We start from the raw sequence: 131,307 nt of genomic DNA on the forward strand, positions 1-131,307 counted from the left end.
GCCTTGCCTCTCAGTTAGGATTATCCTGGAATCTGTTGATCTAAAATCTGATCTCAATACTGTTCTCCCAGGGTCCCAGATAGCATTGGGCTCTGGTTTCCCAAGTATTAACTGGTTTGATCACATGTCCTTTACTAACTTTGATTGCTTTCCTGATCCACTTCCTTACTATTCTATTGATCTATTTATTTCCTGAAATAAATAAATTATTGGCACTCAAATTCAAGGCACCTCACTTAGTCCTAATAATAAAGGAGGACATCTATCTAACTGGGATACTTTTGGGAGTCAGAGCGCATACTAGTTGCTAGGGTAATCTGAGTAAGCCAGGGCTGTTTTAGGCAAACAGGGTATAAGGTCATCCCACTAATTAGGCTTTTTGTCCCAAAGTCCATTTGTCTTCTGTTAATAGCTATTCCAGTTTCCTCTTGCTTGCTATTTGCCTGGTATATCTTTTTCCACTACTTTTTTTTTTCTTTTTCCATTTTCAGTTTTTGCAAATCTTTGTTTTGAGTGTATTTCATTTAAACAGCATATAGCTAGATTATTAAAAACATTATCTAGGGGTGCCCGGGTGGCTCAGTTGGTTAAGCAACTGCTTTTAGCTCAGATCATGACTCCAGGGTCTGTCAAATAAACAAATAAAATCCTATATATTCCAACAGATTGTATTTTAACTGATGAATTTAGGCCATTTACAATTTATTTATAATTTAGCCTTGTTTCTACCATCTTATTTTTGGCTTTCTATTGTCTCACTTTTTCTGTTTTTTCTTTTTTCTTGGTTTAGATCGTGTTTGTTTGGTTCTTTATTCTATTTTCCCTTTTATTGGTTTGGAACTTTACCAATTCTCTCAATCGTTTTAGTGGTGACCCTGATAAGGTTCCCTTGAATATGTAATAAAATCTGAAGTTACTACCTTACCTATCTTCCCCTCCCCAGAGAATTCAAGGGCCTTACAAAAGTTTCATTCTGATAATGCCACCTCCCAATTTTTTAAAAAGATTTTTAAATTTACTTATTTATTCATGAGAGACACAGAGAGACAGAGAGAGAGAGGCAGAGACACAGGCAGAGGGAGAAGCAGGCTCCATGCAGGGAGCCCGACGTGGGACTCGATCCCAGGTCCCCAGGATCAGGCCCTGGGCTGAAGGCAGAGCTAAATCACTGAGCCACCAGGGCTGCCCTCCAACCTTCCAATTTACATGCTATCATTTTCCTGTATTTTATATGTCAAGTCTTGAAAAGTATAAATTAGATACTATTACTCATTTAATAAGACACTATTTAGATTTGCTAACCTATTTACCCACTATTCTCTCTTGTATCTCAAATCTTGCTTTTCCCCCTTCCCAAAATGTGTCTTTTAGGAGTTCTTATCATGTTGATGGAAAACTGTAGTTTTGTTCATCTGATAATATCTTTATTTTACCCTCATATTTGAGAGATTTCTTTAAGGTACAATATTCTGGGTTAATAGTTATTTGTGCTCATAATTTTGAACCACTTTCTAATGATTTCTATTATTGTTGTCTAAACATATAAGATCTATCTTTCCCTCTCTGGATGCTTTTCATAATATTTTTTCTTTGTCTCTGGCATGCTCTGGTTTTACTACATTTTGTGTTAAGTATGGAAATTTTAAAATTTATCTTCTGTTAATAACCTTCCTATATCCATATATTTATGTTTATAATGAGGTCTACAAAAACTTCAGTCATTACTCTTAAAATATTGTCTCTCCTTTATCTTTCTATTCTTCCTTTTGAGTTCTTGACAAAATATGTGTTAGTTCTTTTCTTGGTGCGTGCCATATCCCTTACTCTCTTTCTCATATTTTTCATCTCCTTGTTGGTCTGTGCTTTACCCTGAAACATTTCTTCAGATACATCTTGCAGTTGAATTAACTCTTTTCAGCTCTACTTAATGTGCTGTTTAATTTTCTCATTTACAATTTTTATTTCAATAAGTCCTATTTTTTATTTACAAAAGTTCTATTTTGTTCCTATTCAACTTTGGTCACAAAGTTTGACAGTCTCTTGTTGCTTGTTCATTTCTATAATTTTGTTTTTCATTTCTTCAAACATTTCATAGTTATTTTATATTCTATATCTGATCGTTTTAATATTTGAAGGATTTACTGGTCTAAATCTACCATTTCTGTCTTCTGACTCTCACTTATGGTATTTGTTTCCTTTTGTGCTTAATGGCCTTTTATGGTCAAGTTGTTGATCTTAATCTTTGAAAATTTTAGGAGATGCTTTTCTCCAGAGAGGATGTGCATTTTTATTTTGGGAACTTGGGACTCCTTTCTAGGATGCCAACTCACCAGAGTCTCAGGCTCTGCTTCCCCTTCCTGCCGACTGGCCAAGTCTAGTCTTCCATTACGAGGCTAAAATAAACATTTGCACCCAGGAGAGCGGGGATGCCCTCGGGCTCCCGGGGACACTAACAGACACCTGCGAGCGCAGGAGAGTGCTCCGAGCTCCCTAAGGGCTGCAGCGCGCACGGCGGGGCCGGAGCAGCTCGGAGGGGCTCGGGAGCGGCTCCAGGGAGGGAGCTGCAGGGCGGGAGCGCGAATCCCACAGCGCAGGCCCCGGAGCACAGGGCGCCGGGACACAGCCCAGGATCCGGCCTCCCCCCGGGACAGGCAGAAGCCGGGAGGGCCCAGGACAGCAAGGACGCTCCTGCCCGGAGCTGAGCAGATCAGCGGCCCCGCCCCGGAGCCTCCAGGCCCTGCAGACGGAGAACCGGGAGCCCCGAGCCCCGTAGTTCCTGCGGAGGCTGAATCCAGGCTTCCAGAGTTGCCATAGCAACTGCGGCGGATCCTCCTGGGGCCCCACGGGGTAAATAACCCCCGCTGAGCCCGGCAGCAGGCAGGGGCAGAGCAGCTCCCCCAAGTGCTAACACCTGAAAATCAGCACAGCAGGCCCCTCCCCCAGAAGACCAGCTGGACGGACCAGTGATACTCCCCCGTGTTCCAATACAACTTGTTTTTGGCCACTCTGCACTGAGCAAAATGACTAGAAGGAAAACCTCACCTCAAAAGAAAGAATCAGAAACAGCCCTCTCTCCCACAGAGTTACAAAATCTGGATTACACTTCAATGTCAGAAAGCCAATTCAGAAGCACTATTCTACAGCTACTGGTGGCTCTAGAAAAAAGCATTAAGGACTCACGAGACTTCATGACTGCAGAATTTAGATCCAATCAGGCAGAAATTAAAAATCAATTGAATGAGATGCAATCCAAACTAGAAGTCCTAACGACGAGGGTTAACGAAGTGGAAGAACGAGTGAGTGACATAGAAGACAAGTTAATGGCAAAGAGGGAAACTGAGGAAAAAAGAGACAATCAATTAAGGGACCATGAAGACAGATTAAGGGAAATAAATGACAATCTAAGGAAGAAAAACCTACGCTTAATTGGGGTTCCCGAGGGCGCCGAAAGGGACAGAGGGCCAGAATATGTATTTGAACAAATCCTAGCTGAAAACTTTCCCAATCTGGGAAGGGAAACAGGCATTCAGATCCAGGAAATAGAGAGATCCCCCCCTAAAATCAATAAAAACCGTTCAACACCTCGACATCTAATAGTGAAGCTTGCAAATTCCAAAGATAAAGAGAAGATCCTTAAAGCAGCAAGAGACAAGAAGTCCCTGACTTTCATGGGGAGGAATATTAGGGTAACAGCAGACCTCTCCACAGAGACGTGGCAGGCCAGAAAGGGCTGGCAGGATATATTCAGGGTCCTAAATGAGAAGAACATGCAACCAAGAATACTTTATCCAGCAAGGCTCTCATTCAAAATGGAAGGAGAGGGATCCCTGGGTGGCGCAGCGGTTTAGCGCCTGCCTTTGGCCCGGGGCACGATCCTGGAGATCCGGGATCGAATCCCACGTCGGGCTCCCGGTGCATGGAGCCTGCTTCTCCCTCTGCCTGTGTCTCTGCCTCTCTCTCTCACTGTGTGCCTATCATAAATAAATTAAAAAAAAATTAAAAAAAAAAAAAATGGAAGGAGAGATAAAGAGCTTCCCAGACAGGCAGGAACTGAAAGAATATGTGACCTCCAAACCAGCTCTGCAAGAAATTTTAAGGGGGACTCTTAAAACTCCCCTTTAAGAAGAAGTTCAGTGGAGCAATCCACAAAAACAAGGACTAAATAGATATCATGATGACACTAGACTCATATCTGTCAATAGTAACTCTGAACGTGAATGGGCTTAATGACCCCATCAAAAGGCGCAGGGTTTCAGACTGGATAAAGGAGCAGGACCCGTCTATTTGCTGTCTACAAGAGACTCATTTTAGACAGAAGGACACCTACAACCTGAAAATAAAAGGTTGGAGAACCATTTACCATTCAAATGGTTCTCAAAATATACCCTAAAAACTATAGAACACTTCTGAAAGAAATTGAGGAAGACACAAAGAGATGGAAAAATATTCCATGTTCATGGATTGGCAGAATTAATATTGTGAAAATGTCAATGTTACCCAGGGCAATTTACACGTATAATGCAATCCCTCTCAAAATACCATGGACTTTCTTCAGAGACTTAGAACAAATTATTTTAAGATTTGTGTGGAATCAGAAAAGACCCCAAACAGCCAGGGGAATTTTAAAAAAGAAAACCATATCTGGGGGCATCACAATGCCAGATTTCAGGTTGTACTACAAAGCTGTGGTCATCAAGACAGTGTGGTACTGGCACAAAAACAGACACATAGATCAATGGAACAGAATAGAGAACCCAGAAGTGGACCCTGAACTTTATGGTCAACTAATATTCGACAAAGGAGGAAAGACGATCCACTGGAAGAAAGACAGTCTCTTCAATAAATGGTGCTGGGAAAATTGGACATCCACATGCAGAAGAATGAAACTGGACCACTCTCTTGCACCATACACAAAGATAAACTCAAAATGGATGAAAGATCTAAATGTGAGACAAGATTCCATCAAAATCCCAGAGGAGAACTCAGACAACACCCTTTTTGAACTTGGCCACAGTAACCGGAGAAGGACAAACAGTGTATGTTCTCATTCATTTGGGGAATATGAATAATAGTGAAAGGGAATATAAGGGAAGGGAGAAGAAATGTGTGAGAAATATCAGAAAGGGAGACAGAACATAAAGACTTCTAACTCTGGGAAATGAACTAGGGGTGGTGGAGGGGGAGGAGGGCGGGGGGTGGGGGTGAATGGGTGACGGGCACTGAGGGGTACACTTGACGGGATGAGCACTGGGTGTTATTCTGTATGTTGGTAAATTGAACACCAATAAAATTAATTTATAAAATTAAAAAAAAAATAATAAAATAAAATAAAATAAACATTTGCTCCCGGATAATCCAGATTTTCGCAGGGTAAATGGTCTGGACTCACCTTATACTTCCAAGTTTCTGTACGTGCTGCTCCTGCTCCCTGGAATAGGTGTCCTTTCATCCTCTTTTTTTTTTCACCTGATTAACTAATCTGTCTAAGACTAAATTCAGATCTGTTCTTCTCCAAGATACTTTTGCTGATAACCCCTAATCTAGGTTAGATGATGCTCTTACATGCTCTCTCAGAACATGCTGTAGCTACTTCTGTCATGGCATTTTTCACACTGTGTTGTGATAACCTGCTTACTCATCTGTCCTCCTTCATAGGGCTGTCATCTGGGTAGGGGTCATGGCATAGTCACACTGTTTCCTCGGTGTCTTGCACAGGACCAAGTCCATGGTATATTGACATGTGTTTGTTGAATAAATGAAAGCATTGCAATGAATGCATGAATGAATGAATGGGTGAGTGAGTGATGATTTTGGAGTGGACAATATGGGATTTGCAAAGAGGGTGAAGGATGATGAAGGAAGATGAGAAGAAAAGGGAAAAGGGAGATGCCTGGCATTTTTAAGCTGCTTGTTGTGTTTTCCTTGCTGAAGTAGAATAAAATTGTCATTTCATTTCATCAAAAGTTTATTGAGCATCCAGTATGTGCTAGGCACTCTGCTAGATGCTGGTAATACAAAGATGAAGATCAAAACAAACCAAAAACCAAAAGCAAAACCACTTCCTTACTTTTACCCCCCCCGGATTTAAGGCAGATTTGGCTTGAGCCTGGGAAGCTGGCCCCTCAGAGATTCAGCACCAAGGCATGAAGTGTGGCATGCTCTCACTTCCTCCTCACTTCAATGCTGTCTCCCAAGGCTGAGCAGCTTGTACCCCTCCCCCAAGTCCCACACCTCACACCTGCCTGAGCAACTGTCCCCTGCAGGCATGATCTCATTCTGGATGAGGCACCTGGGAAAGTTAAGGGAACAGTTCTGGCTAGCTAAGGGAAGCTGCGAAGGTACACCTACTCAAAGGAGCCTGGAGAAGTGCATAGGGACAGGGAGCCAGGAGGGGCATGCTGTCGAGGTAATTGGCCCCTGACAGGGGGGGCCAATTAGAAATGTTGTCGTCCTTGGGGCTGGAACAAAACCTGCCCCGTGTGGAGCAGTGGGGAACACAGGGATTTCTCTGTGGGATGGTGGAGAGTCAGGGCTGGAGCATAGGAGCGTGGGGAGGAGCCAGGGATGCAAGGGACTTGGATAGGCATCAGGGAAGAGAAGTTAGAACACAGAAGCCCTCCTTCTCTTTCAGCTTTTTAATTGCCATCACTCCTCACACAGTAGCTTATTGTCTCTCGGGCAATCTGTTCAAGAGGCGGTGACATAGGCACGGTCTGGCGATGCCATGGCCCAACCTCTCCATATTCTACATTTGTGTGATGAGAGTCTGCCCTTGTCCTGTTTCCTGGGATCTGAGCAGCTGGGAGCAGGACAGGTGGGAGTCTGGAGGCCAAGGGTTGCATCTTGTCTCCCTGCCATCCTGGGGAGCAATTAGCTGCCCCCTCCCCTTGCCCACGATTACTCTGCAGACTTGAACCTTACTCTCAGCTGAAGGAAGCCCAACCACCTTTCCCAGGGATAATGATTGTTTGAAAGGCTTGTTTTGTAAGGAAGCCAAGGAGAAGGCATAGGTGTGAGGGTTTAAAAAAAAAAAAAAGGTTCTTCACTTGATCTAGCTTTCTGGGTCAGAGGAGTGAGAACTTCCTTCTCTATTGGACTAGAGATGGAAAGAATGCTTGGTACTCCAGTGAGGGAGGTTTTGGGAGGAGGCCAAGCTTGAATCCTTTGCCCTTGCTAGGGTGCAGGTCAGGGGGTCAAAAGAATGAACTTGACTTCTGCCTCACCAACCGGTAGGTACCCAGAGAAGGGTGCTCCAAGGCACTGCCTTCTCAGTGATTCCCGGGGTGCTCAGAATAGTCCTCTTCAAACCTAGGTTTGAAGCCGGCCTCTGACTTCCCTAGTTTAGGATAGTTGTCCCTTTTGGGCAAGTGGCCTCTCTAAGCCGAGCTAGCAAAAAAAAAGTGTCCCGGGAACCGGGAGGGAAGGAGGGTGGGTGGAAGCGCAGAGCTCCTAGGAAGGGCACGGGATAGTCCCGGGGGTTAGGTTACTGTTGTTAGTTTCCATAAGACCCTGGGGGAGGGGGGCTGGGCCGGAAATTTAATAATCTATGTGGTCCTAAGAGGGCACAACCCCCACCCACCGAGAACACAGCGGGTGGCCCGGGAGCCAGCGGGACGGTCTCACCTCCTGGGCCCCCCCCCCCCGCCCCCGCGGTGCCCACGCTCGCCCGCCAGCCGGACCCGCGCGCCCGGGCGGGGCCCTCCGCTGGTCCGCTGCGGGCGGGGGCCGCGCTCCCCCGGGCACCGGGCTCGGCCGGGCGCCCCCGGGGGTGCCGAGGCGGCTCAGGCGCTGATCTCCACCGGGCTGGCCTCGTCTTGCTCGCGGAGCAGGTGCACGCCCGCAGTCCGCAGTGAGCGCGAGGCGCTGCGCGAGCGGCCGGGCGAGCCCGGGGCGCGGGGCGGCGACGTGTGCGTCCGGCCGGTGGCGGGGGAGCGCGCCGGGGAGCGCGGGTAGCGGCGGGCGGAGCGGATGGGCAGCCCGGGCGAGCGGCCGGGGACGCCCGGAGACACGGAGTAGCCGGGCGGGCCGGGCTCGGCGGCGCCCCGGGGCTCGGCGGCGGGGCTGTCCTCGGGCTCCGGGGAGTCCTGCGGGGACACGCGGCGCCGCGGTTGGCTGTGCGCCCCGGCTCGGCGAGGCCTCAGCAGGGCGCCCGGCGGGGACGGGGCCCGGGAAAGCCGCAGCGCGCGGACGCGAGGCCCCGCGCCCTGCCGCCCCGCTTCCCGCCTGCCCTGGACGGCCCGGCCGACCTAGCTGTAGGACGGCGAGCGAGGAAATGGCCCGATCCCGATCGGTGCCCAGAGACGGAGGCTTGCATCCCCTTGTTTGACCCTGGGCGAGCCATTGCACCTCTGCCAGCCTCAGTTTTCCTATCCCTAAAGTGGGGGTGGCGGGGGCGGGGCAAACACTTCCCAGGGCTAATCTGAGTGAAGAGGCACCGGGGTGGTGCGGCTGTCCGGCGCCAGAACGTGGCAGGGCCCGCAGCAACCCGCTCACCTTGTCCTTGAGGATGTACAGCGCCATGGGGTTCTTCCGCTCCTGCTCGCCGCCTCGCGGGAGGGTGTCTGCTGCACAGGGCGGAGAGTGGGGTGGCTGGCCCCGTGGGGAACCCTTTCTGCCAGCCAGCGCCTACACTCTTTGCTCCCCAAGTGGCCAGTCAAGGCCCCGCCACAACCTCCACCAAAGGATCCAGAATCCCTGGGGTCCTACCTTGGCTGCACCTTTCCCTGCTCTGCAGTCTTCGTACAGTTGGTGGAGGAAGGGGCCCTGCAGAGCTGGCTTCCTGGTGGCCCAGTTCTGCCTTTTCCCAGCAGCCCACTGATCTGAGTGACGATGGGATGGGTGAGTGGGTGGCTGGGAGCTCACCTTCTGGTTTCAGACGGTCATCATTCTGATCCATATATTCCAGGGAGTTTTGCTTCTCCAGCTTCCTCTTCTTCCTGCAAATCAACCCAGCATCCTCTGAACAGAACTGTTGAGTGTGAGCCGGAGAAGGCCTGGGGGGCAGGGGCACAAGAGGAATCTGGTGTCGGTAAAAGAGGCCTTGTCATGGGAGGATGGCGCCGAGGGACTGGCAATGTCCCGTAAGCTTTGGATTGAGTCACATTTAGGTTTGCATCCTGAGTCTGTTGGCTGGCACCGGGGGCAAGTCACTTAACCCATCTGAGTCTCAGTGCTATTATTATCTGTAAACTGCAGATAATCGTACTTAGAAGGTGGTTCATTAGCCACAACCAGAGTGCCCAGCCCACAGAAGGGTGCCCTGCAAGCGAAACCCCTGTTAGGGCGCTGGGGCTGTTGGGAGTTGGGAGCACAGGAGGTGATTCCGCACGCAACACATGCAGTGGTTAGATGGATCTCCTGGGAAGAGGTGCAGGGCCCTCTGCGGGGATAGGCATTTAGGAGACTAAGAAAAGAATAGGGCTTGGGGTGGGCTGGATCAAAGGATTAGGGTGCTCAGGGTGTGGAACTTGGGGAGTTACCCAGACTTTTTAGAGGGTTTCCAGCAGGCACAGACTGTCACCAAGGTCACAAGAAGGAAGATGCCTCCTGTGGACAAGATGATGTAGAGGGAGCTTCTTCCTAGGGAAAGAGAGAGAGGCAGAGAGGTGGGAGAGACTTTAGAGGGGCAGCAAGTATAGTGGGGAGAGCTCTTGCAGGGAGAAGGAGGCCCAAGCGGCGGGGCTGGCCAGTGGCGGAGCTTGCTGAGCCTGCTTCCCACCCTTTGCTGGCCTCCACGGAGAGGTGGCCCATCCCTGCCTGTCTCTCCCCATCTAGGGGCACTCCTTCTGGGATGTCCTGTCCCTTGAGGTGCCTGCCTCTTGGGATTTTGAGGCCTGAGGGTGAGCAGACGGGGAGACTCACGGTATACGGTGATCTTGATGGGCAGGCTGCGGCCCTGGCTGATGGGGTTCTCCACCACACAGCTGTACAGGTCATCGTCCTCCATGAGCACGCGGGTGATGGTGAGCACCTTGTGGTCGGGGGACAGGAGCATTCTCGAGTCATTGAGGAGAGGCTTGCCGTCCTTCAGCCAGGTGTAGCTAGGCTTGGTGCCATTCTCATGGGAGCAGTTGAGGGTGAAGGCCTCGCTGAGCTCCAGCACGGTGGTCGAAGCCACTAACACCTGTGGCCTCGAAATGGGCACTGAGTCCCAGGGGTGGGGGGAAGGGAGTCTGTGAGCTGTGGGCCAAGCAGCTTCTCCCCTCCCCTTCTTGACTCCCTGCCTTCCAACACAGCGCAACTCAACCTGTGGTCTGAGAAGCCCTTCAGGGATCATCCGTCCAGTCTTTCCCCATCATCCACCCATCTGCATTCGTTGAGCACCTACTCAGTACAGAGGATACGGTGCTGAACAAGACAGCAAGGTCCCTGCCCTTACAGACCTTCCCTTCACTCTCCTCAAATGCCCCTTCGAGATGTCTTAAACTGGCCCAGGCCGGAGCGTATTTCAGTTGGGCTCAACCTAGGTCCAAATGTCTGGGTTGAAGTATCTGCTCTGTCATGTACTAGCTGCGTGACTTTGGGCAAGTCACTCAACCTCTTTGTGCCTCAGTTTCTGCATCTACAAAATGGGGATAATCATATTAGCTAGGCCTACATTATTAGGAACATTAAATGGGTCAGTGTAGGTGAAACACTTAGAATAGTCTCGGGCACATGGCAAGCACTCTACAGGCGTTCGCTGTGTCCTATCTGCCGAGTTCTAATCCTGATTGTCTCACTCTCAGCTGCCAAGAGGCTTCTGTGGGGGTGTTCCCGGGGTCTGGCTGCCCCAGTCCCAGGCCCCAGGCCCGCCTCCTTTCCTGCCAGAGCACTGTACCATCTACAGTGAGGTTGATGGTCTTCTCTCCAGTGAACGTGTCGTCCGTGATGGAGATCTCAACCTCGTAGGTGCCCTCGTCGGCCAGCTGCAGGTCACTGAGGAGCAGGGAGCCATTTTCGAAGAGGCGGATGCGGTCTCGGTAGTCAGGCCGTAGGGTGCCAATGACCTCTGTGCCGATGGACTGTACCACGGTCACTGGCTTGTCCCGCTTCAGCTGCCACTTCACCACGGGCTTGTCGCTGCTGGTGCTGCTGTACTGCACGGAGAGCAGGGCTGACTTCCCCACCGTGCCATGGATCAGGCGCACTGGGCTGGTGATGTTCACCCCCTCTAGGGGCTCTGTGGACAGAGACCCATGGGGAGAGGGCAGTGTCAGGCCCTTGGCTTCCCACCCCTCTCCCCCATTTGTGTCCTCAGATGTCTTCCTGCCTTACCCTCTGGGCTCTTCACTCCATGTCAGTCCTTCCTTCTTACCTTTCGATGCCATCTCTTCTCCTGCTATAGCTCTGGAACCTTCTGATCCACCATCACCCCTCTTACTCAACCCATTGCCCTCGGTCCTTCTTCTACATGGTCCTCTGCCTCTGGTGGTTTTCTCTGTCGCCTTCCTCTTGAGGAAGACCTCCAGTTAACCTAACACTATGTGCTCCATTCACAGAAACATTTATTGAGTATTTCGCCTGTAACAAGTACTGTTCTACGTCCTTGGGATGCATCAATGAGCAAAACAGACAGACACGGACCTCAGGGTGAATTTGTCAGATTTGCTTCTTGATTGGGGATTGGGAAAGTAGGGAATGGAGCAGCATGGGAACAGAGGTTCATAAAGAAGGGAGTGTGGCACAAGGCAGTGCCAATAAAGGGGGAGTTTAGGGGCCAGGAGACAACTAGACCATTCTTCATTCACACCAAGAGTCTTCTCTTTCCTTACCCCAGCTGGATGTAGCACTTTACTAGGCCCGCCCAGGCCTGAATAGTACTGCAGATGAGTAGTTGGTTTTGGAAATACACCCAAGATCCAGCCCAACCTGCAACCCCTAAAGAAGAGGGATTTGGGATGAACAGAACAAAGTGGTTCGAATCAAGAGGCCTTGGAAGATTGGGCTCCACCATTTACAGGCCATGCAGACCTGGGAAAGCCATCGTTCCAGGCCTCATTCTTCTCATTTAGAAAATCAGGACATGACAATTACAAGAACAACTGCCTTACCAAGCTCATGGTGGAAAAGGACAGTACTTCAGTTATCATTGTGTAGTGGAAAGAACACAAGAGAAAGCATCAGAGACTTAGGCTCTTTTTGTTGACTTAGGACCTAGAAGAAGTCATGTATCTGTTTGGGACTCAGGTGAAATAAGTGGCAAACTGGATGTTACATCCATTTGTTCCCACTCTGCAATTCTGGAATTTTACCATCTTGTTGAATGGTTGGCCCATCTAGAGATGCATCTTGTATTTCACAAATCTTTTGGGGGCTTTAGGGGCCTGAACAGATGCCACTCACTCATGTTACAGGGCCTTGTAAAGCAATGTGACCAAATGAAGGTCTTCTGGAGAGGATATAAGTTGGGAGCAGGGCTAAGTTTAACTAAACAGACACTTACAGGTCAGGCTTTCAGTAACTCTGCACCCCCAGCTGCTCTCTCTCATCACTGCCTCTCAAGTTCCCTCTCTCTTCTTCCCACTCTCCTACTCTGCCACTACTGCTGTTTAAATCTGGGGGAAGTGGGACAGCCCCAGTGGCTTAGTGGTTTAGCGCCACCTTCCACCCAGGGTGTGATCCTGGAGACCTGGGATCGAGACCCATGTCAGGCTCCCTGCATGGAGCCTGTTTCTCCCTCTGCCTGTTTCTCTCTCTCTGTCTCTAATAAATAAATAAAAAATCATAAAAAAATAAAATAAATTTGGGGGAAGTTATGTTGTGCCCTTCCCTCCCTTATTCTTCTCCATGTGCTTATATGACCACATTGAACCAGGAGGAAATTAAACTAAAAGGTGAGTTGTGGAGATTAAATGTAATAAAACTATTCAGTCCATTTTTGGAATAAGTTCTTTGTTAAGGAGTGTGGTCGTCACTTTTGGAAGGGATCAAGGAAAGGCCCCAATTGCTATTCTTTCACCTTTCACCTTGTACCTTTCCTCCTCTGTATCATGAGGTCATGGGACCAGATAATCACAAGGGGTCTTCTCAACTCTGACATCCTATGATCCATTATGCCAGGTATGTTAGAATCATATCTAATTGTGGAAGAAACTTCAAATGATGAAAGCTGCCAGATGTATGAATATGATATGCTTGTTTGTTTGTTTTTTTAAGATTTCTCTATTTTAGAGAGAGAGAGAGCACATGAGTGAGCAGGGGAGGGACAGAGGTAGAGAATCTCAAGCAGACTAACCCCTGAGCATGAAGTCCAACTTGGGGCTCAATCTCACAACCCTGAGATCACAACCTGAGCTAAAACCAAGAGTTGGTTGCTTAACAGGCTGAGTCACCCAGGCACCTCTATGCTTGTTGTTGAGAGGAGTCTTGATTTGGGGGATGTAGAATGAACAAAATAAAATATTTTTAAATGTTTTTAAAATTAAAGATATATTTGTTCCCACAAAACCATGTATAAAAATGATAACACATAAAATCTAGTTCTGGGGATCCCTGGGTGGCGCAGTGGTTTGGCGCCTGCCTTTGGCCCAGGGCACGATCCTGGAGACCCGGGATCGAATCCCACGTCGGGCTCCCGGTGCATGGAGCCTGCTTCTCCCTCTGCCTGTGTCTCTGCCTCTCTCTCTCTCACTGTGTGCCTATCATAAATAAATAAAAATTAAAAAAAATATTTAAAAAAAAAATCTAGTTCTGGCTCCCAAATTTGGTAGAAGAGGTGGTAGGAACTAGACTCCTGTCCTCCCCAATAATTGGGATGCTACTAGGAATCCCTCTGGCTCTGTGTATCAGACTGAAATCCATTTGATCACATAATACATAAAATTTCTTCCAGCTTTCAGTTTCTGTGATTATTTAGTTGGGATTTCCTGCTTAGCAACTGCTAGGTCCCAGGCTTGGCTTGATTTAGAAAAGCAAGCTTTCAGATTTCCCCAAATAGGCAAATAGACTTCGGTATGTGTGACTTGAGGTGGCCCTGAAAAAAGTCACTGAGTTTCATTAAAGGCCATGGTGGTGATGAGCAAATGGCTGGGGAACCTCTATTCAGGACCCAGTCTGAAGCAGCGGGGTCTGTGCATGAGGGTTGTATATGCAGAACCGTCCTGGGGTTCAGCAACCCCAAGCATCAAACTTTGACAGTTCTCATTTCCTCTTTCCAGGAGGCTGGGAAGTGACAGTCCTAACCTTAAGGGGAAATGGAAGGGATTCCTCCTCCCTGGCCCTCCCTCGAGCTTCCCCTGTGTCCTATCTCTCCTATCGCATACAAGGTCCTACTGCTCATTTTGTGATGTCTTCCTAGTTCTGGTCAGTTCTTTCTGTCAGTTTAAACTTGCTTCTTCTCCATAAAAACATTGGGAAAGTGACAGCATATGGATTGCCCTAGGTTTCACCCCCCTCTAGGTGGGCACCTTCCTCACGCACAGGAATGCGGGTACGCCCACGAATCTCAAGGATGTATGTACACATGTTCAGAAGTGAATGGAGCAGTCTTTCTCAAAAGCTGACAAAGAGTATTTTGCTGAGCAAACACCATTTCCAAAAACTCTAGCCAAAATTGGAGTTGGTATTAAGTTCAGGGTTCTACAACTTTCAAGGGACACAGAGAACTGGGACAAGTGCCAAAGCAGGACACAGAAATGAGGAAATGGCTAACAACTACGTTCCATAGTGGAAATAAAAGGGACTAGGGCTATCTGACCTTGAGAAGTGATTAACTTAATCATGGTCCTTGAGTCTCTGAGGCATCATTGTGTAGGAAGTCTCTGTTCCCACAGGAGGAGGAACAAAAGGAAATTGACATCACAGCAAGATTTACCTGTCAACTTAAACTGGGCCATGCTGGTGGGTGGCCCCTCTCAAGTAGGATTTTGAACAGGAGTGACACTAAGTTTTAAAATACGAGAATGTACATACCAGTAGCCTTGGGTTTCCTTAATAGCCTTTCCCTTTAAGGAAACCATCACTTACTCATTTTTATGTGCTTCTTTATGCTTAGCAAAGTTTTCCTTTTGCCAGTGTTTGCCTTAAATTTCCCTTCTAAGAGTGTCAGTGAGACGGTGCCAAGCACACATTCTAGGTTTTGATCTTTATACACCTAGTCTCGCTAACACCACGGGCTGCTGTTATATCCTTTCTTATGTTTTTTTTTTTTTTTTTTGGTCTTATTTGGGTCTGTCACCCCAAGGAGGTCCCTTCGGCCATCACAGATACCCTTCTCTGGCTTTTCTTAAATTCTATTATTTCTTTTTTGAGATGTGGTGACCAGAATTTAATCTGTGCCACAGCATGTTTTTCTAAAAGGAAAATATTTTGCTTTCTGCTTTTGGCTTTTAGTATTTTTCCTAGTGAATGATGCTCTGAGAACAAACCCCTCCTCTGCCGTTGTCCTATAGGTGCACCACTGATTGCATACATAATGAGGTTACTGTGTTGGGTTCTTTTTTTCTTTTTTTTTAAGATTTTATTTATTTATTCATGAGAGACACAGAGAGAGAGAAAGAGGCAGAGACAGAGGCAGAGGGAGAAGCAGGCTCCATGCAGGGAGCCTGACGTGGGACTCGGTCCCGGGTCTCCAGGATCAGGCCCTGGGCTGAAGGCGGCGCTAAACTGCTGAGCCACCTGGGCTGTCCCTGTGTTGGGTTCTTATGTTGGTGTACTCTTGAGGCCTTCAAGGGCCTTCAAGAGTGTGAAATAATTTTAAATGTCAATCACTCAGGAACATAGGAGAAAGTCAGGAAGCAGAAATTGTGAAGAAGGCCCTTGGCATCCAGGAAGAGAGGTGTCTGTACTTTTTTATACCTACTTTTGTATCAACCTTAAAGAGTGTAGATGTTCAGTAAATGTGTATCTAGCTAATAGGTATCAAGATAGCACACAGATTTACCCTATTTTAGATCAGAACAAGCACTATTGTTTTTGTTTTGAAATTTTTATTCATTTATTTGAGAGACAGCAAGAGAAAGAGCATGAACAGGACAGAGGGAGAGGGAGAAGCAGACTCCCCACTGAGCAGGAAGCCCAATGCAGGACTCAATCCCAAGACCTTGGGATCATGACCTGAGCTGAAGGCAGACACATAACTGACTGAGCCACTCAGGCGCCCCACAGACATTATCATTAAGCTGTCAATTCACCAAAACTGACTTATAAATTTAATATAATATCAATCAAAATCCCAGGAGATTTGCTGTGTGATAGTGCACAAGAATAGACAAACGGATCAGTGCAATAAAATAGAGAGCCAAACAATAAATTTATATATGATCACTCAACTTATGACAAAGATGATCCTGCAGTGTTCTGGGGAAAGGATTCTTTTGGCAATAAATAGTGCCAGGCTATGTAGGAAAGATGGCCTTACCTCATATCTTACACAAATATTAATTCTGGATGGATTGTGGATCTAACTGTGAAAGGTAAAATGCTGTTTTTTAAAAAAGAAAACATAGAGATTATCTCCACAACTTGAAAGCAGAGACAGATTTCTTAAACAAGAAACAAGAGTGGTACACATAAAAGAAGAAAATGATACATTGGACACAATAAAATTAAGAGCTTCTGTTCATCAAAAGGCACCATTAAGAGAGTGAAGAGGCAAGATGCAGAGTGAGAGATATTTGCAAGGCATATATCCTACAAAGGACTGGTATCCAAAATATAGTTCTTAAACTCCTACAAATTAATATTTTTAAAAAAATTTTTCAGAAAGCTTAATAGAAAATGGGGGGGAGAAAAAAAAAAAAGACTTAGAACAGGGACTTCAGGGCAGCCCAGGTGGCTCAGCGGTTTAGCGCCACCTTTGGCCCAAGGCATGATCCTGGAGATCCGGGATTGATTCCCACATCAGGCTCCCTGCATGTAGCCTGCTTCTCTTTCTGCCTGTGTCTCTGCACCTCTCTCTCTCTTTCTCTCTCAAGGTGACAGGGTCTCTCATGAATTAAAAAAAAAAAAAGAACAGGGACTTCGCAAATAAGGATATCCAAATGGCTAATCATGATATGAAAAAGATACTTCATTGATAATAATGGAAATGCAATTTTAAACCATAATTTGATACCCTTCATACTCACTAGTATGACTAAAATGAAAAAGAGAAGACACAATTGGTGAAGATGCAGAGTAACTGGAGCTGCTGGTGGGAATGCAGATTGATATAATCACTTTTGAAAGTTGTTTGACCATATCTATTAAAGCTAAACACACAGATATAACTCAGCAATTCTACTCCTAGGGCTATCCCCAAACAAATATGTACATCTGTTCCCCAAAAGACAAGTACTAGGATATATTAACAACTGTATTGATAAAGCCTCAAACTAGAAACTACCAAAGTGTCTATTAAAGTTGAATAGAAAAAAAAATAAAGTTGAATAGACAAATAAATTGTAGTATATTCAGACAATGGAATACTATACAGCACTGAGACCAAACAATTTACAATTTCAATAACAACATGAATGAGTCTTACAGATTTGGTGTTCAGCAAAAGAAGCCAGATGCAAAAGAATGCATGCATATAATTCCATTTACAAAGTTCAAAGACATGCAAAATTAATCTGTTTTAGAGGTTAGGATACCACTGTAACCCTGGGGGAGGGCAACAGGAAATGAAATAGTAAGGGCATGCTTCTGAAGTGCTGAAATGTTCTATTTCTTGATCTTGGAGGCTGATTACATGGGCTAATTTGTTTTTTAAAGGTTCATCAAACTGTATCCTAATGCTAAATGCATCTCTGTGCACAACTCTCTGTTAGAAGAAAAAAATAGCGCCTACGATGTGGAGGTGATCTTAGAGCTAAAAGGGCAGAACCCAGGTAAGGGACTTCTTCCTATTGGGTTCCTAGAAGATGGAATAGTTCTAGGATCCCAGAGAATGAAATTTTGCAGATTAGATGATCTAGATTTATGGTGTGCCACATTTATATCTGTATGTCAGTATCCTAGCCTCTAGAACAACCTTGTTTGAATGTTTCATGAAAGGGGCTGTGCTCAACTTAGGAAAGCCTCATTTGTCCATGCTAGGGACAGAACATTGAAGACTGAGTATTTATTCCTTGCCCCCTTTAAGTGCCTGTCTTAAAAAACTACATTTCCTAGTCTCTTTGGCACTTAGGTATGGCCATGTGACTGAGTTCTAGCCAATGGAACCAGTGGAAGTGATAGGTACTGTTTATAGGCTAGTTTAGAGAAACTTTTTTTTTTCTCTCTCTCTTTTTAAATTCTCTACCTGAAAGAAATGGAGAAAAGCTCCAAGGTGACAGGGTGTGACTACTGGAAACACATGTCAAAGTTGATGAGAGGGACGCCTGGGTGGCTCAGTGGTTGAGCATCTGCCTTCACCTCAAGTCCTGATCCCGAGGTCCTGGGATCGAGTCCCAAATCCAGCTCCCTGCAGGGAGCCTGCTTCTCCCTCTGCCCATGTCTCTCCCTGTCTCTTGTGTCTCTCATGAATAAATAAATAATTTTTTTAAGTTGATAAAGAGCTTTATCAACTTGGTCCTTGAAAAGCTTCATGGAGTAGATTCCTTCCTCATCCCAGGCCTAGTCTGGAACTGCATTGCACTACTACATGGTTATCGCCAGGAACTTAAATTTTGGAATTTATTTGTCACAGAAGCTGGTATTTTCCTAACTAATATTGTGAGCAGGGCAGAAATTCCTTATAGAATTTCAGCTCTTTATTGTTCTTGAGTCCACAGCAGTACAATGGCCCAAGCCTGCACTTACCTCTTATCCATCGTAGGTCTTAACTAATATCCTATCAGCATAATTTATATTTTTTTGCTGTATTTGTTGAGTTACATTTTCCCACACAGAAAATCCTTTGTCATCTTTTGTTTTTGCCTGGTCACACTGACTGACAAGATCTTTCTATATTTTTTCTTTACAATTCGATGACCTGAAAGAATTTAGGGACCATGCTGACTTGTATATTGCATCATGTATTTTGTATTCCTGATTCTTGGCCTCCATACCTTTAGCTCTCTTGATTCCTTCCACTTGTTATAATTTCCACTGAGACCACTGTCACTAAGGCTAAAAGTTACCTCTGAATTGCCATTTCCAACAAACTCTTTTAGCTGTGATGTAATAATAATAATAATAATAATAATAATAATTGAGATATAATTGGCCCTTGTGTACTGGACCTTTTTGACATATTTGATGCTGATTCTCTGGAAAACTCCCAACTCTCTTGACATTCTGGACACCACAGTCTTCTTATTCCCTCTCCATCTCTTTCACTTCCTTCTTGGCCTCCTCAGTGGAACTTTTTTCCCCTCTACCTTCCTGTACAAAACTTAGGGTTACTCAATGTTCCATGTCCAGCCCATTTTCTCCTCCTAGGTGATATTATCCATTCCCATTGTTTTGTGTTTCATCTATAGGCTGAGAGTTTCTACATACCTCTCTTCAACCCTGACCTCCTTGCCCTCCACTCCTAACCCCACCCCCACTTTAGGCTATTTAACATTTTCCCACAGATGCCTCATAGGCATTTCAACCTCAATAGGGACAGTACACATTATCACATCCCCAACCCTATCCCAGTTGTCATTTCAGATTTCACATATAAATCCTATCCCCCTCTCTGGATCCTCCCACTTCCTATCAATGACTAGGTCCTGAAATTCCCTCCAAAATATTATCTCCCCATGTCTTGTTCCCCTTATTTTTATTCTAATTCCAGTTTATGTTATTCCTCTCTTGAACTACTGCAGTAGCCTTGTTATGTGCTCCCCACCCCCAAATTCATACGTTGAAGTCCTATCCCCCAGGACCTCAAATATGACCTTATTTGGCATTGGGGTTATTGGCAGATGTAGTAAGCTAAGACGAGGTCTGGTGTAGGGGCCCTAATCTAATGTGACTCATGTCCTGATAAAAAGTGGAAATTTGGACACAGACATGAGCATAGGGAGAATGTCCTGTGAAGATAGAAGCTCTGCTGCCATAAGCCAAGGAACTGCATGAAGCTATCAGAGAGACCTGGAACAGATCCTTCCTTAGAGCCTCCAAAGAAAATATGACCTTGATCTCAATCTTTTAGCCGGCAGAACTGTGAGACCATACATTTCTGTTGTTTAAACCACCCATTCTGTGGTTCTTTGTTACAACACCCCTAGCAAATGGATACAAGCTTCCTTTCCTATCTTATCCGCTTCCAGTTTCTTCTCCAACACCTTGCTGGAGACCGAGCTATCTGAAGCACAGTTCTGGCCCTGCCAGTCCCCAGATGAAAAGCCATCCAATACCCCTTACCCCCTTTCACTGTTTACAGATTATATCCCAGTTTCCCTAGTATGGTTTACAAGGCTCTCGCCGAATTCCCATTGGTGAGTGGCTGGGCTGCTCCCAAACACATGATGCCATTTCAAAATGTTGAAATGCATTTCCCCAACTAAAATGCCCCTTCCCACACCTACCTATTTTTCTCATCCTTTAAAAGTTAGTGCAGACATTCCCAGGACACCTCCCCTGATATTCCTCCACCCCACCATGTACTGCCAGAACCAGCTTTCTGGATGGGGATAGGTGACTTCTCTCTGATTCTGGGCATCCATTTCTACATTTTATTAAAATGATCTCGGTGTCTGTTTGCCTGGTCAAATTGTGAATTGCTAGGCTCTCCAGAGCAGTGTGTGTCTACGCCCATCTATTTAAAGATCCATCCTCTAAGGAGTTGGTAGAGTTGTCAACGGCATGGGGTGAGTTATGGGCAGGTTGGCGTTAGTTCCCAAAACCAAAAGGCTCATTATCTCCAAAGCGTATTTCATCTCCCTTGCTGTGGTACACTCAGAGAAGCCAGGGTGGGGGGTGGGGAGGCACAGAACCAGATCTCCCCCACCCATCCAAGCCCCATCATGATCCCTTGGAAAGAATGCCGGACTGGCCCACGCCAACAAGACATCCCATAAGAAATGGCTCACTGCCCTCTATCTAATGTACTGAATGCCGTGGGAGCTCCGAAGTCATGCAGCCTTTTGGGGGAGGGGCGCAGGGGCTGGGCGGGAGGCACACAGAATGAAGAAATACATTCAACACTAATGCCTGAACTCACTGAGATGCTTCCCACGGCAGCTGAGCTCTCTCCCCTCCTCCCTCCAACTCCCCCTCCCTCTCTTTTGCAAGTAACGGGTCCCCTCTCCAGACCCTTTCTTACCCTTCTGGTCGCCTACCTGTCTGGATCAGAAGAAGGTAGACAAAAGGAGCGAGGCTCAGGGCACTGAAGGCTCTGGACGGGGCTCCCCTTTCTCTCTTCATTTTGGGTGGCGTTCTCCGGCTCTGGTGCAGACAATTAGCATGATTTCTCCACTCTGGGCACGTCCCTTTGTACCACTCGGAGTTTCTCTGCCCGAGCACAACCCTGCCAACTTCCCTCTGAATACACAGAGCCCTGTGTATTGCTGGACTTGTTCTTTCCTCTCTTTCAGACCTGGCATTTCTAGTTTCAAAGCCCTACATCCCCAGCTTGGAAGAGGGTATCTGCTTAGGATTTAATCTTCAATGCGGGTTCTAGCCCGATGGATCCCATCAGTTCTCCGCCTGCCTATGCTGAGCCCCACTACCAGGGGGAGATGAGGATTTGGGCTCAATGATGGGACTGGGCTCAATGATGGGACTGAACTGGATCTTGTGTCCAAACCTATCCTGTCTCCACCTCATTCTCCTTGTTGCTGCAAAGGAGGGCGCATGCCAGGGACAGACCTCTGATGAGCTCTGGAAAGGAGGGAGGGGAGCTTTGAAATAGCCGGGGAAAGAGAGACTCCAGAAAACTGCTGAAGAAATGCAAAATCCCCCTTTCAATCCCAAGGATGACGATTGGAAAATGGCTCAAATTCTATTATTTTCATGCCTCTCCCGGTCCTGCTTGGGATTCTCTCTCCTAGCACAGAATCACATAGATGCTGGGGACCTCTTTCCTGGAGCCACTCTGCTCATTCCCCTGCCTCTAGGCAAGTTTCTAGAACATGCCGGAGCACACATGAAGGTAATGGTCTAACCGCCAGCATCCTGGCGGTTCTGTCAGCAGCTTGACAGCCTACTTAATCTCCTCTTGTCTCCAGGCTGTGATGAGGAGAAACACCTAGCTTCACCTGACCCCTCACTACTGTGTCCACACCTTTCCAAAAGCACAATCAGTGCAATGTGTGCTTACCAATTGTGAGATCATGGGACTGATTTACAGTCTCTTGCAGCCTCTAATTTCATATCTAAAAATTGGAGAAACAGTAGCTTCCTTAGAGGAATTGTTGAGAGGATCATGACAATTTCGTACACTGGAGTGCCTTGGAAACTCTTGTTAGATAACATTTTAAACTTTAAAAACACTGCCTCTTCTTCTTTTTCATTCCTGTAGTAATCTTTTTTTTTTTAAGATTTTTATTTATTTATTCATGAGAGACACACAGAGAGAGGCAGAGACACAGGCAGAGGGAGAAGCAGGCTCCCTGTGGGGAACCTGATGGGGGACTCCATCCCAGGACCCTGGGATCACACCCTGAGCCAAAGGCAGACACTCAACCACTGAGCCACCCAGGCTCCCCTGTAGCAATCTTTATATCTTGATGAGACCAAAGTTTACAGCTCCCCTCTTGGTTGTCTCCAAGCCTGGTCTTACTTTTGTAAGTGTGGTAGCTACCTCTCAAAATATTCTCGTTACAGACTGCAGAAAGCCTAAGTAGGCCAAGTTTCTAGAACTGAAGACTCATTGCCTAGCTCATCTGAACCAATGATGGGGAGTAGAGGAGATCAGCATTGGTTTTGAACTTTATGGAGAAACTCCAATAAAATATTCTGAAATACGTAAAGATTCTTTTTTTTTTTTTTTTGTTTTTTGCATTTTGCATTTCTGTGCCAATGACGTTTCCCTAGACAACTCAAGGCATCTGTCTGCCTGGTAAAGTCAGTGTGGTTTCAGCAGACATACAATGGAAAAGAAAAAGTCAGAGATTCAGCTTCTGACATCTACAATAGTATTTTAGAGTCAGTAGCAAGGCAAAAGGCTTGTGAGCTTTTGTAGAGGACAAAAAGATATTTTAATTTCCTTTAACTATCACTTCCACAGATCACAGAGCCACCTATGGATGGGATCACAGCTTCTTCTGCTGTATAGTGCAGATAAACAGCCTCTTTTGTCTGTGATGGCCAGGCCTTGAGGCTTATTGTCTGAGGCTAAAAGGAGGATATGATGTTCAGGAAATAGAAGGTCTGGAGTCTGCCTTTTTTAGCCTGAAGCACAATGGAAAGAAAAATGTGATAGCAGGTGACCTAAGTGGGATCTAACTTCTCAACATCCTCCCTCCCCCTGCCCTAGGGGTGGATCTTAGGCTCCTCACACCTGTGCAGAAGACGCAAGTGCCCCAAGGTGCCCACAAGCTCCATTGAGGGGACTCAGATGTGCCCAGGGGCCAAAGAACTGGCAACAGCTGGGGGCCCCCACCAACTGCTATGGGGGGTCAGCATGTAGCTCAACAGGGAGAGCGCCACACATGTCCACAGACACCAGCTGCCACCTAAGCCGTGCCAGGTATACTCCTCCCCCTACTGTCCTTAGAGAGAGCTGGGTTGGGGGAGGAAACTAAACAAATTGAGCAAACAGTTGTGAGTCGTTCCAGCAGTGACTGAGCCACCTCAAGAGAATGTTGAAATAGTTGGGTCAGAAGGATGGATTAATATCTAGCCTTTCTCTGCTGCCCGGAGGGCGGCGGGGGTGGGCGCACAGGTGGCAGGTGTGAAGGCACTGCAGCTGCTCTGTGCGTGCGAGTGTCCACCCAGCAGTCTTGCCATCTTGCTTCAGCTCTTTCTAAGCCAAGCTGACCTAAAGAGGTTCATGTCATCTGTCTATGTGCCTGTTTTCTCTTAAAGCAGTGAACACTCTGGCTGAAGGACGATGTCTTACTGGTCTCTGGGTCCTACTGCCTACCCGGGCAGGGTGCACAGTAGGTTCTCAGTAAACAGTTGCTAAATATTGCAGGGATGAGACCTGGAGGGGGGTGCTCTTTAGGCAACCAGATACAATAAAGGATGATGGTGGAGGGCAGCTGGGCCAGAGCTATGAGTGCAGGGAGGGCACCAAATAATGGCTGCAGATGGCAGATGGGGACATATATGAGGCACCTCTTTGTGGATTCCCAGAAATAACTGGGATTCACTTTGCGGTGGTAGAGGGGAGTTGGGGGGGTGCTGGTCTGATAAGCAACTGGGTTACAGACACGTAAGGTGAACAGTCAAACCAACTTGATTGTCCATATGTAACATCACGTTTATCTCACCTGTCCTAGCTTATCATCCTTCCATATGTCCTCTGTGGGTCTATCTGCCTCATCTAATTGTTGAGGGTAGGCTGTTCTTTGATTTTATGGAGATAGCCTGATTATAAATGTTACATTTCTTCAACTTCAAAAGTACATCTATACATGTCAGTCTGCATGTCCCACTTTGGTATCAGAAGATGTTACTGTGGCCATTTCCTCATTAGCCCGGGAGACTCTCCAGTGCAGGGACTGTGACTCTTCATCCTTAGAAGTCTACTCACAGGGCCCCATTCTGAACTCTGCTTCATGTGGCTGCTGAAGCAGATGATGGAGGAGGACTGCTTGGCTGACGGCAGTGATGCCCTTTCTTGGCCAAGACCTGTGCCCCTTTCTCCTCTGAGCACTTCACAGATGCATTTCCAAGGGCACTGTCCTCTTCTGAGCACCATGGCCCAGTCCTCTTGGCTCTGCTGCACACAGTTGCTTCCGGCCACTCTTCACTTGGCAACTTCTCTGGGGCTTCTGACTCCTCACCTCAGCACTCATGGCAGGCCTGGCCTGCTGTACTCAGACCTCTGTGCTGAGCACCCAGATAGTGCCCTGGAGGCTCAGAATGGAGCCCCCAAGAGACACATGCACGCATGCACACACATACACACACACATACACACAACCTGCCAGCTTAAGCTCGCAAGTGTTCCATCCCCAGGACAGGAGGCAGTTATACTTAGTGATCTTGAATAAGTCACCACACTCTGCAGACCATTATGGGAAATGGAGGCAGGGGGAGAGCTGGCTGGGGAATCATAAAAATGAGCTCAGTCTTCAAAGAACCAAAGATCTAGCAGGAACGGCAAAACAGTAGATTCATTCCACAGCAAGAGACATTTGAGATGACCTTGTCTCACTTCTTCATTTCTTAGGTGAGGGGATTGATAGAGAAGTTAAGTAACTTGCCCAGAGTTAAACTGTTATATAATGATCAACCCGGGACTCCTGAAATTTCTTTATAGTAGAGGCAAGAAGAGGTAACACACACACACACAAAATGGTAGCTAAGTACCAATTTTAATAACTCAGTCATTAGATTTAAGAACATCTCCACCCACCTGGCCTGTTTCTTTGTCTCCAGGCTCTAGCAAGAATGTGCTGCCTCTGATGGTACTACGGGAGGGGTTCTGGCCTTATGGATACCATGACATCAGTGGTGATTTTTATAGTTAGCACTTTCCTCTTTCTCTCCATTCACTTCCTGGTATTGAGTCATAGCTGTTCTTCCACTAGCTTGTAAATCATCTTTGGTAGCAGAACGAAAAAAAGTCTTCCAACAAATGGCACCAAAATCCCTCTTCGAGAGGGAATTGTCTTTAGCCAGAAAAGAATTGAAATACATTACAGGGAGCTGGAGGTAAGGTCTTAAGCATAAAAAGTCAAGGAACAAAAAGGTAAGCTGCAGGCTTTAGAGATAGGAATTTGGGGAGGGTGACATGCATAGAGGAAAGAAATCAATAGGAAGAGAGACTAAGAAAGGCACGTGGTGGGGGAGCTGAAGAAAATCCAACGACACAGCTGTGCTGTGAAACCCTTCCTCCTCTGACTTCTTTGAAACTTCCAGAAAAGTTTACTACATGAAATGCAGAATGTGTGTGCTAGCTGATGGAATATGGTGAAGGTGATAAGACAGCCATTCCCCTGACTAGGTTATATCATAGAAGACTGGGCTCAGCAGGCCAGAAAGAGCTTCTCGTCCTACTGGCTTTGAAGGTGTAAACTGTATGACGGCAAGTGCCAAGTGGAAAGGAATTGACATTGGCATCTCAGCACCAAGGGCAACACTCGGCCAACAGCTGGCAAGGAACTAGGGACCTCAGCCCTGCAATCACAAGGACATGAATTCTCCCAATGACCAGGTAGCCTTCAAGGGCACCCCGAGCTTTGGAGAGGAATGCTGACCAGTCAACACCTTAGTTGAAGTCTGGTGAGACCCTATGCAGCCTGGAAAACTAATATAGGCCAGCGTGTGTGTGTGTGTGTGTGTGTGTGTGTGTGTGTGTGTGTGTGTACAAACACACAAAGCTACTCCTCACTTTGTCAGGCACTTTATATCCATTTGTTCATTTAATTCTCCTAATATCCCTTTCAGGTAGGCATTATAACCCCAGCCGACAAGCAAGAAAATTTCAAATTCCAGGAAGTTAGCAACTTGCTAAGATCCTGTGGCAGGATCCGGTGGCAGAACTTGGATTAGAAATGCAGGCTGGGGGCACCTGGGTGGCTCAGTTGGTTAAGTATCTGCCTTAGGCCTAGGTCATGATCCCAGGGTCCTGGGGTAGAGCATCAGGCTCCCTGCTCAGTGGGGAGTCTGCTTCTCCCTCTCCCTCTGCCACTCTCCTTGCTTGTGCACTCTTGCTCTATCTCTCTGTCAAATAAATAAATGAAAAAAAATTTATAAATAAATAAAAATAAATAAATAAATAAATAAATAAATAAATAAATGCAGGCTGATCATCAACAAAGCTTGGGCTTCTGACCACCTCCCTAACTCAGCAATAGGAATCCACCTCCTGTGTGCAAGTCTTGGTCGTGGTCTAGTCTTTTATTCCCAGAACCAACTCTCTGACTAGGCTCCAGAATGTTAAGGGATCCTCTCTGCCCACCCATAAAGCCCCCCTGTTATTGCTGAAGCTGTTTTCAATTCTTGGTTCCATAAAGCTGTACGTGAATGGTACTTTCATAAGTTCAATTTGCCAGAACGGAGAGAGAGGGCGGAATCAGGATGCCAACATCAGCCAGAGAATTTGTAGAGCTGCAGCTCATTGCCCGGGAAACGAGGAATTTGTGTGAGGCTTTGTGTTGAAAGGAGGCAGGGCCTAGCTGCTCCAGCAGCCACTGAACAAGAGATAGATTAGCTAGCTCTCTTTGGAACAAAACAAGCTTTTTTTGGTGAGGGGGGTGGGGGTTCTGGACAGAGAGGAATGGCCCTCCCAAAGGACATTTTGTCTTTCCTTTTCCTTTTTAAATTACTCCTAGGTAGCTTTACTCCAGAGTACTTCTGAGAAACATCAAACAAAGAGTGGAGATGGGTAGAAAGGCCCCTCCTGCCCTTCCCAGGGAGCTTCATCCTGAACTGTCGGGTTTGCTGCCTGCCAATTGATTTCTGTAAATAAGAAGAGTCACTCAGCGGAAGAGCCTTCTGCAGACATATGGTATCTCAAGAAAGTGTGGGGTGTGTTTGGGAGAAGCATGGGATCTTGGGACATGGCAAGGGGTACTGGGTGAATTTCAGTAAGGCGGAGAGGAGGTGCTCCCATTTACTGAAAACCACCAAAGCCCATTATGCTGAGAGTAAATATTTGACTTCTGAATAGAATTCCCGCCCCCTCAGAAATGAGGAGGAACCTAGGCTTGTGTCCCCTGGTGGCTGAATTCCTATTCAGCAATTCTCCAGAAGAACAGAGGGGAAATGAATTGGTGTTAAAGTGTTGGAAAGATCGCGATTTTGCTGGCTTAGTTAGGATGTACTGAGTAGAGGACATCTCTGGAGTTCTGTTCTCGTAAAATGCCAGTACTCAAATGAAAACAGGTTGAAAAATCTTGGGGAAGCCATTACCCCCAACTCATGAAAGACTTCATTGTTTCCCTTCTTCTGGATCCTCAAATGATGTCCTCCCACCAACTGCGTCCCAGGGAGAGGATTTGCTGTCCCCCTCCCTCTGCCTTCCCTCCCCCTCTTCCCTCCCCCCAGTGAGGGAGGCAAAGAAATGGAAATTAGCCAGCCAGCATCTAATAATTCCCCACTGTATGAAGAGCACTCCGTGTTCCAGAGGTTGATAAGAGGAGGGGGGATGTGGGAAAGGGGACAGGTGGCACGTTCAAAAGGAAGAGAAGGTGCAAATCCTGTCCAGGTGCTTAAATATAGTTGGGAGAGGTATATTCTATTCTGTAAGCAAGTGTAATTGCTAATACATTTGCATTGCCTTTTTTTATTTTTTATTTTTTTTGAGGTTATGAATGCATTTATTGACCACCAGTTCCCAGAGATGATTTTTTTGACTCTCAAAAGCTGAATTTATTATGGACTTCTGAAATGTCTATTTCCAATTGCATGCTTTGATTTTGCCCTGTGATTTTTTTTATAAATTTATTTTTTATTGGTGTTCAATTTGCCAACATATAGAATAATACCCAGTGCTCATCCCGTCAAGTGCCCCCCTCAGTGCCCGTCACCCAGTCCCCCCCACCCCCCTTCCACCTCCCCTAGTTCATTTCCCAGAGTTAGGAGTCTTTCAAGTTCTGTCTCCCTTTCTGATATTTCCCACTCATTTTTTCTCCTTTCCCCTTTATTCCCTTTCACTGTTTTTTATATTCCCCAAATGAATGAGACCATATAATGTTTGTCCTTCTCTGATTGACTTATTTCACTCAGCATAATACCCTCCAGTTCCATCCACGTCGAAGCAAATGGTGGGTATTTGTCATTTCTGATGGCTGAGGAATATTCCATTGTATATATGACAACATCCTCTCTATCCATTCATCTTTCGATGGACACCAAGGCTCCTTCCACAGTTTGGCTATTGTGGACATTGCTGCTAGAAACATTGGGGTGCAGTGTTTCATTGCATCTGTATCTTTGGGGCACATTGCCCTTTAAATTATTATTTTATTTAATCTTCTATCAACTCTATGTGGTAGAATTTTTTGTTTGTTTTCCAAAAACAATCGTGAAGCCCGGAGAGGTTAAGTAGCCTGTTCAAAGCCCAGCATTAGCACAGTCCAGACTCAGCTTGTGCTTCGTGGTCTGTAGTTTATATACTACACTCCAGAAAGACATTGCCTTCAGTCAGGCCCAGATGTAAAACTTCTGTAGAATACAGCAAAGCTCTGAAACAAGATGTGAAACAAAGAATGGTAAGCTGGACAAGAGGACCTAAAACAAAGCCTAATCAGCAAGAGAATGATCGGGTCCCCATAATGAGCCCAGGGACGCTAATAAGATAGATTTGTGATACACAAGACCCAACAGGGAGAGAAACAGGGTTTCTTTTTCTTTCTTTCTTTCTTTCTTTCTTTCTTTCTTTCTTTCTTTCTTTCTTTCTTTCTTTCTTTCGATTTTATTTATTTATTTGAGAGAGAGAGCATGAGCAGGGAGAGGGGCAGAGGGAAAGAGAGTAGCAGACTCCCTGCTGAGCATGGAGCTCCATGTAGGGCTCCATCTTCCTAGGACCTGAAGATCATGATCTGAGCTGAAGTCAGACACTTAACCTACTGAGCCACTCGGGTGCCCCAGAAGCAAAGTTTCTTAAAAGAAAACCCCATGTAGGGAAGGTGGCCTTGAAAACAGGCCAAAGTTTTCAGCCCTTGTCACAGTATTTCTAGGGTCCAGCTTTGTCTAGTCTAGAGATCTTTGCCAGAGTTAGCCCCCCAGGATTCTGTATCTGATTTGTTGCCCAACAAATTAAGGAGTGGGATCTGTCAAGACGTTTTGATTTTAATAGAAGTTCAATGTGAATGACTTGAAGCAAAAAAAAGGAGAGATTTCTTGTACCATATAACAAAATTTTAGAGGGAGCTCAGATAATTGGAATTAAGATGCTTAAAATCCATGTTGGCTACTACTCACCTCTTGTTTAGCTTTTGGTGTCAGCTTAATTTTCTCAAACCTTCTTATATGTTTTGATGGGGATTATGGTTGCCAGATGCTGCAGATTATCAATATTGTCCAAAGTAACTTCCTGTGGTGATGAAAATGTTCTATATCTGTGTTGTCAAGTGGTCATATCTGGTGGTCATATGTCACATGTGGCTATTGAGTATTTTAAATGTGGCTAGTGGGACTAAGGATAGGAATTATGAATTTTATCTAATTTTAAATCATTTAAAATTAAATAGCCACATGCAGCTATGGATTAACATACTCGATAGTGCTTCTTGACATCCAGAGAGCAGACTTTTGATGAAGCTAGTTAAAAAAATCTTGGTGAAGGACTTTTGTTGGCCTACCATATATGACATGCACAGTTCTCCATCATTATAATCAGAATAGAATACCATTCCAGGCTGGGCCATGTGCCTAACCCCACAGTCACAGGTGGGTCAGTTTATTACCGCCCCCCCAGCCCCAAATTAGAAGGGACTCTGGGCAGACAAATTAAAATCTTCTAAATGTAGAAGAGATAACTTCTATCCTAATTCCTTAAAAAATCAGCAAGCATTTATTGAAAACCTATTTACATATCATGCATTTCATATATATTACCTTAATTTTCACAGAAAAGTCCTGAAAGGTCAATTATTGCTCCTATTTTACTGATGAAGAAACAAAGACTCATATTATGTGATCTGACCACAGACAGTAAATCGCAGAGCTAGAATATAAATCCAAGTTTGTTTCCAAAGCTCTGTTCTCTGCACTATTAATATGCAGTCCCTAGAAGTTTGGGATGTAAAAACTGTGACTATTAATAGCAGATTATTATTACAATTATAACAATAACAACAGCAGATTATTATAAAATAATGACTTAGTTTTATACAGATGGTTACCTTGAATGCCTTCCTACTTATTCTATAAAACATTTTTTTTTAAATTCCTCTTTTGACATTGCTTTAAAAACCTGCACCATATTTTAAAGTATCTTTAATGATGTCAACTTTTATATTTTAGGACTATGTTTCCAGAAACAGTCAAAAGTATGGTGAATCACATAGATAACAACTATAGACAGATAAAATCATTTTGACCAAACTTGCTTTATGTTAAGACAAAGTCAAGATTCTTTGGCTTCACAGAACAGATATCCCAGTGAAGTTACCATCAAAGGAGAGGCACAATTGCATGGGTCTGGAGTAGGAGAGCCCAAACACTGGGGAAGCTCCCAGAATCAATTTTTGTAGGTAATTCTGAATCTTCCTGCTTCTCTGCACCATTCTCCTCTTTTGACCAATTGACTCTATTTTGTATATCTCAGGGCTCTTTATGTTACAAACAGTATAAAACCTAATGCAAGTTGACATTAACTCTAAACAGCTTCAGGGGTGCTTGGGTGGCTCAGTCAGTTAAGCATATGCCTTCAGCTCAGGTCATGATCCTAGAGTCCTGGGATTGAGCCCCACATCGGGCTCCCTGCTCAGCGGGGGTCTGCTTCTCCCGCCCCTTCTGTGCTCTCTCTCTCTCTCACCAAAATCTTAAAACAATAAGGAGCTTCATTAGCTCACTTCTTTTTAAAGTCTGGAGAGTAGGTAGCCTTGAGAGCTTAATCCAGAGGCTCAAAACTGTCAACAGGAATGAGAAATAAGGACATTAATTTATGGTTAGGCCATATCCTTGAAATATGCAGGTGTCTCTGATGGAAAGGAAGAGAATAATGATCAGGAGTCAATGGCTTTTGACATTAGGACTCATATGGCCTGAGCACTGCCAGTGCTTTGGTCTCTGAACTCTTAACAACCCTCAAAGGGTGTGGTAGTTGGGTTCTCCAGGAAGCAGGTTCTGCAACAAAATTTCATGTCTAGGATGTTGATCAAGGATGTATCTGAGATTGACACCTGTGGAAAGAAGGAAGCAGGGTAGGTAGATGGAGAAGCTGAGCTCTGATGCAGGCCAGACAACTCCAGTTGACCCCATAGGGAGCTCTGAAGCTGAAATGATGGCTCATTAGTTGTTCCAAATTAGACAGAAACCACTGGGCCTTTACATCTTATATCCATCAGTCACTGGATGTGGCTGCTCCTCAAAGGGAAGGGAAGGCAGCAATCTGAAGCTGAGGCAGTCCCTGAAGGAGCTGACAGCTGGAAAAACAACAATGCTTCCAAAAGCTAGGCCGAGTCCTTTGCAAAAACCTAGTCTGCAGGGATCCCTGGGTGGCGCAGCAGTTTGGCGCCTGCCTTTGGCTCAGGGCGCGATCCTGGAGGCCCGGGATCGAATCCCACATCGGGCTTCCGGTGCATGGAGCCTGCTTCTCCCTCTGCCTGTGTCTCTGCCTCTCTCTCTCTCTCTCTCTCTCTCTCTCTCTGTCTCTCATGAATAAATAAATAAAATCTTTAAAAAAAAACCTAGTCTGCATAGACAAACAAAAGGACCCTCACCAATGATTTCAGTTAGAAAGTTTATTTGGAAAGGTGGCTAAGGAGGAAGATCAAAGAAAGACAGTGCTATAGTCTACCTCAGGAAATAGTCTAGAAAATTGGTTAGTCCTGGGAAATCCAACTCAAGTTTGGGGAAGAGAGTGAAAGTAGGTACGACTCAGCTGCCTGGGGTTGAGTTCCCAACATCTAGATCCCATGAGAGCAGAATAGGAGGTTTCCCAACTCTACAGAAGTTCTCCTTGGGGACAGCCCTTTGGACTAACTGGTGGCCAAGTTTTCTGATTTGTTACCAGGATGGGTCAGTCAGCCACAAATAGGATGCTGGTGAGCAAACAGCAAATTGCCCCCTGCTGCTCCTCAAACAATCAGTTCTGTGTGGAGTGGACTGCTGCCAAGGACCCAGTGACTCAGGGCTTTGTGCAGAGATGGCCAGGGATCTCCCAGGCACACACAACAGAGATAATCCAGCTCTCATGAGGAGTTTTGTGGTACAGGATCTGAAGACTCTCATGCCAAAAACACGCGTTTTTTTTTCTTTTAGGTTTCTAAGGAAAACAGACATTCCTGAGCAAACTGTTCCCTGCTGAGAAACTAACTCTGGCCAAAGAGAAGATAAACTGCATGCAAAGGTCAGAAAATAGGAAAAGAGCCCAAGATGTGAGCTTCCTGGATTTAACAAGAGTATAGATTCATATGAGACCACTGGTGCAGCTACAGGTGAAATGCAAAGACCTTGAGGTAGAGAAAGCAAGGAGCTACCTAATCATACTTCTCCCCAGTGTTGAGGGCCGTGTGTGTGTGTGTGTGTGTGTGTGTGTGTGTGTGTGTGTGTGTTTGGAGGTGTGCAATTCAATCTCCCTCCAGCCTCTCAAGGGTGGCTGTTTTCTGCTCCCTACCCCTCTGGGTGGGGGGTGGGGAGGGGGTGGGATGGGTTACCTTCTCGCTCACTCCTATCTATAGACCATTCTCTCTCCTTTTTCTTAGCTTCATCCATCACTTTGAATCTAATGTTGTTAGACAGTACCATTCACTGCTTTCCAAGTTAATATCCTCTACCAACCTCCAGGTCTCTTTCTCAAAACTCCTTGAAGACTATTATTGTTCCTGGTTCTCACCAACACTATTTTGGTCATATATTTTGGTGATTTTTTAAAAAAGATTTTATTTATTTATTCATGAGAGACACAGAGAGAGAGAGAGAGAGAGAGAGAGAGGAAGAGACACAGGCAGAGGGAGAAGCAGGCTCCATGCAGGGAGCCCGATGAGGGACTTGATCCTGGGACTCCAGGATCATGCCCTGGGCTGAAGGCAGGCGCTAAACCACTGAGCCACTCAGGGATCCCCTATTTTGGTGATTTTTTAAAAAAATATTTATTTATCTATTTATGAGAGAGAGAGAGAGAGAGAGAGGATGAACAGAGGGAGGGGCAAACAGAAGCAGACTTTTCACTCTGCAGGGAGCCCTATGTGGGGCTCCATTCCAGGACCCCATGATCACGACCTGAGCCAAAGGCAGATAGATGCCCAACCAGCTGAGCCACCCAGGTGCCCCCATTTTGGTGATTTTGATCACCTTGGGTACAGTCCATCCAATGCTTTGGCCCCTCATTTCTATGAGATCTTTTTCTCCAGTGATCTTGTTTTTTTTATTCTATTATTCCCTCCCCTGGTCTTACCATGGACTTTGACAGTAGCATTATAGGCAGTCCTTCCACACCCTCAGTTTCAAGCATCCCACTCTTGGATCCCCACCTCTTATCTTTTTCAGGGCACTCTTCCAATTATCCTGCTTCAACAAACCTGAGACCTCCCTGGAACCTTCAATCTCTTAATCTTACAAACCTTACAATGTTGCTTACATCCCACTTGTCCTCCCTTTCCTTATTACTTATTTTAAGTTTCATGGTCATTTAATTGCTCCCTTGCACTCATCTTCAACTCTCTTCAACTCCCTAAATTTTCATTTCTTACATGATAGTAATATTTTGGTAAAGCCTCAACCCTGATTAAAATAAATTTTTTCCACCTACTTTATGCTGTAAGCATGCAACTGAAGAAAAATGCTCAACCATGCTGACTAGTCTCAGTTGAAATTCACAGTCATGAATCTCATATGGGTCCTTACTCTTCCAGACAACTATTTTTTTGTACCTTATCTTCCTTCCTCAGACCTGAACGTCTCTTCCTCTATATTATTAATTGATTCCTACTTGTATTAGTTATCATTTTTCTGTGTAATGAATTATCCCCGAATTTAGTATGTTAGAAAAACAAACATTATCCCACATAGTTGCTGGGTGCGGAGTCTGGCTCAGGGTCTCTTATGAGGTTGCAGTCTAGCTGTTGGCCAAGACAACAGTTTCTGAAGATTTGACTGGGGCTGGAGGACCTACTTTCAAGATCATTCAAAGGGCTGTTGGCAGAAGTTTTCAGTACTCAGTCATGTGGGCCTTTTGATAGGGCTACTTGTGACATAAATGGCCTCAGAGCAAGTGATCTGAGTGATAGTGAGAGCAAGAGCAAGAAAAATGACAGAGAGAGAACGCAGCATCTTTTACAACCTAATCTCTGATGGCATATACCATTACTTCTGCCATATTCTATTGATTACACAGACCAACACTGGTACAAAGTAAAAGGGGACTACACAGGGTGTGAAGACCAGGAGACCATGAGAGGCCATCTTGTAGGCTGGCTACAATACAATTTTATAGAGAAAATGAAGCAGTCGGAAGAGAACTTCTACAAGTTGCCACCACTATAATACCCAATTACCAGTGTATAGTCTACTTCACTGGTATTGTTATAATGAACCTTTCTTCCTGCTATCTGAGGCCAATCCTTCCCCTTGTTCACTAGATCCCTTTCCTTCTGGTCCACTTAAGTTCATAGATGCAAACGGTCTCCCATCTCCCTCTTGCATTGTCAGTTTTCTCCTGTCTACTGGATAATTCCCAACAACCAAAAACATGTGCTGCGTTCTTAAAGAAAAGAATCATCCTGTGATCCTATCTTTCTTTTCAGCTACCCATTTCCCTATGTCCCTTCACAACAAAACTCACTGGAAAGGCTGCCTAAAATTTCTGTCTCCAATTCCTCCTCCCCTCTTTCTTAAGTGCACCCATCAGGCTTTCACTTTCCAACTACTTCAAAAACACTGCTCTTTTAAAAGTCATCAATGACCACTTTGTTAACCCAATAAGCCAATTCTTAGTCCTTATCCAATTTGAGCTATCAGCAGGATTTAACATGAATGGTCTCTTCTCTTCGATGAAACATTTCCTTGACTTGGCTCTCAAGCTATCACACATTCCTCGTTTTTTCCCTTAGCTTACTAGCTGATCCTTCCTCCTTCTCAGCCTCTTTACTGTTGGAATTCCCCACAGCTCAGTCCTTGGGCCTCTTTTCTTATCTGTCTATAATTCAGTCGCTTGATTTAATTTCATCTCCTGGCTTTAAGCCTATAACCTAACAACTCCCAAACTCTTATTTCTAGACCAGAACTCTCTGCAGATACTTTTATCATATTATGTTCTTGGATGTCAATTCGAAAAACAAAATCTGTCTCAAACTGAATTCCTGATCTTCCTCCCAAACTTATTCTATCCACCATTTTCCCCATCTCAGGAAATGGCAATAGCGACTTCATCCTCTCAATTGCTCAGAACAAAATCGCTAGAATTTTTCTGGACTCCTCTCTCTCTCTCTCCACACACACACACACACATACACACACACATACACACTCCATATCCAACTTTCAACAGGTCCTGAAAGTCCTGCTTTCCAAATATTTCCAGAATCCAACGACTTCTCACCATCTTTACCACTACTTCTCTGATCCAAGACATCGTAATCTCCTATTGGAATTATTGTAATAAATAGTCTCTTACTTGGCCTACTACTTATTTATACTCCTGCCTCATGCAGTCTATTCTCAATACAGCATCCACAGTGATTTTTTAACAATTTAAGTCACATTATGGCGTTCCTTTGCTCAAAACCCTCCAGTGGTTCCCCATCTCAATGCCTTTCCATGGCTTGCAATGCTTTATATGATTGCCCACCCCCTAACTTTCCACTGCCTACCCCAATACTCTCCTTCTCTCACTCCACCAGTCACACCAGCCTCCTTGCTGTTTCTCAGCTACTTTGGAGCGATTGTGCTTGCTGTTCTCGCTACCTGGAACCCTTAACTCTCCTTTGAAGGTGACAGTAGCTTGTTCCATTGTACCATGGGAGTTTGCCTTGGAGCCTTTGCTCAAAGGGACCTCAGTGGGGGCGCCTGGGTGGCTCAGTTGGTTAAGCCACTGCCTTTGGCTCAGGTCATGATCTCAGGGTCCTGGGACTGAGCTGGGGGCTTCCTGCTCAGCGGGGTGTCTGCTTCTCCCTCCGCTCCTCCCCCCAGCTTGGGCACTCTCCCTCAAACAAATAAAATATTTTTTTTATTTTTTTAAAGTACTTCAATGAAATCTTCTCTAGTCATCCTATCTACACATTCATTGCCTCTCCCCACACTTCTTTTCTTGCTATCATAGATCACGCTTTTCTTGGGTGCTCAATAAACACAGAAAAACGCCCACAACGCTATCTTCTTTCTTTGCTTACATCATTTTTTTTACATGATTACATTACATTTTTTACATGATTACATTTTTTTACATGATTTTTTTGCTTACATCAACGATGTTCATCAGCACCAAGACACATTTACTTATTCATGTGTTTATTTGGTTACTTCTTCTCGTTAGACTGCAAATTCCACTAACAAGGGCTGGGTGAATGAATGCATGGGTATTTCACAGGGATAATGAGGTGTCCCCAGAATCCCAATAGAGCTTGGAGCAGAGAGGGTGACCTCTCACGATGCTGCGATATTCGAATTCAAGAAACTAGTAAACAGTCTCGTAAAGGGAACGAGGTGTCCCCAGGAGCCGCAGCATCCACGGTTAGCTCGTTCCTCCAGGACGCCCGGCCAGGGCCACCCTTTCCCAACCTTTTCTCCTGCTTCCCTCCACCGGGACCCCCGCCCCTCCCGGCCTGCGCTCCTCAGCTCCCCCCAACCCTCTCCAGAGGGATTTTCGGGCTGGTCCCGGCGCCAGGACCACAAAGGCACCTGCAGCCGGCCACGCCCCGGGCCCCGTTACCCAGCAGCCCCGCGAGCCCACTCGTTCCCGCCCAGTCTCCCGCGCCTTCACAGGCCCCGCCCCTTCAGTCGGCCACCAAGCGGAAGTGACGTCCTTGCGGAGCCCGGAGTCCCGCCCCGCACGCTTTCCCAGCCCCGGGGCGGGGACTCAAGACCGGAAGGGGAGGCTACAAGGCCCCCCCCGGTAGGGCGGGGCGGGGCGGGACCGGGCGGCCCTCCCGAAAGTGGCGGTTTGCTGGAGGCGGTTACCGTAGTGTCCGGTGGCGCGCTTCCCCCCGTAGCGGGACACCGGTTATTTGGGCCCTGCCTCAGACTCAGGTTCCCGGCCCCGTTCCCTCGGGCTGCTGCGGCCCGTCCTCCCTCTCCGGGCGGGGCCACCCGTGGGCCGCTCTAGGTTCTCTCCGCTCCGATCGCCATTCCTTCCCGGAGGCAGGCTTTACACTCTCCCTTTTAATTTCTTCCTACTCCTCTTTCCCGTCCTTCCTTCCTTCCTTCTCCGGGATTGTTCTTCCACCGCCGCCTCTCGGAGGCTTCTCTGCTTTCCTGGCGCCTCCGCTGCAGGCTTGGGGCGGGGGGCGGGGTGGAGCTTTCCACGCCGTCCTCGGAGGGTTTTGAGCGTTTCCTTTCTGCTTGCCCAGGAGTCGCAGATGCCGGGAAGTATGGCCCCCCTCCAGAAGCCTCGCCACGCCACAAGGATGCCCCTGGCCCTAAACCCCCTGAAGAGCAAGGACGTGCTGGCGGTGCTGGCCGAGAGGAACCAGGCTGTAATGCCGGTTGGGGCCTGGGTGGAAGCGGCCTCGCCACATAGTTCGGAAGTCCCCGCGTATGTGAGTGTCAGTTCGATGCAGGTGTAGTGGGGCCTCCCCCGCCACCCCCCCATATTAGCCCTCTCTAATCGGTGCTTAGATAAACATGAACAGTCCTTTCTCTTCTGTTGTACAATGAGTATGTTCCTGAATTAGGATTGCAGAACGCACAGGTGTCTGCCAAAACTAATTCACAAAGTCTAGACTGCTTGCTATGCACAAGACGTAGGCACTGGCTGTATCTTGCAGACGCCCTCCAAGGCAGTAGGGATGACGGTTGCCACACTTTGTGTAAGTAACATTAATGGATTCTTTTCTTTTCTTTCTTTTTTTTTTTTTTTACATTAGTTGATTCTTAAAGTTACGGTAAGTGTGTAGAATCAATAAGACCCAGACGCAGTAAGAGAATAAGGGAAGAACAGATTAATTCTGACTGGGATTATTCTGAGAAAGTTTTGTTTTTGTTTTTTTAAAGATATTATTTGCTTATTCATGAGAGAGACACAGAGAGAGAGGCAGAGACACAAGCAGAGGGAGAAGCAGGCTCCCTGCAAGGTCCCCGATGTGGGACTCGATCCCAGGACCCCAGGATCACGACCTGAGCCAAAGGCAGACCCTCAACCACTGAGCCACCGAGGTGCCCAGAGAATGTTTAACTATAAGTTCCAAAAGGAAAGGGACCTTTATTTTTTGTTCATTCCTATCCTGTCATATAGTAAGTCTTTAAGGGATAGATTGGCTCCTGGGAGACAAATTAGGATGTAATTATAACAATTTAGCCATGAAGTATGGCTTCGAGACTTATTTAATGGTAAGGAATAAAGAGGGAAAGCCCTAAAAAAGGGAGGTTGAAGTAGGAATGAAGAGGAGTAAAGATAAGAAATAAGGCAGAAGAATCGATAAGATTTGGTACAAAGATTTTTTTTTTTTTTTTATTTAAGATAGTCATACAGAGAGAGAGAGAGAGGCAGAGACACAGGCAGAGGGAGAAGCAGGCTCCATGCACCAGGAGCCTGACGTGGGATTCGATCCCGGGTCTCCAGGATCGCGCCCTGGGCCAAAGGCAGGCGCCAAACCGCTGAGCCACCCAGGGATCCCTTTTTTTTTTTTTTTCAAAGATATTTTGATATTTAAGTTAGTGGCACTTCTTTTTCATTGCTCAAATTATGACACCTTGATCATGTAGTAGCAAAATGCCTAAAAACCACCAAAATCTTCCTTTTTTATGTTAGACAATTGAATCTCATGTTCCCAAATATTAACTCAAAATATTAGTCTTGGAAAAAAATATAAACATGTCTCTTTTCCCGCATTTAAAAAATTCTGATCAGTACCAGTCAAAGGCAGTTTGATCAAGCATCTCATAGAACTCTACCGATTTAGCACATGCTGTCTTGGGAATCAACTCTTATTAACAGATGCGGCTCTAGTCAGCTCAGAATAAATGCTGAATAGTTACTTCTAGAGCATGGTAGACCTAACATGGTTATTCTAAAGGGAAACTCCTAATAATTTTGTCCCGTTTCAGAGCCATCAAGATTCCTAAAAGTACTATAGTTTCAGACCTCCCCTTCCATTAAGTAAATTAGCATCAAAAGACACTGCAGTTCTATCAGCATTTTATGGCTATTGCATTATTTTATTTTTTTTAAATTTTTTTTTTTTAATTTTTATTTATTTATGATAGAGAGAGAGAGAGAGAGAGGCAGAGACACAGGCAGAGGGAGAAGCAGGCTCCATGCACCGGGAGCCCGATGTGGGATTCGATCCCGGGTCTCCAGGATCGCGCCCTGGGCTAAAGGCAGGCGCCAAACCGCTGCGCCACCCAGGGATCCCTATTGCATTATTTTATATTTTATCTGTTTGTGTAACAAACCTGGATCCTAGTGGCATAAAGCAAAAGATACTGTGTGTCAGGATTTCAAGCAGTTGTCTGCAGCATTGCATCTGAAACCTCACTTGGGACAGCTAAAGTAGCTGGAGATGTCTGGGACAAGCTTACTGGGTTCTGGCTGTTGGTTTTCTTGGCTCTTCTTCATTTGGCGTCTACTGGGCTGTAATGTCCAAGATGGCTTTCTTATTCACATACCTGGCACTTGGGCTAGGATGACTAGAATGGCTAGGGGCTTGCTGGATACTTTCTTTTTCCACATGGTCTCTCTACTTGGCTAGCTTGGGCTTCCTCAGCATGGTGTCTAAGGGTAGAATTCTTACTTGGTGGCTGGTTTCCCCAAGGATGAGCCCTCTAAGAGCTATAGGTGGAAGTTGCTTTATGACCTTGCTGGATAAGTCATGGAGCCAATTCTTCCTCATTCTGTTGCCTATTCAGAGCCCGACTACAGTCAGTATGGGAGATGACTTCACAAGAGCATAAATACTGGGAGGTTTGGTACACTGTGGGGAGAAGGGGAGATCATCTTTGGAGACTACTGCAAAATCTAAGTATCAGTTCTATCATATGTGAATTAGGCAAAAATGTCCTTTGGTTGTGAGAAACACTTTCCTGTATTGTCCCCTTGGATAGTCCTTAGGATTCAAAAGGTCTATGAGGAGTTAGTTGTACAATTGAAACAGTATGTATTTTTGCTTAACTCAGTATTCCTCAAATTTATTTGACTCTGGGAATCTCCTATCATTCCAAACATGGGACAATGTTCTTGGGTTTTGGTGGCCTTATACAATGGTGTTTGCTAAGAAAAATATGTTTCTAAAATGTGGTATACTCTTATCTTTGGTTTACAGTTGAGATTCACAGTTTGGAATCAGTCATATACTTCAGTAAGATGTTTGATAATCTCAGCATGGGGTTAAAAGAGGGAGCTGACAGATAATGAAAGTAAAAGAGGCAGGATGGCTTTAATCTTCTGGGACTTGAGTTACTTTCGGTCAGTTGTTCAGGCTTTACTACCTGTATCTTTCCTTTGGAATTATTTTACCTATAATTGTTCTTTGATATTTGTTTTATACACTCCTAGATATATCCTTGTGTAAAATATGAGGTAGATTCCTTAGAAAATTTAATTTCTAAGGAAATTAAATAATTTAATTAGAAAATAATTTAATTTTAATTGGAATTTAAGTTCATTTGATTTTGAGAGTTAATGACTTGTGATATATTTGAACACCTTCTAAACTAGAATTTGGAATCACTGTGTCAAAAAAAAAAAAAGGAATCACTGTGTCAGAAGAAGGACTCAATAGGAGTATGATTTATTTAATTTGAAGATTCTTTTTGAAAGAGAAACATAGTCAAGAGAAAAACAGTACAGTATAGGGCATACGTATTGGAGTCAGAAACTTCTAGCTCTATTACTTGCCAGCATTAGGATCTCGGGCTACTACTGAAGATGAATCTTTCTGAGCCCCAGTTTCCTCTTCTTTAATATAGGACAGAGAATGCTTTCTATTGGAGGTAGTTTCCAGGATTCAGTGATATAATGTAGTTAAAAGTGTTTGTCTTGTAACAGATCTTTAGTAATGGTAACTGCTTTTAATTATGTTGTACATGGTTGTTATTCAGGGCACTCAGAGGAAGGGAGTAGTGATCAGGGACTCAAATGGGATAAAATTTCTGGATTGTTTTGACTATGTTTTGTGATTGAGCATTACATAAATATTGAGTACCTTTATATTCAAGGCTCTCTGTTATATACTGTAGAGGCAACAAAGGAGAATTAAATACATTTCCTGCCTTCAGAGTATACCTACCTAATCTAGTGGGGGAGTTAAGAAGTTTTGCTCTCAATTAACATTAATAAGAGTGAGAGATACTACAGCATGGGAGAGCTCAGAAGAAGAATGGATTGTGGAAGGTCCTAGGTGGTTGGGTATTATTAGATGATCTTAAAGAGTGAATAGGCCTTTACTTTACTAGATGGAGATGATAGGAAGGGTATGCTAGGTTAAAAATGGAGCATAAATCTGAGCGTGAAACTATTTTACAATAGGACATATTTAGTGAGTGATGAACAATCTACTGGATTTGGACTATTTTACTCATTTTAGAAAATGTGTGATATAAGATAGGTTTGAATTGGTTCATTGAGAATTAATGAAGACAACTTTAGTTGTCAGTTCAATGAAAAATTAAGATTTGATTTGAGTGCCCCAATGGGCAAAAACTGCTGACATTTACATTTGTTTTCTATCTTTCATCTTTTAAGACTTCAGCATATATGATTGAAGAAGAACTAAAGGAGCAGCTAAGAAAAAAACAAGAAGCTCTGAAGCATTTTCAGAGACAAGTCAAACACCGAGTAAATCAGCAAATCCGGCTGAGAAAAAAGCAACAGCTTCAGAGATCTTATGAAGCAGTAAGTTCAAAAGTGAACCTGAGTAACGATCGAATTGAAACTGTGTGTTATGAGATAAGCTATTAGGCAGTAACAGAATCACTTTCTTTGATTCTATGCTTTGTATAATTGCTAGGGAGGGCAGTAGATTTGTATGTAGAGAAACTTGTGTTTCTGTGTTATTCTGACTCACAATTTTTTTTTTTTTTTTTGCTTTCACCAAATAGTTAAAAACAATGTCAGAATTTTGGATTGGGTTTGAATTTTGGCTTTGCTGCATGGATTGTAGTTTCTTCATCTATAAAATGGGGCCATGATAGTTGTCTCATAGCATTATGAGAATTAGATATTTAAGTTATTAGCACATACTAAGTACCTGGCAAATGGTAGTTTCTTTGCTTGCTGAAGCTTTCTTCTTTCTACCCTGACTCTGATTTAAAATCTTTGGGGCTGCTTATGGGCATTATTTGATTGTGCTGGCTTGGAGTAGAATCTCACTAGAAGAATCTCATTCTTCCTTTGTGTAGGCAGAAAAAGAAGGCTCTATAGCCATGCAGTCTTCAGATCCAGCACATTTAATTCCTAAAAAAACAAGTGTTTTTTCAAACAACTTGAATGCTGCTATTGGAAGTGCTAGGTTACCTCCTTCCCAGATGCTTGGAGATGGAATAGATGATAGAGAGAATCAGAATGAATTATTCCAACAACAAGCCCAGGCGGTAAGTATATACTCATTTTATGTCTCTGATTTTTTTTTACTTATATCTAAGGTATGAAGTAGCAATTAGGAGGTATCACATTCAATTTCACTTTTAATTACCTTTGTAAAGTGGTGAATAGTGAAATGATGTTTATTTTTTTATACATATTTTTAATTTATTTATTTTTGGTAAGACAGTTTAGAATCATCTAAAGGAAGGTGCCAAAGTGTTAGAGTCAAACCTTATGAGAAAGAGCTTTAGGTCAAAGATCAAAGATCCCCCCCCCCCAATTATACTGTAATTTTGTTATGGGTAAATTATTCTGTTTGTAGCATATGGACAGAACTGATTTCTAACCTCTGTTGCAAAAAAGTACAGTACATATGGCATATCATCATTTTTTTTCATTCATCAATTTTGTCTCATTTTTGTCTTTCCTTTTAATCTGATTATCATAATAAATCTATAGGTCAAGTAATAATAAATCCTCAACATAATCAGAATTTTTTTAAAAAGTAACCTATCTAGAAATTGATTTTACATGTTATTTATTAATTTATCAAAGATTTATTTTTTTGTTTTAGAGAAAGAGCTGGGAGGAGGACAAAGGGAAAGAGGGAGAGAGAATCTCAAGCTGACTCTGTGCTGAGCTTGGAGCCTGGTGCAGAGCTGATGTGGAGCTTGATCTCATGACCCTGAGATTGTAACCTGAGCTGAAACTAAGAGTTGGACACTTAACTGTCTGAACCACCCAGGTGCTCCTTACATATCTGTTATTTAAAAATTTGCATAAATGATGAATTATTGAAAACTACATCTGAAACTAATGTACTATATGTTGGCAAATTGAATTTAAATATAAATAAATAAATAGATGGATAGATGGATGGATGGATGAATGAAATTAACTACCATGAGTAGGTTTATCCACTCAAATCATTTGGCCCATACATTCAATTCTCCTTAGTGTACATGAGCTTTTTTGTCCAGTTGATACCATATTCTTCAACTCTGCTCTGGGAATTATACTTCATCTTATTTAAAATGTATTTCTAGGAATAGTGAGAGAAGAGCAAAAATGTAGAAGTAGTGGTAGTGCCTGGGTGGCTCAATTGATTGAGAGTCTAATTTTTGGTTTTGGCTCAAGTCATGATCTCACTGATCGTGGGATCACACCCTGTGTGGAGCTCTGTGCTCTGGGGAATCTGCTTGAAGATTCTCTCCCTCTATCCCTTCCCCTTCTTTGGTTTACTCTCTCTCTTTCTCTCTAAAATAAATAAATCTTTAAAGAAAAAAAAATGATTATGTGAAAATAAAAGTTTTGCAACTGCTTACATGATCGGTCATAAGTATGAAGCAAATCTAATTGTGTTGTTAGTATCAATAGGAAAAGCTTTATATAAGTACATGTTATATTGAGATACTTAAAACAATTTTTTTCTCTTTGCCCCAAACTATGACTATGACTTTTTCCTGCCATTGCTTGGTTTGTAGTAATCATTTTATAAATCATTTTTATTTTCCTTTTTAAGATTATGAACAATTTCTTGAGCAAGTATTTATTGAGCTAGATACTGCATAAAGTATAAGGGATAGAACATTGATGAAGACAGACACAGCTGTTGCCTTCATGGTGCTTCTAGCTGTAACCTCACTGTAGTGTGGATTTTACTTCATCTGTACAGTACATGAATAGAATACATCAGTTCACAGATCTTTGAATATCCTGTGTTTGTTAAACATTATACGGATACCAGTGAAATGTGAAATAGGACCCTTTATGGGTTTATATTTCCAAGTAGAGATATAAAGCTAACAGATCCCAAACTATTAGATATTAATATAGAGACATTTGCTCTATTTGATGGTAAAGTTGTGCTATTGGATTTCAAAAATTTTTAAATCCAAGGAAACATTCGTGGGAGAGTTCCTGGAAGATGTGGAATTGATCTGTATATTTTGAAATGATAAGGTAAATTGACTGGTTATATTCAAAAGAATTTTGAGATAGGAGGAACAGAGTATATGTAATGAGCTTGGTATATTTGGGAATAAGTGATGGAACCATTCTAATTGATAGTTTACAGAGGAGAGAATAATAGAAAATGAGGTTAGATAGGTAGAAGGAAATCAAGTTATGAAAAGCCTGAAATGTCACAAAATTTTTTAAAAGTTTTTTTAAGGATTTTATTTATTCCTGAGAGATACAGAGAGAGAGGCAGAGATATAGGCAGAGGGAGAAGCAGGCTCCTTGCAGGGAGCCTGATGCAGGATTCGATCCCAGACTGGGATCACTCCCTGAGCCAGAAGCTGACAGATGCTCAACTGCTGAATCACCTAGGCATCCCTAAAAAGTTTTTACACCCTGCTTTTTTTTCTTTAAAAGATGAACTAGATGAGCAACCTGGGTCGCTCAGCAGTTTAGTGCCACCTTCCGCCCAGGGCATGATCCTGGAGTCCCGGGATCAAGTCCCACATTGGACTCCCTGCATGGAGCCTGCTTCTCCCTCTGCCTGTGTCTATGCCTCTCTCTCTCTCTGCGTGTCTCTCATGAATAAATAAATAAAATCTTAAGAAATAAGAAAGAAAGAAAGAAAGAAAGAAAGAAAGAAAGAAAGAAAGAAAGAAAGAAGAGAGAGAAAGAAGAAGAAGAAGAAAGAAAGAAAGAAAGAAAGAAAGAAAGAAAGAACTACTGAAGAATGTTCAGTGAACTAAACTACTTTAAGCCTATAAACTTTTGCTCATACAACACCATGACAATAGATCCTTTTTAATTTTGCAATTTCTGTTGCAGTTTTTATCCACTAGATGTCACTAAGAACTAGACAGTGAGATATTGTTCAAGCACTAACCCCCTTGGTTTATCTGGAAGTGGTTGAGTCAATGATGAATGCAGTTCACTTTCTGAATGTTCGTGGACTTTTCAATTTTCTTGTGTGCAGAGTGATAGAAACATAGAATCCTGGTGTTGGAGGGTTTTAAATGTTCATCTGATATATTGAAATACTTAAGGATGAAATGACTTGACATCTGGCATATACTTCAAAATAACATAAGGGTGAGGTGAAGTAGGGCATTATAGATAAAACAAGATTGCCCAGGAATTGATAATGTTAAAACTGGTTGAGATACACACACACACACACACACACACACACACACACAAACACACACACACTAGTTGATCCATGTGTGTATTATAGCTTCTACTTCTCTGTATGTTTGAAGTTTCCAGTATGTTTGAATTTACTCACATTTTTAATTAAATGTTGTAAAACTAAAGACATTATCTAGTCTAACCTTTCTTTCTTTAAGGAGTTCTTTTTATAACCTCTCTTATATAAATGGCCATCTAGTTTTCTGTTAGAACATTGCCACTGCTGAGCAACTGAATACTTCTTAGACTATTTCATTTTTAGAACTCTTGAAATTACTATAAGTGTTGTTTCAATGGGGGGATCCATGGGGGGGGGGATCCCTAGCTCAGCGGTTTAGCTCAGTGTGTGATCCTGGAGTCCCGGGATTGGGTCTCATGTCAGGCTCCTTGCATGGAGCCTGCTTCTCCCTCTGCCTATGTCTCTGCTTCTCTTGTGTATGTCTCATGAATAAATAAATAAAATCAGCTTTTTATTTGTTTCTCACTGAATCTTTTATTATCTTGTTTTTTACTTTTTTTCTCTCTATAATGCACGTTTTCCAGCTTTTTCAACCCTGGAAATAACAATTCATTTTGGCAGTTAAGAAAGGTTTAAGCAATATGAAATAACCTGTTAAGTTTTCTGTAATCTATCATTGGCAAACTATTGTTTGAATTAGGCTCTTTGACTGCAGGAATTCCTTTTATTTTAAGAATATGTGTGGACCCCCAGTCCCCAGTCAGGGGACTACCTGCATGACTACCACTCATGCAGCTCTTGGGGAACCAAAAACCAGCACTTAAAGCTGAATGACGGAGAAAAAAAAAAAGAATATGTGTGGAATAATAAAGGCAGAATCAGAAATACACAAAACACACAAATCTAACCTCTTTTAAGGAGTCTGTGGCTGGATACTTTTTCTGAATCTGAGGTATCTCTGGTGATCACACAGCATAGGATCTTTGATCTTCACACTATTACTTAATCACTAACCGTTGATTCAGTTGTTCTCATAGGGTGACACACCTTCCCTTCTCTGATGATCTGAGACCTCCAGTGCTAAAGCTGGGCAGTTCTAGGCAAAGTGGGAGACTCAACTACTGAGTCACCCAGGTGCCTCACAAAATCAGTTTCACTGAGCTGAAATCAAGGTGTCAGCAGGGCCCCTTCCACAAATTCTAGGAGAAAATTTGATCGTTGACTCTTTAGTTTTTGGTGTCTGTTGGCATTTCTTTGCTTTTGGCTATATCATACCAATCCCTGCTTCCATCTTTACATCACCTCCTCTTCTGTATGCCAAATCTTCCTCTCTTTTTTTCTCTCATAAGGACAGTTGGGATGGCATTTAGGGCCAATGTGGATAATCTAAAATTATCTCAAGATAATATCTCTAAAGGCTTGATATCTGCAAAGGCCTTTTTTCCCTATAAAGTAGCATTTACAGGTTTCAGGGATTAGGACCTGATGTCTTTGAGTGTATATTATTATTCAGCCTATTACAGTCCTCATGGCTGGTCTTTGAAAGGGTCTTTAGGTTGAGGTTTGATGAAGGGTTATGGTAATGATAGAGAAATGGAAAAACTATAATGTATATTTCAGCCGTTGGACCAGTTGAAATATTTTGTTTAAGGGACTAAAATCAATCTGTGACTCTAATAGAGGTTTGGAGTTGATGGGAGAAGAAGATTATGTATCCTTATTTCAGATCTGTTACAATGGGTATTTTGAATCCTTGGTCACATTGTGCAAGCAATAACATTTACCATACTTGGTAATGAGTAAGACCAGACATATGTGTGGCTCTGTATTTTCCATAACCTCAGCTGTACATGTATCTCTTTTTGCAATAATATTATCTCTGTCTGGACCCCTTTAGCCACTCTGCTAACCCAATTTAGAGGTCCTCCTTTTAGCAGAATAAAGAGTAATGTTTCAAGCTGATTTTTCTGACTGGAGATGTAGACCTTTAGAAGCAAGAATGAAACAGAGGTGATACACTGTAAGTAAACTGCACTGGTAGTGAGAGTGTTTTTATCCCTAGCTCACTATTAGTAAAAATCAAGGTGTTTATTATTTATAGTTGTAAATCATGGTTATGATTTGCCTTCAAGGGAGAATTGATATCATTAAACTTTTACTGGATGGGTTAGAACTGGTCCTGGTTTTGCCATAATTTTACTGAATAGTATAGTAGGGATATGCTTTTCTTCCACATGATATAGAGCTCAGCCTAAGAAAAAAAATCATACTTTGTTCATTTCTGTATTTTCTTTAAGGGAACATTTTGTGCAGATTTGTGAAAAATAGGTAGGCTATGATTCTCTGAAAAAGAAATCAAAATAGGTGCTTACTAAAATTACTAGATAGAAGGAATGAACACAAAGTCAGTGTATTTAATATTAATACTTATTATCAGCTGTTACTTGGAGTACTTGAAACAAATGGGTTGAGATGTTTGAATTTGTGTTCTGAATTAACTTAGGCTTTCTGGAAGAAGGGGGATTTGAAAAAAGACTTAAGAGCTACAGTCTTCCAGTTAGGGGTGAAGAAGGGATTCTTGTAAATAGGAAAAAAGAATTTAGAGGGACTGGGAATGGAGTCTTCTGGCAAGGAGTGACAAAAGTGATTAGGCATGCAAGGACTAGTTGAAGAAATAACTCCTTATTGAGAGCATGAATGGAAGGTAAGGAATGTATCTGCTCAATCATTTCTAAGTTTATTAATTCAGACTTTTTATCCTGATAAAGGTTCTGATATTTTTGTGTATACTCTTAATACAAAGCGTATGTTGTTAAAAAAATTTGAATAACAGAACTTAAATCAAGTTATGAAATACAGTATTTTAGAGTAATGAAAATCATGTTGTAAAAATACTATCAGCAGACAAAGTCTCCTTTGCAGATAATCCTCTTGTCTTAGGTCTGGCTTTTTTTAATAATAGGTTTTCCTGTTTTCCTGTTGGAACACTTGGTGAATTTGGTATTAAAACTTTAGCCTGTTTTTGTTTGCTCTTTCTTGCCTTTGCCTGGCAGCTTAGTCAAACCATGAAACAGGCCCGTCACCGGCTGGCATCCTTTAAGACTGTGAATAAAAAAAATGCATCAATGTTCCCAGATGGTAGAAGGAAAACCTTTCCCCCTCAAGAGGTAAATTCATTTCTAATAAATTGTTTTAAAAAGTACAGATAAAGATTTATTTATATCTTGACAGTATTGAGAACTGTAAAAATCAATGGAAATAACCTAAAATATCCAAATAGTAGGGAATGGTTAAAAAATTACAGTGTATCTATGTATAGCCATTTTAAAAATTATCATGCTTTCAGAGTATATATGAAAACAAGGGAAAGTGTCTGTGGTACAAAGTTAAGTGAAAAAAGTAGGATACAAGATTATATACAATATATTCTCAACTGAAAAAACTTTATTCAGCCAATATTTATGGAATGTCTATAGTTGCCAGGCATTGTTCTAGAAGCAGGACTTTTAGAATGGAGAAAAGATAGACAAAGATCGCTCAAGGAGCTTCTGTGCTAGTAGGGAAGCAAATAATAAGCAAATAAATGTAGAATATAATTTCAAGTGATAAATGCTATAAAAAAAATAAAGCTAAATAAAGAGATAGGGAGTGATGCTATGTGCAGAGATGAAAGCCTGGAAAGAAATGGACCCAGAGGTTAATACTGATTATTTCTTGTTAGTGCTAATTCAAAATACAAGGTTAGAATGAATAATTGGAACCTAAATGTGGAACTAGACTTAAAAGGATATTTAAGGCTATCCTTGTAAAATGCCATTGTTCTGTGCCTGTTTATTTTAGTGTTCACAAATTTGGATGCTAAAAACAAACTCCTGTATTTTCTTTTTTTTTTTTTTTTTAAATTTTTTTTTTTTTTTATTATTTATTTATGATAGTCATACAGAGAGAGAGAGAGAGGCAGAGACACAGGCAGAGGGAGAAGCAGGCTCCATGCACCGGGAGCCCGACATGGGATTCGATCCCGGGTCTCCAGGATCGCGCCCTGGGCCAAAGGCAGGCGCCAAACCGCTGCGCCACCCAGGGATCCCTCTTTTTTTTTTTTTTAAAGATTTTATTTATTTGAGAGAGAAAGAGCACAAGCAGAATGTGGGGGGTGAGGGGGAGGGAGAGGCAGAAGGAGAGGGAGAAGCACAGAGTAGGGAGCCAATATGGGGCTCAGTCCCAGGATCCTGAGATCATGACTCAAGCCGAAGGCAGATGGCAGACGCCTAACTGCCTGAGCTACCCAGGCACCCCCAAACTCATGTATTTTCCCGTGGTTACTCATTTTGGCATTAATTTCAAGTTTTGATAGACAACATCTAGTAAAATGGACCATTTCATCCTTTTTACTCTTTTTTTTTTTTGGCCATCCATCACCTCTGTCTCTTATTTACTTCTTTCTTAGTTTTGCTTCCTAAATATGTACATATATAGTTATATATATAGTTTTTTTCCTTACGTGTCTCAACAGAACCATCAGAAACATTTGTCTCTTATATGTTTGCAGTTTGTAGAATACTAACCTATAATGCTTCCCTCTTCAGTGATAATTAAGACATTTATAGTTAAATATAAAAAACAAGCGGGCATGGGTGTATATCACATATGGCATTTCATCCTAGATGCATTTAGTATGGTTACCTTTTTCTAGCATTGCCTTGTTTTGATTCTCAAGATAGAGTTTCTTTTGTACCTAAATTCTTCTAAATGGCTTAGGTTTTTTTTTGTTTTTTTTTTTTTTTGTTTTTTTTTTTTTTACAATTTTCATACCTGTGGATTTGGCGACTACATTTTGTGCCATTGGACTGACTCCAGAGTATGGTTAGATGAAGTGATTGGACACATTCTAGTAAACCAGAAAAAAAAGGGTTATCAGATCCTAGACACTCCTATTTTATATTGTGTGGAACATTTTCAAACCTTTCAGTTGATGTTTTTCCAGAAAAAGTACTGTTTACAGGTCTGACTGAAATAATCATTCAGTAGAAGGGAAAAGGATTAAGTCTAAGATAACATCCTGTTTAAACCAGTTTTGTATGACAAAGATGCCATTTAAATGTAGTTCATTATGATGATGGTGATGATCAATTCAGACTCACTGCAGCTTCCAAAGAATGCATGTGTATTTTTCAGCTAACACATTGGAAACAAATCTATTCCATAGAAATGAGAATGATCTTATTTCTTATATCATGTATGTGGTCTTTCCCTTAAATCTGAATAGTTTTCTAGCCCCTCAGTTGTGTGAAGTGGAAATCTGCCAGTCAGAAAGGACACAATCAATAACCTGGTTGAACTCTGGTTTCATTTCCTTGTTAGACTTATTTTTACTGACCTTAGAATCTGTCTGGTTGTTATTGTTATTCCAGATTTAGAGATACAAATAGAAGATACAGTTGCTTGCATACTGTTAGGTCACCAAGACAAAATCATAAGCCTCCTAAAATTGTCACTGGTGGGGATAGGGATAAATTGTCATTTATAAAGTTAATATATTCTCTTACCAGTCTATTTTTCTCCATGTTTGATCTGTGAGTGATTTGTTTGTAAATCTGAAGTAGACCTCACTATTTGTTTTTCTTTATTCTTTATTCAACCACTATAATCTGCTAAAATCATTCCAGATCTTCCTAAAAACTCAACTTAGTATCATGAGCGTATTACTTTCTCTAGACCATTTATATTTGTATTAATTTTTTTTTTCCAGAAAGCACTTTGTAGTAAGCCATCACCCCTCAAAATAAATATAGGAACAAGAGGACAGTTGACCTTTAGGTCCATCAAGATCTTTGGTCTTTTAACTACTTTGTATTACCAGAAATTTATAGAAAATCAGGAAAGGAAATGTAAATAATAGAGGGGAAAGATAATGGCTTGTTAGAGCCATCTACAGCTAATTAAGTTTGGGTTTAAGGGTTAAGATTGTTTTTTTTTTTTATGATTTTATTTATTTGAGAGAGAGAACATGTGCAAGAGAGCGAGATCAGGAGCAGGGACAGAGAGGGAGAAGCAGACTCCTCACTGTGCAGGGATCCCCAGTGCAGGGCTCAATCCCAGGACCCAGGGATCATGACTTGAGCTGGAGGCAGATGCTTAACTGACTGAGCCACCCAGGCACTGCTAAGGGTTAAGATTCTAATGTCTAGTATTGGTTGTTTCCTAAGTTTTGAGATATAATTCATATATCACACAATTCATTCATTTAAAGTAATACATTTCAGTGATTTTTTTGGTATATTCACAGGTTTATACAACTGTCCACATAATCTAATTTAGAACAATTTCTTCACCTCTAAAAGAAACCCTATCCCCATTAGCTATCACTTCCCATACCCTCCTTTCCCTACTCCTAGTCCTAAGCAACTACTCATCTACTTTCTATCTCTATAGATTTGCTTATTCTAAACATTTCCTCTAAATGGAAACATGTAACATATAATATATATTTGAGACATTTTGCCTGGACACTTCCCTCGTCTCCATTAATTATTTCATTAATAATATATATAATAAATCATATAATGGTCATTTGTGACTGGCTTCTTTCACTTTGCATAATGTTTTATGTTGTCGAATGTATCAGTACTTCATTCCTTTTTATTGCTGAATAATGTTCCTTGTATGGCTATATCACATTTGGTATATCCATCCATCAGTTGATGGCTTGGCTTTTATGAATAACTGCTACAAACAGCTGTGTACATGTTTTTGTGTGAATATTCATTTCTTTAGTAATAGAATTTTGGGGTCATAGGCTAACTATGGTTAGTATTTTGAGGAACTGCCAGGCTGTTTCCCATCAGCAATATATGTGGGCTCTGATTTCTTCACATCCTCTCCAATACTTATTATTGTCCATATTTTTTATTATAACTGTCCTACTGATGTGAAGTGATATCTCACTGTATTTTTTTTTCTTAAAGATTGTATTTATTTATTCATGAGAAACACAGAAAGAGAGGCAGAGACACAGGCAGAGGGAGAAGCAGGCTCCATGCAGGGAGCCCGATGTGGGACTCGATCCTGGGTCTCTAGGATCATGCCCTCGGCTGAAGGCGGCGCTAAACCGCTGGGCCACCGGGGCTGCCCTCTCACTGTATTTTTGATTTGTGTTTCCCTGATGACTTATGATCTTGAGTATCTTTTCACATGCTTATTGCCCATTTACATGTCTCTTAGGGAGAAAATGTCTATTCATATGTGGTGCTGATTTTTTAATTGGGTTATTTGATTTTTACTGAGTTATAAGGGTTCTTTATATATTTTGGATACATGTCTTATCAGATAGATGATTTGCAATATTTTCTTCCATTCTGTAGGTTGTCATTTCACTTTCTTAATGCTATCATTTGTGAAAAATTTTTGATTTTGGTGTAGTTCAACTTACCTATTTTTCTTTTGTTGCTTGTGCTTTTGATCTAGTATCTAATAAACCATTGCTTAATCCAAAGTCATCAATATTTTCTACTATGTGTCCTTCTAAAACTTATAATTTTAGTCCTTAAACTAAGGTCTAAAACCTATTTTGAGTGAATTTTTGTATGCGGTACTGAGGAAGTATTTTAATTCTTTTGCATGTGGATATCCTCTTGTCGCAGTACCATTTGTTGGAAAACTTCTTTCTCTGTTGGATTTTCTTGGCACTCTTGTTGAAAAACAGTTGACTGAGGGTTTTTTGATGTCTTAGTATTATCTTCTGAGACCCATAAACATGGGATGCCTTTCCATTTATTTAGATCTTTTTAAATTTCTTTCAACTGTGTTTTATAGTTTTCATTATATAGTCTTAATGCTTCTTTTGTAATGTCCTGTTTTTATAATACTTGATTATATTGACCTACCAAATTATCCTAATAGTGTGCTGAAGCCTAAGATTTTATTGTAATCACATTGTTTCTACCTATAATAGATACTTTTTTACTGTTGTTGATTGTGTGTTTGTAGGAACCTGACTCTGAGGAATCTTCATCTACTACGGTAGATAAGAGAGAGAGAGAAAATTTGTTTTGGGGACAGCAGCAGGATCTCCTTTCTGAAAACAGGGAGAAACCTTTCAGCAGAGTACAGGTAAAGCAGAGTGAAAGGAGATAGTATAATAGAAATTAAACTAAGTGTGATTTAGACTAGGGATGCCATATTGTTGTACTGGTTTCGGATTATAGATTTAGGTTCTGTTAAGTCAAGCAAAGATTGTATTTTCCCATTTTATTTTAGTAATTTGTTTGACTATCATATTTTTTTTTAGATTTTATTTATCTATTTGAGAGAATGAGCACAAGAGTGAGAGAGAAAGCACAAGCAAGGGGAGGGGCAGAGAGAGAGGGAGAAGCAGACTCCCCACTGAGCAGGGAGCCCAATGTGGGGCACAATCCTAGGAACCTGGGATCGTGACTTGAGCTGAAGGTAGACACTTAACCGACTGAGCCACCCAGGTGCCCCTGACTACCATATCTCTTTGAGATTATTTTAGTAATCTTATGGAGAACCTATAGTATGGCTACTACCTGGCTTTCTATATCTGGTGTTTATGTTCACTTTTAGAAAGTACAGTTCAAAAATCCATTATTTGCTGTGATGAAAGAGGAAGAGCAAAAGCAATTGGATCTTCAGGACCTTCAGGATATTCTGCCGGAAGCCCAGGATTATCTTGCAGAAGCCCAAGGTGATCTGCTGGAAACCCAGAGTGATTTGACAGGAGTCCAGAATGTTGAGCTAGAAGCTGAGAGTGTTGAACCAAGGCTCAGTATCCAGCCTATTGATCCAGAAAACCAAGCTGTTGAGCCCGAGGCCCAGGCCATTGAGCCTAAAGTCCAGGCTGTTAAGATAGAAACTCAGGGTATTTTGCCAGAAGCCCAGAATATTGAACTAGAAGATGAGAGTATTATGTCCAAAGTCCAGGATTTGCTACCCAAAGAACAGTCTGTTCTTCCCAAAGACCAGAATATTCTACCCAGATGTCAGGACCAGGACTTTCTACTTAAAGACCGGGATTTTCTACCTAAGGACCAGAATATTCTACCCAGATGTCGGGACCAGGACTTCCTACCTAAAGACCAGGATTTTCTACCTAAAGACCAGAATATTGAATCCATATTTCAGGACCAGGATTTATTACCCAAAGACCAGCATTTTCTACCCAGGGATCAGGTAAAATAGAGTGGAAAGGAGATAAAACAAAAAGAAATAGCTACTTAAATTTTGGAGTGGGGTTTGCAAGCACTAAATTACAGCTGATTTGGAGTCATAGTTGGGAAAAATAGTTTCCTCATTAATTTCTCAGAAGTCTAGGGTTCTTATTAATTGTTAAAGTATTATCAGTAGCACATTACCCCTGGCCATTTACTTTTTTTTTTTTTTTGACCTTTATTAGAAAAATATTTCTGGCAGCCATTATCTGCTTTGACAGCTGAAAGATGGAAAAAGGAGTGGCCCACAAGTGTGGGGCAGTATTTTTTACTATTCAGGTTCCAAGGCCAGCCCTCCACCAGAGATCAACTAGGCCAAAAATAAGAACCAAGGGATCAGCAGGAAGTAAATTATGGGCTTATGTGAAAAAGAGTCTAGTGTTTTTTTTTATATCATGTTCAGTTATATTCTGACCTCAGTTAATGCCAGAATTCTCACTGCAGCCTCAAGTATTACTGGTTAACCTGTCTTTCTTAACTGAACAATTGATATCTTGTGTTTGTTCTTTCTTTAGAAAGCAGGTTTGAAGCAGGGAGCATCAATTTTGTTAGGCCCAAGAGGGAGAGAGGCATTTCCTCTGGCTGTCCATCAGGACCTTCAACACAGGCGTCAAGATCAGGCCTCCATCATGGACAAGGTAGAACAGAAAAAGGAGAGAGACCAGCAGGAACTGAATTGTTCAGGGTTTAGTTGGGAACTTGCAAAGGTTGTTCTCAGCTAGACTTTGGAAATGACAAAAAGTATGGCTTTCGGTTTTATTCCATATTTCACATTATCTCGAGTTAAAAAAAATTACTGTAAGGCTCTCAATAAAGCCTATAGCACTATTACTATCGTATTATTGCTACTGGACAATTTACAGTCTGTGTTTTTGTTTTCTTTCAGAAAGTACGCTTCAAGGAGTCATACTCTGATATGTCAAGTGAGGAAGAGAGGGAAGGCTTTTCTGTGGCAGGTCATCAGTATCTGCCTCCCAAGCTCCAGGACCAGACCTTCATCAGAGATCAGGTAAAGCAGAATAAAAAGGAAATAAACACGAAATAAAGTAACTGGATCGTACATATTCTCGGTAATAGGTAACGTAAAGTGTAGGGACAGGTGCAAAGACCCTGGTCTGATGACCTATACCAGTCAGATCAGTTCTGTCATTCAGAAGGTTGATAAATCACATTCGTATTCTCTTGTGGAATCAGACTATTTTAGCTTACTAAGATTATGCTACAACTTCTGCTGGAGCCCACAATATTACCACAAACCCACTGTCCCCACACGAACAGTGTAGGAAGATGTGGCAAATCTTAAATTACGAAACATATGGGGAGTTTGTTAAGACTATTCTGTACATGGCTTAGGAGTAAAAATTCAGGTCTACAGAGTTGGGCTAAAAGTGTTACATCCTTAAAAAATAGCATAAAATAAAAACATTATATCCTTGTTCAAGTTAAATATCTTGGAATATCTCACCTGGTACCATTTCCCTGGAGTTGTCATTGAGACCTACAGTATCCTGGTTAGTATGTTGCCCTGGTCAGACAGTTTGGTTTCTATTTTTATTCCTTTAGAACTTGTTTCTCAAGCAAATGCCATCTTTTATGAGAGCAGAGGGAATAAGTGATGAATTGCCTCTGGAGTATCAGCAGTGTGCTAAACCTAAAACCCAGGACTGAGCCTCCTCTAGAGAAGAGGTAGAGCAGAATACAGGGGGAACACTGTCTCCTTCATAAAAGAGTAATGGAGGTGAAAGTACTTAAGATTCGGGTTGGAGCTTATCAACTAGTTTACATGTAGGCTACATAGAATTAGAGCTGCCAGAGTGAGGCTAAGAGCAGAACATCTTCAGTTATTTCAAAATGTGCCAGAACCTAAAGTCTGTCCAGGTGGGAAAGCATATATCTGTCCTTTGGGTTGACCAAGAGGCAGGGTTTGTGTAATACTGATTGGTTAACAGCAAATCGTTCTGCATAAACTCACATCCTGGAGCATATTTGGCTTTCTGCATTTAGTCTTATGAATACTGAAGGGCTTCTAATCTTGGCCAACTGAAGCGATACACCAAAACCAGATATGGAGTTTGCAAACCAGTTATGAGGAAGGATAAAACAAGCTGTTGATCACCTCAGAACTGCCTCAACTCTACCACCTTTAGTGTTCGTGTATGGAATTATTGGGGACATTTCATAGGATCCTTGTGGAAATGACATAAGCTTGTTTCCTGGCTGTACCTTGGGAAAATGCTAGCAACATGATAAAAATACTACTTTGCTGCCTTACTTCTTCCAAACATACTATTGAATAAAAGTTACCCGATGCAAAAGAAAAAAAAAAGTACCAGAATAATCTGGGATTTGCTTTAAAATAGTCCAGGAAAAATTGGGAAAAGAGACAGATGGAAAAAAGTGTTACTAATTATTGAAGTTGGGGTATGTGTATCTTGGGATTCACTATACTATTTTCTTTCCTACTTTGCTTTATATTTGGGGATTTTGTATTAACACATGCAAGCACACATGCACGCCAACTCTGTTATGTTACCCTCCTATAGTAGTATTTTGGAGTTGTCACTAATCATTTCTGCTTAGACAGTTTTGTATTTTGTTGTTCCTAGAGCAAGTATATCAAGCAACCCTCATCTTTTGAGAAATGGGAGATTGAAAGAAGACTGGCTTCTGGAGTACCACCAGTATGTTTCACCCAGTGTTTAAGTTCTTGCCTCTCTTGGGGAATAAGTAGAGCAGAGTATAGTGAGGAATAAGTACCCCAGAATAAATTGCTTAGGTTTTGGCTCAAGTTTAACAGGGAAATATAGTAACTACTTAAGGGTTCAGTGTTAAGGCCAGTAAATAGTGAGCAAAGCTATCCTGTTCTCTAGTTCTGTGATGTATCATACCATTCTGACCTGTTGAAACGCCTTGAGGCCTCTTCATTGAAGCTCTTACCATTGCCCTGGCATGATGCTCCTGCTTCAACAATTGTTATTCAATGTTTATGTTGTCTTTTAGCACAAGAACTATGGCCAGGCCTTACATAATATGACAGAGGAGAGATGGAGAAAGGAGTTAATTCTGGAGCCTCATGAATATGTTTTACGTGATACCCGTGATCCAGGTTCTGCTGGACAGCAGGTAGATCAGAGTGTAGTAAACAGTAAATAGCAGAAAGTAAATTATTTGGAGTTTAATCTGGGCTTGCTTTTAACAACAGTGCTACAACTGTTAGTGTTATCTCTTGTTAATACTGTTAATAATATGAATAACAGCTTGCGTTCATTAGGCACTTTCTATAACCAAAATAGTTCGAGAACTTTGTATTCATTGTCTCATTTCTCATTCTCACAATATCTGGGGAGATAGACACTATGATTATCCTTGTTTTAGAAATGAAGAAACTTATGATTGCTTTGTGGATACAGCTAAGATCCCTAATAGTGGCAAGGAGTGTAAAGTCTTTTTTTATGCCCTGATGTATCAGACTATTCTAATAGACCTGTATAGAGTATGTCAGGGCTGTCACTGCAGCCTACAGTATTTTTACTAGCATTATGTCACTGCTCACACCTTGGTGACTGCTTTTGTATTTTTTTAGAGCTTATGCTTCAGGCAGCAGCCATCTGTTGGGACATCTGAAAGATGGCAAGAGGATTTGCGTCTGGATGACCATCAGCATCTGCCACCCAAGAACCAGAGAGAGGCTTCCAGCAGAAGACAGGTAGGGTATGGGTAATGGAATTTATTTATTTATTTATTTGTGTGTGTTTTTAAAAATTTTTTTAAAAAGTTAAATTTGCCAACATACAGCATATAACACCCAGTGCTCATCCTGCCAAGTGCCCTCCTCAGTGCCCATCACCCAGTCACCCCAACCCCCCACCCACCTCCCCTTTCACTACCCCTTGTTCATTTCCCAGAGTTAGGTGTCTCTCATGTTTTGTCTGGGTAATGGAATTTAGACAGGATTGTTGGCACCTACTGAGCTGGGAGTGGTAAGGCTGAGCAAAAAGCAGATTTCTTATTTTATGTCATAGTGTGTAAGATTTACCCTGACCTAAGATTACTTTAGTGCTTTCACTGAAACCTAGGATATTGTCAGGAGCACTTCCTGTCTGTTGGAAAATGTATGTTCTTTTGTAAGAGGTATATTTCTGATGGCCATTGTCTTTTATGGCATGAGGGAGGAAGAAATGAGTGGTTTCTATGGGAGAGGGGTCAGGAAGATCTTCCACCCAATGGCCAGGCCTAGATCTCCATCTATAAACTGGTAGAGCATAACATGGGATCACCAAGAAATAAACTGTTCAGAGTATAGCCTGGAGCTTATTAGGGTTATATTGCCTAAGCTTTGATGTACTGAGTTAAGATCTACAGTTTTTCAAGAAAATGTTATAATAATGTGGCCTTCTGAGATTCCTCCATGGCTTAACTGAAGTCTAGTTTATTCCCACTAGGATTTATCACTGTCTGGATAATTTCTATCTTATGATTTTATGTTATTTTAACAACAGAGCCTTCAGGCAACCAGTGTTGTTAGGATATATAAAAGAGCTAAAGAGACATTTCCTCTTGGCTCTTTTAAGAGAGCAGAAGAAAAGGAGCATCAAGACAGAAAGTAGGATTTGGGCTGAGGTTTTCAGGACTGAACTGTAGCTCTCTGTCATTTTTAGCTTGTCTTTATGAGGCTGGCCTGAAGGTATGCTGTCATACATTGTCACTTAGATATCCTGGAGTATGCCAAATCTGTTGCATATGTCTTTTCCTTTCCCTGGATAGCCTTCTGTTTTTTAGTTCACAGAGCCAGTCCCTTCTCATCCTTCAGATTTCAGCATAAATGTTATGTCCTTGGAAAAGATTGTCCTGACCACCTTATCAAAAATAGGTCTCCTCTCTTCTGTTTTTCTCTATCCCTACATTCTCTTTCCTTCTCAGTGCACAAACCAATTTGTAATAATTTATTTATTTAACATGTTTTTCCACTGGTCTATAAGCTTTATGAAGAGAGGTACCTCACCTAACGTGTTTACCAGTATATAAGCAGCCTGTATAGTACCTGATAGTCTGGTGCCTGGTACCTGTTAGTCTCTTCCTAAATATGTTTTGAATGAATTAATCAGTCAGACATTTATTCAACACCTTGTTAGGTGTTAGCCATTGTTTAGGCACTAAATATCAAAGATACAATTGTAAATCAGCCATAGAACTCAAATTTCAGAACTCAGATTTTTTTTTAAGTCTACAGAAGAGGGACTGATACATAAGCAGATAATTATGAAGCAACATAATTAATGGTAGAGGATGCATAGGGCATTAACTGAGCACAGAAGAGGCGTACCTAACTATGATTGAGGGTGCTGCCTTGGTGGTTGGAACCTCTTCTTCTTGTTCTTCCACCATACAAGCCCTGATTTCCTGGGTCAGTACTTTCCCTTTTTAGGCTCCTGAAAATAACCCAGCCTTATCAGGAAAAACACGTCAATAGTATAGATTTAGATCACAGTCATACCTGGTTTACAGTCACAACTGCTTAGTCCCCTGTGCTGCTCCTTATCCTATGGCCCACACTAATGATTGTAAAGCTTAGATACCTTGTAAAGTTCTTGCTGCATCCTCATACTCAGACTTTCATGAAGAAAATAGAAGCCATCATGTGCTGATTCCCTCAGCCATTTGCTTTTTTGGCATTCTTACATATTCCTACTATCTCAGAAGAAGAGTTGTCTGTCTTTGGACCACATTCTGGATTCTCCTGCCATCCTTTCTTCTGTGTCCAATTTTGAATATTGTGAGACTCTGGCCTCTCTTGAAATCCTCTAAAGAATGTTACACCTTTTGTTTTGTTTGTCCTAGCAGGCAGTCAACCTGGTTAAGTTTATATTATAAGGTCTCTCTCATCTTCTCTGAACAGTGGCTTGAATGTTAGTTCAATTTTCATAGCCTTCATTATACTCTGTTAGGTCCATCTTAATGCAAGAGCAACTCCGACGTGATTTGGGATTTTAAGCCAATTCATACACAGAGTTAAGGTATCCACTTTTCTAGCTCATTCCTCTTCAGGACACCCCACCCCTACACTCTCCACTTGACTGCAGGCCACATTTCCTGGACTCTTTAGTTAAAATCAATGAGACAGACAGGCCCATAGTGAGCTTACTCCTTGCCCAGTGCTGAAAGTCCAGTTTCCCTTACTTTTTTGAAAGCAGAAAATGTTTTCATTTTTATTGTAGCAAAAGTAAACACAAATTAAAAAAAAACCCAAAATTCCAGAAAAAACTACCATCTGTCTCTGCTATGTATCATTTTCAGATTTTATCTATAACAAATAACTTTAAAAATGAGGTATGCAGTCAATTCTTGTTATTTGTAGTAGTATATAAAGTTGCTACAAACACTGAATTGGTGAATACTAAACCATTGTTCCTAGGGGAGATACAGAGTTAGGTTTTTGTGAGCCTCTGATCATGTTTTGGTCATTGACTAATACCTGACTTTATTTTATGTGAATTTCTGTTTTTTTTTTTTTTTTTTTAAAGATTTTGTTTATTCATGAGAGACACAGAAAGAGAGGCAGGGACACAGACAGAAGGAGAAACAGGCTGCTCAAGGGGAGCCCAATGCGGGACTTGATCCAGGTACTCCAGGATCACCATGCCAGAGCCAAAGGTGGATGCGCCCAACCACTGAGCCACCTAGGTGTCCCTGTGAATTTCTGTTTTAAAGACATCTTATTGAATATATAATGTTGATTCATTAACATGGACTCTGAGCCAATTACACTATAGATTATTCCTGAATGAGCTTATCTAATATAAATATTTTATCTATAAAACACATCATGACCTTTTTATGCTTAGGAATACTAGATAGTACTTCAACACTGTGCTTGGGAGCCATTTTATTTTATTCTATTTTTTATTTTTATTTGTTTTAAAAGATTATTTATTTTAGAAAGAGAGTAAGAGACCAAGCTGGGAGAAGGGCAGAGGGAGAGGGAGAGAAAACCTCAAGCAGACTCCCTCCTTGAGCAGACTCCCCATTGAGCTTGGAGCCCAATTCAATGTGTGGCTCGATCCCAGGACCCTGAGATCATGACCTGAGCCAAAATCAAGAGTAGACTCTCATCTGACTGAGGTGCCCTGGAAGCCATTTTAAGTAGTGAAATCACCAACAAAAAAAGAGCACAAAAATGCAAAAACTTTGGCACTAAATAGACCTTGGAAAGAATACTTGGTTACAGTATGAAAGCTGAAACAAAAAGAGCAGAGCATCACTTTGTTCAGCCTCAGCTGGCAACATTCTTACCTGGTGACTCAAATTTCTCACAGCTCTGTACATGTCTGTAAATGACCATAAAAGCACCACAAGTGTTAATTTGGGGATTACAAATAAATTTTGCTGAATAGGCAAATTCACAGATAAGGAACATGGAATGTTGAGGATTGACTCTGAATGATATAATCTATTTAAGTGTACAAAGCAGTGTTTTTAGTATATTCAAAGTGTTGTGTAGAGTTTGCCACAATGAGTTTTAGAACAGTTTCATCATACCCTAAAAGTCCTTACTCATTAGCAGCCAATTCCTTTTTCCTCCACCCCTCAACCCTATGCAAACTACGAACCAATTTCTCTATAGTTGCCTTTTCTGGATATTTCATATAAACGGGACCACGGAATATATGGCCTTTTGTGACTGGCTTTTTTCACTTAGTGTAATGTTTTCAAAGTTCATTGACCTTGTAGCATATAGCAGTACTTTATCCCTATCATTAGATAACATTCCATGTTATACATATAGCACATTTTATTTATCCACTCATCAATTAATGGACATTTGGATTGTTTCTACTTCTTGGCTATTATGAATAATGTTGCTATGAATATTTGCGTACAAGTTTTTCTGTGGATATGTGTTTTCATTTCTCTTGAATATACTAAGGGGTGGAATTGCTGGGACATATGGTGACTCTATACTTAACCTTCTGAGGAACTGCCAAACTGTTTTCCAAAGTGGCTGCAGTATTTTTCATCCCTTCCAACAATGTATGAGTGTTCTAATTTCTTCACATCCTCACCAGCACTTATTATCTGCCTTTTTAATTATGGCTATATTAATGAGTGTGAAGTGGTATCTCGTGGTTTTGATTTACATTTCCCTGATGGTTAATGGGGAGCATCTTTTCATGTGCACATTGGCTATTTGTATATTTTTTCTTTGGAAAACCGCATATTAGATTATCTGCCCAATTTGTAATTGAGTTATTTGTCTTTTGTGAATTCTTACTAGATTTTACATGAATTGCAAATGTTTTCTCCCATTTGGTAGACTTTTGTTTTCTTGATGGTTTCCTTTGTAGCACAAAAGTTTTTAGTTTTAAAGAAGTCTAAGTTTACTTTTTATTTTGTTAATTGTGCTTTTGATGTCATATCTAAGAAACCACCTAATCCAGGATCATGAATATTTACTCATTAAGAATTTTATATCTCTCATATTTAGGTCTGTGATCCATTTGGAGTTGATTTTTATATATGTATATGGTAGGAATCAAATTTTATTCTCTTACATGTGGACATCCAGTTGTCCCAACATCATTTGTTAAAACGACTCTTCTTACCCATTGAGCACTCTTGCCAAAAATCAGTTGATTGTAAATATAATGGTTTATTTCTGAACTATCACACTGTTCCATTGATCTATAAGTCTATTCTTTTTTATTTTTTAAGCCTGTTTTTATGCCAGTACCATATCATCTTGATTACTGTAGTTTTGTAGTAAGTTTTGAGATTGGGAAGAGTGATTCCTCCAACTGTGTTCTGTTTCAAAACCATTTTAGCTATTCTGGGTCTCTTGCATTTGAATTTAAGGATCACTCTGTCAACTTCTATAAAAAAGTCATCTGAAATTTCAGTGTAGATTGCATTAAATCCGTTGATCAATTTGGAGAGTACTGCCATTCTATCAAGTCTTCCAACCCATGAACAGATGTCTTTTCATTCATTTAGACCTCCTTTAATTTCTTCCAACAATGTTTTGTAGGCTTCAGAGTATAACATTTACACTAACTTTGTTAACTTTAAGTAATTTTTTTGATGGCATTTTAAATGGATTTTTCCATTAATTTTATTTTCAGGTATAAAGAAGTACAATTGATTTTTTGTATGCTGATCTTATGTCCTGCCACTTTGCTAAAAGATACATAACTTTAAACTAAACAAAAAGTAATATTAAGGGCAACCTGGGTTGCTCAGTGGTTTAGTGCCACCTTCAGCCCAGGGTGTGATCCTGGAGTCCTGGGATCGAGTCCCACGTCAGGCTCCCTGCATGGAGCCTGCTTCTCCCTCTGCCTGTGTCTGTGCCTCTCTCTCATTCTCTCTCTCTCTCTCTCTCTCTCTCTCTCATGAATAAATAAATAAAATCTTTTAAAAAAAAGTAATATTAAGCTTACATTTCTAAAAGTTAGAGGTCATACTTTGACCAATAACAAAGTAGGTGTACCAAGTTATGTCATAAGGCTTTTCTAGTAACATGGGGGGTGGGAATTAGCTAGTTTTAATCACTCGATGTTATAATATTTTCAGATTCTTATTTGAACTCATACCCACCAAAAGAGTTATATAAATTGAAAATGATTAGATTTGAGATAATAAGGAATCTGGCTTTATATCCTGGATTCAGTCCTAAGCAAACTCAGATTTCAAGTGGCCACTTTAGAAGAACTTTTATTCTGAACTTTTTTTTTTTTTCTAATTTATTTGTGAGAGACACACAGAGAGGCAGACATAAGCAGAGGGAGCAACAGGCTCCCTGCAGGGAGCATGATGTAAAACTTGATCCTGGGACCCTGGGATCATGACCTGAGCCAAAGGGAGACACTCAACCACTGAGCCTAGGTGCCCCTCATTCTGAACATTGTGATTTGTTATTAATTGATCCATGTTTTTGACCTGAGTCATTTTCTTTAGTTTATTGGTTTTTATTTGCTTTATTCCTTCTGAATCTGTTTTTTTCATTCTTTTAAAATTTATTTTATTTTTTTATTTTTTATTTTTTTTAAATTTTTTATTTATTTATGATAGGTACACAGTGTGAGAGAGAGAGGCAGAGACACAGGCAGAGGGAGAAGCAGGCTCCATGCACCGGGAGCCTGACGTGGGATTTGACCCGGGTCTCCAGGATCGTGCCCTGGGCCAAACCGCTGCGCCACCCAGGGATCCCCTATTGATTTTTTATTTGTTTTTATCCAATTGAGGTTAAGGTTGAGGGAGAAAAGAATCAATTGGTGAAGCTATCAAAAGCATGTATAGGACTAACTTTTGGCAGTTTAGTCACTTTGTGTGACTGGACTTCTAACAGGTTTATGATGAATATCAATCAAGATTGAACACTGAATTCCAAACTCCCCAGACATTTCAGTCTGGAGTAGATCAAGAAGAAGACAAGAAAGAGGTATGTAATGATAATCGCTCTTGGACACCAGTATTTCTACTATAATAGTACATGTGAAATTGGGAATAATTTCTTGTGTTCTTGCACATTAAGAGCTAATACTGCAAATTCCATGGATAAAGGCAAAGAAGTTACTTGAATCATTGTAATGTGTTGAACTTTTTTTTTTTTTCAGGCTTCTAGGATTTAGGATACCTTGATGTAAGATCAGAGATCTGATCCTAGTGAATTTTTCCCATTAGTATGTATTTATCACAATAACTTAAAGGAAGAGTTTTAACTTATGACTTCCTTTTTATTTTTAAGATTTTATTTATTTATTCATGAGAGACACACAGAGACACAGGCAGAGGGAGAAGCAGGTTCCCTGAAGGGAGCCTGATGCAGGACTCGATCTCAGGACCCCGGGATCACACCCTGAGCCAAAGGCAAATAAATGCTCAGCCGCTGAGCCACCCAGGCATCCTGACTTCCTTTTTTTCCTCCTCAATCTAAAGTTAGCTAAACCAGCAGTTTTTAACACTGCCCATGTGCCAGAATCAGATGTGGAGCTTTTTTCGAAATACAAATGCCTGGACCCAAACAGATCTATTAGATCCGTATGTGCAAAGGTAGGTTTGGGGCATCTTGTGTTTTTAAAAAATACCACTGATGCTTGTGTTGGCCTCAGAATTAAGAATCAGCTATTATACTTTTAATAATTTTTACCAGAAGGACATAAGCTACTCAGAGGGCAAAACCATGTCTGTATGTACACTAGTGCCCTTTGAGTAGCTCGTGTCCTGCGAATGTATAAACCCTCAGGGCAATAGCACTTGCTTTTATTATATTTGTTTCTCCGCCCTTTTTTTAGAAGTGGGACAGAGGGAGAGGGAGAGAGAGAATCCCAAGCAGGTTCACGCCCAGCATGAGCCCAACATGGGGCTTGATCTTACAACTCTGAGATCATGACCTGAGCTATAATCAAGAGTAAGTCATTTAACCACCTAAACTATACAGAAGCCCCTATACTTGTTCCCTTTGAAAGTATGGTGCTCAGGTATTCCTCAGTCCTTCTTCCTTCTTCTTACTATATTAGGCTAGGCTTAGAGTTTACTTTTGTGTTGTAGTTTCAATTTTGAGAGGCACCTGGGTGGCTCAGTGGTTTGAGTGTCTGCCTTTGGCTCAGGTCATGATCCCAGAGTTCTGGGATCGAGTGCCACATCCGGCTCCCTGCAGGGAGCCTGTTTCTCTCTCTGCCTATGTCTCTGCTTCTCTCTCTGTGTCTCTCATGAATAAATAAATAAAATATTTTTTAAAAATTTCTTTTTGAAAATTTAAAGTGACTATTGTTTTTTTTTATAAAATACCTGTCACATTCTTTCCTTGGCCCTGCTTCTTTGGTACAGATTACTTGGGAACACAGAGTAAATATAGTAACATATCGTATCAAATACAGTTATCTCCTCAAGTGCTATTGACAAAGGACTATAGTGACGGCAAACTAAATTAGTACTTCTTTCTCTGATTTGTCTGTAATGTTTAATAGCTATGTGCTTGAGAATATAAAGCTCTTACTGTATGTGATATTATCCTAGGTCACCATGAAATGGAAGGAAGTTAAGGACTTAATTTCACATGACTTTTGTATCACATAGTATGTCTGTGGCACAGGCGTATTGTCCTTCCTTGGAAAGTCCTCTGAGAGCCAAATCTTAACCATTTTAACCTCTTCTTTAGCGTCAAAAGCAATACCTGAGATATAGACGACTTTTCATGGATATTGAGAGAGAACGAGTAAAAGAACAACAAAGGCAAAAAGAACATCAGAGGAAAGTTGAAAAGTAAGTTCTTTGATCCTTATTGTGAGCCTTAAATTACTAATTAGGATGATTATGAAAGCTAAGTTTTAAAAATAATCAGGCAAAAAAATAAAAAATAAAAACAATAAAAACAATCAGGCAGTGGTTTTATTTTTTGATCCTTAGTAGAAACAACTTTTTTCATATGGATAGAAGTATGAAAAGGTAATAAAGGGCTATGTTTGTTTGTTTTTTTTTAAGATTTTATTTATTCATGCGAGACACACAGAGAGAGAAGCAGGGACACAGGCAGAGGGATAAGTGGACTCCATGCAGGGAGCCTGATGTGGGACTCGATCCCAGGTCTCCAAGATCACACCTTGGGCTGAAGGCGGCGCTAAACCGCTAAGCCACCTGGGCTGCCCAGGGCTATGTTTTTTTAATAGACTTTTTTTTTTTTTTAACTGTTGTAAGTTTATAACAAAATTAAGCAGAAAGTACAGAGATTTTTATTTACCCCCTTGCAGTATACATGGTCTGCCCCCTCCACTGTCAACATCCTGCATCACAATGGTACAATTGTTACAACTGATAAACCTCCATTAGCACATTATAATCCATATTTTACTTTAGGATGCACTCTTGTTGTTATACATTCTTGTAGATTTTGACAAATATATAATGACATACCCACATAATATTAATATCATACAGATAAGTTTTACTGCCCTAAAAATGTTTTGTGTTCCAGCTATTCATCTTTCTTCTTCCCTCCCCCCAGCCCATGTCAACTACTGATCTTTTTGCTGTCTCCATTGTTTTTGCCATTTCCAGAATGTCATACAGTTGTTATACAATATGTAGTCTTCTCAAATTGTTTATCTTCCACTCACTAGTATACATTTAAGTTTCCTCTAATACCTTTTCATGGTTTGACAGCTCATTTCTTTTTAGTTCTGAGTAATATTCTATTATCTGGTTGTACCACAGTTTATCCAGTTACCTTCTGAAGGACTTCTTGTTTCTTTTCAAAGATATGGCAGTTATAAATAAAGATGTTTTAAATATCTATGTGCAAGATTCATGTGGGTGTATGTTTTCACGTCATTTTGGTAAATACCAAGTAGTATGTTTGCTGGATTATATGGTAAGAGTATGTTTACTTATGAAAAACTACCAAACTTTATTCCAAAGTACCATTTTGCATTTCTGTCAGCAATGAACAAAAGTTCCTGTTGCTTCATATCCTCTCCAGCATTTGGTGTTAGTGTTTTGGATTTCAGCCATTCTAACAGTTGTGTAATAGTATCCCATTGTTGTTTTAGTGTGCAATTCCCTAATAACATGATGTGGAACATGTTTTCATATGCATTTTCTTTGGTGAGGTGTCTGTTTAGGTCTTTGGCTCATTTTTTAATTGGGTTGTTTTCTTATTCTTGGAGTTTTAAGAGTTTTTTGTAGTTCTGGATAATTGTCCTTTACCAGTTTTTTTTTTTCATAAGTATTTCCCCTCATCTGTGGCTTTAATTCACATTCTTTTGACACTGTTTTTTGGAAAGCAGAAGGTTTTAATTTTAATGAAGTCCAGCTTGTAATTTTTTTTTATGTATCATGCCTTAGGTATATTATCTAAAAAATTATTGTCATACTCAAAGTCACCTAGATTTTTCTTTTTTTTCTTAAGATTTTTCTTATTTATTTGAGAGAGAGCATTGCGGTGGTAGAGGGAAGGTCAGAGGGAGAAGGACAAGCAGGCTGCCCCCTGAACAGGGAGTCCAATGTGGCTGTGTCCCAGGACTCTGAGATCGTGACCTGAGCTGAGGGCAGGCACTTAACCGACTGAGCCACCTAGGCACCCCTCACCTAGATTTTTTTGTGTGTTATCTCTTAAGAGTTTTATCATTTTGTGTTTTACACGTAGCTCTATGATCCATTTTGAGTTAATTTTTATAAGGCGTATAAGGTCTGTGTCTGGATTCATTTTTCTGCACATATTCATTTGTTCCTACCCCATTTGTTGAAAAGACTATCTCTGCTCTATTGTATTGGATTTGCTCCTTTTTCAAAGATCAGTTAACTATATTTATGTAGGTCTATTTCTGGGCTCTCTGTTCTATTCCACTGACCTATTTGTCAATTCTTTTGCCAATACCACACTGTCTTAAAAGAGAATTGATGCATGAGAGACTCACTTTAGCTTTAAGGACACATACAGGCTGAAAGTGAAGGGATGGAAAAAGATACTCCATGCAAATGAGCACCAAAATAGAGTGGGAGTGTCTATCCTTATATCAGACAAAATGGATTTTCAGTTGAAAGAGTCACAATAGACAAAGAAGGTCGTGTATAATGATAAAGGGGTAAATTAATCAAGATGATATAACAATTATATTTATGCACCCAATATCAGAGTATCTAAATGCAGTGCTCACTTTGGCAGCACATGTAGAGAGTACCTAAGCATGAACAAATCCAAATAGAACTGAAAATATCATACCTTAAACAATGGATAGATCATCCAGACAGAAAATTAATAAGGAAACATATGTTTTGAACAGCCCTATAGACCAAATGGGCCTAACAGACATATGCAGAACAATCTATTTAATAGCAGTAGAATACACATTCTTTTCAAGAACACAGAGAACATTCTTCAAGATTGATCATATGCCACTTTGGCCATGACACAAGTCTTTTTTTTTTTTTTTTTTTTTTTTTTTTTTTTATTCATAGAGACACAGAAAGAGAGAGAGGCAGAGACACAGGCAGAGGGAGAAATAGGCTCCACGCAGGGAGCCCGACATGAGACTCGATCTCAGGTCCTCAAGATCACATCCTGGGCTGCATGCGGCACTAAACCACTGCACTACCGGGGCTGCCCCCATGACACAAGTCTTAACAAATTCAGTGATACATTGAGTATAATACTCCATCAGTGTATCATACTGATTGAGTTGTAGTTGTTGAACCTTCCTTGCATCCTTGGAATAAATCCCACTTGATTCCAGTATAAGATCCTTTTAATGTAGTGTTGAATTCAGTTTGTTAGTATTTTGTTGAGACTTTTCACATCGATATTTGTCAGGGATACTGGACTGTAATTTTATTTTCTTATGGTGACCTCGTCTGGTTTTTGTATCAGGGTAGACCTTGCAATGAGTTGGAAAGTGTTCCTTCCTCTTCAGTTTTTGGAAGAATTTGGAAAGGACTGGTATTAATTTTTTAAATGTTTAGTAGAATTCACCAGTGAAGCCAGGTCCAGGGTTTTTGTTTAATGGGAAGTTTTTGATTACTGATTCAATCTCCTTACCTGCAGTTGGTCTGTTTAGATTTTTTATTTCTTCACATTTCAGTCTGGATATGTTGCATGTTTCTAGAAATTTATTTATTTGAGTCCTCTTTTTTTTTTTTCTCCTGGTTAAAATAACTAAGCATTTCAATTCTGTTTATCTTTTCAAAGAATCAACTCTTAGTATCATTGATCTCTACTTTTTTCCTGTTCTCTATATCATTTATTTCTGCTCTGATATTTATTATTTCCTTCCTTCTGGCTAACTTTGAGCTTAGATTGAAATTATATCCAGTTTCTTTTCCAAACACATTGGTATGTAAGTAGAAATTAGTAACGAGGAAAATTGGAAAATTCACAAATATATGAAAGTCCTGCATTAACAAAATGGAAGATAAAAATCATGTGATCATCTTAATAGATGCAGAAAAAGCATTTGACAAAATTCAATGTCCATTTTGGTAAAAACTCTCAAGAAACTGATATAGAGGGAATGTACCTCAACACAGTAAATCCCTACATGACAAGCCTACAGCTATTATACTCCACAGTGAAAAGCTGAAATCATGGGGTGCCTGGGTGGCTCAGTTGGTCAAGTATCCAACTCTTAGTTTTGGCTCAGTTCATGATTTCATGGCTCTTGAGATTGAGCCTCTGTAGGGCCCCACACTCACTGGGGATCTGCTTGAAGATTCTCTCTTTTTGCCCCCCCCCCCCTTACTTGCCCCTGTGCTCTTGTTCTCTCTCAAATCTTTTTTTCAAAAAAAGAAAAGCTGAAATCTTTTCCTTTAAGATCGGGAACAAGACAAGAATGCCCACTCTCCCTACTTATATTCAACTTTCTACTGGAAGTCCTAGCCAGAGCATTTAGGCAAGAAAAAGAAATAGAAGACATCCACATTGGAAATGAATAATCAAACTGTAACCATTTGCAGATGACAATATTATATATGGAAAATCTTAATAACTCCACAAAAACTTGTCCGAACTAATAAATGAATTTAGTAATTCCTGTATTTTGTAGGATACAAAATCAATTTACAAAAATCAGTTGTGTTTCTATATACTAACAATGAACTATCAGAAAGAGAAACTAAGAAAAAATCCTTTTTAAAAAAATTTTATTTATTCATGAAAGACAGAGAAAGAGTCAGGGACACACATAGGCAGAGGGAGAAGCAGGCTCCATGCAGGGAGCCCGACATGGGACTCGATCCCGGGTCTCCAGGATTGCTCCCTGGGCTGCAGGCAGGTGCTAAACCGCTGAGCCACCCAGGGATCCCCAAAAATAATCCTATTTACAAAACTTCAAAAAGAATGAAATACTTAGGAAAAAATTTAACCAAGGAAGTGAAAGATCTATATACTAAAAGCTAAAACATTGATGAAAGAAAGCAAAGATGACACAAATAAATGGAAAGATATTCCTATCTCAAAATTGGAAGAAATAATATTGGTAAAATGTTCATACTTTCTAAAGCAATATACAGAGTTAATGCAGTTCCTATCAAAGTTCTAGAGCAGAAACAGAAAAGACCATGCCAAATCTAAAATCTGCATGGAACCACAAAAGACCTTGAATAGTGAAAGAAATCTTTTTCTTTGAAGATTTATTGGTTTATTTTAGAGAGAGAGAAAGAGCACATATGCATGTAAAGGGTAAGGGGCAGAGGGAGAGAAAGAATCTCTAGCAGATTCCCCACTGAGTGCACCCCCGCCCCCAACATGGAGCTGGATCCCATAATCCTGAGATCATGACCTGAGCTGAAATCACAAGTTGGATACTCAACTGTGTGAGCCACCCCGGTGCCCCAGTGAAAGAAGTCTTGAGAAAGGGGAACAAAACTGGAAGCATTACACTTCCTGATTTAAAGCTGTATTACAAAGCTGTAGTAGTCAAAACAGTATGGTAGTGACATAAAACAGATATACAGATCAATGGGACAGAATAAAGAGCCCAGAAATAAATCAGTAAATTTACGGCCAAGCAGTCTGGCACATTTCCCTTACAATGGCAAAAGGATAGTCTCTTCAGTAAGTGGTGTTGGCAAAACTAGATATCCACATGCAGAAGAATGCCCATAACTTACACCATCAGAAGTCAACTCAGAAACAATTAAAGACTTGACTATAAGACCTGAAACTATAAGACTCCTGGAAGAAAATATAGGGGTATGCTTCCTGACATTAATCTTGGCAATGATTTTTGAATATGACATTGTAATAAGTACAAGCACCAAAGCTAAAAGAATCAGGTAGGACTGTATCAAACTAAAAGATTTCACTCAGTATAGCAAAGGAGATAGTCAACAAAATGAAAAGGTTACCTGTGGAATAGAAGAAAATGTTTGGAAAGTATATACCTGATAAGATGTTCATATCAAGAGGAACTTACAGTTCAATAGACCCAATTAAAAAATGGTCAAAGGACCTAAATAGACATTTTTTCAAGAAGACATACAAATGACCAATAAGTACTTAAAAAAGTGCTCAACATTACTAATCAGGGAAGTGCAAATCAAAAACATAATGAGATATCACATCATTTGAATGGCTGTTGTTATTAAAAACATAAGAGATAAGTGCTAGCAAGGATGTGGAGAAAAAGGAAACTTGTGCACTATTGGTGAGAATGTAAATTGGTGCAGTCACTATGGAAAAATAGTATGGAAGTTCCTCAAAAAAGTAAAAATAGAACTACTGTATGACCCAGTGATCCCACTTCTGGGTATGTCTGAAGGAAACCAAGTCACTGTCTCACATGTTCATTGCAAGATTATGCCCAATAGCTAGGACATGGAAAACCTTGTAGGTGTCTGTCAACAGATGAATGGATAAAATGTGGTACATATAAATTGGAATATTATTCAGCCACGAGAAAGGGAAATATTGCTGTTTCTGCCATGGATGAACCTTGAGGCTTTATGCTAAGTGAAATAAATCAGAGAAAGAAATACTTTATGACCTTCCTTATGTGGGAAATCTAAAAAAATGAACTCATAGAAACAGATAGATTGGTGTTTGCCAGGACCTGGGGGGTGGGGGAAATGAGATGTTGGTGAAAGGCTACAGACTTTCAGTTATAAAGGAATTCAGGGATCCAATAATGTACAGTGTAGAGACTATCATTACAGTACTGTATCATATACTTGACATTTGCTAAGAGAGTAGATTTTATATGTTCTCATCACACACACAAAAGGTAAGTGTGAAGTGAGAAAAGTGTTAACTAATACCGTGGTAATCAGTCCACACTATATATGTACATGAAATCATTGATATATATTGTACACCTTAAAGTTATACAATGGTTTTACAAATTATTTCTCAATAAAGCTGTGGGGGAAAATGTGAATTCCAGAGCAAAGACCTCACTTCTTATCCATCCCTGAGAGTGATTCTGCATTTATTCAGCAAACATTAATGTGGCATTTTTCATATCATGGGACTGTCCTAGGCATAGGCAGTACAAAGATAAATATAATGTAGTTCCTCTTCTTGAGGAATCTAAGGTGGATGGGGGAATAATTGTATATAAACAAGTAGTATAATTATTACAAGAGAAGAATTAGGAAAAAAAATAGAAGAACTAGGTACAGAGTCCCTGTGAATACAGAAGAGGGATTACTGATTCCATCTGGAAAGTTAGAGAAATTACTACATTTCTGTGGCCTAGATGGATAAATATGTGTTCATTGGGGAAGCAGATAAGGATGGTGAAGTAGAAAAATAACCATAAACTGAGAGTGGAAGCAAATAATAGTATTCATACAGAGTTTTATAATTTAGAAGGGCTTTCATACATTATTTCATTTGGTATTTTCCAATAATCAAACATTTATTAAGAGTATGGCACATACTGGGTAGTGCATTATATGCTGAGAATATTAAATATAAATATGTGGTAGGATAGTGTTTCATAGCACAGTCTTGGAATCAAATAGCCCTAGGGTTGAATTTACAACTTGTTAGCTGTATAACCTTCAAAATGTTTCTTTCTTTCTTTTTTTTTTTTAAGATTTTATTTATTTATTCATGAGAGAAAAACAGAGAGAGAGGCAGAGACACAGGCAGAGAGGGAAGCAGGCCCCGTGCAGGGAGCCCGATGCGGGACTCATCTGGGGACTCCAGGATCACACCCTGGGCTACAGGCAGCGCTAAACCATTGCGCCACAGGGGCTGCCCTGTTTCTTTATTTCTGAGATTCAGTATTTTTAATTATAAAATGAGGGTTATAATCCCTGGCTCCTAGGTTGTTGCTAGAATTAAATGGAGAAATACATGTAAAATACTTAGCATTGTATTTGGCACTTAATAAAAACATGATAAATAGTACCTTTTATGGCCATGATGATGATAGTGGTGGTGGTGGTGATGATGATGATGATGATAGTGATGATAATGGTGGTAAATGGGATGATCACCAAAGGAGGCCAGACAAACAAAAGAGATGAAAATAATAATTATAATGCTACGTGAGAAGTAAGGCAGAGACAGTCTCAGGAGGTCAAGAAAGGCTTTATATATAGATAGGTTAATACTCAAACTGGATCTTGAATCATGAACTGGAATTTGCTAGATGGTCATAGAACTTAGTATGAAGTATAAGATATGTGTGGCAAACGGTATGAAAACTGGGGGAGGCTAAATTGGTGGAAGTAAAGGGGCAGAGGGGCTATCAAAAGGCTGTTGGAAGATTTTAAGACTAAGTCTTTTGTCAGATTTGTGTTTTAGAAAGATCATTCTGGTCAGGAGAGGACAGAAAACTAAGGCAGAGTCTAGTTAGTAAGTTATTTTAGTAGTTAAGGTAGGATATGATGGAGACATTGGGAACAGAGTCACATATTTAATAAAATTAAAGAAATAGAATCCATAGGACTCAATGACCAGTTGGGTTTGGTGTTGAGAGGAGTCAAGGGCAGTTTCTCACTTTATTCTTGGATAACTAAGTGGTAGGACCATTAACAGGTAGGCAATGGCCACAGAAGAACTAGATTTGACAGAAAGCTAGCAAGTTCAGTTTAGGACATTGAATGTGAGAAGCCTGTGGAACATTAAGGGAGGGCTGACTTACACACATTTGGAAATAAGGAACTAGAGTTCTGGCAGCAATGAGAACTTAAGATTTCTTTAGGAATTTTCAATATTTGTTTCAACATGAATTGGGTCTAAGCACAGAGCTACTTCTGGGGGACAGATAACCAAGAGGAGCTTTCGTTGATCTTCGGGCACTGAATTAGCAAAATTGGAAACTTTGAGGAGTCTCAGACACTTGGTTAGTTTTCTCCTCAAGACATTTGCCAATGTCTAAATATGTGCAGTAAAGAAGACTAAAGGTCTAAGTTGAAAACTTCTGGGAAGCAGAGAAAAATTTTCTATAATTTATAGTACATCTGGAGTTCAGGACCCACCAGGGTGAAAAAGGGGAGCTTGGACCCAGTGAATATCCCAGGTTTTTAATCAAAAAGAGACTGAATAGTGGGCAGCCCAGGTGGCTCAGCAGTTTAGCGCCGCCTTCGGCCCAGGGCGTGATCCTGGAGACTCTGGATTGAGTCCCACGTCGGGCTCCCTGCATGGAGCCTGCCTCTCCCTCTGCCTGTGTCTCTGCCTCTATCTTTCTCTCTGTATGTCTCTCATGATTAAATGAATAAAATCTTTTTAAAAAAAGAGACTGAAGAGTTCTGCAGGAACATGGAGAGTTCTGCACTAACAAGATGGTCTAATGGTTCTAACCAACTGTAGAATAAGCCTTACCTAAACTCTAAAGCAGCCTTGATTCTGCTGAGTGCCTGACTGGAATAAGGTGATGAACCCCGCATTCTCTGCCTAGCAGAGATAAGGGTGAACTTTTTCTAGTCATAGATAACATCATTTGGAGTCTCTAAAAAAATTTTTTTTAAGATTCTATTTATTCATGAGAGAGAGAGAGAGAGGCAGAGACACAGGCAAAGAGAGAGGCAGGCTCCACGCAGGGAGTCCGATGTGGGACTCAATCCCGGGACTCCAGGATCATGCCCTGCATTGAACGCAGGTGCTAAACCGCTGAGCCACCAAGGGATCCCCTCTAAATTTGTTTTAAAACAACATTCAGCATTCAATCAGAATTTTTTAGGCATGTCAAGAGATAAGACCAGATGACCAAAAGCCAAAAGGAAAAGAAACAACAGAAGCAGACTCACAGATGATTCAGGTATTGTTATTAGCAGACAAGGACTTTAAAACTGTTGACTAGTATACTCAAGTAAATAAAGGAAAAGATGAAGAAAAGAGATGAAGATATGCAGAATTTCACAAAAGAACTGGAATCTATAAAATAGAATAAAATAGAAAGTCTGGAGTTGACAAATATAATCTTAAAATAGGAACTCAGTAGATACACAATGAGATACCACTTCATTCTCATTGGAATAGCTTTAAAAAAAAAAAAAGAACAACGAACTTAACAGTACCAGATATTGGCAAGGATATAGACTAGTTATAACTGATGTATTGTTTGTGAAAGTAGAAAAGAGCATAACCACTTTGGAAAACCATTTAGTATTTTATATAGTTCAACATACATCTACTACTAGATATTTCCTCAAGGAAAATGAAAACATTTATGAAAACACTGAACAATGATACGAATATATTCTTTTTATGTGTCCATAGCACACTTACCAATATTGATCATTTCCTGGGTTATTTTTCAGAGTATATTCTCTGACTATAGTGATGTTAAGTCAGAAATCAATGAGCAGTACATTTTAAAAGAATTCTGAGTCAAAGATAAAGTTACAATGGAAATTATTAGGAAATGCTTTGAAGGGCACCCCGGTGGTGCAGCAGTTTAGCGCCGCCTGCAGTCTGGGGTGTGATCCTGGAGACCTGGGATCGAGTCCCACATCAGGCTTCCTGTATGGAGCCTGCTTCTCCCTCTGCCTGTGTCTCTGCCCCTCTCTCTGTTTCTATGAATAAATAAAATCTTTAAAAAAAAAAAAAGAAAGAAAAGAAAAAACGCTATTTTTTTTAAAAAGGAAATGCTTTGAAGAGAATAATAAGGAAGGTAAAACATATCAAAACTTGTCAGATGCAGCTAAAGCAGTGCTTAGAAGGAATGTTGGAGCCTTTAATTGCAATGATCAGAAAAAGTAAAAGACTAAAAATCAATGTTTTAACTTTCCATCTCTAAAAAGCTAAGAATAATAGCAAATCATACAGGAAGAAAGAAGTCATAAAGAGCAGGAATCAGGGGCACCTGGGTGGCTCACTTCGTTAAGAGTCTGCCTTTGGCTGGGCTCATGATCCCAGGGTCCTGGGATTGAGCCCTGCATCAGGCTCCCTGCTGCTCCCTGCTCAGCAGGGAGCCTGCTTCCCCTCTCCGTCAGGTGCCCCTGACTTAGTGGTTGAGCTTCTGCCTTTGGCTCAGGTTGTGATGCTAGGGTTCTGGGATCGAGTCCTGCATCGAGCTTGCCTCAGGGCATGCTTCTCCCTCTGCCTATGTCTCTGCCTCTTTCTGTGTCTCTCGTGAATAAATAAATAAAATCTTTTTTTTTGAAAAAGAAAGGAAATGAGTTATTTTTTTAAAAAGATTTTATTTATGGGACAGCTGGTTGGCTTAGTGGTTGAGCATCTGCCTTCAGCTCAGGGCATGATCCTGGTTTCCCAGGATCAAGTCCCACATCGGGCTTCCTGCATGAAGCCTGTTTCTCCCTCTGCCTATGTCTCTGCCTCTCTCTCTGTGTGTCTCTCATGAATAAGTAAATAAAGTTTTTTACATAAAAAAATTTATTTATTTTTTAAGAGATAGGGAGAGCTCACATGCATGTGAAGGGAGGGACAGAGGGAAAAGGAGAGAGAGAATCCCAAGCAGACGCTTCGCTGAACAAGGAGCCTGATGCAGAGCTCAGTCTCATCACCCTGAGATCATGACCTGAGCCAAAATCAAGAGTCAGACTGAGCCACCAAGTGCCCCCAAAACTAAATCAATTATTAAAACATCTTTCCAAAAAGAAAAATTGATGCTCAGGTCCAGGCTCAGATGTCTTCACTGGGGGATCCTTGCCAAATATTTAAGGGAAAAAACAAGTTTTACATAAACTATTCTAGAGAATGGAAACGGAGAATTCTTCCCAAATAATTGTAGAAGGCAGCATGATCTTAATACCAGTCTGACAAGGACATTACAAGAAAGCAACATTATAGACTGATTTCTCTCATGTACAGAAATGTAAAATTACAAGTGAAATAGTAGCCCACTCTCCTTCCAGGGGCACTCTTGTGTTCTCCTGCCCTTGGAACTTCTCCCTGGGCTCCTGCCTCCTGCCCCAGGACAGCTTCTTGAATACCCCTGAACTTTTCCCAAGCCATGGATCCAATGGAAACAAAGCTTTTTATAATACCAATGATGATGAAAAAAATGTCTAAAATAAAACATTCCAAGATGTTTAAGAATTATCTTTGAATACTGGAAATATTTTTTTCTGTTCTTTATGTATTTCATAATTTTTCAAATTTTTTATAATTAATGTATTTGACTTTGAATGCCAAAGCGATATCTGCAGCAGCCCCCTACTGGTGAATATATTATTTATTTTATTTTCTTTCTTTCTTTTTTTTTTTTAATATAAGCTAGTCTTTTTTTTTAAAATTTTTTTTTATTTTTATTTTATGCTAGTCACAGAGAGAGAGAGAGAGAGGCAGAGATACAGGCAGAGTGAGAAGCAGGCTCCATGTACCGGGAGCCCGATATGGGATTTGATCCCGGGTCTCCAGGATCACGCCCTGGGCCAAAGGCAGGCGCCAAACCGCTGCACCACCCAGGGATCCCACTATTTATTTTCTAATAGAGGACTTCTGAAATGTTTATGTGGCAGTGCACTGGTGAGAATGGTTTCCTTTGAGGTGTTTAATAGTTTCTTTAGTATGTTTTTATTCTCACATGCTTTTTCTCCCCCTGAGATATAATATTATGGTCTTAAAAACAATTTGACAAAAATGACTGCAATGAAAAAGTGTGTGTATGTGTTTTGAATTGAGGTAGAAGCTTGAAAAAATCCCCATGATGTTGTCTAGGATAACTTTCAGCAGGATTCTTTTTAAATATTTCAAGGATCTTTTCTTAATGTTCATTAGGACCATAATTATATAATCTCCCTGGATAACAATTTCAGAATCTAAGGATGTTGGCTCTCAGGAAGTTAATTCTTTTTTTTTTTTTTTTTTTTTATGATAGTCCCACACAGAGAGAGAGAGAGAGAGAGAGAGGCAGAGACATAGGCAGAGGGAGAAGCAGGCTCCATGCACCGGCAGCCCAACGTGGGATTCGATCCCGGGTCTCCAGGATTGCGCCCTGGCCAAAGGCAGGCGCCAAACCGCTGCGCCACCCAGGGATCCCAGGAAGTTAATTCTTAAATGTAGGCCAGATTTGTCTTACTATAACCTAGTCGTTTAGCCATAATTAGGATCTGATCTGCATCAAAAATTCTTTCAGTTTTCTAGTGCCCATGTATGTGTTTTACCAATTCATCAAGCAAAAGAACAGAAATTTAGTTCAGTTTATATAACTGAAGCGAAGACATCCCTGCTGTGGGTGTTTTATGTCTAACCTAAATCTTCTTATGACATGCCTACCACATGGCATAGTCAGTGGGGAATTCTTCTTTAGCTATATGCTGACCTTCTTTGAAAGCTTTTCTGCTTAAGGCTTTTGTTTTATTGCCATTTTCTCACTGGATAATCTTTTTCTTCTTTGATTTATACTCTTGACTCCAGAAAAAATAGGAAGGCCTCTGTCTTACAGATGGCATCAGAAAATTAAATCTGCTGTCAGTCGTTTGCAAATAATTAAAAATTATTTTTTTGCCTTTTCCTTGTTGAAGAAACTAAATCATATATGCCTTTTTTGCATGGAGGATATGATTTAACTTAAGGACAAAACCACTTTAACAGCATTCTAAAATGAACATACATCTGTTTTCTAAGCAGGAATTAATAATAACTGCTTTACCTCACTCAGTTATAAAAATCAAATGATAATGTTTTCATTCATTAATTTAGCAGCAATTTATTGAGTATCTATTAATTGATATACTTGATGGCTAGACTTAGGGTTGTAAAAAATGAAAGTCTGCTCTTCAAAGATCTTACTAGATAGATTTCACTCATGAGTGAGGAAGCAGATAAAAGGATAGATAATAATAATAATACCATATTTTTAAGTATTACAAGACAACATAGCATGTCGTTAAGAACATTCAGAGATATGTGTTCAAGTCCCACCTCTGCTACTTACCAGCTGTGTGACTTTGGGAGAGTTACCTCAATAAGCCTCAGTTTCTTCTCTGTAAAACAGGGATAATAGTGTCATAAACCTCATAAAGTTGCTGTGAGGATTAAATGAGGTAACATGTAAATGTGTGTAATCTGGCACAGTGGCTGCTCCATAAATGTTAGTTGCCAAGTGTTTAAGGAAAAAATAACACCAAGTTTTACATCATTCCAGAGAATGAAAAACCGGGAATACTCCCTAAATAATTATAGACACCAGTATAGCCTTACTGCCCACCTGTTAAAGACATTACAAGAAAGCAGTGTTACAGACTAATTTCTCTTATCAACATAGGTATATCACTAGAAGAAAAAATTGCAAGAAAATATTGGATTACAGAGACTGTTTTGAACTCAGAATTGGGGATATGGTTGTAGCAGAAGGCTTCCTGGGCTGAGTTTTGAAGGATTAGAAGCAGTAGTATGAGGCAAAATTGTAATTGGGTTGGAGAAAAGAGTAGATGGGAATCTTAGGTAAAAGGAATAACATTGTAAAAGCAGTGACTTGAGAGAATATGACACTTCTGAGATGGATATGATTAGAGCTAAAAGAATGGTAAGAGGTGAGTTTTAAGAAATAAAGACAAGATCATAAACAGCTTTGTATGTCACAGAAGGGATTTGGAGTTTATCCTGAAAACAGGAGCCACTTAGGGCATTTTGACGAAATAGATAAGGTGACTCAGACTAAGTAGTTAGGAGATTATTAATAGGGTAATATACTTGGGCAGCCCGGGTGGCTCAGCGGTTTAGCGCTGCCTTTGGCCCAGGACGTGATCCTGGAGACCTGGGATCCAGTCCCACATCAGGCTCCCTGCATGGAGCCTGCTTCTCTCTCTGCTCTCTCTCTCTCTCTCTCTCTCTCTCTCTCTCTCTCTCTCTCTCTCTCTCTCTCTCTCTCTCTCTCTCAGATAAATAAAATCTTAAAAAACAAACAAAAAAAAAACGGTAATATACTTAGAAGATGAGAGGTGAAATTGTTTTTTTTTTTTTTAATTATTATATAAAGTCCTTACTTTGTGTCAGGTGCTTTACAAAGATTATTGCCTCATTGAATTGATACACAGTTCGGCAGGATAGCGGTAGCTGCCATTCATTGAGTGTTTATAATGTGCCAGGCACAGTGTTGTTTTAGAGGCGTTAGCCCATTTATACTCACCTCAGTAACCTTATGAGGCAAATAGTATTATTCTATAGAAAATGAGCCCTAGAGAGGTTGAGTAATTTGCCTAAGATTAAGATCACACTTAGCAATGGCAGAACTGGAATTCAATCCCCCACTTATTGGATTCTATCACCTAACCTCTTTGAAGTCTGTAACACCACCTTTCATTTAAGCCAGGGCCAGCGAGGCAATACAGAGGAGGCAATTTTAAGAGCATATGATAGATAAGATTTTGTCAGCAGAGAATTCAGGGTTAAGCCCAAGGTTTATGGCTTAGGTCACCAGATAAAATCTAAAATAGATCTGCCTGGAAGGAGGTAGATGTGGAGAGGATAAGTTTAGTTTGGGGGCATACTGGGTTTGAGGTGCTTAAAGAAAATCCAACTAGAGAACCCAGTAGGAAGTATTATGTTATTTTTAATAATGATTTCAGAAATCACTAAGGAGGAATTCGTATCAGAATCAGGAAGTGAGCAGACAGAAAGGTTGAACAGAATAACAGGATCAACAAGCAAAGATTTAGACCTGCTAGATTAGACTTTAATCCTGTTGTTCCAAAGAGGAAGATTTCTTTCATGTCTTTGAGATCTGACAGGGCACCTCTTTAACCCCTGACATAAACCTTTTCTTTAATCTTACAAGCAGAATTCCTTTTATTTGAACATATTGGGGTTGACAAATTTCTGGTTTGGGAAGACAAGAGTCCATAGAGCCAAAAAGATAGGCCTCATTTTTAGTTTTAGGTCTGTATTTTAGTTTTAACTTTGTAAAGGATTAGCAGTGTGGCCTTATCATATGGAAGATGACTTGAGTGACGAGTTTTTGAGTTGTTGCAATTATAAGACTTTTTTTAATGCAGTTTGCCTGTTATGTTATCCTTAGGATTCTTCCCAGGATATAAATGTTGACCTATATTTGTTATTTAGTTGTGCCAACACATAGCATAGCAAATTTGCCAATAGCATAGCAAATTTACCAACCAATTTGCAATGTTTTGTTTTTCCTTTTATTGAAAGTCTGTACTAGTTTCAGAATATCTTTTGGCATAATTGCTTATAGCTGCATTCACTTCAGTGCTCTGGAAAAAACCAATACATCGATATGTTGATTTCTGACCTAGTTTAGTTTCTATTGTGTATCAACTGAAAGTTATATTTACACCAAGTTATATTAACACAAGTTATATTTACAGCTTCTTAAGAGTGTCAGAGAAGAATGAGAGCTTGTTTATAGAATAATTGTTTATATCAATTTTGTAAGTTAGCTTTGTCATTTTTGATTTTATGAACCTTTCTGAAACTACTATATGGCAGTAGTCTTTAACCTGAGAATCTGAACCAAAGCTGTGGGTTCTTTTCCCAGAAAAATGCCTTTAAGACATTCAAATGGAGATGTCAGACTGGCAGGTAGTTAATAGGTTTGAACCTCAGAGGAACTGTGATGGAGTTGTAGCTTTACAAGGTACAGGTGTTAGTGGGTGGTAACTGATGCAGATGGCATACATAAAGTCACCTGGGGAGAAGTTATAGCACCAGAAGTGGAGAATGCCTAGGTATATTGCATTTCTGCTTATGTACTATGACTTTTGGAGGGCCACAGACTATTTTTAATATCTAATATTTTTTTGCTCTCTCAAATCCGTTTTTGCTACCTTGGGTACAGTATTGCTCCCATTGAGAATGAATGTGCTAGATGGATTAAATGACCTGTAGGCCACTATTGACCTTTGAGAGAGTTGTTTTGGTGGAGTGATTGATGGGCCTCAAAGCCACATTGGAGTAGGTGAGGAGATCAGGAAATAGAGACAAAAAGTCCAGACAACTCTTACAAGATGTTTGACGTAAGGAATAACTAGGGAGGTGGGGGCGCTGAGTCCATCATTTCTAGTAACTTCTGTTACCAGATCTAAAGTGTCAACATTTACTGCTGACGTGTTTCCTTAGTTCTTAGTTTACTGTTTAGAGAATAATTGGTATAGACAATTAATTATACCAGTAACTAAGCTTTTCCATTGTCATTCTCTTGGTTCCATTTAAATTTCACCATTGAAAACCTCAATTTGATTCATTACTTACAGAAAAATCTATTACCACTTGCCATTTTCACAGCATAAGGAGTTATTGAACTAAGCAAATATAAATGTCCTCAAAATATCACTTTTGTTTACTGGCTGTCTTTGGAATCCAGTCTCTATGTAGATCCCTAGCCAGGACCACCTTCATGATCCTAGGCTCATCTTTTAACTTTTGTACTCTTCTAAATCTTTTCCTGTCCTTCTCTTGCTTATTTCACACATTATATTTTAAGTGAGCAAGTTGACATATATTTTAAGGTCAATTGTGAATGATGAGTATGTGCTTGTTTTGGCCTTCCACATACTATCTTTCTCATATTCTCATTACCTTTCTCCTAATCCTGCTACACTGTCTTACATGCCTTTAAATCTTCATTTTCACTGATATGAAAACGTCTCTCTACCCAAGTTGCAATATTGAGACTTCTTGCTTAATAACTCTATTATGGTTTTATTTTGCATTTGAGTTTGAATCATATGATAAAGAAAGATATGTTTATATTTTATACTTGAGGAATATTCAATTTAGACCTACAGTTGGAGCTCAGCAAAGAATGGCAAGTGTGGGAGAACACTTGTAAGAAAATCCTTTTTTTCACTCGGCTAGAGATGGCCATGATTAGTGGTCAGAGTCTGGATGGATTGAGTTCCATATACAGTACGACTAGAATCTCTTGTACTTTTCCAATGCCTGATCTTTTGGCCTTTGTAGGATGGTTTCCTGGTTTTTAATACATACCTGTGTTAATCTAACTAAAAGGAAGGCCATAATAACCCCTGGAGTAAATAGCTTGCCACAAATGGATAGAAGCCCAGAATTTTCAGCAGTCCTTGTATGAGTGTGAATTGGCCTCATACTACTATTCAAAAAACAATAGTTCTTTGTTTCAGAGTAATTTTTAGCAATTGACATCAGCATGTATTTAAAAGTTTTAGTCTTGAATCAGTCCTATATTTTAACAAATGCTCATTACTTAGGTTTTCTGATATTTTTCTCCATGAGCTACTTATTTATTTTCTCTCTACTTGTTAGGTGGGCTTTTAAAAAAATAAATACAATTAGTATTCAATAAACTACACATATTTAAAGTATAAAATGTGATGTTTTCATATGTATGCATGCATGTGTGTGTGTGTGTGTGTGTGTGTATATACACCATAGTCAATATACTAAACATATCTATCATCCCCAAGAGGTTATACTCATGCCCTTAGTAACCTCACTTTTTTCTCCCTCCCTGTCTCCACTTCCCTAGGCAATCACTGGTTTGTCTTCTGTCACTATAGGTTAGCTTGCATTTTCTGAAATCATGATGATTCCAGTCTCCAAGATCAGGTTCTTGAGTCTCAATGTCCTAGAAATGAACTTTGAACTGGAGAGAAAGAAAACAGGCAGAGTTTATTGGAGATAGCTTGGATACAAGGTAGCTGATAAGAAAGAGGAATGTTACTACCCCTCAAGGGGTACCATGTATGGTTCTGAAAGGCACTTTTCAGGCATGAGGGGCTAGGGCTGGGGAAATGTCCTTTAGTCTCTGGATCATTATCTTCTGGTCACTCTATAGTGGTCACAAGACAGTCATAGGATGCCTTTTACCATGGTCAGCATTGTTCAGGGTACCTGAAAAATAGAAATACTTGTGCAAGCCAACTTTAAATTGTTACTTCTGGGTGAACTGTTTCTTTTGTTTTTGTTCAGCCAATCATTACTCACTAACACTTGTTACTTGCTTATTTGTTCTCTTTCCCAGAAGGAAGTATTTGTCTTTAAGTGTATGGAAAACTTAACTCTTGCTTGAGACCAATGGCTTTATAGGAATTTTCTCTATACTGCCTCAATACAACATGTACTCTTGTGCCCATCTTCTTTTATTCAACATAATTATTTTTAGATTGATCCTTGTACTATCGAGTGTTCATTCCTTTTAGTTGTGAAATAGTATTCCATTTTATGGATTGACCACACTTTTTCCATTCATAGCTTGATGGACACTTGGGTTGTTTCCAGTTTGGGTCTGTTAGAATAAAGCTGCAATGAACATTCATGCACAAGTCTTTTGAAATATGATCCTTTTCTCTTGGGAGTATACCTGGAGTGAATGGTTGGATCATATGGTAAGTATATGTTTAATTTTTTAAAAAACTGTTGAACTATTTTCCAAAGTGGTTGTACCATCTTATTTTACCACCAGCAGTATGAGAGAGTTCAAGTTCTTTTATCTTCACCAGTGTTTGGTATTGGGTATGGTCAGTCTTTTTTTTTTTTTCTTTATTACACATTTAAAAAAAATTTTTTTTTGGAGTTCAGTTTGCCAACATATAGCATAACACCCAGTTGTCCGAAGGTTGTGGGTTATTGTTAAGCTGGTCAGTCTTTTTTATCTCATTGTGGCTTTAGTTTGCATTCCTATATGACTGAAGATGTTGAGCATCTTTTCAAGTGTTTATTTATCATCTGTATATCATTTTTGGTGGTATGTCTGTTTAAATCCAAATTTTTTAATTGTCTTTATTGAGTTTTAAGATTTCTTTAATGTAATCTGAATATGTCTTCTATCAGATATATGCTTTGCAAAGATTTTCACCCACCCTGTGAAACCCTGTGGTTTATCTTTTTATCTTAACATTGTCTTTCAAAGAGTAGAAGTTTTAAATTGTGATGAAGACTCATTTTTCAATTTGTTGTTTAATAGATTTTTTAAGAAATTGTTGCCTAAACCAAGGTTACAAAAATTTTCTTTTTTGTTTCTTCTAGAAAGATTATTCTTTAAGATTTTATATTTAGATCCATGATTCAGTTTGAGTTAATTTTCATATATGATATGAAGGGGCTTTTTTTGCATACAGATAACCATTTGTCAAAAAAGCTGTCCTTTTGGGATGCCTGGGTGGCTCAATTGGTTAAACGTCTGACTCTTGGTTTTGGCTCAGGTCCTGATTTCATGGGTCATGAGATCAGGCCCCACCTTGGGCTTCACGCCCAGTGGAAGTCTGCTTGGATAGTCTCGCCCTCTGCCCCTTCCCTGGTTCCTGTACACTCAAATCAATAAGTAAATCTTAAAAAAAAAAAAAAAAAAAAAAGGCTATCCTTTCTCCACTACACTGCCTTTGTGCATATGTCAAAAATCAGTTGTGCAACAAACAAAAGAAAATTGATAGGCTGGACTTCATTAAAATTAAAACCTGTCAAGTGGAAAGGAACTCCAGAATAGGAGAAAATATTTACAAATCATATATCTAATAAGAGACTTTTATTCAGAATATATAAAGAACTCTTACAACTCAGTAGTAAAAAGCAACCCAATTAAAAAGTGGACAAAAGGAGGGATCCCTGGGTGGCTCAGCAGTTTAGCGCCTGCCTTCGGCTCAGGGTGTGATCCTAGAGTCCTGGGATTGAGTCCCACCTCGGGCTCCCTGCATGGAGCTTGCTTCTCCCTCTGCCTGTGTCTCTGCCTGTGTGTGTGTGTGTTTCTCATGAATGAATAAATAAAAATCTTAAAAAAAAAAAGTGGACAAAGGATTTAAATAGAACTTCTCCCAGGAAAATATACAAATAGCTAATAAGTACTTAAAAGGATGTTCAACATCAAGAGTTATTAGGAAATGCAGATCAAAACCAGGATAAGATACCATCTCACACCCACAAGTATTACTATTATAAAAATAACAAATAGTAGCAAGTGTTGATGAGAATATGGGGGAATCAGAATTCTCATACACTGGGATCCCTGGGTGGCGCAGCGGTTTGGCGCCTGCCTTTGGCCCAGGGCGTGATCCTGGAGACCCGGGATCGAATCCCACATCAGGCTCCCGGTGCATGGAGCCTGCTTCTCCCTCTGCCTATGTCTCTGCCTCTCTCTCTCTCTCTCACTCTCTCTCTCTCTCTCTCTGTGTGTGTGTGTGACTGACATAAATAAATAAATATTAAAAAAAAAAAAAGAATTCTCATACACTGTTGGTGGGGAATGTAAACTGGCATAGTTGTTTTTGAAAAATAGTTTAGCAGTTTCTCAAAAGGTTAAACAGATTTACTATATGACTCAGCAATTCCACTCTTGGATATATAACCAAGAGAACTGAAAATGCACATCCCAACAGAAACCTGTATACATTTTCATAGTAGCATTATTCATAATAGCCAGGAAGTGGAAGCATCCCAAGTGTCTAAGAACTGATGAATAGATAAATAAAAGGTCATATATCTGTACAGTGGAATATTAGCAATAAAAAGGAATAAAGCATTGATCCATACTACAACATAGACAGACTTTGAAAACATCAAGCCAAGTGAAAGAAGCCAGTCACGAAGGCCACATATTGTGTGATCCCATTGTATGACGTGTCTAGAATAGGCAAATCTACTAGGTCTGTAAAAGAGAGTATGGAGAGTGACTGTTAATGAATACAAAGTTTCTTTTGAGTATAAGATTTCTTTTGGGAGTGATGAAAATGTTCTCATATTATGGTGATGGTAAGCTTTATAATAATTCAAGCTGTATCTTAGTAAAGGTATTTAAAAAGTGAGTTGTCCATATATGTATTGGTTTATTTCTGGACTTTCTCTTCTGTTGCATTGATCTATTTGTCTATATATTCCTACCATGCTGTTCTGATTAGTGTAGTTTTGTGGTAATGCTTGAAATCACATAGTGTTAGCCCTCCATTTTTTCCCCCAGATCTATCTTGGCTATTCTAGGCCCTTTGTATTTCCATATAAATTTTAAAATAAGTTTGTCAGGGGATCCCTGGGTGGCTCAGCAGTTTGGCGCCTGCCTTTTGGCCCGGGGCGCGATCCTGGGGCCCCGGGATCGAGTCCCGTGTCGGGCTCCCGGCATGGAGCCTGCTTCTCCCTCGTCCTGTGTCTCTGCCCTCTCTCTCTCTCTCTCTCTCTCTCTCTCTATGTCTATCATAAATCAATCAATCAATTAATCAATCAATCTTTAAAAAAATAAGTTTGTCAATTCATACAAAAAGCCTTCTTGGATTTTTTTATTTTTTTTTCTTGGATTTTTAAAAAAGATGTATTTATTTATTTTAGAGAGAGAATAGGGGGTTCAGAGAGAGAATCTCAGACAGACTCCCCAGTGAGCACAGAGCCTGATGTGGGGCTGGATCTCATGACCCTGAGATCATGACCTTAGCTGAAATCAAGAGTCAAATACTTACCTGACCGAGCCACCCACATGCCCCAAGACTTCTTGGATTTTGGTTGTGATTGTGTTGAATCTATAGATAATTTGGGGAGAATTGGGAAGAAATAGTTAATGATAATTGAGTTTTCCAGCTCATGAACAAGGTATATCACTCCATTTATTTAGCTCCTCTTTAATTTTTCTCGAAGTTTTCAGTGTATAGGTCTCTCATGTCTTTTGCCATATCTGACCCTAAATATTTCATATTTTTGGTGCTATGTAAATGATATTTATTTCAGTTTCTGATTTTTTATTGTGGGTATGTAGAGATGCATAATTGATTTTTGGGTATGGATCTTATACCCTTATTAAGCTCACATATTCATTGGAAATTTTTACATGGTGATCATAACATCTTCAAAGACAGTTGTACTTCTTCCTTTAATTCTGGTTGGCTTTTATTTTTCTTTATTGCCTGATTATACTGGCTGGAACCTTCAGTACAAGGTTGTATAGAAGTGCTCAGAGTGGACAATCCTTATCTTAGGAAAGCATTTAGTCATTCATCATTAAGTATGATATAAGCTGTAGTTTTTACCTGGATGCCATTTATTAGACTGAGGAAGTTTTTCTCCTCCTGGTTTGTTGAGAATTTTTATTAAGAATGGATGTTAGGTTTTATCAAAAAAATTTTCTCTAGTGAGATGATCATATTAATTTTTCTTTTTTAGTTTGTTGATATAGGAATAACATTGTTTGGGACACCTGGGTGGCTCGGCGTTGGGCTCCTGCCTTAGGCTCAGGGCATGATCCTAGGATCTGGGGTCAAGTCTCGCATCGGGCTCCCTGCAAGGAACCTGCTTCTCCCTCTGCCTGTGTCTCTGCCTCTCTCCTTCAGTCTCTCTCATGAATAAATAAATCTTAAAAAAATAGTAATAACATTGTTTGATATTTGGATGTTAAACCAACTCTGTGTTCCTGGGGTATACCTCTGTTCGGTGATAATGTATAATTCTTTTAATTGATTAGATTTGCTTGAAATTTTGTTTAGAATTTACATCTGTGTTCTAAAAGATACTGACTTGCACTTCCCTTGTAATATCTTTGATTGGTTTTGGTTTCAGAGACTGATAGAATAAATTGGGAAATATTCTCTCCAATTTTTTGGCAAGAGTTTATATGGAATTTGTATTATTTCTGTCTTAAATGTTTGGTAGAATTTGCCAGTGAATCCATCTAGTTATAGACTTTTCAATGTGGAAAGGTTATTAACAACATTGTTAATGTTGATAGTAGAGCTATTTAGGTTAGCTATTTTTTTTTCTGGAGTAACCTTTAGTAGTTTGTGTCTTTTAACGAATTTGTCATTTCATCTAAATTGTCAGATATTTTGGCATAACTTTGTTCTTGGTATTCTTCTATTATTCTTTTAATATCTGTAGCATCTGTAGTGATGTTGCCCCTCTTTTTCTTATCTTACTAATTTGTATCTTCCACGTGCCTGGGTGGCCTAGCTGGTTGAGCACCTGACTCTTGATTTCAGCTCCAGTCATGATCTCAGGGTTGTGAGATACAGTCCCATGTTGGGCTCCATGCTGTATGTGGAGCCTGCTTGGGATCCTCTCTTTCTCTCTCTGCCCCACAATAGTTGAATGTACATGTCCTCTCTCAAAAAAAAAAAAAAAATATATCTTCCTTTTGTGTGTGTGTGATCCAGGTACACTCAAGATTTATCAATTTTATTAAATTCCTCAAAGACCTAGCTTTTTCTTTTCTTTTCTTTTTTAACTTTTCTGTTCCCTAGTTCATTGATTTCTGCTTCAATCTTTATTTTCTTCTGCTTACTTTAGGCTTAATTTTCTTTTTCTTTTCTTTTTTTTCTTTTTAGTTATGTAAAAGAGTAGGTCATTGATTTGATGTTTGTGTTCTTTTCTCATATAGACAATTAGTGCTGTAAACCTAGCAGTACCTTATGACTTCATTTCCATTCAGTTCAAAATACCTGTTAATGTATCCTTAGCTCCTTCTTTGATCATGGGATATTTAGATATCCCATGTGTGTTATTTGATTTCCAAATATTTGATGATTTTCAGCGCATCTTTCTGTTACTGATTTCTAATTTAATTTTATTGTAGCTGGAGAAATATACTATGCATGTCTTGAATCTTTCAAAATTTATTGACACTTTTTTTTCATGGCAGAGTGTGACTTGGTAAAAGTTCTAAGTTTAATAACCTCACAATCAAAGAATGTATATCCTGTTGTTTTATAAATGTGTTTTCTTCTATTGTGCAAATGTTGTGCAATGTTCTATAAATGTCCATCAAGTCACATTGGTTGAGGATGTTGGTCAGGTGTATATCTTTGCCATTTTTATGCCTACTTATTCTATAAATAATTGAGACAGGGCTATTGAAGTCTCTGTAACTATGGATTTGTAACATCTCCTTATAGTTCCACCAGTCTTTGCTTTGTGTATTTTGAAGTTCTGTTATTAGATGTGTAAATGTCTGGAGTTGTTATGTCTAATTTTTTGACTCCATAATTATGAAGTGATCTTCTTTATCCCTGAGAATTTTGTTTCTGTGAAATCTACATTGTCTGATATTAATATAGCTACCCAGTCTTCTTTTAATTAGTGCCAGCAGGGTGTATCTTCTTCCATCCTTTTATTTTTAACCTGCTTGTTCCTTTATATTTATTTATTTATTTTAAATTTTTATTTATTTATGATAGTTACACACACACACACAGAGAGAGAGAGGCAGAGACACAGGCAGAGGGAGAAGCAGGCTCCATGCACCGGGAACCCGATGTGGGATTCGATCCTGGGTCTCCAGGATCGCGCCCTGGGCCAAAGGCAGGCGCCAAACCGCCGCGCCACCCAGGGATCCCTTGTTCCTTTATATTTAAAGTGCATTTCTTGTCAGCAGTATATAATCAAGTCTTGACTTTTTGTCAGACCTGACTATTTCTACCTTTTAGTGTTTTCGACCATTTACCTTTAATGTGATTATTGATAAGGTATGATGTCAGTATGTCATATTGCAATTTGTGCCTTTTGGTATTTGTTCCCCTTTTTTCTTTTCCTGCCTTCTTTTGAATTACTTTTATGTTTTTATAATTCCATTTGATCTCCTTTGTTAGCATGTTAGCTATAACTTTTTTCCTGTTGTATTATTTGTTGTTCTAGGGTTTATAGGACACATCTCTAGCTTTTCCACTGTATACCTTCAAATGATAGTAAACTACTTTCCATATAGTATAAAAATCATAGTATAAGAATCTTGCAATAGTATACTTCCATTTATCCTATTCTGCCCTTTATGCTATTGTCATGCATTTTACTTTTATGTCAAAATACATTATTATTTTTGTTAAAAGTCTATTGTTATTTAAGAGATGTAAACAAGAATTATTTTATCATAATATATAATATATAATATTATTTTGCAACCTTTAATATTTCTTGTAGGTCTTGGTTTACTGGGGATGAATTCTTTCAGCTTTTGTACATCTAAAGCCAGCTTTGTTTCATTTTATTCCCATTCATCTGTTCATTTATTTATATGACACTTTTTTTAAGTGTATGGTTTAGTAGTATTAATAAATATGTGTTATATGCACATTGTCATGAAACAGATGTCCATAATTTTTTCATCTTGCAAATATGAAACTTTCAATTCTTTTAAATATAGACCCAGAAGTAGGATTCCTAGATCATATGATAGTTCTATTTTTAATTTTTTGAGGAACCTCCATTTTGTTTTCCATTGCAATTGTGCCATTTTACAAATCCACCAAGAGTGCACAAGGGTTCTAATTTCTCACATCGTTGGCAACATTTATTTTGGTTTTTTGATAGTAGCCATCCTAATGGGTGTGAGGTGATATTTTATTAAGGTTTTGGTTTGCATTTTCTGGATTATAATTGTTGTTGAGCACTACCTCCACTAGGTGTGGAGCCCAGTGCAGGGCTTGAACTCAGGATGCTAAGATGAAGACCTGAGCTAAAATCAAAAGTTGAACTCTTAACCAACTGAGCCATCCAGGTACCCTGAACATTTTTTTTTTAAGATATATTTATTTATTTGAACAAGCGCAGGGTGAGGCAGAGGGACAGAGAGATGGGAAGCAGACTCCCTGCTGAGCAGGGAGCCTGATGTGGAGCTTGATCTCATGACCCTGAGATCGTGACCTGAGTGAAACCAAGAGTCAGAGGTTAACCAGCTGAGCCACCCAGCCTCCCCTCAACCCTAACCCCCAAGCATCTAATATGCCTGATGGCATTTACAGATCATTTTGGAGAAATGTCTATTCAACATCTTTACCCATTTTAAATTTTTTTTTAATTTTTATTTATTTTATGATAGTCACAGAGAGAGAGAGAGAGAGAGAGAGAGAGAGAAAGAGGCAGAGACACAGGCAGAGGGAGAAGCAGGCTCCATGCACCGGGAGCCCGACGTGGGATTCGATCCGGGGGCTCCAGAATCGCGCCCTGGGCCAAAGGCAGGCACCAAACCGCTGCGCCACCCAGGGATCCCTATCTTTACCCATTTTTAATTGGATTGTTTGTTCCTTTTTGGATTATTGTTTTTCTGTAGTTTACTTGAAATAATTTCTATTGTTATGTTTTTATATTTGGTTCTTTTAATATTTATCTGCTGGTAATCCCATCTAGTGTATTTTTTTAAATTATTTTTATAGAGCAGTTTTAGGTTCACAGCAACTTTGAGAGGAAGGTACAACAATTTCTCATATACTTCCGGTCCCTCAACATTCAGAGCCACCTCAATTACCAACATCCTCTACCAGTGTGGTACATTTGTTACAAATGATGAACCTACATTGACATATTATCATCTCCCAAAGTCCACAGTTTACATTAGGGCTCTCTCTTGGCATCGTACAATTATGGGTTTTGACAAATGTGTAATGACATGTATTTATCTTTATAACACCATACAGAATAGTTTTACTGCCCTAAAAGTCCTGTATGCTCTGCCCATTCATCCCTCTAACCCTTTCCCTCCCCTGCTAACTTTTGGCAACCACTGATTTTTTTCATTGTTTCCATTGTTTAGCTGTTTTTTAATGCTATTTACAGATTTCCCCCACTATCCAAAAGTGGAGCATGTCTGTGACACCTTTCATAAACTGAAATGGTAAAGCTAAGAAGCAATTACCATCAATTGATGCAAAAAATATTTTGAGCATTTCCAGACCTAAAAAAATAATCTCTCATGCTTTTCTGACACTCTAGAACACATCTTGCTAATGGATACACAAAATAATTCTAGATGAAGCACAGATGCTATCCGTTCAGAGCTGTGGCAGCTTGATGTTGAGACCCCTGAGTGTAGCTCCCAGGGAAGGAGCTTGGCGGGGCTGCTCATGCTGCCTCTATAATGGCTCACTGCAAAATAAATGCTGAACACTGTTTTACTTGTCACTTTTTTTCATAAAAACAAAAATCCTCCTCAGACTTTCTTTCAGTTAGCAAAAACAGGTACAAATATACATCTTTCATAAAAGCAAAGTGGTATAATGCAAACTGTTGAAAAGCTGAGACTACCTGTAGTTGGAATTATGTAGTATGTAGCCTTTTCAGATTGGCTTCTTTCAATTAGTAATATGCATTTAAGTTCCTCTGTGTCTTTTCATGGCTTGATAGCCAATTTCTTGTTAGAAATTGGCTGAATAATATTCCATGGTCTGGATATATCACAGTTTATTTATCCATCACCTGGTGAAGGATATCATAGTTTCTTCCAAGATTTGGCAGTTTTGAATAAAGCTACTATAAACATCCATGTGCAGGTTTTGTTTGGATATAGGTTTTGAAGTCTTTTGGGTAAATACCAAGTAGCCTGAGTGCTAGATAGTATGGTAAGTGTTTAGTTAGTAAACTGGTTATACAATTTTGCATTCCTGCTAGCAATGAATGAGAGTTCTTGTTGCTCCACATCCTTGTCAGCATTCGGTATTGTCAGTGTTTATAGATTTTGGCCATTCTAATAGCTGTGCAGTGGTATCTCATCGTTTTATTTTGCATTTTCCTGATGACACATGATGTGGAGCATTTTTTCATTTACTTGGTTGCCATCTGTACGGTTGACCCTTGAGCAACATGAGGGCTAGGAATACTGACCCCCTGCACAGTTGATAATTTGTACATAGCTTTTGACTCCCCCAAAACCTAACTACAAATAGCTTACTATTACCTGGAAGCCTTACCGGTGACCTAAGTCGTTGATTAGCACATATTTTGTATGTTATATATATTATATACTGTATTCTTACAATAAATTAAGCTAGAGGAAAGAAAGTGTTATTAAGGGAATCATGAGAAAGAGAAAATATATTTACAGTACGGTACTGCATTTATAAAAACAAAACAAAACAAACATGTATAAATGGACCTGTGCAGTTCAAACCCATGTTGTTAAGGGCCGACTGTGTATATGTTATATGCAGATATGTATATGGAGAGAAAAATCAAGCAAATGTGACAAAATGAGAACTGGTGAATCTAGGTGAATCGTATGCATGTTCATTGTATTATTTTTTCAACTTTTCTGTAGGTTTGAAGTTTTCCAGAGTAAAAAATTGGGAGAGAAAGTATAGGATTAAAGACTCTCAGAATCGGCTCCAGCATGAAATGGCTCTCCCTCACACTTAGCAGAGGAAGTCCCTAAAATCCTAGGGTTTTGTGAGGGAAGCAGCTGGTTTACTAGGGACTGCTTTTCAAGCGGCTTCCCAGTGTGGCTGGATTGAGCCAGCTAATTGTGGGATATCAAGCCACAAAAGGTGGATAGATTCCAGTCTGTCTGATACGGAGAAAAAAATAGGTCCTATATCTTAGCCCTGATAAGAGGCCTCCATGGATATGAGTAATGGTCAGACCCAGGGGATGAACTGGGGCTAAGAAAGCTGGACAGCTGGAAAAACTGGAGCACCATGACAAGGATGTTCTCTTGAATTGCCTTTTCCTATTGAGATAAGACAGTGCAAAATAAAGCACTGGGCTCAGAAGTGCTGGCACTCAGAGCTGAGCTAAAATAGGTGAGTGCCTGCCCCTGTCAGCACCTGTGTGGTCTGCAGAGGGTTTTCACTGGCCTCCTGTGCAGGTCAAAGGCATTGACCTCAGACCTAGAAGGCCGGAGTAAGTCCTTATCCCACCACATGCAAGCTGTGAGGCTGAGTCCTGTTATTCTTGTTCATGCAAAAGAAGTTTACTTCTCCACCTTATTGATGGACTGCAAAAACTGAAAACAAACCATGAAAGGGCCTTTTTAACTCCTAAAGGCCAGTGAGATACCTGTTGTTATTACGTTCTAGGCATGAAGCAATTCATTTTGCAGCTTTCCCCCCTTTTTAGGGCAAACTCAACTAGATGTTTTGAGTATATTTTCATCATGAAGTTGGAGGAGTATAGCTCTTTGAAACTCTCCTGAACAGAGAATGGCAGAGGATGATATCCCTTTTGAAATGCCTTCATGGGGACTTCAGTCCCCATAGGCAAGTGGTGACTCACCCACACTATCCACAGTGCCAGCGTCCTAGCTGAGCAAACACTGGCCGCTCTTGTCCACAGTGCTGCAAGGGAAGGGAATTGGGACCTCCGCTCAGTCCAAGATGTCAGCCTCGGCATCTCAAGAGCAGTGGAATGGAACTGGCAGAGTGGAAAGGGAGCAATGCCTTTGGTCTTCAGGAGGAGAGGATTGAGTTAGTGGGGATGTGCCACAGAGAGTTTAACTCCGTGCAGCGAGAACTTTCATGTGGCCCTGTCCAAGTCATAGTGGTTGCATGGAGCTCCCCTATACTACAGTTAATTCTAACAAACTCCATCACCCCTCCTTGAAGCGGTTTTGGGGGAGATACACCATTGACCAGAGTTGGATCGGATGGTATGCTAGGGTTCTTTCAACCTTAACAATATGTCCCACTTTTATCTAGCAATGAATTTGGATTAACCCATCCTCTGTTTACCAGCCCTGTGACCCTTGGACATATTTATCAGCCTTTATGAGCCTTAGTTATCTCACTATAAAATGAGATTAACATCTACCCTGTGTCTCTCACGAGGTTGTTTTAAGTATCAACAGAAATAAGAAATGATGGAGTGGTTGGATGGCTTCATCAGTTAAGCCTCTTACTCTTGATTTTGGCTCAGGTCATGATCTCAGGGTTGTGAGATCAAGCCCCACATTGGACTTCAAGCTCAGTGGGGACTCTGCTGGAGATTCTCTCTCTCCCTCTCCTTCTGTCCCTCCTTACTTTCTCTTTTTCTCTCTTTCTGTCTCTCTAAAATAAGAAACTAAATCTTTAAAAAAAAAAAAAAAAAAGAGGGATCCCTGGGTGGCTCGGCAGTTTGGCACCTGTCTTTGGCCCAGGGCGTGATCCTGGAGTCCCGGGATTGAGTCCTGCGTCAGGCTCCCAGCATGGAGCCTGCTTCTCCCTCTGCCTGCGTCTCTGCCTCTCTCTCTCTCTCTCTCTCTCTCTCTCTCTCTCTCTCTGTGTGTGTGTCTATAATAAATAAATAATAAATAAATAAATAAATAAATAAATAAATAAATAAATAAATAAATCTTAAAAAAAAAAAAAGAAAGAAAGAGAAAGAGAAAGAAATGATTCCTGGTGAAATCATAAATGTTTTCACCTCACTGTCAGTACTCTGCCCACAGTTCCAAGGTGACCAAGTGACCCTGGACTGGCTGTCCCATGGTTCAAGGCAAGGATCACATGTGCTCAAGGGGTCAGCACTGAATCAGATTTCACTAGCCATCCTCCACGTATGGCTACCCTTTTGGCCCTTTTTGTCTTCCTTATATCTTTGTCTTCTCTCTTTTATATTCATTCAACTAGCGCTTTCTGATAGGTTGCTATGTCCCAGACATCTGCTGGGCCAGGGGGAACATGTAAATTATTGCCAGTCCTGCAGGTGTGTCTTGCCTGGTGCGGGGAGAGCACAGAGAGGGGATGAGGTAAGCAGTGCTTTAAGGGAAGCGTGTGCCACAGGCTCACAGGATGCAGTCCTTTGGCAGGACAAGGCTGGAGGAGAGGAAGCTGGACAGGGCAAGGGTTCACTGGGAAGAAGACATTTGGGCCTGTCTTCAAAGAACAGATGATGACTTTTTAAGTTGAGAAGGCCACCATAAAGAGAGAGCACGTGGATGTGAGCATTGAGCCCCGTGGCCTTTGCTTCTCTGCCCCTATCCTTAACCAGCTCCTCTCCAAGTAAAAAAATTTAAAAGCTACAGATGGTTTTTGGAAATACTGCTGCGTGCTCATTGGGGCCTGCAAAATAATACTATGAAATAAAGACGGTAACTCTCAACCCTGGCTGTGTACTAGAAGCTCTCGTGGTTTGCTTTAGTTCAGGTTTCCTGGCCTCACCTTTCATGTATTCTGATTTAGTAAGTCTGGGGCAGGACCGCTGAAATTGAAATGATCTGCTTTTACAGACTTAGAGGTGGAAGTATTGTCTTATCATCTTTGTTGTTCCAGTTCCTTGCTAAAGACTACACGTGTTTTTATTGCAGGACATGCACTCAGTATCATTATCATCTAGTAGAGATTCTCATCTAGCTTCAGGTTTCTGAGAAGCCTAAAGGTTTAGAAGTTTGAAAAAATGAAGGAACTGCTGTGGGTGAGATTAGCCTTTTTTTCCCAGGGGAATGAAAATGGATAATGAGCAGTCCACTACTTATCTTCACTGGGTCTCAATTTCCTCATCTGTGAAATGGAAATTGAAACAGTACTCATGTCATAAGATAGTGGTGAGGATTAAGAGAGCACAGACAACATAGAAGCACACAGTAAATGCACAAAAATGATGGCTTTTGTTATGGGGGCAGCAAGGCCTGACTAGTGTTTAGTAGTGTGGGCTCTGGAGCCAAACTGCCTGGCTCACAGCCTGGCAGCTAGCTACTCTCCGTATAACTTCGGTGGCTCAATTCCCTTCTCTGGACAATAGGGGTGGTTGTGACTTCCTCACAGAACTCTTATTAAATGTTACTAAATGAATGAATAAGTGCAAGGTACTGAGATCATTGGTGGGCAAATAACATCAGAGAAATATTACCATTACTTCTGCTGTGACCTCTCACTGCCTTACGGTGTCACTGTTGGACATGGGTCCTACCCTGTGAGCAGCTGGTGCTTACCAGCTGCTCCTAGCAGTCTTTCAGGCCCAGCTGTGGCCCTTCAAGAAGGGACCTCCCTTTGCTAACCGTAGCCAGGGGTACCCTGACTTGGTCTCCTAATATAGCAGTTCACCTAAGCAGCATCCTGCCAGGATACCAGCTGGCCTAAAATGCTGAGTGAGACCCAGTTCCAGCCCCGCCAGCCAGCGGAGCCAGAATCTCCATTCTCTCACCTTCTTACCCACAGAGATCCACTCTAGGTTCTACAGCTTTTCTTGACCATCTTGAACCCCTAAAAGGTCTGAGTACTTCCCTGTCCCCAGTGAGGTTAGGCTTTTAAAGATAAGTCCTAGGGTCCCCACACCCCCTTTGTTCAGAAGGCTTCCTGTCCTCTGTGGGACCAAGTGATTGACCCTCCAAGGGGTCAATCCATTAGGGATATTCTCCAAGAGATGACCTGGTGCTAACATATAATCTGGTGGAACCATTGCTGGGGATTTTAAGGTAATTTTTTGTGCTTAAAGAAGGAGGTGAAACCCACACATCTAATCTCTGCTTGGAATCCATATTATATCTTAATTTTTTAAAATCCCATGCATGATTCTGATATTCAGCCAAGGTAGAGAATCACTGGTATAAGAAGTGTGAGGTGTAATGGTTACTAAAATTCATCTATACAGGGCAGCCCGGGTGGCTCAGTGGTTTTAATGCCACCTTCGGCCCAGGGTGTGATCCTGGAGACCCGGGATTGAGTCCCACATCGGGCTCCCTGCATGGAGCCTGCTTCTCCCTCTGCTTGTGTCTCTCCCTCTCTCTCTCTCTCTCTCTCTCTCTCTGTGTGTGTGTCTCTCATAAATAAATGAATAAAATCTTTAAAAAAAATTCATCTATACAAATTGGGAGGCTGTGAGCTGACTCGCCCCAGCCTGCAGCACACTCGCCCAGGCAGTCTGCTTATCATCAGATTCTCAAGTCTCGCTGATTTAGTACATCTGGGAGTAGAGGAGTGAGGAGGAATCCCAAATCCTAGTGAAATGCCAGGGGAAGAGACCTGTGGGGAGGTATGGACAAAGTGGGTGGAAGACTGCCTACAGTTTGCCTAAGCAGGAAGTTGTACAAGGCAAGAGAGGTATCTCAAGTAGGTAGGTGTCATCAGAAGGTGGAAACATATTGCGGCTCTCAAAGTTATATCTCCAATATCTTGCCAAATAATATATCCCCTGTGTGGCTATCAGGGCATATTTTCAGATGTGGAAAATGTATGTCCAAAGTAGGAATCCCGATATCAGAAATCTCCATGGGAGGGAGGCAAACCCTGGGGAATGCAGGCTGGAGAGACAGCTGCTGGCAGTGGTCAGCTGGGCAGGGCTGGCTCTCATCACCTCATGTCTCTTTTCTGTCACTAGTGACTGCCCTTTGTCCACCTCCACCCACAGATACATCAGATAGATGAGAATAGGAAAAAATGTCCTGCCCAGGAAAGCATCCTCACATGTTCCTGCCACCACTGCTTTCATTTCCCAAATGGCCAGGGATGTCAGGCTGAGCAAGTCTGAATGAGGTCAGTAGGAGCTCTCTCTGGAATTTTTTAGAAGTTTAAGGCAAATGCCTGACCACACCTTGAGTTATCTGTGCGAAACCTTTAGCTCTGACAGTTCACATCACATTTGCCCCCTGGATCATTGTCCATGGTTTTGTTTTTCAAGCAGTGCTCATTGTGAGAGGTAAAGTATTTCCTTCTGGCCCCAGAACAGTCAGCAAGGAAAACCTATCTATCCAGGAATCAAACCAAGCTCAAATGCCACAGCCTCCAGAGCCCACAGCTCAGGAGTCGCTCCCATTCCTCTGTATTCTGGCAGTGACCCTAACATGTCTCCTCACCCCCCAAAAGAAGTCCTTTGCTCACATGGTCATGCTTTCAAACCTCTGACTGCTCCCCAACCTTCCTTGGCCTCCTATTGGGCTAATATTTGGGAGCTGAAACAGTAGCCTTCCTGAAGCAGTGATGAGCAATTACTGGAAAGTCATGTGATTACCTGAGTTGAACCAATTTGTTAAAGACCGTTTTCCTTTTCACTCATCACCTTCCCCACATCCCATGATGAGAGAGTCCCCAGAGCACAATAATCCTTTCCTGAGATACAATGTAGAGGCACCTAAGAAAGGAACAAAAGTGAAGCTAATTTTGGCTTTTCTGGGACCAAAGAAAAGAAAAGCAGGCAGACAGGTCAGGCTCAGCTCAAGGAGGCTGGGGTAGGCCTTGTTTTGTAGTGCCAGGGTATCTGCTCAGATCACCAGGGGATTTGGAGAACAATGCCTAGCAGTGGGGCTGGGGAGTGGGAACAGAGTCTTGGCCCTGACTGCAGTGACCAAAGCCTTGTCCAGGCTCTTAAGAGTTCTCTAAAATTACAGTCTATGGTTTCAGACTTGATTTAAAAAAAAAAAAAAAAGAACTCCATTTCACTCCTCCCAAACTAAATTAATAATGAATTAAGATTCAGGGATTTCTTACAGATCCAGCAGTCGTTTGTGCTCATCAGGGCTCTGTGAAGCCCTTAAAATTGTAGGCTAATTTTGGTATGCATCAGCACTTTTTTCTTGGCTTTCCTCTGATTCTTAAAGGCATCTGCTATCCAAAACTGTGCCCTTCTAGGAGTGTCCATCTCCCCCTCCTGTCCCAGCCAGGCAGAGCTCCTGTCCTTAATGCCAGTGCTGGTCAAATTTCAATGTGCAGTAGAATTAGCTGGGCATCATGTTTTTTTTTTTAAAGATTATTTATTTATGAGAGAGAGAGAGAGAGAGAGAGGCAGAGACACAGGAGGAGGGAGAAGCAGGCTCCATGCTGGGAGCCTGACATGGGACTGGATCCCGGGACTCCAGGATCGCACCCTGGGCCAAAGGCAGGCGCCAAACCGCTGAGCCACCCAGGGATCCCCATGGGCATCATGTTAAAATAAAGATTCTAATTCAGTAGGTCCGGGTGGGGCTCAAGAGTCTGCATTTCTCACAAGCTCAAGGTGATGAGGAGGCTGCTGTTCCTGGGACCACACTCTGAAGGCAGAGCTTAATGACAAGCAGTGATTCTCTTACCCCAAGCCTGGATCATGGTCACAGCCTCTTAAGTGGTCTCTAGACCACTCCCTCTAATGGCTGCTGGAGTGATCTCAGAGCACAATTCGAATCTTGTTCTTCCCCGCCTTTCCCTTCTGTGGCTCCCCTCCCCCGCCTCTATGTTCAATAAAGGCACCTCAGAATCCATAAAAAAAAATTACATGATTTGTCCTCATCCTATCTTTTCTTCCAAAATACCTGTTGCTCCATGAATAATTAATTCTGTGCATGCTGTACTACATGAGAACAAGGACTGAGGGGTGGTGGGGGAGGGCATGAGTGAGACCAGTGCTGAATCCTGTTCCTGCCGGTTCCAACATTGTGGCCATCCGAAATCCAGTTTTCTCATATATAGAATGGGAATAAAAATACCTCCTTCATGGAGTTAACATGCGGAGCAAATGAGATACTGTCTGTAAAGCATTTAGCAGAGTTCCCACACATAGCCACTCCTCAGTAAGCAGTTGCTGTTGTGAATTAATCATCATATGCTCTAGAGTTTCCAGTTGTCACATGATTCCCTGGTTGGATGGTTCTCTTAGTTCCCCTTCTCTGCTTCATCAGATGTCACCCCCTCCTCAAATCCTTCCTGACCTCGCCCAATCCCTCAATCACCATGGGGTCTTTCACCTCAGTTCTAACACTGTAGGTGATTTCTTTCTATACTCTGCCTACAGCAATGCCCAGCATGGTTTGGGGCTCATTAATAACTGTCACTAGAAAAGTTTTATGAAACTGAATTGTGTTATTTCTTTTTGTTGTGTATGTGTTGTACATACCTGTAATGCCTACTTCTTAGCTACAATGAATATATATTTATTCTATAATTAGATTTGTTTGGTTATTTCTTTTTTTCTTCTAACTAATTTAATCCTCAGTAATAGATATTACTTCTGCCCTGACAAGTTGCAGGTCTCAAGAGAGTATGGGATTAGCATGGGCACTAGCTTACATGGAAGTCAATTCATTCAACAAATATTTATGGACATCTCCCAAGTACTAGGCACAATGAATGACCGTAGTGCAGATCATCACGTTTGGTTGGCAGCAACACAGTGTGTAGCTTTCCTTAGGGAGGCATTGTCTCTGGGACAGCTTCTGTCATCCAGGAGAGAACAGGGTCTGTGCTGAAGCCTCCCTCAATAAGCCCTGTTGTACGCCCTCAGGGAACCCATAAATACTAGGGATGTTCTGTAGACCTAGGCAAGGATCCCTTGAAGCTATTTCTCAACTCCAAAGTGGTTTGGTTAGCAGAATATTCTGCTTCTCTGAAAAGTCAATCCTTTAGAGTATTTGTACTCCTATCCAAGGCTCAATTCCCTAATAAGACTCCCCACCCAAGCAGTCTCTACAGCTTACAAAGATCCTTCTCACGTACATTAATGAGACTGATCTCTGTCACAATCCTGAGAGGTAGACGGAGTGGGGTTCTACATCCCTGTTTTTAAGTTGAGGTGCCAAAAGCTCAGAGGAGTTAAGGGATAGACCCAAGGTCTTGTAGCAAGTCAATCAAACACTCAAAACCCCCATCCAGATCTGCTGACTAGGACCAGCAATTCTTTCTGTTGTGACTGAATCTTGGGTCACTTACCCAGGAAATGATGAAACAGAATATAGCAAAACCTCGCTTCTGCTACTTGCTTTCAATGCATTTGCTGAAAGGGGGGGGGGGAGGGGACCAGTGTGTGAGACAGCTGTGGGAGATGAGATGTGGGGCTGCAGAGAGGGTGGCCCTTTCACGTCAGCAGGAGAGGAAGCTTGAATGTACAAGATGGACCTTAATGTGATTCCTGGCCTTTCTCCTTGGCTCTGACTTCACAGACTGTGATGGGCCTCATGGAACTTTCTGGTTGCTGGAAAAAGAAATGGCCTGACCATGTGGGTCTAGGCACAGAGGCAACCAACCAGCCTTCCTCTCAGAAGACAAGTGAACTAAAGCAGGAGCAGATTTTCTTGTTATGTGTGACTTTCTGTGGCTACTTTGCATCAGTTGTCCCTTTTAGCAAAGCTAAAATTTAAATTAGAGGTCTTGTAGTTGATAGCAGCTTGATGTAGCACCTGTGATTAGTGAGCTCGCCAACGTCAGGGTGATTCTCAGAAAGTTAGTCAGTGTGTGGTCCGGCTGCCCTCCTGCTGTGGAAGTGTCTCTCCATTGTGACCTTTGGGATCTAGGATGATTTTTATTGCGGAAACCCAAGGTTTCCACAGATGGGGGAGATAGAGATTCTCTAAGTCCCTTCTAGGTACTTTTCAGAGATTCAGGTTCACAAGCTTTGAGGTCCACTTCTAACTATGCTGCTAACTAACAGCATGTTTGGGCCAGTGCCTGCCCCTGAGCCTCTGTGCTGAGAGCTGTAAGTGATGATGGGCTAAATGATTTTAGCTTTGAATGCACATTTGAATCCACCTGCAGAGGTTTCTAAACTATATCTAAGCAGAGACTCCGCCCTCAGATCCTTATTCAATTGGTCTGGGTGAGGCAGGGGACTGATAGAGTTTACAAGATCAGTCATATAGTAAAGGTAAAGAAATGGGATGGGTTAATTTCTGAGCTCTCCTGAAGATGTGGGGGGAGAGTTCAGGTGTCCATCTGGTCCACAGTCCACAAGGTCCACAAGGCACCATGTGGCCGTTCTAGTCTTTAAACTCAAGGTCATGAAGACCAGAGCAGAAAGCACTATACAGAGGTCACTGAACAAGTCCCCCCGCCCCCTTTTTTTTAAAATTTATTCAGAGAGAGAGAGGCAGAGACACAGAGGGAAAAGCAGGCTCCATGCAGGGAGCCCGGCGTGGGACTCTATCCCGGATCTCCAGGATCACACCCCAGGCTGCAGGCGGCGCTAAACCACTGCGCCACCACTGGGGCTGCCCCCAAGTCCCTTATTTTAAAGTGGCAGGCCCCCTGGGGAGCAGTATGTTCCAGAAACATAGTAAGGTAGAGCAAGCAGGTGTCCAGGCATTTGGCTCCCAAGCCCGTGGCCCTGTCTTAATGCCACACAGCTCTGAAGGAAGCCAAGGGAATTATTGGAGAGCAAAATAACACTTTTGCCCAGTTTCCCCTTTGAAGCCTTTCACCTAATGGTGTTTTGGAGTTTAGTGAATATTTACTCATTCCTTTTGCACTTAGTAACTACATGTCTCAGTTCCAGAGAAGCGGATTATTCTTATCCACAGATGAAACTACAGGTGGAAAGATTGAGACTTGCCCTGGTCACATAACATGATAATAACAAAAGCTGTGTAATGGAAACAGAAGCCCTTGTTTTCCTGGAGGGAAGATCCCTTCCTTTCCACCTTGACTTAGCTGTTCAGTAGCAGCAAGTCTCAGCTTTAGTGAGCTCCATTGAGAACAGGGGTACTCCTCCTGTCTGAGGTGCTCCTGCCCAAGAAGAGAGAGGGTTCTAGGCAACACTTCTCTAGTGGGGCAGCTGTGCTTTTGGTGCCTCAGTATCTCTCCCTTGTTTACCGAGCCCTGTCACATTCTGTCCACTGGTTTTCTCTGCCCTTCTGTTTAGGACAAGCTGTCTAGGCTGTTCCAAGCCACGTCATTCCATCTGGAAAGGAAAATGGCAGGAAAGCTCCCACCAGGGGATGTAGGAGGTGATGAGAAGGAAAAATGTTAGGCTTTCAGTTGTCCTGCGGGTCAGCAGAATAACTGCAGAGGTGCTCCAGCATGAAACCATATAGTGTGCCAGAGCAGAAACTCCTGCTGGCTCCTGCAAAGTGTTGCATGTCACTGCTTATCCTTATTTATGGCTGTTTACAAAGAGTGGAAAGACTATTTTCATGTAAATCTACTATGTCAATATAGATTTCTTTTTAGCCTTGCTCTATGGAGAATCATTTTTGAAGCCCTGCTGTTGTTTCACTACCCCTTCCCACTCAGCTCTAAATTCATTAGCAGCCACAGAAAATGTGCATCCAGAAACTGTGCATCCCATAGACATGTGTCGAGCAAGAGTTTATCCAGCCCAGCAAAGCAGCTTTGTGTGGCTTTGCTTTGAAGATCCCATCTAATGCTTCACTTTGGGAAATTATAAACTCTCCACCCATGGAAGGTTATTGAATTGGGTTGATGACAAACCTGATAGACCAAGAACAGCTTCTATTAGACCCCATGGCTAGAGTAGCCAGGACAATGAACCACCTCCGTTAGGCTTGGGCCTCTGACAGTTGCCTGCCCTTTAGTGTTCTGTCAGTAGTGGTCTGATCTGGCTTTAACTGACCTCTGTCATGCCAGATGCAGCAGCCAGCCTCCAAGGTGACCCTTAATGATCCACATCTCTTGGTATTCACACCTTTGCATAGTCCCCTCACACAATGAAGAGACTGACCCATGTGACCAATAGAGGATTGCACTGATGGTGTGTGGCTTCCCAGGCAAGATCATTAACAGAAATTGCAGCTTCCACCTTGAGCCCTTGCATTGCTCACTCTGGGAAGCGAGACACCCTGATGTGAGGACATTCAAGCAACACTGTGGAGATCATGTCAGGAGGAACCAACTTCCAGCATGAACTTGCCAGGCACATGAATGAGCCATTCATGGAAACAGATCCAATCTCAGTTAAGCTTTCAGATATTTCTAGCTCCTCAGCATTTGAGTCTCAGCTGAGGCCCAGACATCATGGAACAGAGATAAGCTGTCCTCACTGTCCTTTGTCTGCATTCCTGACCCACAAAAACAATGGGATAAGTATTTTTTGTTGTTTCCTGCCATTAAGTTGTAGGGATGATTGGTGATGCAGCAACAGATGACTCTAGCCTAATTGTATATGAATGTGAGCCATAATAAAATTGTATCTGCAAAATACATCCCACTTTATCAAGCAGTCATTCAAAGGTAGATTCTTTTACACCTACTTTCTAAATTGTATTCATGTAGTCAAGTATTCAAAATAGAAATGGGTTCACCATTTACAAGTACCAAGAAAGGCTCAAATGCACCTTGCTGCTGGAGGGGAAATGCAAAGTCAACACTCTTACTCCTCTCACCAAGCCTATCTTTAGCCACTGGGATCTGACTTCAGTGTCTGCCCCTCTGGAGTCATCCTCCTCTCAACTTCCAGGGGCCTCCTCATCTATAACACCAGGAGTCTATGTCATAACTCTCCTGTAGCTTCTTGATTTACCCCCTCCTTTGATTTCCCTGATACCAACCTACTGCTTCCTCCATTTTACTGGTTAATCTTCCCCCTAACTCCCTTTTATTCTGGCCTTCTCTCAAGAATCAGCCTTTTTTTCTTTCAGACTAAAGAGAAATGGGCAGATTTTGAAGCAGTGAGCTTCCCGTCCCTGTAGGCATTAGTAATTACAGGGTAACCGTCTAGCAGGGATGGTGTGGGAGAGATTCCAGCAGTGGTCTCTGAAGCACTAATCAGCAATATCAACCTGTAAGTTGTGAAAGGAATAGGTGCCAAGGTACCTTTAAGAATATCAGAAGCAGGACTGTTATAATCCCAAAATTCAGACTCATCGTAGAGTCAGAGCTGGTTAGGATCTTTAAAATAATCTACATGGCCTCATTCACTCTAAAATTTCAGTTCTCTGAAAGAGATGACTCCCATTGCTTTCTCATGACTAGACCTGTTTTCTGAGAACTAGTCCTAAGTTCCCTCCAGGAACCTATACATGTGCCCCTGGGTGTATCCTATGCCTTTCAAACTCAGGCTGGGTATATCAGATGCACTGTCTCCTTCAAACCTGTTCATCTTCTTCACTTACTTATCTCAACCCCATTGTCCTCTGGCTGAGTTTCCTTGTCTCTTTTCACCATCCTCCAAATTTGTATTTTATCAGTTGCTAAAAGGTATTCTTTCATCTTAATGTCTCTCTCGTTCTTTCCCTCTATATTAGTCAGAATTCTCCAGAGAAACACAACTGATTGTGTGTGTGTGTGTGTACATATATGCTGTATATGACATTAACAGTCAGTGTACATATAAACTATGTGTGTATAGGATTTATTTTAAAGATTTGGTTCACGCTATTACTGAGATTGGCAAGTCCCAAGATCTACAAGCTGGAGACCTAGGAGACTTAATGGTTTAGTTGCAGTCAGAACTGGGAGAGCTGATGGTGTAGTTTCCATTCAAAGGCTGGCAGGCTTGGGGGGCTTGGCTGGCTCAGTCAGTAGAGCATGTGACTCTTGATCTCAGGGTCATGAGTTCCAGCCCCATGTTGGATGTAGAAATTACTTAAAAATAAGTAAATAAAAAAAATGTGAATAGGGGAATCCCTGGGTGGCTCAGCGGTTTGGCACCTGCCTCCAGCCCAGGGCGCGATCCTGGAGACCTGGGATCGAGTCCCACGTCAGGCTCCCTGCATGGAGCCTGCTTCTCCCTCTGCCTGTGTCTCTCCCCCTCTCTCCCTGTCTCTGTGTATCTCATGAATAAATAAAATCTTAAAAAAAAAGTAAATTAAATAAACTTTAAAAAACAACAACAAAGGCTGGCAGGCTTAATATTCACGAAGAGCCAATATTTCAGTTTGAGTCTAAAGTCAAGAAAAGGCTGATATCTTAGCTCAGGACAGTCAGGGTCCCTCTTACTCTTGGGAGGTTCTGCCTTTTTGTCCTATTCAGTCCTTCAACTGATTGGATGAGGCCCACCCACTTTAGAGTAGGCAATCTACTTTATGTCATCTACTGATTTCGATGTTAATCTCATCCAAAAACATCTTCATGGAGGTACCCAGAATAATGTGCGTCCCATGATCCTTGAAATCAAGTTGAGACATAAAAATAACTGTCACACCTCCTACCCATCCTGGTAGCCTCTGCCCTGATTTGGGCCTGTATTAATTTGCTTCCTCTACTAGCACTCTTAGTTTCTCAACCTATAACTAGACTCAAGTCCCAGTAGGCCCCAAGGGAGGTACAAAGTGTGACCTATGACGAGCTACACTACACTCTAAGAAAACTACATTATTTTTCAACTTCTACATAGAGAAATCTGGGGAGTATGTATAGACTAGGTGATAAAAAGGATAGGATCATGGTGGATGGAATATAAAGTTGAGTCAGACTTATTGGTATGGGCCCACTCAGCAGAGACTCCAAATTCAGTTTGAGATTGAAGGGTTAGAGGTCTTTAACAGTTTGGTTGGTTGACTAAACCATATACCCAAAGGTAACCTACACAAAATGAAGTTAACTGCCAGAATAGCTTTGACATATTGTAGATGAAGGTATCCGAAAGCTTAGGGAGATTGGTATGTTAGAATGGACTTAGATAAGATGTGTTCCCAACTCTAGGAGGGTCAAGAGGAATTACATTGCCACGGTGAGGAATTTGTGAGGGGAACTTCAGCATCCTTGAAGAGTTCTGTGACCATTCTTCTCTGTAATCCAAACATTATAATAGGAACTGCAACCATCAAACTGGGATCCCTGATGCAGTAGAGATGGTGTGGTTCTGGAGTGGTAGGACAAGAGGAATGTGGTTACTATAATTGGACAACAGAGCCAAAGCAATAATCACAGGAGTCTGACTCACAGAGACCTGTGGCATCTGGCTAGTAGATTAACAGTATAAAATTTTGGCAATGTAGCAAGGTCCTTTCTCAGGGGAACCTGGACTCCACTTCATTCAAGAGGTTCTCATTCTGTAAATTGGCTCAAGTCTGGGAATTGCTTGAATGGCCATTATGACTGTTTTGGTGATCTAAGATCTGTTACCATTCACTTAACCTAAACTTTTATGCTTATAGAAAGGTAAGAGTTCATGTTGATCCGTGGGCTGTGGTCAGTGGTTTGGTTGAAAGGAATGTTATTGGAAAGTTGGTGAAAAGAAGGTCTGGGGAAGAGGTTAATGTACAGACCTTTCTGGGCAAAAGATAGGAAGATATTTGTCTTCCATATTAATGTTCACCAAAGGGCAACCTGACCATTCAGTCAGTCAGTCAGTAATTCACTCACTCTCGCATCACGAAGGCACAATCCCATAATCATATGACCTTTGAACAACATGGGAGTTAGGGGCAGTTATATTCTACACTGTCAGAAATCCACATGTAACTTTTAACACTCCCAAGACTTGACTGCTAACAGCCTGTTGTTGACTAGAAGCCTTCACAATTACATAATCAACATAGCTGATTAACACGTTTTATATAATATATATTATATACCATATTCTTACAATAAAGTAAGACAAAAGAAAATGTTATTAAGGAAATCATAAGAAACAGAAATAAAAAGAAATCCACATGTAAGTGGATGTATGCAGTTCAGACTAGTGTTGTTCAGGGCCAACACTGTATTCTTTGCTGAGGTGTCTGTTCAGGTCTTTGGCTCATTTTAAAATCAGATTTGTTTTCTTATCGTTGAGTTATAAGAGTTCTTTGTCTTTTTGGTTAATAGTCTTATCAGATATGTTCTGCAAATATTTTCTCCCAGTCTGTGGCTTGTCTTCTCATTCTTTTGACGGTGCCTTTTGGAGAGCAGAAGTTTCTGATTTTAATGGAGCCTAGCTTAACAGTTATTTCCTTTATGGATCATACTTTTGTGGTTTTTTTTTATTTTTTTTTTTGGATCATACTTTTGATGTTGTATCTCAAACATCATACACAAAGTCATGTAGATTTTCTCCTATCTAGGAGTTTTGTAGTTTTGTGTTTTACAGTTAATTCTGTGACCCTTTTATGAGTTAATTCTGTGAGGAGTATAAGGTCTATCTATGTCTAGATTCATTTTTTGCACATGGTTATTCCATGTTGTTCCTGCACCATTTGTTGAAGAGACTTGTCTTTGTGCCATTGCATTGCCTTTGCTTCTTTGTCAAAGGTCAATGACTATATTAAGGTGGGCCTATTTCTGGACTCTTTGTTCCATCCTGTTCTATTTATCTATTCTCCCACCAATACCACATTGTCTTGTTACTTGGCTTTGTAATAAGTCTTTTTTTTTTAATTTTTTATTTATGATAGTCACAGAGAGACAGAGAGAGAGAGAGAGAGAGAGAGGCAGAGACACAGGCAGAGGGAGAAGCAGGCTCCATGCACTGGGAGCCCGACGTGGGACTCGATCCTGGGTCCCCAGGATCGCGGCCTGGGCCAAAGGCAGGCGCTAAACCGCTGCGCCACCCAGGGATCCCCTGTAATAAGTCTTGAAGTTGAGTAGTGTGTATCTTCCAACTTTGTTTTATCCCTTCAGTATTATGTTGGCTATTCTGGGAATTTTGCCTCTCCATATAAACTTTAGAATCAGTTTGTGAATATCTGTAAAATGACTTGTTAGGATTTTTATTGGAATTGCATTGAATCTGTAAGATCAGGTTGGGAAGAACATAGACTGTCATGTCATCTGGAAACAAAGACAGCTTTTTATTTTCCTTCCCAATCTGTTTCTCTTGTATTTCCTTTTCTTGTCTTATTGCATTTCAGAAACTTTCAGTACCGTGTTGAAAAGGAATGGTGAGAGGAGACAGTCTTGCCTTATTCCTGAGTCTAGTGGGCAGGTTTCTCGTTTCATCATTTTTTTTTAGTATGATGTTAGCTGTAGGTTTTTTTTTTTTAAAGATTTTTTATTTATTTATTCTTGAGAACATAGAGATAGGCAGAGGGAGAAGCAGGCTCCATGCAGGGAGCCTGACGCAGGACTCGATCCTGGGTCTCCAAGATCCTGCCCTGGGCTGAAGGCAGCGCTAAACCACCGAGCCACCGGGGCTGCCCTAGCTGTAGGTTTTTTGTAGATACTCTTTATCAAGGTTAGGAAGTTCCTTTTATTTCTACTTTACCAAGAGTATCACAAATGGTGATGGATCTTGTCCAGTGCTTTTTTGCATATATCTGTAGGGTCATGTGCTTTTTCTTACTTAGCCTGTTGATGTGATAGATTACATTGTTTGTTTGTTTTTTTCTCATGTTGAACCAGCCTTGCATTCCTGGGATAAGTCCCATTTGGTCTTGGCATATAATTCTTTTTATACATTGTTGGTTTCGACTTTTGAGAATTTTTGTCTCTATGTTCCTGAGAAATACTGATCTCTAGTTTTTTTTTTTTTAAGATTTTATTTATTTATTTGAGAGAGAGGCAGAGAGAGTACAAACAGGGTGTGGGCAGGGGGAGAGGAGAAGCAGACTCCTCATAGAGCAGGAAGCCCAATGCAAGGCTTAATCCCAGGACCCTGAGATCATGACCTGAACTGAAGGCAGACACTTAATTGACTGAGCCACCCAGACATCCCTCTAGTTTTCTTTTCCTGTAATATCTTTGTCTGGTTTTCTTATTAGGTTAGTGCTGGCCTCTTTATAGAATGAGTTAAATATTCTTTCTGTTTCTTTCCTCTGAAAGAAGATTGTAGAGGACTGGTATAATTTCTTCCACAAACCCATGTGGGCCTGGTGCTTTCTGTTTTGAAAGGTTATTACTTCTTGATTCCATTAGATATAGGCTTATTGTCCTGTGTATTTTTCATTTCAGAAATTGTAGTTTCACCTCAAAAAGTTTGATTTATCTTTTTTATATCTTAACTTTTTGAATGCATAAAATGTAGACATAATAACTGTTCTAATGTGTTCCTGTGTTAATTCTAATAACTCAGTTCTAGGTTGATTCCGGTTGGTTATTTTTTTCCGATTGGTTATTCTTTTCATTATGAATATGTTTTCCTGCTTTTTTGCATGCTTGGTAATCTTTTTTTTTTTAAGATTTTATTTATTTATTCATGAGAGACACAGAGAGAGAGAGAGAGGTAGAGACACAAGCAGAGGGAGAAGCAGGCTCCATGCAGGAAGCCCGATGTGGGACTCAATCCTGGGACTCCGGGATCACACCTTGAGCCAAAGGCGGACACTCAACCACTGAGCCACCCAGGCATCCCAACATGCTTGGTAATCTTTGATTAGATGTCAAGCATTGTGAATTTTACCTTGTTGGTTGCTAGATATCTATATTCTTACAAATTTTTCTGAGCTTTTGGGGTGCAATTAAGTTACTTTGGGGCTTTGCTTTTATGATTTACTAGGTTGTGTCTGGTGCAGTGCTCAGCTGAGGACTAATCATTATTCCCCACTGTGGAGGTAAGATCATCCTGAAAACTCTACCGAATGCCCTGTGCATTATGAGTTTTTCAAGTCTGATTGGTGAGAACAGGCACTATTCCCAGCTCTGTGTGAGCACAAGGCTATGTTCCTTGTTACCTGTTTTGATGATTCTGTCCCTAGCCTCAGGTTATTTCCTCAAATAAGTCAGAGTACTCTGCTGTGTATTAGAAGGAGACCCTCTATAGATCTCCATGTTTTCTCTCTTGAGCAGCTCTCTCCTTTCTAGTGTTCCCTCTTATGAACTCTAGTTGCCTTTGTGTCCCTGGACCTTCAGCTCCATCTTCATAATTCAGGGAGGCTACCAGGCTCTACCTTTGCACTCTCACCTTGTGCCGCTGCCTGGAAACTTTCAAGGCAATAGGCTTGGGCAGTTTCGGGCTCACTTCATTTGTTTACCATCCATCAAGAATCACTATTTCTCATTGCCTGATGTCGAGAGCCATAAAAACCATTGTTTTTGTGTTTTGTCTGGTTAGTTGGTTGGGTTGGTTGACTTACCTATTTATTTGTTGTTTAAGGTAAGAAAGCTTTTGTACTTGGATTCTTACAGAAAAACTTTTTTTTAAAAAAGATTTATTTATTCATGAGAGAGAGAGAGAGAGAGAGATGCAGAGACACAGGCTCCATGCCGGGAGCCACGTGGGACTCGATCCCGGGACTCCAGGATCGTGCCCTGGGCCAAAGGCAGGTGCCAAACTGCTGAGCCACCCAGGGATCCCCCAGAAAAACTTTTTTATATGTAACCAGTGGTCATTGGCATTTGAGAGGCTGTATATTTATGTGAGCTGTAGAATAAATTCAGATCAGCCAGCAGGAATTTCTGAGGCTATTCTAAGGGTGTTACACTGGTTTCCTGACTCTTATCTCTGGGAATTCCTTGAATCATTTGGGTCTAGAAGCTAATTCTCAATAATTATTTTATGAAATTCCTAACCATGTTAGGATTTTATTCTCAGAATTAAGAAGAAGAAAGAGCAGCAGCGTTATGCTGAAGAACAGAGGATACTAAGAATGAACTTTCGTGAAGAGCCATATTCAGAGAAGATGAGTGAGATACTAGCCCAGCTACAACTTGAGGAAATAAAAGGAGCCAGAGAAAAACAACAACAGAGAGAAAAGGAATGCCAAAGGTATTTTGAAAAGTTCGGCATAAAGTCTTTGTATTGGTACGGAGATATGAAATAGTTTTAACGGTTAAAGCTGGTAGTAAAAATAGGAACTCATGCTCATTCTCTTCCTAGTGGTTCACTTTGCCTGATCAAACTGTATCTTTATAGATATATGGAAGCTCTACGAGCCCAGATCCAGGAGAAAATGCGACTGTATAATATTACTTTACCTCCCCTCTGCTGTTGTGGTCCTGACTTTTGGGATGCTCATCCTGATACCTGTGCCAACAATTGTATTTTCTATAAAAACCATAGAGGTAAGCTTCTTAAAGGAATGGTTGAGCCTGATGGCAATTAAAAAAAAAAAAAAAGACTAAACAATAAATGTAGTGATAATAGGAAGTTAGCATTTATTGGGTATTTAGTATATATCAGAGACTGTTATAACCCCTTATAAAACAACTCTGAGGCAATAAAAACAATTATAGTGAGTTATAATCCTTTTTGAGGTCTGCTATCTTCTTGTCTCCCATTTATGCTAGGGAAATATTTCCACTCCACTGTTGGGAGACTTGGATTCCAGGTTCTCCTATAAATGAAGAAATTAGAGCTTTTTTTTTTTTTAAGATTTTATTTATTTTTTCATGAGAGACAGAAATATAGGCAGAGGGAGAAGCAGGCTCCATATGTAGGGAGCCCGATGTGAGGACCGGAAGCACGCCCTGAGCCGAAGGCAGATGCTCAACCACTGAGCTACCCAGGCTTCCCTAGAGCTTCTGTTTTATGGCCATCTAAGTTAGGCCTCTGTCCAGTTGAATTCCCTGTTATCGAAAACTTTCATGACACTTAAGATAGACTTATTACCATCCATATCCATGTTAGACTCCCAGTTATGCCGAGTGACACTGAGGAATATGAGGACCCATATAAACTCTGTATTCAGAAGTTCCAGCTTGAGAATACAGAGTCCTTCTTATTAGCACTAATGTTTCTGTTTCCAGGCCATCCTTAAATATATTGATGTACATAGTGTAGAGATAATATAGGCTTCATGTACACACCAAAAATACTGCCAGTATTTGTACTCCTACTGCCCCATCCGTGTGATACAAATTTCTCATCAGTTCTGTGAGTTAAATTTTAAAAACACAAATCTTATCATGCCCTTCCTCTATTCTAAAACTTTGAGGGTTCACCATTACAGTACAAAATGTATGCCATATTGGCATATTTTCTCTCTGGCCCCAGGTGACACTCAAGCCTTATCAAACTTGCTATTTCCCAGTACATATCACTTTTTTATACATTTTACACTATGTATTTTTCTGCCTAGAAGGCCTTCTTTCCTTTACTCTTACTAATCCTTCAAGACCATCCTAAATGTTACTACTTCTGGAAATCTTTTCCATCTTTTCCTAGATGTATTTTTCATTCATTCTGAACTTCTTTCTGTGATGATATTTTGTATATGCCTCTAGTTTGAGAGTGTTACACTGCAATTTAATAATTTGTATGTTCATTCTCTTCATTATCTTTTCTGTCCTCATGGAGTGCTTGGCGTGTACTAAGTGCTCAATAAATATTTATTCAATGAATAGACAAAATACCTATGAGACTTGGTAAAGAAGCAGTACTAATGGGAAAGAGATTGGGAGAGTAATTTAGAATCTGATTTCATTCATCACTGTGCAAACCTCTATTTGCAGCATATACCCGGGCACTGCATTCCGTCATCAATTCCTGTGATATCCCTGAGGGGACCTCAACTCTTCGAGTCGCCATGCATAATTTGGCTTCTGCACACAGACGGACTTTGAAAAATCTGTAATGAGAATCTGAATCCAATTGTTAGTGTTTCACTCTTCACTTAAAATCAACCCTGAGAGATTATTTAGGAAAAGCTGTTAAAATGTGTAATCTGGTAAGAAGGACTGTCACATATGACAGTCATCTCTATAACTAGATTATAACAATTATTTCAGTCTGTGCTTGTAACTGAAATTGAAAGTTGACCTCCAAACCTGTGTTTTTGTCATGAACTGTATGGAGTACATTGTTTTCAAATGATCAGTCAGACCAATAGCTCTGCTCTGGTCAGAAGAGATCATGAGAAATCTTTGAGATTCTCTCATTTTGTCTTTCTTAAAGTCTTGACTTTGAGTCTTGACAAGATTGAAAATGTCTAGATAAAGCCAAAAAGAAGATGATGAAATGAATTTCTGAGCATCAGTGGCCATCTGTATTGCTGATAGCTTTTCTAGTTGTGTATAACAATTAGAAGTGAGAAGAATCTGAATTTGATGTACATTTTTTTCTCAAGATTTTTCTCTCCTGGCTTTTAAACTTAGTACCTCTTTCCCTACTCAATGACATTGGACTTAAAACTTTTTAATTTTATAATTTTGTATTGTAAAAATAAAGTGAATAAACCCTCTGTCTTTTGAGCATTTTCTATGTGAAATCATTATCCAAAAAGTAAATCTGGGGATGCCTGGGTGGCTCAGCAGTTGAGCATCTGCCTTCCACTCAGAATGTGATCCTGGAATCCAGAATCGAGTCCTGTATCAGGTTCCCCGCAGGGACCCTGCTTCTCTCTCTGCCTATGCCTCTGCCTCTCTGTGTGTCACTCATGAATAAATAAATAAATGTTTAAAAAAAAAAAAGTAAATCTGAAGTCAAAGTGAGTAAAGTCCTGCCTTATTTATCCCTATCTTTTAAAAATCTGGTGAATGGCATACCTACAGTGCAGATAAAATAAAAATTGCTATTGTTAGCATGAATTTGTTATTTCTTCATAGTATTTCCTGATGCAAAATATGAAAAAGCTTAGTATTGAATTAAAGATATTGAGAATTCCTTTTTCTTTTTTTTAAAGATATTATTTATTTAGTCATGAGAGACACAGAGAGAGAGAGAGAGAGAGGCAGAGACACAGGCAGCGGGAGAAGCAGGGTCCATGCAGGGAGCCTGATGTGAGACTTGATCCTGGAACTCCAGGATCACACCCTGGGCTGAAGGCAAGCACTAAACCACTGAGCCACCCAGGGATCCCAGATAATTCCTTTTTCTTAGTTTTCTCTAATAATTAGTGTTGAAGAAGCACTTGAGTTATGTCTCAAAAAACTCCTAAACATCTAGCCAGGTCTTTGAAAATAAGAGTCAAAATTACCTGTATGACAAGATTGACTGGTTATTTACCCAGATTAATAATCTAGTTCAGTCAAAATCTTTAATTATATCAATGATTCAGCATTGAGTTGTATTAAACAGTTTTATTGAGGTGTAATTCATATACCATGTAATTAACCCATTTGAAATGTACAATTTAGTGGTTTTTAGTATATTCTAGGATTGCGCAACTATCAGCTACTGTCAAATTTTAGAATCATCTTGTCATTCTAAGGGGATGCCCCCATAATCCAGCAATCCCACTTCTGGTATGTATCTAAAATAATTGGAAGCAGGATCTTGAACAGACCCTTGCATATCCATGTTCATGGTGACATTATTCACAATAGCCAAGAAGTGGAAGTAACCCAGTGTCTGTCAGCAGATGAATGTATAAACAAAATGTGATGCACATACAGAATGGAATATTATTCAGCCTTAAAAAGGAAAGAAATACTAACATGCTATAATATAGATGAGCACTAAGAATATTATGCTGAGTGAAGTAAAGTCACAAAAAGGCAAATACAGTATGACTCCACTTACATGAGGAACTTAGAGTAGTCAAAGTCACAGAGACAGAATAGTCATCGCCAGGGTCTGAGGGCAGGAGGAAACAGGAAGTTGTTTAATGGGTAGAGTTTCCTTTTTGCAATCTGTGTTACAATCTGTTTAGTACTATCGGAGATCTATTTTACAATGATGTGGAGACCTATTTTACAATCATGTGAATCTACTTAATACTACTGAACTGTACACTTAAAAACAATTACAGTGGTAAATTTTAGATTATGTGGCTTTTTTTAAACCACAATTAAAAATTTTAAGGAGGAAAACTCTACACCTATTCCATTTCTGTTCTCTCCACCCACAGCCTTAAGCAATCACCACCCTACTTTCTGTCTCTAGAGATGCATCTATTCTGGACTTTTCATATAAATGGAATCATACGATATATAGAATTTTTGGTATAGTAGAATGTTTTTAAGATTTTTCCATGTTACAACATGTATCAATACTTCATTGCTCCTTTTTGCCCAGTAATACTCCATCCACTCTGTGGATAACACATTTTATTTACTCATTCAGCAATTGATGAACATTTGGGCTGTTTCTATTAATTGGCTATTATGAATGCTGCTATGAACATTTATTGACAAATTTTTCTATGGACATATGTTTTCATTTCTCTTGGGCGTGAATACCTAGGAGTGTATATGCTGGGTCCTATGGTAGCTCTATGTTGAACATTTTGAGGAATTGAAAACTTTTCCAAAGTGGCTGCACCATTTTATATTCCTGCCTATGGTGTTTAACGGTTCAGATTTCTTCACATTTACCAACATGTGTCCTTATCTGTCTCTTTGATTATAGCCATCCCACTGGGTGTAAAGTGGTACCTCAACGTGGTTTTAATTTGCATTTTCCCAATGGCTAACAATGTTGAGCATCTTTTCATTTGCTTATCAGCCCTGTGTATATCTTTGGAGAACTATCTTTTCAGATCTTTTACCTGTTTTGTAGTTGGGTTATTTATCTTTTGATAATTGAGTTACGAGGGGTAGTATATTCTACATACAGGCCCCTTCTCAGACATGATTAGCAAAGATTTTCTCCCATTCTGGAGCTTGTTTTTTTCACTTTTTTGATGATTCCCTTTGTGGCACCAAAGCTCTTAATTTTGATGAACTCCAATTCATCTGGCTTTTCTTTTGTTGCTTTAACCACTACCTAATCCATTACCAAATCCTAATACACTCCTATGTTTTCTAAGAGTTTTAGCTCTTGCATTTAGGTCTGTGATTTATTTTGAGTTAGTTTTTGTGTATAGTGTTAGGGGCCCAACTTCATTCTTTTGTTGTCCCAACACCATTTGTTCAAAAAACTTACCTGCCCTTTTGAATTGATGTGACACTTGTCAAAAATTAACGGACCATTAATGCAGGGGTTTATTTCTGAGCTCTCTGTTCTGTTAATCTATGTGTTTATTTATTTTAATTTCTTTCAACAATGTTATGTAGTTTTCAGAGCATAAAATGTGTACTTATTTTGTTAAATATATTCCAAAATATTTTATTCTTTTTGATGCTGTTTTAAATAGAATTGTTTTGTTAATTTTATTTTCAGATTGTTCATTACAAGTGTATAGAAAATATAATTGATTTTTGTATCTTGATCTTGTATTCTGCAACCTTCCTGAACTCTTTTTTACTTCTAATAGTTTTTTAGGAGGTTTCTTGGGATATATATATATATATATATATATATATATATATTTCTTATTTGCAAATAGAGATAATTTTTTCCTCTCCAGTATGAATACCTTATTCTTGTCTAATTGCCCTGAGTAGAACAACCAGTACCATGTTGAATAGGAATGATGAGTGACACCCTTGTCTTGTTTCTGGGCTTAGGGTAAAAACATTTGGTCTTTCATTATTATGTATGATGTTAGCTGTGGGTTTTAATAAAGGTACTTTTTTTAGATTGAGAGTGAAGTGGGTGGACAGTGAGGGCTGAGGGTCAGAGGGAGAGGGAAAGAGAGAATCTTAAGCAGGCTCCATGCCCAGCACAGAGCCTGACATGGGGCTTGATCTCACAATCCTGAGATCATGACCTGAGCTGAAATAAAAAGTTGGACGCTTAACCCACTGAGCCACCCAGGCAGGTGCCCCAGTAATGGCTTTTAATAAAGGGTTCCTGAATGCCCATTATTAGTTTGGGGAAGTTACATTCTGTTACTAATTTGTTGAGTGTTTTTATTATGAAAAGGTGTTTATTTTTGTGGAATTTTTTTGTATTTATTAAGATTATTGTGGGTTTTTTTTTCCTATTTAACAAGATATATTACATTAATTGATTTTCAGATGTCAAGACCAACCTTTTACTCCTATAATTCTAAGTTGTATTGGCTCTTATTTGTTTGGTTTCGTACAACAAGATTTTGCTTATTCTATTTTTTTAGTTTAGGTATCTGTGATAGGTGAATTAATTTGTCTGACATCAAGTTAATAGTGAAATAATGATGGGATTAAATCCTGCATAAGATTAAGCAGCTTTCAAGTCTTCTTCCTCTAAGTTTAGTGTATGAACATAAATCTCACTTGGGTATGAGTATGATTTTGCATTGTAATTTGGTAATATGTAAACAGTGTTAATGATTTATTTTTGTGGGGTTCGAGAATGCTAGGATAGCTAGTAGCTATCAAGGAGTAAGCTCTTAATTTTGATGAACTCCAATTCATGATCCTTACTGATCATGTGTGGTGAATCCTGTTTGAATTGGATAGATGCACTTTGGAAAGAAGCCTGGAATCCAAGAGTCTGCCTGAATTTACAAGTCTGTGAAATCCCAGTTGGGAGGAAACATTCTATAAGTTTTCTAAATGAGCAGGGACCTATAGAAATGAAGAGGCCTGAATGTAAGAAGTGAGCCTTGTTGAGATAGATTTTGATTTCTGGGGGGGATAACAGGATTAAATTTGGGCCCACTATTTAAAATAGGGTAAATGGCAGACATTTCAGGTAAAAACCAACTGAAAAAGAATGAAGGCGTTCCTAAATAATTATTCCTTTATTCTCCTTAAACTTCCTCTAGGTTTTCCCTTATACTCACCAGTTGGTGACAATGCTTCCTTTACAACTGAAAAGACAAGCAGTCAAAGGGGAGGTTCCCCAAGTTCCCACCACCATATCTACCTCCCTACCTACCTGTGTAGGTAGGTATATAAAGCTACTGTAATTTCTTCCATCTTTAAAATCAACCAACTGAGAGAGAGAGAGAGAAGAAAAGAAAGCTACCCTTCTTTACCCGCCTTCTCCTTCACCTACCACCACTTTTCTCTGCTTCTCTTTATGACAAAACTCCTCGAGTTGTCTGTACCTCCTCCTCCTGTTTTCACATTCTTTTTTTTTATCTTTTTTTTTTCACATTCTCTCTTGAATGCATTCTAGTAAGACTCTGCCTTCACCTCTCCAAAGACAATACTTTTTTCAGAGTCACTAATGACTTCCACGTAGCTGAATCCAATGGTCATTCATTTTCAGACTTCTTTTCACCTATCAAAAGAATTAAACACAATTGATCACCCCATTTTGTTGAAGTACCTTTTCACCTGGCTTCTACAACACCAAAGCTTTTGATATTTCTTCCAACTCAATTGGCCATTGCTTCTTAGTTTCTTTTGCTATGTTTTTCTCATGTCCAGTCTTTCACTATTAAGCTGTCCCAGGGCTCACTCCTGGGACTTCTTTTCTATCTATGCTTGTTCTTTTGGAAGGTCTTTTTCCTCTGACGATTTTAAATGTTCTCTGCAAATTCCCACATTTATATCTCTGGTCCAGACCTCTCCGTAAAACCAAACTGTTATAACCCTGACTGCCTACTTGACATTTCCACGTTGTTGGTTTCCCTCAAATTTGCTCTTTCTACACTCTTTCCCATATCAATTAATAGCAGTCCCATCTATTTATGCAGGCCAAGAAACTTGAAAAAATCACTCTCTCTCTCTCTTTGATCCTTCATCACTTCCTCAGCAAATCATGTCAAGTCTACCTTCAAAATATACCTGTAGTTCACATTACTTATACTGGCAGATGCCTGGTCCAAACCACCAGCATCTCTCTCATGGATTATTGTAAAAGTTTCCTAAGCAATCTGTCTGCTTGTACTTTGTATGCCTTCTCAGTACAGAAACCAGATCTAAGACACCCAAAAGCAAACCTTTGGTCTCCACCCTCTACACACACATACACTTGCAAAAAACAACAACAAAAAAATCTGTTCTCCAGTCTTTTCCATCTCAGCAAATGAGCGCTTCATCCTTGTAGGAGTACTGGCCTAAAAAGCATAGAGTCAACCTTCACTCCTGTCTTTCTTATGCAACCCATATTCACTTCTTGTTGGCTCTGCCTTGAAAAACATATTCAAAATACAATTACTATTCAGTATCTGCCTCACTACATCTCTGATCTAAGTCATCATCATGTCTGAATTATTGTGGCAGTCTCCTAGTTGGTTTTCTTGTTTCTATATGTGCCCCTGATAAACTATTCTTAGTACCACAACCAGAGCAGTCCTTTCAGAAAAAGTAAGATCATATCACTTCTCTGCTCACAGTCCCCTTGGCTATTCAGGAAAAGCCAGAGTCCTTATAATGTCATACAAGGCCCCATAAAATCAAGGCCCCATACAAAGTCACTTCTGAGGGTTTATCTCCTACTGCTCTTTGCTCTTGGTCATTCTGCTCAGCGTTTCTTTGGGACAATCTAGGAACACTTTTGCTTCAGGGCTTTTTAAGTTACTGTTTGTTCTGCCTGGGGATACTTTTCTCCCTCAGATAATATTTGGCTAACTTTCTTAACCTCCTTTAAGTCTGTACTGAAATGTGTTTTATTAAAGGCCCTTCCTGGACCATCTTATTTCAAAATGTGACCTTCCTAACCACCTCCACACCCAAGTACTCCTTATCCCCTCTCTCTACCTTTCTTCATGATATTTCTACCTATGTGTCTATATATTTTACTTAATGCATTCTCTCTTTTCCTGTTGGAAAAAACACATGGAGTGTTGTACACTCCATGAGGATAGGGATTTTTTGCCAGCTTTTGCTCAATGGTGCATCCCTAGTTCTTAAAACTATACCTGGCACATAATAGGCTCTTGGTAAATGTTTGTTAAATGAATGAGCAGATTTCTCCTTTAAAAATTCCAATTATTTTGGGACACCTGGGTGGCTCAATGGTTAAGCATCTGCCTTCAGCTCAGGGTGTGATCCCGGAATCCCGGGATTGAGTCCCACTTTGGGCTCCCTACATGGAGCCTGCTTCTCCCTCTGTCTATGTCTCTGTCCTTCTCTCTCTCTGTGTCTCTCATGAATAAATAAATAAAATCTTAAAATAAAGAAGTAAAAAATAAAAATTCCAATTATTTCTACACGATTAGTAGTTTTACCTAATGTTTTTGATCTTTACTCAAAAGGTCTTTAGACATCACTTTACTTTGTATTCTATTTTCTCATTGCCACTTAATTTGGCACAAATAATTTCTCTGGGCTACAGTATTTTCTTTTATAAAATAGAAGGGTTATTCTAAGTGACCTTTAATCTCCCCTGTAGCTCTAACATTGTATGAATGTATTAAGTATGATGTGTACTTTTGACCTCACTCAAGGTTTCCATTTCACTTGCTCTTCATGCTGAGCTTGCACTAGAGGTAGGTTTTACCTGTGGATAGTGGGGTAAGGGTGGGACGAGTTCATTCTCTGCTCTGACTCCACCATTGATCTTGTCAGTAGATGCAAGATCAGTAAGTCACAGTGGAATAGAGAGCAGAACAGGAGGCTGTACATTCGCAAGAGGGGCACAGTCCTAGGGAAGCTCAGCTGTGCTGGTCCCCGGAAGGGAACTTTATCAATTATGGAATCCATGCCAAGAGATGGAACTCGCGTATGATAGAGGCCATTCCAGGGTTATGGTCGTAGCAGAGGATATCCATGTACTAGTTTTCCTGCAATAAAAAAGTTGGTGCATGATATATTTTCCTAGGCGGTCTAACCAAAACAGCTTGGTCTAATTGGTTTAGTAAACTCTGTGGCCTCCTCCCTGCATTGTTCTAGTATATTGCTTTAGTATAATACTTAATTGTCTAGGCCTCACCCTTACCTAGTTAGCCCTTTTATGATGACAGGAATGAGATTGTCAACAACTTTATTGACTACCCACTGGGTGCAGAGGCTAGAAACTGCTGCTTTCATATCTTCTAACCTTTTAAAGTGCAATAAAGGAGTTATCTGGGATTACTTTACTGTGTTTACTTAGATTATGTTTTTGGAGGCAAAATATTTCTTTTAATTTCCCTCTAGGTGTAATGAATGTAATTTGCTTTGTGTTCTGTCTTGAGTGTTTCTCAGAAAAAAAAAAGATTTAGGAGATTGGAAATAGTGTACAGGAAGATAAAACAAATGTTCTGGCATGCTAGGCCTATTCTGATAGGCAAAAGACTGAATATGTTGACTTAGATTTTAATTTTAATTTAATTTTAATTTTTTTTTTTACTTAGATTTTTAAAACTGTCTTAAGGTGGAAATGAGTGGTCCATTTCTGGTCTTGCTCTCAGTATTATTGACATTACAGTATTACTGATAGTGGGGTATGCTAAGGAGAAGTCAAATGGATTTCTTTTGAGTAAGGCAGTTTGGTAATACTGCATACATCATCATCCCTTCTAGGCCCCAAGATGAGATCGGCCTTGGTAGAAGTTATCACTTAATTCTTGGCTTCGGTTCCTTGCCACCCCCAACCCCCTCCCTCCCACGAGAAATCTATAGCAATCATTAATGGATGAACCTATTAGATATTGTCATCATCTGAACCTAATTCATCCTCACATCATCACTACAAGTGAGAGAAGCAGGTATTGTGTCTTCCGGTACGATGTAGTATGAGGCATATGGTGCCTTCTGTAAAGTATTTTTGCCTCCCGAAAGTTGAAACCGGATATAATCAACCTTTAAGTGCTTTTCACCTGGGTTCTAGGAGAAAATTAAGTCTCCCTGCTCTAAGGAATTCACTGTATAAAAGAAAGTAACTTCTATTCACTTAGGATGATGCTATGAACCATACAAGGAAGAATTAAGAGAAGAGCCACTCAAGCCATTTTCTGTGTTTCTGGTTTAGATGAAGACAAAATGTAAAGAGAAAAGGAGGGAGGATTCCATTTATAGGAAATAGAAGGGGGAAAAATTATACTATGAGAAAGCAAAATTGGGAGGATGAGTCATTTGGAAGTAAACTGACAATTCCTTTAACAAGTTAATGACTTTAAAAAATGGGAAGGTAGCTCTAGATGAAGACATACTTATAGAGATAACAACCACCAAATATAATGTATGGACCTTGTTTGGATCCTGATGTGAAGAAAACAATCTATCTTTGAAGCAATCAAGAGAATTTGAATAGAATCTAAGTTACTCATTTTGGTAGGTAAGATGGTATTATATAAGAAAATACCTATACAGGGATCCCTGGGTGGTGCAGCGGTTTAGCGCCTGCCTTTGGCTCAGGGCGTGATCCTGGAGACCCGGGATCGAATCCCACGTCGGGGTACCGGTGCATGGAGCCTGCTTCTCCCTCTGCCTATGTCTCTGCCTCTCTCTCTCTCTCTCTCTCTCTCTCTCTCTCTCTCTCTGTGTGTGTGTGTGTGTGTGTGACTATCGTAAATAAATAAAAATAAAAAAAATATTTTAAAAAAAGAAAATACCTATACAGTTATGGATACTGAAATATATAGAGATGAAATAAAACTGTGCTTGAGGTTTACTTTAAAATAATTCAACAAAGTGAGAGAGAGAGATGGAATAAGTGTAGCAAAAGTTTGTGACTAGTGAATCTAGATGATGGGTATGTTGGGGTCTCATTATGCAGCCAGCCTATTTTTGTGCATGTTTGAATTTTCTTAAAAACAATTTATTTTAGAAACCTTGGGCCTGAAATAACCTTGTTAGCATTTGTAAGTGTCCTCATCACTCTCTCTGCCTTCCCCCCTAAATAATAAAAGGTTTAGGTATGAAAGTAGTATCCCTTAGTAGTGAGACTTCTAACATAGTACATATTATCTGCTATTATTAGAACCTAGAGGCTGCAACATTTTGTGGCCTTTCTATAAGAAGGAGTGATTAAAAATAGAAATTAGGTCCATTCCAGCAGGCCAGGTATGTATGGAAGTTCCCTTAACATAGCTCAGATCCTAAATAATCAGATAGGCTCCTAGTCACCCAGTTTTATAATCTGTTGAATTCCCGGACATATAAAAGTTGTGAAGATCAGGAATGAAAGACCACGGAGAACATGAGAGTAAAATGACAAGAAAGCACAAAATGGTAATTGTAAATAGAGCTTTGAAATATTAGGGAGAGATGAGAGTAAGAGAATATTTATATAGCTCAACTCAGGGATAGGAAAAATCGCTCATATTTCTTATCTTCCCTCTGAATAGAGCCTTCTAAGGATTGAAAATTTGCTCTTTGTTGTCAAAGCTCTTTCTTGCTCTGTCTTTAAAGGCCCTTCTACACTGGGATAATTTGTACAGTGGCTAAGATCACAGTCACAGTTTAAATCCTGGTTCTACCACATATGAGCTGTGTGCCCTTAAGCAAATTACTTAAACTCTCTGTGCCTTAGTTTCATCATCTACAAAATGGGAATAATAATAGTACTTACTTCATAGACTTGTAAGATTGTAAGAATTCAGTGCAGTAGTGCACATATAATAGTATAGTGCCCGGCACATGTTAAGTTCAATTAGATGCAAGGTCTTTGCTTATACTGGCTCTTCATGGAATTCCGATGTTTCAGGTATTTTAGCCAGGTACATATAGGAGCTAGGTACATATAGGAACATAGGACCCCTATTTGACCTTGTAATGCCTAAGAGAAAACGTTTCTATATGCCGAAGTCATTATGATATTTATGTTTGATTTGCATTTATTTGATTTTATTCATTGTTCCATCTTACACTGAGCTTTCATACCACTAAAACCAGATTTTTTTAAAATTGGAGAGGAGAATCAAGGAAAGAATATGCCTTGTTGCCAAGTGGTTGGGTGTGTCTTTTAAATTGCAAATTAGCACACCTTCTTTATTGCTCAGCCAGAGGTGAGATGATGCCTACGTTTAAATCCTTCCTGCTCAGAACTGTAGATACTCTCATCTGACAGGATCCACCCACCTTATCAAGATTGGGTTATGATTCAGCTGGAGGAGGGACATGCCTTAACCCGCTCTCCTAAGTGGGCACTGTGGTTTTTTTCTAAGGTGTTCAGAGCAATTGCCATAGAGCAGACCAACTCATCTTTTTCTGTCATTATTAGTACTTTATGTCCAGTACATAAACCTTGGCTGTCATACAGCTCTTCTAGGGTTCAAAGTCAGGAGGTCTTCTTTTGCATAAGATGAATTTGTTGTCTTTACTGTACCAGTCACTTGGGTCAGGCATAGTAGATGAGGGGGAACCAGAAGCAAAGCTGAGACTGGGAGGGGATACTACACAGACACAAGGCAAAAAACAGAACTGAGACAAAGATGAGCAATGGAAATCAAGGGAAAAGAGTTTGAAGTAGAACAGGATTGGAGCATGAACCAACACAATAGGAATCAGTAGGTTAACTAGACATGGGTCTCTGAAAAATGCAGAACTGTTTGTTATTAGTCTAGAAGAGTGACAGTTAGTGGCCTACACTATAGTGTCTGTAGTAACAGCAAAGCTATATAGTAAGGCATAGACTTAGATATCGTGGCTTAGGCTGGAAAATATATTTGTGAAGTAATGTCATCTGACGCAGGTAAACAGTGATACCTGAAAAAAAAATAGTGATACCTGGAGACTTAAGTTAATGCTCTATTGCATATACATGTTCCTACCAATTCCATTTTCTAAACTCCTTACCTACCTCTTCCTCTTGACTATTGGCAATATGGAAATATATAGTCCCAGCTATTAATGAAACTTGATTGGACTCCAGAAGTAAAATGCAATTAGATCCATATAACTACATCCCTGACCTACCGAGGCCGTAGGAGATAGGGAGTTTGTTTAGGCTGTCATATAGTTCTGCTATATGACATATAGGAAGTAGGCTGTGACGCTAATTTCAACACTGATTGCTTTGAATTAATGAACCAGTTATGCTAGTCACCATGATTTGCCTCACGTTCCTGTGCTTGCTGGGAGCCCTTTCTCAGCTGAGCAGTTGGGACTGTAGATCTTGTTAGGTAGGATGATACCTAGGCAGATTCACTGAGATTGGTTCCAAATTGGGTACTGACCCTACACGAATCTCATAGGTTGAGTCTGGCCTCTCCTTGGGAGTCCAGGATGCTGGGTGCTGGCTAATAGCGTGAAGGTTAAGTCCCTTAGGATTAACAGACCTCTGGTCATTTGAAATGCCCTTCCTTTTCTCAGTCCTAAAATTCTATTTACTAGGCAAAGTCCCAGTACCACCTATTCTATGAAAAGTTATTTGATTTCTCTCCATTGGAAGCAATTACTCCTCCTGCCCAACCATAGTATACTACCTTTAACTCTATGTGTAAACACATGTTTTCTGCCTTAAATGATAATTATTTATATATGTTAAAAGATAATTTTTTTAAAAAAGGGTAAATAATGATCGTCATGTAGATATTAAATGAGTGTATGTTGATATTAAAATGAATGTGTGTTAAAGGCTTTATTACCCATGAGGGAATAAGCAGAAGTTATAAATAGTTCTAAGAATAAGTAAAAGAAAAAATACTCCTATGGGTGAAGGAATGTTGAACTGAAAGTTCAAATGGAGGCATAACTGATCTTTTTCATAGTTACTTATGATTTGCAGAATTGTAAATTAGATCAGCTATAGACTAAAACCAGATAACCTGGAGGGCAGTTATCTAGACAATGGGTAATTTTCTACTAAAGCCCAAAATGTTTTCTACCATTTCCTTTGTTTTGGTCAAGAATAGTCTCAAAGAAAGACTACTCTTGATCACAAACTAAGGTTGGCCCTGTTAGATTGTTGTTTTGTTTTGTTTTGTTTTAAAGATTTTACTTATTTATTCATGAGACACACAAAGAGAGAGGCAGAGACACAGGCAGAGGGAGAGGCTGGCTCCCTGTTGGAAGCCCGATGCAGGACTCAATCCCAGGACCCTGGGGTCACGCCCTGAGCTAAAGGTAGATGCTCAACCGCTGAGCCATCCAGGAGCCCCGTCCTGTTAGATTGTATCTGGTTATTTATATAGGTGCAGCAAGAGTGCTAATTTACCATACAGTCTTCTTAAATTTGTCTTGCTGGAAGTTTCTCTAGGGAATTTCAGATTTTACTTTTAAAATCTTTGTTAATTAACTGGACTGTTTAATTCATCTGTTTTTAACCTGATTGGATTTTTTTGTTTTGAGGTTTGTGAGTATGTGTCTTTAACTTCATTTGGTGCAATAAATAGACAAGGACTTGGTAAGACTTGAAGAACTGGACAAGGCAACACACAAAGTCCTGAAAGAAACTAATGAATTTTCTGTTTTGTTTTGGTTTTGTTTTTTTTTGTTTTTTTTTCTCGAGAGGCCTGGGAATATCCCCCTCTCTCTGGCTCATAAACTAAGAAGACCCTGTCCAAGTTCATTGTTGAGAAGGGGAAAACAAGGTTTAGAAACAGTGATCAGTAAATAGAAATGATTAGAACCTACCTTGGCATACAGTGAGCATATGGATGATATTGATTCTGGAGAAGGGAAGGCTTGGGATGGAGATGAGTTTCTCAAATGGTCGGTCTAGAATTAGGATTCTGTCCCTTGGAACTTCAGCCTGGGACTTGATTCTTGTATTTAGCGACCTGTTTGTCCTTCATGTATTCTACAAGGCATGCTGTAGTAACTAAGGGCCAGGGATCTGATGCCAGTACTCATGAGTTTCAGGGAGAAATTCTAGGGTGAAGGTATTGCTGGGCCAAAGGAGATATAAGAGAGGTTTTCAAGATGTGAGTCGTGCCTTGGGTGCCACAGACATCTAGGGGTAGCAGGGATATCTTCAGCCTTTATTGCGTGGCACTGGCTTGTTTGCTCAGACCTTTCAAAATCTTGCTAGGAAAACTTCCCTTGAAGACCTTCCAGTCCTTGCCTGTGAAAAATAACATGAGTCTTTGAAGTCACATGCTTCCGATCTCTAAACCAAATTTCCAATGTTTATTTATCCAACCTGTTCTCCCTGTTTCATTCCTCTTGCTTCACAGTGTCACAATAAAAATGTATCCCCAATCGTGGACATAAGTGGGGAGGCACTCCTACACTTACCCCAGGGGCTGAGGGGATTTGATTTTACAAATGGACTGGTCCTTCGGGAGAGATGACACCTCATCTTCCTACCACCATCTCTGCCTGAACCAGGCACGCCAGTT

The 131,307-nt window shown here is 40.7% G+C and overlaps 2 protein-coding genes across 13 annotated transcripts; one reads left to right on the forward strand and one right to left on the reverse strand.

Annotated features, from left to right (window-relative positions):
* Positions 1-5,958: 5,958 nt before the first annotated feature.
* On the reverse strand, positions 5,959-21,285 carry HEPACAM (hepatic and glial cell adhesion molecule). 6 transcript variants are annotated; one of them, XM_055304856.1, is made up of 7 exons: positions 21,159-21,285; positions 10,820-11,161; positions 9,862-10,143; positions 9,480-9,579; positions 8,863-8,936; positions 8,494-8,561; positions 5,959-8,084 (listed from the first exon to the last, which is right to left on the reverse strand). In XM_055304856.1, the coding sequence occupies exons 1-7, from the start codon at positions 21,241-21,243 to the stop codon at positions 7,782-7,784; spliced, it is 1,254 nt and encodes a 417-aa protein (XP_055160831.1). In that variant the 5' UTR covers positions 21,244-21,285; the 3' UTR covers positions 5,959-7,781. The 6 variants fall into 6 exon arrangements, with proteins under 6 accessions (XP_055160831.1, XP_055160830.1, XP_055160828.1 ...); XM_055304855.1 differs by having other exon boundaries at positions 8,494-8,564; XM_055304853.1 differs by having other exon boundaries at positions 8,494-8,564; positions 8,707-8,936.
* Positions 21,286-37,685: 16,400 nt separating this feature from the next.
* On the forward strand, positions 37,686-117,642 carry CCDC15 (coiled-coil domain containing 15). Of its 7 annotated transcripts, none has more exons than XM_055305775.1 (17): positions 37,686-37,788; positions 38,109-38,297; positions 42,440-42,589; positions 43,096-43,287; positions 49,439-49,552; positions 54,372-54,494; positions 54,969-55,574; positions 56,128-56,250; positions 56,499-56,621; positions 58,219-58,293; positions 58,613-58,735; positions 59,196-59,318; positions 65,952-66,044; positions 67,764-67,867; positions 115,056-115,229; positions 115,377-115,525; positions 116,915-117,642. In XM_055305775.1, exons 2-17 carry the CDS (start codon positions 38,118-38,120, stop codon positions 117,034-117,036), a joined length of 2,574 nt encoding a protein of 857 aa, XP_055161750.1. In that variant the 5' UTR covers positions 37,686-37,788; positions 38,109-38,117; the 3' UTR covers positions 117,037-117,642. The 7 variants fall into 7 exon arrangements, with proteins under 7 accessions (XP_055161750.1, XP_055161749.1, XP_055161751.1 ...); XM_055305774.1 differs by having other exon boundaries at positions 37,687-37,899; XM_055305776.1 differs by lacking the exon at positions 65,952-66,044 and having other exon boundaries at positions 37,687-37,899.
* Positions 117,643-131,307: the final 13,665 nt, after the last annotated feature.

The sequence above is a fragment of the Nyctereutes procyonoides genome, unplaced genomic scaffold, assembly GCF_905146905.1.
Source record: "Nyctereutes procyonoides isolate TBG_1078 unplaced genomic scaffold, NYPRO_anot_genome, whole genome shotgun sequence".
In the NCBI taxonomy this organism is placed as follows: Eukaryota; Metazoa; Chordata; class Mammalia; order Carnivora; family Canidae; genus Nyctereutes; species Nyctereutes procyonoides.

What these genes read in the sequence shown, in the direction of transcription:
- CCDC15 (XM_055305775.1), top strand. Translation starts at nt 38,118, where the DNA reads ATGCCGGGAAGTATGGCCCCCCTCCAGAAGCCTCGCCACGCCACAAGG. An exon ending in AGAGAAAAGGAATGCCAAAG is followed by an intron (nt 115,230 to 115,376) that starts GTATTTTGAAAA and finishes GTATCTTTATAG; the next exon opens with ATATATGGAAGCTCTACGAG. An exon ending in TTTCTATAAAAACCATAGAG is followed by an intron (nt 115,526 to 116,914) that starts GTAAGCTTCTTA and finishes CTCTATTTGCAG; the next exon opens with CATATACCCGGGCACTGCAT.
- HEPACAM (XM_055304851.1), bottom strand. Translation starts at nt 21,243, where the DNA reads ATGAAGAGAGAAAGGGGAGCCCCGTCCAGAGCCTTCAGTGCCCTGAGC. An exon ending in CATCAACCTCACTGTAGATG is followed by an intron (nt 10,144 to 10,819) that starts GTACAGTGCTCT and finishes CCTGGGACTCAG; the next exon opens with TGCCCATTTCGAGGCCACAG. An exon ending in CAGGGAAAGGTGCAGCCAAG is followed by an intron (nt 8,565 to 8,706) that starts GTAGGACCCCAG and finishes CGCCCTGTGCAG; the next exon opens with CAGACACCCTCCCGCGAGGC.